This window comes from Temnothorax americanus, unplaced genomic scaffold (genome assembly GCF_048541705.1).
Source record: "Temnothorax americanus isolate GAGA-0224 unplaced genomic scaffold, ASM4854170v1 Scaffold1, whole genome shotgun sequence".
NCBI classification, from domain to species: Eukaryota; Metazoa; Arthropoda; class Insecta; order Hymenoptera; family Formicidae; genus Temnothorax; species Temnothorax americanus.
Window position 1 is genome coordinate 8156297 of NW_027509230.1, and position 111220 is coordinate 8267516.

Here is a 111220-nt window from a genome sequence, read left to right on the forward strand (position 1 = left end):
TGCACACTGTATTTTTCTATATATGTAAAAAAACATGTGTGAAAATATGCAAGGAAAAAATTTCGAAAATTCTTTTTATATCGCAAAATTCTATACGCAAGCTTTAGACTTTTAATGAAAGAGTTCACAGATGATATTCTCTCTGCCTTAAATTTCTAATTTCTACATTTTTAATAGTTTAAATATAATATTTGCATATTAAAATTGCATTTATTCAGTTTGAATGGAATCCCATTTAATAATCATGCATTCTCTCAAATAACAAATTTTTCAAAAATACGCTTCATTCGCAAATTGCTTTCCCAATAGATTCTTTTAACTCACAATCTTCAGTCGTCTGATTTCGACGTGCGACGAAACTAAGCATTGGGCAAGGTCGAATTCGCTGTGTGCACCCTTGGTATTATAGGGAGGCGAGCTACCCCATTGGATTAGGAGACCCCATAGAGGGAAAAATGTAATATAAAAGGCTTACTGGCTAAGCTGTTAATATGTTGTACGAGGATGTGTCCGAGGAGGAACTATGTATATATTACCACGCTGTTCAAACATATGTCGTTCATGATCGTGTTGATGCAGAGGATGGTTTGTGGACAAGTCAGATCTTATTTGATTTAAAATGTTCCGGTGCCCTTCGACTTCCCATTAATAGAAACAGCTTAGTGTTGTGGCAATAGATCTTGTCCTTTCATTTCCTGAGGATAAACGGTCAGTCGGTATACGATTACAAATTTCTCCGAATTGTAGAAAACATAATCAAAGGGTAAACGTCAGATAATTCAAAAGACGTGTCATTAAATAAGTTTATCAAAACTGCCTATAATATACGTGATATATATTTTTGATGATTTGTTAATATATCATAAATCGAAAAGAACAGATCAAAAAAATTAAGAAAATTATTTCTCATTATTCTGTTGCGCGTATGGAAAAAAGCGGGCAGATATACTTACATTAATTTACCGCGTTTATGTTTTTTCATTAGATTGCATTTTGCTGATTAATATTCCGTAAATGCATTAATATAAAAGAATAAAATATAAAAAATCTGATCAAAAGTGGTGAGATGAATATAAAGCGCTATAATAGTATTAGAATCATTTCTTCGTCTTCAACATAAAAAGGAAATATCAGTTTCAGATAAATAATCACGGTAGAATCTAATATGACTTCTTATAAGAGATACGCGGCACCGATACAAATAAAATGAACGAGGCTCATTAGATTACAGTGTCGTTGCGCAGACCACAATAAATCCAGGGGAATTAGATCGATAGATCTTGTTCTTTCATTTCCTGAGAATAAACGGTCAGTCGGTAAACGCTATTAGAACTTATACAATTTTAACTGCGTGTATAAAACTTTCGCAGGAATAAAATTACTGCAACCGTTTCGCTCACGTTGTAAAATTATAATCGTTTATTTTAACAGTTAATTTTATCAACCAATCAATTATCTTAGCGATTAAATTATATTTCTAATTCTACAAAAAAAAAGACATTAATCAATGAGAGCACACTTGATAGATTGATATTGGTGCAGTCATTCATAACGAGTAGTTCACGTGTTTAATATACAATAGGCAAAATAAACACTGTACTTGTTGCACGGTTTCTAATTTCTTTGCGCATTCATGTTTCCGCAATTGAGCTACTCATTGAATACTAATTCAATTGTCTCATTAATCAAACCAGCATCATTTATACCGATTCTATTCCAGATTATCACGGGGACTGCAACTGACCGAGCACGATGACTGAATATAAGGAACATAATGAATTTATCCGCGGGTATCGACGATATCGTGCTCATCCTGTCCGTTACGATCTCATCGACAGGTTTATGATCATACGAAAGATGCATTATCGCCCGTCCAAATAAACAAGCATTGCAAATGAAGTCGTGGCGCGTACAACACTTAATATACTTGCGCTTATATTACGCCCCTGTCTACGGGACGCGGCTGCAGGCCAAGCGAGAGAATGAAGAAGAAAGAGGACGAGCAGCGGGACCGACGCTGGCCACGTGGCGACACGTGCCCCAAGAATTAATTGAGACATGAAATTTATTTGGCGCTCACACAGGTCGGAACTGATCAGCGTCTTCGAGTCGGTAAATAAAAGTTTCGCGCGAATGTCGTTCCTGAAACGAGTATCATCGCATTCAAAACGATTTTATTTTATTCTATAATTATAGGTAATATCATCTTAATAACGCATATTTCTTTCCTGTATGTATAATATATAATATTTCTATTCTCTCTACTCCATCACCGAACATTGTAACTTTATTTTTTAAAAAGTAATAGATTTTGATAAAGTTATTCGTTGAGAGCATAGAAATAAGCTTTATAGAGAATCGGGTATTTTTGGTAAGCTTGATTAGTAAAATGAGTAGGATCAATTGCAGCATAATGACGTTCGGATATATTTACCGATAATAGAATAATTAACAGCCTTTATTTTCTGATGATCACTAAGAAATTAGATGTTAAAGATAATTAAACTGATATGATTTGGATAGCACGTGCATATTTCTGTATGCAATTGGACAAACTTGTTTTTGATTTTACAATAACTATTTACGGTCGTTGTAAAATCGTACTTTAATTTCAAATATATCGGGACGTCGCGCATTTATCTTATTTTCAAATATATTGTGACATCGCAATTGGCTAAATTTAATTCTTTATAGAGTTTACAACAAAATAAATAATAAATAAATAACACACTTACACTCTTTTCTAAGAAAGAAGAGAATTATGCTTGATTGATGAAAATTTACACAGAGCTCTCTATCAATCTAATTATATATGAAACACTCTTCAGATGCAACTGCGAGATCAATAAGCGCAATAGCTGATGAGACAGCTAAACAGAAAAATGTAAAGGTGTTTCCGTCTCTTTCCTCAAAATTTTCTCTAGAATGGAGCATTGGTTCGAAATCGCACGGCGGACTCATCGCGCAGAGGCACACGATAGCGGCATTTCGGCGCACGTGGGATTAATCGTTCCCCGATGCACTGTCACTTCGATTTCGATCTCAACGCGCGCGACCGACGAGGCGTTATACGAGGCCGCTCGATATAGGTAGCAATCCGGCAGTCTGCAGTTAATTTAGAGGCCATTTCCTCTGTAAATAGCCAATAAAAGCACGGCGTGTGCGCGCTCGCGCGCACACGCAACATTCGAGAGAAGGATGGGTCGAGGAGAGGCTACCAGAGCGTGGGCGGCCGTAGCGGGAAGAATGGACGAAGAGGGAACGAAACGAAAGAGATGTCGAGGAGGGACGGGATGCGAGAGACGGGACGCAATATTATAAAATTTAATGTCTTGGTTTACGGGCCGCGGAGCCGGCTATAACCTCGCCCCGATATTTACTGGGCAATCGCGGGGCTATATTGCACCCCTCCTGATTCCCCCCGAGCAGCCCTTTCCACGGTGCATGTTGGCGTCATCCTCCTGGCTCCTTCTCTCGGCGTTCTGAGTTCGGGCTTCTTGATCGCTTCCCGATTGGAGCCCACGGACTCGGGCATCAAAAGACGATACGCGCGGGATCCCACATTTGAAGCCTATTTGAACTCGTGATTATGTTACGAGCGACGATGCGATTGAACGTAAAATTTTTGAATTTTACATAGAAAGAAATATGTAAAAATTGTGCAGATTTAGAGCACGTTTATCTTTAACGCTCTAAAACGCGTAAAAACTACCTTAACCAATTGCACGGAAAAGTTAATTCGATAATGGACATTGTACATAGGTAACGATGCCACAGGATTAGAAGTAACTGATTCGGTTACGTAAAGAATTCATTGAACCTTGTATATAGCTGGTTCATTTATAGCCAAATCAATTACCTGGTGTCAACGTGACAAGTTTGATTCGCATTCTTAGCTATTAGTTAAGTCCATAAAATATTGACGCCGCGCGGTTGTATATAAGGCAGGCCGCGGTACAGAGATATAATCCCACGAATTGATCATAAAAATATCTACTTCTTTCCATATTAAAATTTATAACTCACCGCGGCAATTCATCTTTTCTATTTACATGTTTTTCCAACGACGGCCCATGTTATTTGTTTCCCAGGGTCGATGCCCAAAAGGACCGCGGCGGCACCGTCACCGCTCTGGTATTGCACATCGCGCTTTAAATATATATTAATCGTTCCCAATCGTTTTATTTATAACGATGAAAAGCGGCGTCGCATTTTACGTATCTCTCGCAGGACCTCCGATGACGACTGAATTCTCGCGGGTCAACGAACCCGCGCGCGAATCGACGTAAAATGGTATCTTCGCGAAAGTAAAAAAATCTCCGAGTGACGTGGTTTTCGCGGCGATGTAATGAAACGCAATCGATTTCAAGCGGTTTCAATGTTTTATGCACTCGCCGCGCTGCAGCGAGTTTTTTTTTTATTTACTAGCCCGGTGAATAAGTGAAGGGCCATGACTTCGCTCTCTGCTGCCGGCGAGGACCTACCGAGATTTTTTTTTTTTTATAGGACGGGAGATATAAATCCGTCGACTAGCAGCATTGAGGTATCTCGCGAGAAAGAATGAGGCAAATGACGATCGCAACATATAATTAAGTCTTTCGACAGCTTTCGCAATAAGAGTCAACAAAAATAAAATTTGACGTATGCCAGTTTGCGTCGCGTGACTGTGTTTGATGAAACGACTAAAATAAATATCGAGTTTTTGCCTCCGTATCGAGAACCAGCGCGATAAAATAGTTAGGTATTGCCATGTAAAATTAGACTCCCGTATAAACTTGCCTTTTGTTTCTCAAAACGAGCGAAATTGCGCGTGTGTCATTATTATGTCCAATAATGCACTCTACATTAGGCAAGTCGAAGCTTGTTTTATCGTAATTCCCATACTTTGATATTTTCATCATATTGTATAGTAATACCGACCGCGAGATAGTTCGATAAAATATGCATATGTCCGTACCGTTCAGCGCGCATAGTTCCCGTACATATTCCTGTATAACAAAGTCCATTGACAGTTGTAAAATAAAACTGACCAACAACTCATTCTAAGATTCTTGTCATCGGGTGATGAATAAACTCTAACGCATTATGCCGATTTATTTAATTTACTTCACCGTTTGGTCACTTGACGAATTTACGAACTCATTGTCAGAAACGGCCAATAGTAAAAACGTCAGAACAGAAAAAAATCAAGCACGGTCGAATATCCGCATTTCTTTTGCACAAAACAATTTGCACAAAATAAAATTTCAATTTTGGTTACTGCAGGTTATTGGCAGCATTCGCCAACTGCTTTTTAATAATTTAATATGCAAAGTGTAATATCATTTATTTATTCAAAGATAAAAATTATGATCCGTGTAGACATCCTACGTGAATCTACACGGTAATTCGACGGCTGTATCCCGAGATCAATGCATCTCGACGAAAGGGAGGGTCACACGCCGCGTATAAATCGGCGTAGACGTCGACGTTGTCGTACATCGGCTACGATTTAAAAACAGGAAGCCCGTACGTAACCGCGAGAGACAAACAAGCGAGCTTCGCAGCACCGCGTCCGCCCTCTCCGGCCGCGACGTTAGGAAAACGAACGACGGTGGCGGACAAGAGATAGGGGCTCGTAGGTAGAGAAGTACGTACCTATACCACCCTTCGCTGTTTCTCGAGACGCGCGAGACGGTCCGAGGATGGGTTATCCCTTTCCCGGCTTCGTAAAGCAGGAATTTTTACGCGTGATATAATGGCCCGGCTGCTGGCTGCAGGTCTCCTCTTCTGCCGGTGGCCGACGTCGCCGACGAAGATACTAGCCGGGGACAATAAAAACTGCACACTCGTGAGATATCGGCTGTGTCTCGGCGGCGTTAAAATAGCCGCTTGTTCTCTACGAGCAAGTATGAGTCTGATTTCGGGATTTCTCGATCGCAGCCCCCGTAGACTTGGACGTTAAAAATCGCGCGAAACGACCCATGATCGCGTTATGAGCGATGCGATCGGATAAAAAATAATATGTATTTTAGATTTGATATAAAAAATGTTAAAATTGTTTAATAAGATAATCGAAGAACAAATAGAAGTGAAATGAGATGATTCAACTGTTTGATTCGAGATTAAAGATTACAAAGTTAGATTTCGTTAGATTTGATTTTGATAAAATTGCTTTCATATAGCAGTAAATTAAACCATTAGTCAAATTGCATCGACTAGACCAAAATCACTGCGTGAATGGAATTGTCAGAAAACAATATTCTATATACGTTTCGATTAGAAACTCTCAGGACCCAGCGAAGAAATAATGTTGAGTGTTTGATATTAACGCAAGATTGAATTTTTTGCGTTTCCTCCAATATCGGTCTAATCTCGCTTGAATCCTAAGCTCGCGACAACTCGCATATACGTGGTGCTACTTAATTTTTTTATTATTCCAGCGATGACCGGGAAGAAGAGAATGTTTGACGTGACATAATACCTGTCCTTTTCCATGAGGCTGACCGTCGGTGAACGGTCACGTCGCGTCGGGGCCGAAGACAAGAGAAGGAGAAATATCATCCCACGCGATATGTTCGTACCGTGGACGGTATATAGGGTAGCGCGCGCGGAAGGATCTATCTCTCCCAGATAGTCTGGGTGGGTGCTCTTTCCCTGTAGTACGAGGGGTGGGTGGCCTTCGCTGAAATGGTAAAACACAAGATACGGAGGTGCGGGAGCGGGGGAAGGTAGGGTTGGAGGCCGCCAAAGGTGGAGGAGAGAGAAGGAGGTGGAGGAGGAGGTGGTGGTGGGTAGCGACGGGGTGGAAGGGGGCGGACGGGAGGAAGAGGGCTGGCGAGGTAGCGACGTCACCACGGAAATCAAGAGTAATGCCAACACGAAACTGCACTACCCCTCGCGCACCCTTACCGACCCCTCCTCGCTCCCGTCTTGCTCTCATACTCTCTGGCACACCACCCCGACCGTTTCTCCCGGTTCTTTCACCGTCCCTCCGTTTCTCTCAACTCCCCCCTCTTCCCTCTCTCTCCCCTCGCCCCATGAGATCCCACCGACCGACCCACGAGTCTGGTGCGCCTTCTCTCCCGCCTCCGCTCGAGTCACCTCACCGATCTCATCCACCTCCAGGGAATAACCCCCTCGACGGCGGATCTCGCGGTGAGCGCCGCGCCGCCGGCGAACCTCGGTGAGACGGAAGCGATAGCGGCTCCCACGAGCACTCGCTGCGACTAAGGGCGCACTGCCGGATTCTGAGAATTCTCTCTCTCTCGCCCTCTGCCGTTCTTCCTTGGCTCCCGAGCCCCTATCTTCTTGCTCTATATCGGACCGTTGTCTTCGCGAGCATCAGAGAGGAAGTGTAGTTCTACTTAAGAAAGCGCGCTTGGTATGATTGGTTGATTAAAATACTGACTTTTTTTTAGATGAAATTAACAAAGACACGATCTGTGTATAAGATGCTATCATCATCGCTTTGCGCTATGTCGATCAGTTCAATCTTGAAACATACGTGAATTATTCTATATAAATTTCTATATAAATTGTTTTAAAATCTTATTAAGTATAAAGGATCTTATTAAGTACAAAATTAAGTTATAAATTAGGAAATTTTTCTGTTAATATTTTAATTAACATTTGTTGCATAGATTTAAGAAATAATTAAGGTGAATATACTGCATAAAAAAACAAAGAACGAGATAAGGAAAAAAAACTTTATATCTTTTTGGTTAAAAAATTCTTATGTATATATTAATAGAAATTAATGTAAAACAAATTTATATAGATTAGATTTACCTCGCGTTAATAAAGTACTATTAGATTTAAAAATTTCATAATAATTTTTTAGCAACCATGTTTATTATAATTTACAGAAAAAAATTTCTCTGCATAAACGTAGGCATCCGGACAATAAAGAGGTGCCTGTGTATAACAAAATGACCATCGAGTAATTAATTTAATTTTTATAAAATTTGAGAGAAAAATAAGAGTGAGTTTGATCATGTTAATCAACGGGAATTACAGCACGTTAAACACGCTGCGATTCCGCGAGTACGAAAAACAAAAATGTATTTTCTGGGTTTTTTTTTCTTCAAATCCCACTCTCGCGAAAATGTGGCCATTCGTATGATCGGCTACATCCGTATAGCTTCCCAGCAGCGCCGCAAAACGTCTTTTAATATACACTATATCTTCGGGGGACTGTGTGTTTATCCTCATGGCCTTCCGCTATACGAAGAAACCGATTTGTGCCTTGATACGAGCTCGTTCCCTCGAATCTGTCATGAAACTCACCCTATACACATTATCATGCAGTATGAACGCGCGTTTGCTTGATTTTATTACTCTGAAATTGTGTTAAAACTGGTAAGTTATTAAATTTAATAAAAGCTTACGAGAGAAAGAAAGAAAGTGAACGAGAGACAGAGAGAGAATGTTAAACAGTTTTTAAGAAAAGATAGTTAAAAGTTATGTTCTAAATTTATTGCTTACACTTAACATCTGACACTTAACATTTAACACCCACTTTAAACATTGAAGAAAAAGAAGAATATTCCCATAAATCTCTTTTAAAATTATCGTTACACTTGTTATTACTTTTCTTGCGTATCTAGTTTACTTGTTAGCTTGATTCATTAAAGTTGATAGGTACTTCTAAGGGATATACGCATCATACATAACGCGCTTACACAGCACAAGTTGCGGGCTATTAGTATTCTAATTAACTAAACAAACGGCAAGATATTATTCAAGCTATGAGACCGTCGGGATTAGAGAATGCAGGTGTTCGAAAGGTTTCTTACATATACCCAAAACAAATAAAAGCCAAGAAAAGTGCTAAAGCAAGCAAACCGCAAAACAGATCTTGTCTTATATTGCAACAGATTAAATGAATTCTGGCAAATTAATTAGTAGTTAAGATGTTTAGCGTTAAGTGAAGGTCTATTCTCTCTCTGTTCTACTTTTACCGTCTAATATTACTCGCACTATTCTTGCGTTCACCTTCGCACAATCATTTCCTCTCATTTCCCTTTCCCATCCCTTAATTTACTACCCCTTCATTACATTTTTTTTTAAATATAAAATTAAATTCTGAAATTATCAAATTATGTGCTATCAGAAGGGAATCGAGAAACAAGAATAATAATTAGTCTAGAGAAAAATATTTCTTAAACTATTATTACTATAATTATTTTCAATTGAAGTTATTAAGTGACTTGATATTTCTTAAAAAGGTAACACCGAGTTCTTTTTTGTAACATTTTCATAATAAATCAAGTGTAATTTATATAAAGATAAATTAACTTTTTATTTTGCATATTCCGCTAATTTCAATTATAATAAATAATAAAGTTGTAATGATAAAAAATTTTTATTTATAAACAAACATATGTATAAACGTTATCTAAAGTTTTAAGTACAATATTGTATCAAATTAATTAAATATTTAGATAATCTACGTAGTCTTTCTAAATAATAAAAATAAAACAATGGTTTCTAATTAAACAATTACATTTACTTAATAATATAAATTAACACGTTTGTCAAAGAAGATAAAATTTAATGTAAAATAAAAGATGTTAAAAAATAAAAAAGATGTCATTAAATAATTATAGTTTCGTTTTTCTACAAAAATTTAAATAGAAAGATAAAAATATAATCTACCGTGAATGTGGCGATGCAATATATGCCTGAGATTTAAATGGATTTAATGTATTAATTTAATTTAATTTTTTATAATATGCTTAATAATATGCGCATTTGTCAAGATTTTATGAGATTAATCGAGCTACTGTTATCCCACGCTGAAACTAAATGTGTTGTTATAAACAACATGTAAGAAATACCATATATTTTTTGTGCGAAAGCTTGTATAATAAAATAATAAATTTTTTAAATATATATATATATATATATATATATATATATATTAATTGTTAATATTAAATAAATAAAAACTTAATGCGCAAAGTAGCTGTTTTAGTTATGCAATGTCCTCTGTTAACGAAACTCGATACTACGTTCTAAAAACGACGAAGATGTATAAAATTCATCTCGATCTAACATAACTTGCCCAATTCTATCGATGTTTGATACATTTCTTTTTACCGTTTAACATTCAACAATTTACTTATATAATTGATAATATCTTTCCAGTCCTATCACTCTATTTTATTACCAACTGATGCTCGTTAACTTCAATATCAACCGTGTAGTCATGTACAAATATATTATTTGTTGATAATATATTATATACAAAATATATTATCACGTGTCAATATTTTCAATGTAATTTTCGGCTAACTCCGCCTGGATTAATTGCGCCAATCGCTCTAGTGCCTGAAATATAAGTATAAACATAAATATTCGAGAGTCAATTCGTTTAGCAGCAATGATGATAGCATGTGTGTTTCGACGAAACGTTATTCACCGTCGATAGATTAGATGCTGTACGTCGATAAGATGAAATAAATCGATATGAGAAAAAGATTAACAAAACAATAATTTAAATCGCCTAAATTTGATACGCTCAAACATTTGACTTTAATATGTTTACTTTAAATTTTATTATTTGTTATAATTAATTTACAATAACTTTGATGATTAATTAATAATCAATAGTTCAAATTTATGATTAAAGTATTTTGTGGGAAAAATAAACAAGTGAAAATTAATATATATATATATATAATAATAAATACAATATATGTATATAAAAATTATAGAGTTTGAATTTACCAGATCCATTTCCTGATAGGAAGCCTTAGCGAAACTTGCCCTGATGGCGTTACAGGATTTAGAGTCTCTCATGAATGCGCCTCCTGGCGCCATAATAACTCCTTCCGTTACACCCCGCTGCATTATCATCTTCCATGTATTCTCGATTCCTCGCACTTTAATCCATAAGAAGAATCCACCCCTTGGTACGCTAAAGTCCGCCAAACCTATAAAACACAAATCGTCATTTTTTTATCTTTTAATTGCGGTGACTTGCCAACTATCTAATTTTCTTATATACGTAAATATAATATACAAAGATCACATGTATTCTAAGAAATTATCTATTAATTATAAGAAGTTATTATAAAGTTAAGTATAAATTATCAAGTGTATATCAAGAGCATTATTAATATTTATTATTAATTACTAATATTATTAATTATTACTCACCATTTAAATGCTTGCGTGCCAACGCCGAGATAACATCCCTTCTTTGCTTGTAGAAGCACCTTATTCTTGTATAATGTTGCATCAGGCCTTCGTAACCCCAGATCTTCAACAACTTGTACATTATTACCTAAAAAATCCAATCAGTTATTTCTTTACCATTTCTTATTTATGAGATAAAACGGTCAATGTTTACAATTTCGATAAGACCCGACACGCGCCACTGTCGGTTTGATTTATGGATGATGATTAAGCGAAGGCGTGCGTCCACATTTCACGACGTTTCATCATTCCAGATAATATAATATTTACGGTCATCGCTCGTTTTTCTCATGTGTATAAAAAGTACAATAAATTCATTCTTTCACTTTGCATTCAACTACAAACATTCAAATCGCGTTATCCAACGTATTCTACTCATGTGTGTATTAAAATTAATATAATATGTTATTAATAAAAAAGGATTATAATTAATTTTTAACACCGATAAGTTAAAATAAAATTTGAGAATATAAACTTCTGATGTTAATTAGAATTTTATACATTCTTAAAATTTTGCACGATTTTCACGCGTTACCAACGACACGGAGAAGTAAGGGTAACGAAAGGTCACGAAGGGTTTTGCGAAGGGTAAAAGATATCTCTACCAACCTGCGATAAGGTAGGAGCATGAAGGTGGCTGCTCTGCAAATGGAGTTCTACGCAGGCTATCAGCGGAGCCGCGGCGGTCATAAAGCCTAATCTGATACCACTGCTGATCACTTTCGAGAATGAATCCAACCTAATTACTCGACCTTCCGTATCAAGCGATAAAAAAGACTTAGGATCCTCCTGAGAAAGAATACATTTTATTTTAAAAGTTATCGTATTTTTTTATTCTTACGGTGAAGGCAGTCTCTTTACTAGTATTTATTTTATATATATATATAATTTCATATAAATATTATATACATAATATTTATAATCTTATAAATATATATAATTTTGCATAATATATCAGTTATATTGAAAATTCAAATATCGATTGCGTTCCATCTCAAAAATGTCGATAAAGATTGTGAAACATAAAAGATATTTATGATATGCGAGTTTGTTGATATCACTATAAATTTTTAATAACATATTTAATACAGTGCTTAATGTATATTGTAATTAACAGATATATCTCATCCATTTCGAGTGTATTGCTACTACATTTTATCATATTTTCAACAGCTTTAAAAGATATAAAAATTAATGCTATCACGTAGGTCATTCAAAATTTAATTTACGTTTATGCAAAATTATGACGATATTACGTCAAAGATACATCATATAGTAAACTCATCTAATTTGCACTGTAATCTGCGGGTCCGTTTACAAAATACTATTGCATTTTGCAGTTCCATTTTTTCAATAATTTTCGGTATAATTATTTGCATAATAAATATTAACGCATGTATATATATTTATACGTCTATTAATACCTCTATTAACGTTCATATTTATGTGGCCGGCTTAATTTCTTTATATGCCATCCACGTCAAAATAACACATTCGTTTGTCGCATATGAAACCTCACGACTCACCTTGTCGAAATGCATGAAATGATAAGGATCGTCGTCGAGAAGCAAAAAATTGTACTCGCAGGCTATCCTATAGATCTCCTTTCGTCTTTCCAGAGGTATAATGATGCCGGTAGGGTTCGTGCCCGTAGCGTTTATATACATTATTTTCGGCATTTTTGCGCCGAAAAGCTCCCGGTTTCTCAGAGTCTCCCGGAGTATTTCCGGAATAGGACCGTCGTCGTCTTGCGGGATCATTATAAGCTCCGCTTTGTGAGGTGCTATCTATGATCGAAATCAACACCCGTATTATTTGTAGTAACAAAATTTTGAAATGACAAATAAATGCCGAGCATCTCAATATAATTAAAAAAAAAAAAAAAGAAAACTTTTATTTATTTACTTTTTTTTAAGTAAAAATATTTAAAGTAAATTAGATTAAATCGAACTCAGATTTTACATAGAAATATAGTGTTATTATATTACACCCATTCTTAATATAAAAAAAAAATATATAAGAGAAATATTAAATATATTAAATATAAAAGATATTTTCTTTATTTCTTGCGGATTCTCTACGTTCAATATCAAAAATGAATAAAATCATATATTACAAAGTTTTTAAAAAGTCTTTTTTATCGCTATTGTACAAATTATTATTTATCGTATACTTCGTAGTTTAAAAGGATTAAAACGACGCGACGCGACGCGACGCGCGTACACGTATACGGGATATACTTCTCGAATTTCTTTCTCTAATGAAAGCATATCTATATTCACTAACCACAACTTCGACGCCAGGATAGAAAGGGTCGGGGACCAAAATCGGATCACCAGTGCCGATTATAGCCTCCAGAGCCTTGCTAAGCCCGTCCTGAGACCCCGAAACGACGACTATGTCGCGACTCTCCCATAAGGGTGGCGCGTGTGCCCTTCTCTGGAATTCCCTCAGGGCCTGAAACCAATTTGATGTCCGACGTTGTTAGACACATTGTCAGCCGATTCCCTTATCTCGGGAACGAAAGAATCCGGGTGTAACGACACGGTCGATTACATGAGGCGCGCAAACAATGTGTACGTGTGACATAATCAGAACGTCATTTAATGGCTTATTCTCAAAATGGCTTTTGACTTTCGTCTTTTCTTATCTTTATCTTCGTTATGTTTTATCACGTTTATGTTTCTCTTATTTCCCTTCTAATCGACAAGTTAGATATGAGCGTATAAAAACGGAGCACTATGCTATCTCTAACATTTGTTATACACACGGAATATTTTTGGAAAAAATTCTGCTGGAGGATCTTTTCTATATACCTGCACAAGAGGAGGATAACCTTGCGTGGGTATGTACTGAAGAGCGGCACCTAACTCGCCATCGTCCAGAGTAAAGGACGAACCATCGTAGAGTTTAACTGAAATTTCCGTGAACGGGAACGTCTCTTCGTTGGGCATTCCTTCTGCTAAGGAAATGATACTTTTCGGCGCGGAGTACGCTATTTTAGCTGGAACAGTTAAAAGATCCTCCGTTGTCGATTAAAATCCTTAAATTTATCGAGACAATTAATATTAAGACGTTAATATTCTGACACTAGTATTTTTGCAATTAATTATGCGACCATCATAAAATTAACTTATCAATTTAGTGCGTAAATTTTTTATCTTGGTGATCTTATTAATCTATCATAAAAAAGTTTGCAATTGATAATTAGATATAAATCGAATCGTTCGCTGGTTTACTTTCTGTTCGTTACTGATTATTGCGTTACGTTCAAGCTGCGCGAGAATAAAGAGAAGAGCTTGCTGCTTACTTAGCTCCCGCGTCGTGGCAGGCCGCCTGCGTTTGGCGACGTCCGTCATGAAGTAAGAATAATCCATTTCTCTGTTCTACGGTGCACTCGTTCGTAAATCTCTTATTAATCTACAACCTCCGAATTGATTAGGCGTGTTTATTAGTAGAATTGATTGATTATTGATCGCGCCTGAGTTCAAGTATACTACTTTTCGATACACAATCACAGTTGACACAGTGTTAATTGTATTGTTAAATGAATCGATTGTTCTTGATTGCCACAGTGGTATTAACCACAATTTGGAAGGTCTAAACGAGCACTCTGTGTGCACGTCTGTGCTCTCTTCTTCCCTCTGTATTAATATTGTTTTCCGAGAGGTAAGAAGCAGATAAACTCGTCAAGAACACATCCTTCTAGAGTGAACGCTTCTGTTACCCTCGTCAACACTGACAACGCGCTCGGCTATGCCTCCTTTTATATTTAGCGATAACACGTTGCGTCAGAAAATCGTTTCGTATACAAAAAGAAATATACATATTCACATATACTAGAATGTAAATAGAATTCCCCTGACTAAATAGTTCCCCTGATGATATTTACCAATCCGATACCGCGACTTACCGCGGCTATTCTGCCGTTGATTGAAAATATGGACTAAGTAGATTTGAACGGGACGTAATATTTGGAGTTCGAACATATCTAATCGTTATGACAAATTATAAGTATAAATATTGTACGTAATATATAAGATTAAAAGAGAGTTCAGATATCCAAATCCGGAATACAAACAAATTCAGGAAATGAAGATTATCACAACTTCCCTTTATGATAAGTAAAGAAAGTAGCGAGATAAAAAAATTCATTAGCAATATATATTTATGAATTTTACAAAACATTCTTGAGCGTTAATGTGTCAAAAACCAAAATAATTTTACTTTTTCTTATTTGCATCACGCAATATGTATGTATGAATTCCAGAAATGGATAGTCATATTTTGCAAAAAATTCGGTTGTTCTTTTTTATGAATTTTTCATAACATTTTATAAATAATTTATTAAATATTTAAAATATATTAAAATGTTTTTTACCTTGATTATTCCCCACTTATCGTAATTTATATCAGCGTTTCACAATAATTCTTCCGTCCTTTCATAACTTCTCGAACAAGCACATTATCGCGCTATCCATATCATTGACACATAAAAAAAAAGAACAATAAGAATAATATTCAAATATTGCACATTTTTCTCCAAATTTTCTCGTCGCTCACTTTTCCATCCCAATTCACTCTGTTTTCGTGACTTCCCTGAGGTCTTTCACCCGCGCGCGACTAAAAACGATAATCTTCTTCAAAAACACAGATACCGCAGAATTATTAAACATAAACACACCTATCAATATAACATCGACGTACATGTGTCTTTTCCTGCGACAACTGCCTCAATGGTTGCTCGCATCTAATCAGCGTGCGTGCCGATATCGATACCCTCATACATCTATCCCTCTTCATCTGTCCCAATTCTTATTTCGGTCGGTTAAAAATAATAAAATGACAAACATTTTTAAAAAAGATTATTCAACAGAGTCTCTTAAAACCATTGTAACGTATTTTCAGATAAAGCTGCATTTCAAAATTTCTTGAAAATAAATATTTAAAAGTTTCTAAGCATTATCATTCTAAAAAGCGTTTTATACAAATTTATGCTCTTGAGATAGTAGACAAAAGGTGCAGGTGAACAACGAAATAGTAATCTGTATTATATGGATTAGAAGTTATCACAGAAGTTAGTGCACGATAGTTTTCTTCACGACATACACTCGCGTATCCTTTTCCAAAGGTACGCTTGTGCCAATTATGATGTAACCGAGCGAATAATTACGTGAATAAATGATGAAATATATCGCGCATTGACAATCTCGCGCGTGTCACTCGTTAGACACTATTGAGGGGAATCGCTCAATGTACCCTCGTATCGCGTACACGTGATTACAAGAATTATTTACTAATAGTGACACATTCTTGCAAAGTTAATGTTTTATTGTCGTCTCCAATAATCTTTATATTGATGCGATAGCGAAACTCCGTCTCTCTATTGGCGAAATTCGCGAATCAACGCGTGCCGCGAATGGGAATCTATATATATATAAAGCATTGATATCTTATATATAAAGTATAAAGTAATAAAAAGTAATATAATATAATATAATAATAAAATAAAAATATAGTACCTTGCTAAATATATCACACCGAAAAAATTTAAGCATAATTTTTCAAACATAAAAAAGGTGTAAATTCCGGTAAGTAAGAAAATTTTAACGACATCGGTAATCATTTTATGATGTGTGTAGAAAAATCAAACGTGATGGTCAATTGCACTTTCGACAATTTCTCAGACGTTAATGCAAAATTTTACTATTTTATTATTTAATTTTTACTGCGTCGCCGGCTGAGCTTTATCTCTAAAAAAAAAAAATCATCGTTCTCACCATATCGCTTTCCTTGTTTTCATCTCATGCTGACTTCAAATTTCGTCAGTTCTATTCTGATGCAACGGTCGCCTAGGATTTACTTCGCTACTTTCACTCCGACGCGTAACGACGAGGAAAAAAGGATGATGAAAACGAAATGTTTTTATAGTAATAATGCTTGTGCAGTACATTCTATTCTGATGATATTAAACTTTTTTCAAATAAGTAAATTTCCACGTTTTCGATACGTCAGAAGATCGTATGACGCATCAACAGATAACATAATTAATTACGTACATAAATATTTTATTACATATCTATCGCGTAATTTAAAACGCTACGTTAAATTAAATCTTTTTTTTTCTTTTTTTTTTCTTTTTTTTTCTTTTCGCACATTGTTTTAACGGTGTCGAACTTTGCAATTAGATAATGCAATATACATTGATTTAAAAGATAAGAATATTTCTATCAATTAAAACGATTTATTAAATATACAGTCGATGAAACAAGAATCAATTTCATACGATTTAGAATTATTGATATTGAAATTCGCGATTGTCTCCTCCCGCATGTTTATCATTCACGAGAGCGATATAACTTATCCAAATCACAGGCGCGCGCCACGCACGTATGTGAATATGTATTCGCACGCGCGATATGCGTATGTTTGCACGCGTAATCGGTCGTTAATAACTGACATCGGGTAATTGCAAAATCGTTGGAAAGTCCGATAACGGCAATACGTCAAACCAGCAGCATCCAGCCAGATGACGAAACGGCGTCGAATATTTGGATATGGGATTTAACGATAGAGCCGAACGCCGAAAATTCAAAAATTGAGCCCGCATTAATTTGTAAACATTCCGCCGATTGCAGATTATTAGAAATCTCGTCAGAAGAATAAGGAAACAGCTTTCATTTCCGTTATTCCAAAACGTGGTCGCTCTGTGTGTGTGTGTGTGTGTGTGTGTGGTGTGTGTGTGTGCAAAGATGTATCTAATAATTACACAAAAGGGGATTTTTTGTTAATCAATTTTATCCGATCTTAATAAAATATTGTTATTCAATTTATCATCTTGTATAGATTCGCCTTGAACTAGCCATGTATATAGGATAAGATATATGAATTCTGACAAACATTACTGCTTGCCATTTGTGTGAAAATGTTTTACAAAATAAGCTAAATTTTAAGTCTCTTATAATTTTTATATATATACTTTCTCTAAAAGAATATCGATAAATTGCTTGTGCAATCGTTTGCGTAATATCACTGTTTTTAGAGATGATTGCATTGTAAAAAACGTCTTAGATAAGCATTATTGTATTATTAATATGTGAATAAAACGTTGCCTTCACTCGTAGATAGCTCTTGACCTTAGTTTTGTTACATGCTTTAAAGTTTTCTTTCGCGTATCGCCTCGCGAGCATTAAAGCAGCAGAAATCGTGCAGTAGAAACAAAAAGCAGCGTAAATTCCTGATTCGCGTCAGTGCCGTCAGATCGTTTTAACTCGCGAGCACAATTCAAGTAGGTCGTCACTCCTCTCTTAAAACCGCTCGCACGTTACATCATTCGAACGGATCCGTTCTAATCATCAGACTTTCAGTGGCGTTTTCGTACGTTAACAAAATCGATATAATTTATATATATATATATATATATATATATATAGAGAGAGAGAGAGAGGTAAAAGCTATAGTGGTGTAAGTCAAATTTTTTAAAATATGCAATCTATATAATCTATACAATATATAAACTGCATCTATGTATATGCACACAAGTCAATATTTTAAAAAATTTGACTTACACCACTATGGCTTTTATACCCCTCCATATATATATATATATATATATATATATATATATATATATATATCAGAAATTTAATGAATAGAACAGAGAAGAAAATTTCTGAAAATGCATAATGCAAAATTTGAATTGCATTAATGGCAAAGCAATTATGCACAAAAATTTAACACACAAAAAATTTAACTTTTTGCTTCAGTGCCTTACGCCTCTTTTCCCGAACTTGCATATTATCATTGTAATAGCATACTAATTTGCAATTCAATACATGTCAATTCGTGTCGACATGGATGTCACAATGGCGACTTGTTAAATCGTAATTTTTTTGCGACGTGCGAAGAATTCGAATGCGATAAGCGCAGCTCGTTTACGAATCGGAATAATGTGATATTCCGCAAATAATGCGATAAACGCAATTTTTCTCGCGCCCCATCGAGATCTTCTTGCTTTCAATTGTGCTGCATTCAGCAGAGAAAGCTGTTTGCAACTGTTGTACAATTCGTGAATTTGATCGGTGTATATTTTTAACATCGGCCAAAATTGAAAGCATATCAGCACCAATCAGGTTTGCAACAACCGTTGCAAAAAGTTTTCTCTACTGAACGCGACCTTTGTTGAGCGGAACTTAACAAGACGTCAGCGCCGATAAATGCCGCAATAATAACTGTGACTTTTCTTCTCACGCAAAACTGCGAGAATAACAGCGTTGTGAATTTATTACGTTCCCCCACGCCCAACGATTGGCAACTTTGTCAGGTCTTGGGATAATAACGTTATTTATAAATAATTCGGAGTTATCGTCTGGATACCGACATAATATTGTCATACGGATTGTGTACATGCCACGCCTCTTTCGATACCGACAAAATGAATCGCGTGCGTACAGATAACGTTATCGGCTTTCTTTACGTATACGAAAAAACTGTTCCGCACATAAGCGAGACTTTAAATTACGTAAAACGAGATTTTGGCTCGTGTGCAAAAACGTTCGCCACGGGAAAATATCTTTTAATGAAAACCGACACGCACATACGACCGATTTAACAATAATATTGAAGAAAACTAAGAATAACTTGAAAGTGGTATGATATATGTTAATGAGAACTGATTTTTCTGCTATATGATTATGCGGAGATAATGCCTATGATTAAGACATATTTTATGGGATAAACATAGGAATCTGACCGCATCGAAATTACACCGCTTTTTTTATCTCTGCTTTTTCATCTCAGAAATATTTTATTTCCCGTAATCGCACCGGAAATCTTTCAGATCTGTCACCACTTAACGGATCTATATACGTATGTCGATAATCTCCGCGTTGGTGGATTATCTAAATGCCAAGATTTAAATTTTGTATTGCGCCATCGTGCATCGGTATAAATTGATCAACCGTCTGATTACGCGTGAAACAAATTTTCTGTTCTCATTATTATCCCATCTTGAGCACAATGTAACTACTTATCTCCATTTTCTAAGGACGGCTATGAACGATATAACAATTAAGAGAGTCAAGAAATAAAAAATTAACAAATAATAACACACGTCTCGAAGTTACGAGAGTACCTATTTAAAAATCAAAATTTCGACTCACTAAACTAAGTAAATCGGTTGTATCGACATCCATTTGTAGCACTGTTTAGTAATTAACTAAAACTTACTTTAACAATTGTTATACAAATTGTAATACTTTGTCTTTTCCACGTTACAATGTTTGTGTTCTTTTACAATAGCGAGCGTCTTCAATTCGAGAGGTAAAATTTTTTCATCACAAGTACATTCCTTCCGCGCAACCGAATAGATATCGACAGACGACCCTTCTTTCACTCCCTCTCTCTCTCTCTGTCTTCTATTTCGATTGCCAATGTCGGTTTCTCCGCTTCATTTAATCCAAACGATAAAGTCGATCTCCGCCTTTATTCGATCAAACTTTATTCAGGTAAAGCAAAGAGCACCTTGAAATTATTATATTAAAAATAAATTTTTTCAAATTAATTAATTCATCTGTAATTTTAATACTGAAAGTATACACAACAGTCGCTTCTAAATCCGTTTATAGATATTATCATTGCCGTTATTCATATTTTTTACAAGTATTTCGTTCGTACGTATATTAATGACATTTGTCGTTACAAAAAAAAGTAATATTCGAGAACAATTAAAATTATAATGCACAAAAGGTTATAATCGTTAATATACGGGTGCTCAAAGGTTATCCGAACTCATTTTGTATACGCGACAAGCTGGTATGCCTATAACAACAAGGTAATGACGTAGTCGTGACGTAGTTAATCGGTGCTTGTAGAATAATATTGTGGGGTGAAGTAATATTGAGACGCGCAGCGAAAATTCCTCAGATGCCTCAACGTAGTTGCTATTACGGAGAAATTACATTAAGAGTACATGGAATGCGTCATATAGGTCACGCAAACAATATCGTCATGTATTAGTCTTCTCCTCTATAAACGTTACTATTTTATATTATCGATACACAACACTGCAAAAAGAAACTTGAAATTATTTTTATAAAAATAATACTTATATATATATATTTTACTGTTTCTCTTCTTTCTTAAATATTATAAGTATCAACTATATATCGTAAAATAAAGAAACCAATGTGAAGAAAACGATTATGTAAACATAATTTATGTAACGAATATAGTTGAAAATATCTTATTTGCCACGTTTTTATGGTTTTTGGCAAAATAGTTACGTACGCTTATTACAATAGCAGAATATTTCATTTTTATTTAATTTGTTTATTTAGATTATATTTCTAAAAAAATGATATATCTTCATGCTAGCGACATTTTCATAATGATATAAAAAATTGAAAAAGTACGAAAAAGTTAACTTAGAGCTCTGGCTATGTAAGTTAAGCTCTTTTTGATTTTCGATTATCTAAAAATACACCATCGTCCTGTTATTGTTAGTTGTACAATACGATTACTAAGAAAAGCATTTAAAAATAATATAAATTAACAAAGTAATAGGATTAAATTACTAACAAAAATATTGAACATGTTATATTCTTCAGTTTTCACGTCTATTATTAAGTGTTTATTAATACAATATCCTCATTAAAGGCGACAACGACCACCGTACAAAGTTATATAAAAAATATGCGCAACAATCATGAAGTTTTATCTTCGCTGCGATTATTCCGCAAGTGCCGCGCGTGAACGACACGAAGGTATAAAGTTCCGGTACGGAAAAGACGGACGCAAACGATCGTAAGTGGAAAATCTCTCTCACCCTCTCTCTATATACCTACGACGAAGGTGCCGTTCGGCGGGCAGCAAGTCGGAGATGGAGAAACGTACTTAATGAACGGAGAAGTTCATTAAAAGCGAAACGACATTAGCCGACCTAAAATCACCCCTTCGTCACCTCTCGCTCTATACCTCCCCCCCTCTCTCTCCCGCCGCCCGCTGGTTCCGCTTGTCACCGTTAGACTTGTGAAATCCTCTCGGGCCTTACAGGTGAAACGGAGGAGAAGAACGACGAATTAACGGCCAGGATCGCGTCGTAGGTGAGTTAGTTTCTCGGTGCGAAAAAAGGAACGAGTTCGATAGGAAATAGATCATCGCGTTCTGTGGTGGAGCACAGGGACGAACGTCAACGACGGCGGCGGCGGCGATAGCGGCGAGAAAAAACGGCCCATCTCCTCACGGGAGATTGCCTTCCTACAATTTCTCTGGTGGTCTCTCTCTCGCGACGCCTTCGACCGCCTTCGACTGTCGTTACCGTTAATAGAAATCATTCAGCGACTATGAATTGCCTACCAGTTATCCTGAAATTTCATTATTTTCCCGCTGGCGTGGCCTTATGTCTTATACAGAGCGGGGAAATTTCCGGAGGATGAAATTATCGGCGAGAGAATACTCGCGGGCGAAAAGGTCGAGCAAAATTTATCTAACTATGGGATAATTATTATTTTAATAACCTTGGATTAGATTTTTTTTCTACTTAAACTTTTTTGTTAGGTGTGCCCCATTTTCACGGGATGTGTGATCTAGAAGCTTTTTGCCGTGTTTTGTCTCACTTCGGTGATCAAACTGCGACGCATTTGCGCAGACAGCCGCGATACCGCCATTATGTGAGAATCGTAAGACTCATCTTTCTCTTACCAAGTCCCTCTTCCTCGCCTTCCTGAAGGAACAAAAACCACGTTTCAAAAGGATACTAAGAAGAATCGCGAGTCTCCTTCGAGCTATACGTCCAAGCCAAACCGAGCGGAGATCGTATCCTCGCAACACGGGGCAACTCCGGGGCCCCCAAACTTCACAGCCATTGATCCCGCGAAACCACTTACAAGACAGTCTTGTATCTTTTCCGTGCTTCCAACCGCGCCGCTCGTTCACGCCCCAACGACACCTAATTGGGTGCGCCCCGTGGCCGGTCCATTATACGGGGTGTCAAAATACTTTTTCACCTCTCGTAATCCTCCCGGCACCTATACAGAGAATCTCCCTCCTTGCCCCCCCCTCTCTCTCCCTTCTCCCGCCGTCGCCACCTTTATCCCCACGCTGTGCCCCGGGACAAAGGGTATGCGTGCTTGTATCTCAAAGCGGCCGACCGAATGAAATGCACAATGGAATTGTCGCCACACGTCGTGTTTCGAGGAGTAAAAGACGTTTTCCGTGGCCTGGCGGTTCCGGCGCGCCATGTAGTAAGCCGTCTTAGAAAAAGACCCTACGCGAAAAAGAAGTGCCTCTCCCGACGTGCAACAACATTTGTACTCGCGTATAGGGTAAATTCTCATCTCCCTCTCCCCTATCTTGCCTGCCTTTTCCGTCCCAATCCACGACCGTGCGCTCCTGCCCTCACCCTCGTTTTCTCTTTATCTCTCCTCCGAAGTTGGCGTATAAGTGACAATTTTGCCGTAACACCGTTTGCCGCTCGTCGAATTCGAAGAAAGGGAAGGCAAAGGAGGGCAATTTTGTCACCAGCTCGGGAGACACGAGAGCGCGAGACGCCCCGTTCCGAGATTTCTTATTCGAGCGAATCATTGACGCGCCATTCGTAGTCTCTACCCCCGAGATCCTATCAATTTATACGATAGACATTGAAGCGTTTAAACATTAATCTTATATTTGAAATATTATGTGTTTCGCGTATCAGAAAAACTACTATTTTCTTTTATTCTATACTTATTATGTTAAACACATCCAATATTTTGTTGATGTATATATATCATAATTTTACTATCACATTACATCAATCGGCAATTTTACAATCGTAATCTTGACGATAAGATTTAACGCTATTACAAATTTCGAGAAGTTATATAATTGCGTTCGAAATGATTTCTGTCAGCAGTTCAACAATCTGATTTGACCTTTCGGGGGAATGCTTTTAGCGGCGCCTTTTCCAACTTCACAGTGTCGCTAACGGAATTACATTGAAGACTCGATAATTGCTGATAATTCGGATAAACTTCGTTAAGACGCTCATCTGGGTCGGGGCGAAATGCTTTCATTTGATTATTACTCGATTTCGATAACGCGATTATCACGTTCGTAGCGTAAATCGATTGCGTTTTCGTTTCCTCGGAATTACTAAATTACAACTTCAAATGATTGTAGCTCTCAAAGCATCATATAAAATATTGGTTTCGTTGCAACGTACCTGTAATCCAGATAAATCATATAGTAATCTTTTCTTAATAATTCTATTCTATAAAAACGTTATGTTCCAATAAGTCATGAAAAGCAATACTCGTAAGGTAAAAATTTCATTCTTCTTCTTTTTCTTCGTAGTAATCGTAGTGCAGGGCGAGATATTTTTTGTTCAACTTAGACTTGTTAATACTAGAAGCTTGATTTTATATATATATTTATTTCTAAATAGTAAATATATAAAGATCGTATCTTAAAAACGTGGACACATGATGAATTAAATCGTTATCGGAACATAAATAATTATACTCGCAATTTATTTTTAATTTTGCTTCATGTAATGATAATAATATTTTTCATAAATCGTATGAGAGACAGATTTGTAATCGCAACTGCGGGCGCTATGTAAATTTTCTCTCTTATATATTCAACATTTACGACCGCTAAAAGAATTTCAAGTAAATTCCGCGCATACATTTGAAAGTTCCCCGAGACTCTTACCCTTTTTTACGCAGCAAACGAATTCCTGCCGTTGCGACATGGCGAAAGGAGCCGATTCTCCCCTTGAAACATCTCCGATTGCATTCTTTATCCTAATTAGGTTTACGAGGATTTGGCACGACTAGAGCGACCAATTACTAGTAATTGCGTAAAGATGTCACTTTGTAAGCGGATTGCCGGCGGTTTTGCAGCATTGTGCTCCTCTAAGCCACACCACGAGACCAACAACGGCAAGGGGAAGGGGGCCGTTACTTCTCGCTTCCCCTGTACAGTAACAATGAAGCAACGCGCTCCCGGAACGTCCTGCTTACCCGTCTCCCGAACTCGATTTTCTCTCAGAAGAGAAGTATTTTTCTTTCATTGAGAGACACGACAGTCGATGAAGCCGGCTATTCACGAAAAGCTGCTGATACCTGTCTACTAATTTATCTGATAACGCTGTGATGTTTCTCGTTATCTCCCTGAGAACGTGCTTATCATGGCAAAATTCGTCAAGTATCAGCAAAAAAGTAAGTAAGTATCGAAACAAAAATAATTTGGAAAACAAGAAAAAGACTTTTTCGTTATAAAATAAATTGTGCGACGTGGTGCTTCTACAAGAAATTGAATTTGCGACAGAAATAATGATATATATATACACAATTACATTTTCAATCGTTATTCTTGCGCATGTAATTTTTCTTATCCGCGATGTTTTCATTATTTGGACGTTAACGCTTGGATGCGTTGAAGTAACAGCGTAATAGACGTAATAATCAGTCGGTAGCAATACCGCTTATTCCGCCCAAATAACATTGGTATATTATTTAAACTGCCAACCCGCCATTAAAATTAAATTCTCTCAGGTAGAAAATTTACGTAACCGCCCATCCGAGGAGGTTCACCGCAGCAATTAAGCCGATAAAAAAAGGGAAAAAAAAGCAGAAGAAGAGGAAAAACAATCGGCCATGCTGGCCCGGAGCAAACGTCGTGTATAATAACCGCCTCTTTACGGTGCGCAAGCCACAGCCAGAAATTAAATTAGCTTGCCGTGGCGAAATTGAAAAATCCCTTAAACCGAGGCAACGTGCGCGAAAGTGCCGACGGGAGGGTCGCACGCTGAGAAACGGGCACACGGGGAAGGGAGAGTCGGAGGGTTCGGGTCGGGTAAAAACTCAGCGCGCCGCGAAAACTCGTTTAAAGATGAAAGGCCGGCTAACGACTTATTTTCGATAAGGAAAAGTTAAGGCACTTGCCTCGCGCCACCATTATCCACCGAACCGGCCGCCCCCTCCGTAACGGGCCGGGAGAAGCCCGGGGTGAATACTCGAATACCATTCGCCCTCGCATACGCCGTTATTCGTCGTTCCCTGCCGAGGGTGCGGAAGGAAGGAAGGAAGGAAGGAAGGAAAGATGCGCGATGCTCAGACCTGTATAGCGAGGCTACGGAACCGTATAGTAAAGCTTTTTCTCGAATTTCGATGTCTGCTATTGTATGCTCATACACGATATTGTAACGAAAATTGCAATATAATGTAATAATTATCGTCAAACTTCACATTTTATAGTCCAACACATTCTCAAAACTTATATATAAAAGAATATACATATAAGAAATATCAATTGCATTATCTTAAGTGTATTCGGAAACTCTGGATAAATTATTAATACCTTAAATATATTTAGTAAAATAATAATATATATACTCTAAAATTTACTGTTTGCGTGATTTAGACCGGTCATTATTACAAATACTTTATCATGTTATTTTATCTAATTTGATATGCGATAAAGGGGAGAAAAAAAGAGAGACATATCCACGTATCCAATCATTATAGTTGCACTTTATTAAGGAATCAACATCGCGTCTACCGCTTCCTTTTCTTCTTCCACCCCGGCAACCCCGCCGTCCTCGGAGCCTCTTCTCCACACGGCCAAAAACACAACAGTTGCGCGAGACTCAATTCAATTGCCATGTCAAAACGATGTGAAATGGGATTGATGTAATTTAGTTAGGCGAACCCCGTGTTCTTCTCCTGCCTAAAGTCCGCCAGTTGTACAAGGTGTCCCGGAACTTCCAAATGACACTTCAAATACAATTTCTTTTCCACTGAGAATCGCAGGTAGATATTCGCTTAATTAAAATATCAAGTATCGAGATTCTTTAACTTGCGAGTAAGTCGCATAACTTATCACAAATTCTGATATCCGAGGAACAAAAGTCAACGATCTTTATGCTTCGCGTAATCTCGAGAGATCATTGTTTTAAATAGAATCTTTATGCGTTTACAAAAACAGCTACTATTGAAAATAGAAAAATGTAATCGACTTTGAATTGTCTCCCATCGGACCTTGATCCGTTTATCCGGGGCACCCTGTACGCATGTGTAACTTCCCGTGCGCGTACTGGGTGTTTTGCTGCAAACGACTCGTTTCGGGGCTGATTCTAATGACTTATGAAGTCAAGCCAAATGACCAAGCCGCGTCTCGCCCTCTTATATGGCGGCCCTCCGCTCGTCAACGCGCTGACGTATATACTACCGCGTATGTACATCTCGTGCTGCGCTGTCGCGGCAAATCGAATAATTTCACCCTGGGAGAGCTCGCAATCGCTCGCATTCGTTTAGTCTGCCTGTCGCATATCGCGCGCATTACGCTCGTCCTGTTGAGAACAAAGAGCAACGTGGGCATTGAAGGACGCGGAAAAATCAGGGATCCAACTCGAGATTACGAGAGTTTATCAAGTTCCAAGCGATCGAATTAATAGATATTTTCATCAATAGACGTAAAATACTTTTTCTTTCGTTTCTCCTCTCGTCGATTACCGTTCAGCTTGTTCAGCTTCAACTTTGTTGCAAATTTATATTTGCTATATGCTTCATTTACGTTTGCTCTGCCTCCTTGTATTTATTTACAGCTGTTACGGAGTATTACTTTTAATCTATATATAGCTCCTTCTCTTTCTTTTCTTTTTTTCAGAATTTTAAACTATTGTGTGTATGTATGTATATATATAACAATTCAAAAATAGTTTATAATTTTTATTTCGCAGAAATATAAATTTTAGAATAAAATAAAAAATTTTTGTATTAACTATTATTAGTTTAAGAGATACAATAGTTTATTATTAATTACTCTTAGTACAGTTTGTATGTCGCGCGTAATGCGACAGGAATGTAAGGTAACGCAATGTTCATGCAGCATGAGAGAAGATATATATATGTATATAAAGACGTAAAATTATGCAAAAAGGGGTAAGCAAAAATATAACGTTGGGGTGATAAAATTGCAAACGCAAATTTCGCGACGAGAAGCAAATGAAACCGCGACGACCGCTATTACCCGGAATCGTTATTACCCGCTCGCAAAATGCTACCTGGGAAGAATCGTTTCGAGAAAACACGAGCGTGATTTACGCGGAGACCCGCCAATCGTTTTACCGATTACGGAGATAAATGCGGTCGATTCGGCCGTCGTTGCACGTCACATCGGGTTTATGACATCGTGAAATGGGTGTGTTCCCATTTCGGGGGTATATTCGTGAAATCATCTCGTTGCCGCGGTAAACTTCATTAAACTTCTATTCCGGCTTGCCCCGCTCTTGCCTCAATGGCCGATAATGGGGTGCCCGATGGAAAAATGGCGATGGCTAATTAGAGCCCCGGGACGAGCGTGGAGGACAGAGAGGGATAGTGGCAGGCGTCACTTAAGCCCGAGTATCGCGAACAATCGCGTCCCATTAATTGCGCGACGAGATCTAATTAATTCCTACCCGAGCGGAGTGCGTGGTTAATTAAATTTTCTTATTGGAAACTGCTCGCGCTAAGTGCGAGCGGCGAAAATTAACAAGACACGTTGTTTAAGCTGCCGTGATTCAGATACTAAATTCCTTTCACGTTGACTGCACGTCTTGTCAAAATCGTGAGAGCATCAATTATACACTTCACGCGTGTTCGTGATTGTTAAATAACTTGTTCCACGCGCTTCTATTATAATTGGCATAATTGATACATTTATACCTATTAACTTTTTATATTTCTCTCGCGACCAGAACCAAAAAGAACCAATCAAAATCTTAAATATTTTTTTCGTATTTAAAGTACCAATATCGGATGGATTAACTGTATTGTGATTTAACGTTGATCGTGCGTGTTTAACGCGGAGCGGCGAATAGGAACCGCTAATGCATTATAACGCGCTTCAGAATTACATTTTGCGTTTTAACGCCACTAGAATTAGTCCCGATAACATAATCCATGTGCCGCGTTATCCCAATTCCGACGAGCAAAGTCGCCCGCCGTATAACAACATCCGCGCTCGCCTATAAGAGAAACGCCATGGCGACGACGCCGGCGCCACTTTGATCGGTAACCTCGTTTATGGTGACGCTGGACACAGAATGTAGGAAACATCGATAACACCGGTGACGGAAATATCGACTTTTGAGAGCTGCCACGAGCATCCCTCCCCCGTAAAGCGCGTCCTGCCCTCCGCGCGTATTCTGCCCTTCTCCCAGACCCGGTGCACCAGCCCCTGGCAAATCACCCATCATCCCCCTGGTTCTCGGTCGCGCAAAAGAGACGAAGAGGACGTGACAGGGAGGAACGAAGATGGAAGTGCTCGGGATCGGGAAAGAGAGAAGAAAAGAAGGAACGGGGACGAGAGGGAGAGAGAAAGCGAGGAAAGAGGGAAAAAGAGAGAGGATCGACGAGTCGCGGCGAGTATGGAAGAGCATGGATCGATGGAAGGGAGGGTTCGGGGGAGGGCCGACCGCTCTGGTGGCGGTTGAAAGAACCAATTTTGTCCTAATAGAAAAATCCCCAGCGCCGAACCCAATTTATAAACCCGCAAACATGGCTGGCGTAGGGCGCTCGCCCGCTCGTTCGTCTCGTCTCGCGCCTCGTCTCGCCTCGTCTTATCGCGCCTTCCGCGAATCCCGATACACAACTGCGCCGGGATTTGAGTCAGCCATGCACCACGTATCCTGGATAAAGGGGTTTTAAGGTGGAAGTCCTCGGCGACGACGGGGACCGAGGGAGAAAAAGGAAAAGCAGGAGAAAAAGCAACTACTAACCGCGGTGTGAAGTTTTCACACTTGCTTGAGAGGCAGAAGTCATTTTAAGAAGAAATGCCGGTCCTCGTTGGAGTCGCTAACTCAAAATTATTAATTAAATGTTGCACAATGTCCACGTGGTACAATATTCCATTAAAACAAAAAACTTTTATTGTTGTAAATTAATACTTGAATATAAATATAATAAAATATAGTAAAAACTATGTGCCATAATAATATTAAACATTCTAACATTTTATATTAAATTTTATTTTCCCTATAATAACGTGATATAGATACAATAGATTTTAATTCAGCGGTTGAAACTTTTAAATATTTAGTATTTTACTTATATGAATGTATTTTAATATACTTATATTTATAGATATTAAAAAATATTTTACTTACAAATTGTTCAGACGTTTGATAAAAAATCTTTTGATGTAATTTCGGAAGTAATTCACTCTTTTAAATCGTCATGGATTATATTAACTCACAAAAATTTGGCGATGATTGCAACCATTTCTTATTATCCGATACATTCTTAATATATTTGCGAGCGCAAATATTATCTATCTATAATGCAATTATTTCGCGAGCTGGCTATTAGTATGTTATTAGCAACGTCTGCGGCTAAAGAGAGAGCGAGAGGAAAGTTAGTAAACGGAACACATGGCTCGAAAGGGTACTCCCGTATCGGCTACAAAGGTATCCAACAGAGATAAATACGTCGCAACTTCCAACGCACGCCTCACCTAGTTCTGCCATGTATCCTGGGCATATGTACGCAGCAGGAAGCAAGGGTGGTCCATCTGCAGCGATCCGATTTAAAGATAAAGGCTTGTCGTAATCGATTTTAAATCTGATAACGTCTACACGCACGTAGATTTCTTTATATCCAACAGCTTTACTAGTCTTTACATTTCTTACCCCCCGTGCTTGTAACTGTACTTAAAAATATTATTTTGTTTCTCATATCTTTTCAGATCTGCCTCTCTCTTCTGATTGCTAAAATAACGCAGATCGTAATAAAAAACGTATTTAATTATATTTATGATTTCAACACAATCCTATCATTTAATGTGGCAAACTTGACTTATATACACAGTTTTTTCACAATTTTACACATTTAATTTCTCGAACAAATCATCGAGTTTCCCGGAAATCGGGCTTTCGTGAATTCTAAGTTTCAGAATTCGCGATCTTAGATAATAAAATAGTTTCTGTCGATTGCTCTCCCCCGATCGTCAAGCTTTCGACTCCGCCGTTCGCCCGGCATTACTTTCTCTTGACGGCTACGCTTTTAATCGCGCGTACGGCTGCCTGACCCCAGGTCCACGGTCCCCGTAGTTTATTTAACAGCGCCCTGGGCTTCGGTAAACACGGGTTAGCGAATTGGCCCCAGGGCGAGACCGAATGATAGTTAACGTACCGCTAAACGCCATTGGAGAGGAGAGACCTCACGTCCCCCCCATCCCCGGCCGGCGTATAACCAAGGCTCGTATATTGCGTACGCGAGGGGAGCGAAATTTAATTTTGTGCTTTTTGTACACGCCAAATCGTCCGCCCTCCCGTGCCCGCGCGCCACCATTGCGCGTCCTCCCTGTCTTCATCGCGACGAAACGACCGAGGGCAGGGAGAGGTGGGCGAGCGACGCCGGCGTCGAAGAGATTTCACCGCGCTTTTATGGAGCGAGCGTCAGAATGGCATAGCGCAGAAGCAACGTGGTAGCTTCCACGTCGTTTAACGCAAGTTTATTTTGCGTTGCTTCGCACCATTCAGCGCAGGGCACGCCGAAATAGCTGTCCATCGTACGCGTCACACGTCTCGCTCGTGACAGCGAGACCGTTTTCTCGCCCGGGCCTACGAAGTCACGACCTAAACTCGCGAATTTTTTGTTACTTTAAACTCGTTACACAGACCCATTAAAAAACCCATCCCGCAATCATCAAGAATCGTGCAATTAAGCATCATTTCTTAAAAAATAAATTCAATTTCGAATAATGTCCTTAAAATCACATATATTAACGTGACACTGTAATTAGCTCTCGTGCGTGTCGTATATACATTTTCGCAAAGAAAGTAGAGTGTTAAATGTTACAACGCGCGCGTTTAACGCTCCATTTTCTGCCCTTGGTCCATTAATTATGCTAATTTTCTTAATTATAAAAAATGTTTCCATGCTATTTGCTATTAACAAGAAACTTCGCGATAACGATAAATTTTTATCGGAAGAGATATAAGAAAATAATTTCACAGAGTTAATGTGACTGTTCTCGGACCGGTTATCCATGCACAAATTCGCCACTGTTTTGGGAATAACAAAGCTTTGATCTACATAAACGATTCTAATGAGAAATGTAGAGGCTTTATTCAATGAATTTCGCAATTCCAATTCACATCCCGCGCTCACTGAAAATTCAAGCACTCCGCTTCACTCATGAGCTCGGCTAATTCGGCGTACAAAAGATCGCCGCGTTGATCTAACCAATGAGAGAACCGTACATATCATTCGTACAAGAGCTAATAAAATTTCTAGACCGTTGCAGCACGTCCTTACGATTTATCCCATCGCTTCGTAGATATTAATTCACGTGCGAGCCGATAAAATGTACAATAATCGACGCTAAATTGCACATTGGATTATCTTGTTACGGTAACGATAATCTTCGTCACACACGGCCGCGTGAGGTACTCCTAAAATGAGAAGTTACTGCACGAATGAGAGAGGAGGAGAGGAGGAGAAATGAAGAGAGAAAGAGAGAATGGAACAGAGAAAGAGAGAGAGAAAGAGAAAGAGAAGAGAGAAGAGGAACAGAGAGAAAAGGAGCGAGCGAGATGGCACAGAGATGGTTGACTTGATGAAATCATGCCGCGAGAATTAAACGGAGGATACCCCCGGCGTGTGTCGGCGTTGCGGGCGTGTGGAGGCACGAGAGGACTGTGGCTCGAGCTCCAATTGGCGGGAGCAAGACAACGGTAGGAGTTGACTGCAGTGTATACACAGTTAATTAAGCTGGAGTACCACGGCGAAGCCGCCGGAGGAGGAGCGGGAGGGATCTAGCCAGAAAGAGAGAGAGAGAGAGAGAGAGAGAGAGAGAGAGAGAGAGAGACTGAGAGGAGGGAGGAATGAAGCAGGAGGAAGAGCTAGTCGGATGAAAAGCAGCGAGAGGAAAGCAGAGGCAAGCAAAGTTAGACAGAGACGAAGAAAAGAGGAGAGAGAGAGAGAAAGAGAAAGAGGAAAGCGGAGGTCGGACGAAGCAAATGCGCGCTGCAAGGAGAGAGGGACAGAGGGATGCGCCGTTCTGTCCTGTGGGCTGCAAACGTAATTTGCTCTCTGGATATGCAGTCCCAGCGGTTCTCACCGTGGCTGGTAATAACGCTGCCTGTCACACCGCAATATTTGATATTTTGCTTTTTGTGCGTGGAACGGGATTGTCCAAATTTTCCCCCTTTGTGTCGATAGAAATTCGGGGTAATTGAACGCGCGTACGTGGCTCGAGACACTTGGATTAATAGAGAGGAAAGAACGCCTCGGGCTAGCCAAACGTTACAATATTTTGCGTTCGACGTGCGTGCGTTAATTATCGCGTATTATTCGGTCTGCTGAGAAATCTTGCTCGAGACAACTCGCCTGGAAAGCATCTCTCGAAGGTGAGGCCGTGCACGAGCCAACGGACCTTCGCACAGCGTGCACCTCACTTGTGCGCCCGTTGTACACAACGGATTAGGCGGTAGTAATCCGCAAGATCCGACCTCAAAGAGCGCCACCCGCTGCGAGTTTTCCCAAAACCTGTCGTGAAATCCGTCTGACCGCTTTATAATGGAAGAAAACGGCTACTGTGGCCTACCAAACAAGCTCTCGTGTGTCGAATCGACAAGATCCCGTGAGTTTCGCGGTAGGGCTCGCTCCAGAAACGGGAACTGCATCCCGGAGTCTCGTCTTTTATTCCGCGCTCTGTCTCGATTCGCACCTCGAGAGGCGAATCTTTACGAGAGAAAAAAGTGGGAGGGGCGTGAGAGACGCGGAGAAGGCGAGGAGAATGGAAGATCTCTCGAGAGGGAAAATTGGAGCGGATTTTCGAGCTTGAGCCGCCGAAACACGAAATTAGACTTATCTCGATCATCGCGGATCCGTGCGGACAGCTGCGCTCGCGGTAGTTTCAAGAATGAACACGAAGAGCGGTCCTTCCTTTGTGGCTCGTCGCTCCGAGCACTCGCGTCAGATTTGCAAACAGTTGGAGAGAAGCGTGCATTCGAGGTCACGACGTTGCTCCTTTCGACGGCCGGACACGCGCCATTGTGAACAACCGATAGGAGCCGATGGCGGATCTAAGGACACGCCACAATGACATAGTCGAGGAATATCAAATGGGAAAATCTGGACACACAGAAGCCGAATTTACGGTAATTTCGGTACGATCCGCTTCCGATGGACCGAGGATGATAGGAGGAGAATAGCGAGTTTTTATACAATTTGAAACGTCGCTTTGACGTGGTGTCGAGTGTCCTTTATTCCGAAGAATGCAGCGTATTCATGCAGACGAGATTTCTTTCGACGGCATGAGAATATCAAGTAATCACTTGACTTAATTGCTCGATAATTGCCACGTAATTTATTTTAAAAAATTCGAATAACTTATGCAATTTTATAAAAAAAAATTAAGAAAGAGATTTATTAATTTTCTCAAATAAAATTATATTTAATTATAATTCATGAAAAACATTAATCTTACATACAAAAATTTTCCTTTATTTAGACGTATTTTAATGAAAAAGCATTTCTTTTTTCTTTTTTCTTAATATGTATTATTTTTATTTCAAATTATAATTTTTCACATTTTCCATTTTCTTAGATTATATCTCTGAGATATATATGTATGCTTGAAAAAAGTTATCGATATTCAGAGTATATATCGTAGTAAATTATGTGGATATGTTTCAAAATTTGAATATAATGTTAAAATACAAACTACACATCAATTTAAATTAATATTAATATATAATTAGATGTTATCAGTTTTCCTTGCATCCACTGTCAAAATATATTACGTCTTGCTTTCAGATCTCAATAATTGACAGTTTTTCGTACCTCTCTGTAACGTGAAATTATACGCACCGTAGCTCCCGTTTCTTCTTAAAAAAATCGTTAGTCAGCCGTCAGTCCTTCGGTTAAGTCGAAACATTTAACGGACGGGAGCAGCTACCTGGCTTTACCTTGGGATCTCTTAAGAGTTCACTGGGAGATCGCAGTCTTTTTCTTTGTCAGGAAAATTAGCTAAAACTAGAGCTAAGTGCACCGGGGAAGCGGAGCCGGGATAGAACGGCCACGGAATAAACGCGTCGATCTAACACGGACCGATCCCTCGCTCCTTCTGTCGAGATATTTATCGCGGTAAGTGGGATCCGGTTAAATGCAACTCGTGATCTGATTTCTGCGGGACCTAAAAGCTTCGCTCGGCCCCACGAGGGCCGCGAGCCAGATTCGTAACGGAGATTGAGCGCCGATGAAAATGGCATTGTTGAAATTGTTCGCGGGATATTCGCGCGCGTGTGCTAACACAATGCGCCGAGAAAGCACGTGGGAATATCGCCTTCGCGCAATCTTCCAAACGTGAGATGAATAGACGTGTTGCTATAATTAATGAAACTGATCTTGACTTGCTGATTCTCAATTTTCTCTTTCTTGTCTGTTGCTCGATTTTTGAAAAAAACTGTATTTAAAAAGCGTCATCAACTTTTTGTATCGACATTGATAAATTCAGTTCTAAATTTTTTCAAAGCGAGACTATGACTAGTAAGATATGACTAGAAAAGACGACAAAATTTCGATACGTTGATCACAGTTTGTAACGAATTTAGGAAGTTAGAAGAATAGGTATAGCTAATTTCGATCAATATTAATAATTGTGACTAGCATAACTTTTTACGAATTATAACGAATAGATTTTAATGTAAAGCTATACTAGCAAATAAATCTGTAAATTGTGTAATATATATATTTTTTTCTTTTAATTTAACTTATTACAAATTAGATAATTTAATATAATTGATCAAGTTTAAAACTATAATATAATTTTTATTTTCAAAAGTCACTTTATTATAAATTCCGAGATAAAAAAAAGTTACTTTTTTTCTTGCTATTTAATATAGATCTTGTTAAAGAGAGACACAGAGTCAGATACAAAAAGAAGAGAAAGCAGAAAAAAGTTTTTACCTTTACTTCCCAGATGATTAAAGTTTTTATATTTTTTTACTGCAGTAAGTTGTTATTTTGCAAGTTATTATTTTTTCTAAAGCCACACGTGATCGTAAACACGTGAACGACGAGTAAACGCAATATCGATACCGTCATCGTTATGATTCATCCTTGCACCGAGCGTGGTCCTTTTTCGCGAGGTGCAATGCATACATGCAGAATTCGATTACAGCGGTGGCGCATTTTCGGCGACGCAGCCAGGAGTCGCGCGCCAACGAGCACGCGGGGGTCTTTTCTATAACGGAAGAGAAAACGCGCGCGCGAGCAATTCTCGTCTCCGCAACGTATAATTTGCCTCGATTTAGTCGGATCGATTTTGAGTAGCTACTGTTTCGCTACAGGCGGATATCTTTTGTGGCGCGGTTTTGTGGGCGTACACTTCCCCCCGGGCTAAAACGCCAAATGGTAACGACGATACGCGGAATCGAACGTGCCATGGAATGGGAAACGGGGATTCGTTTTGTGCGCACGGTTTTCGGCCGGCCGCTCGAAAAAAGAAACAATTTTCAACCCGGATCCGCCATTCTGGTAACCGGAAAACGTCCACTTCTCGTCTCTTTGTCGCGAAGCTAATTTTGGGAGTTTGCGGAAGGAAATAACGGTAAAACAAAAAAAATCGCTTCAAAACGCTGTAAAACTGTTTTCGCCAAAATAAATTCTCGTCTTATCGTACGAGCGATTTTGCAACAATATTGAATATGACCGCGGATTGACTCAAACTTTAATAAGTAATTACACAAACAGCAATAACGTTAAATTGTAAAATTGATAAGAATACCATTGGCTCTGATAATAATCGCGAATCTACAAACACGATATTTGTTTTTAAACGAGAGAATTTATTTGAACTTGTGACATTTCTGCGAGTGGCGTAGGAATTGTATGCACATGTATAACGCTATAATATACATATACAATAATCATCAATATAAATGTATGATATTACATAAAATGTACTAACACTTTGACCACAGCCAATAGAATAAACGAGGCTTTATTTTATTGTATCGCACTAAATTTTAAATGATGTTCATGTTACGTAGAAATAATATTTTTGTATATTAATTTATTGCGATAAATAGTTGCGAAATAAATACCTTGCTCCGTCGGAAAAAACATTTCGAACGCGGTGAATCTCTCGGGTTTCTTTAAAACTCCCGAAAACTTCGGTAAAGTCTCAGGTTTCTAATGTCATAGATAAACATTGATTATATCATGTGCCAACATCGAAAGTTAAATTCATCAAATTTGCAATTTACATCAGTTTTAATCTGCGGACAGAAACGAATCACTTCGAGCCGAAGCGACCGTCTCGATGCAGGTAGGTGCATAGATGAATCGCAGACAAAAGCGGCGCGTAAGGTCCCGCGGATCCGCGGGGCATCCAGAAGCGTAGGAGGCTTGGCGTAAGCGGTAAGCTTTACCTCATTTCTGGCAATTACAGGGGATGCCAGAATCCGCCGCAAGAATCAACCCACTCCGGCCGCGTGTGTGTACCATCCACCTCTGTTTAGGTGAACCACCCCTTCGCGGTGCGCGTGTGCGCGCGGGACTCGTTCGTCCTGTGTTCGTCTCTTACACGTATACACGCTCGTACACACGCAGGAACAGGCGCGCACACAACAGCACCCTCGTGACGCTCACACGTACACCTTGGTGGGAACGAGACGCGCGTACGGCGTCATGGGAGCCCGTCCGCTCCCCTCAACCCCTGCGGCTACCCCGTCCAAGAGAGAGGGTTACCTCTGAAACCCAGTCGGTTGAGCACCACTGATCTCGCCATGTTCCTGGATCCCTGCCGCGATTGGTTGCGAGTCCGACGAACGGCAGTGCCGATTCGTCGGTCTAGGCCACGCCTCCGCGCGGCTCATGCCCGGACCACCTCTTTCACCGGCGAGTAGTCTTCGGGAGTAGTTGTGTACAGCTGCAACAAAGGCTACCCCGGTAGACGACGGCCGGCTAGTCCTCGTTGGCACGACGCACGCTCAAGAGCTTCGACCTTAACGGGAAAGGTTCCATCTAGCCATCTGGCGCCTGCGAAAGTGAATGAGCGAGGACGAAGTCGGACGTCTTGTCAAGAAATTGGAGGATACGCTTCCTTCCGCAATCGATTTAACTTTTACTGAGCTAAGTAGGTGATCGCGGTGGATGCGGATCATTCGACGAATCGTTGAAAGACTTTGGACAATAATCTGGTGTTAGTAAACAATATCGAAAGAGTATTACTCTTGAGTACTAACAGGTATGGGTGCGATGAACATTTGGAAACATTTCGATGAACAAACATTCGACGAACGAACTCTTATTGTTGTTTGAATGATTGTTAGAAAAGACAGATCAGTTCCGTGTCGATAGAAAATGTTGATAAAAGTGCCATGCTCTGTACCATGACTTGTGAAGAGGTGACATGTGACTACGAAAACTTATTACAAAATTTAACTTCGTATATTGAATGAGTTTCGTCCAGTTTTGACACGTCCAGATTAAGCGCTGGAGTGAATACATCTAGAATCAAATTTGATCCCGCGGTCATTCGAGCCGATGACATGATCTTATTAGTCGATTGACAGACAAACATTTCGGCAACTAAGAGAGATCTATATGGGAAACTGAAATCGGATGTCCGAAGATAAACGTACGTTGCTCTGGAACTGACATACTTCTCAAACAGTGCATGATGTTACCCGAAATACACTTCACGATGAAGGACACGTGTGCCAAAGAGTTTTGTCGTGCAATTTTAGAGCTTTAGTGTATCCGCATCTGCACTCGCGAGATTTTTAACCGGCGAGGGTGGTGATCCAACTCGAAACAGTCTTCGGGAAGAGTCCAGCGAACGAGTTTCCGACAATGGATTCTCAGCAACTCGTCGACACGGCCTCGCAGAATAGTCAGGACATCGTTTTACCGAAACCGGCCAGCAGTACGCCGCGACACAGCATCGACGCGATCCTCGGATTGGCTAGCCATAAAAGGACTCATCAGGAAATGGAGGACACCAACACGCAGGAAAATACTGGTACCAATTCGTTCCTCTTATAATCTCATTACACAATATTAGAGTAATATCCCCCAAAATTATTTTTACACTTCTCTAGAAATAATCCTTACAAGGGAAATACCTTTACAAAGGAATCGAAATTAAAAATCTGATTTAAATTTCTATTTTTTGCTTTGGAAATTTAAAAATAATAATAGCTTTTTCTTTTAGTATTCTAACGTTTAATATTTATAAAGTTCGCGAAAAATTGAACGTTGATTAAACTGAAACATTGACATATTGAAAACGTCCTTGTGATTTATCAAAATTCAAAACAAAACTATTATAGGGTAATGTTACATATATATTCGCGATTCGCTTAGCTCAGCTAATCTAATACAAATACAGCTTTTTTTTCTTAACAGTTTCTCTACCGAAATTCGCAAAAGATTTCGTCGCTTTCTCGGGCCGTCGGATTGATGCACGCAGAAGTTAGTTCTCATATTAGGTTTAGGAAACCCTTCTCCTCAAAAGGCATGCAAAGCATCTCGATTTCTAAATTATAAAACGCCTTACGCTTCTAAAATCCGTTACAAATGCTTTCGAAATCCATTAGCGATGCAGCTTCGGTTGTCCGTCCCATCCAATTACTTTCTTTCGCTACTATCCGTCTATATATGGTTTATTAATCGCTATCACATCATTAATCACCTATTCATTATCGTGTTCGGCTGTTAAAATTAAAAACTTGTTATATAGATCACGATCTGTTTATTAATTGTTAATTAAATCACTAGTTTTCAATTTCTCTTTTTACAATTAGATATCGAAAATCGCTCAATTTTAAGAATGAATGTTTCAAAGTAACGTTCAGTCGGATGTATTCAGATATCAACTTGTGGTATCACTGCCCCAAAACAAAAAATCAATAGCGCCCGTTAATAGCGTAATTGATAGAAAACCTAATTGAATTTCGGCTGACAGCCGCGTGTAGTTTTCCACGGGGTCCGATCATTTTTTCGCATTTACGGACTAATTCAATTAGCAGACTAAACTGTTCCGCTGTGCGTCTGTTGAATCTTGCATCCTGCCGGACAGACAGGATCAAGCGCCGCGAGTTCGCTTTGCTATCCTGTCTGGGCAGTTGCGTTACGGCCAGTAATGCAGTTTGATCGAGTTTCGATTAATTATCGCCGGGGTCACGTTTGACCGATGTACATGTCCTCTGTATTCCGAGGATAAAATTTAAGAAAAATAATGGAGAAGTGTACGTAACGGAATCAGGGAATGATTTGGACGCACAAATAAGTGGCGCAATGCAATAATTGTTCAATAATGAAATTAACAGCGATTATCAATATATCACAAAGCAATGAAAATTAAATCATTATTATTAGAATATTACTGTGAAATACCAGTTATTGACCTTAACATTGAAAAGTCATTGCGCTGCTTCATTCAACTAATTGTAAACGCATGTGCTATATTTCTTCTGATATATACAATATAAAAGTAGAAAAGTTTTGCATTGAAAAGTTTTGCAGTTTTTTCTTTGTGAGATTAAATTTATTTCCACTAACTGGTTTTCTAACAGGCGCAAGAGTAAAAGAAGATATTAATAATTACACGTTATTTTCTCGAATCAAAATAAAACAAAATTGTAATACGGCATTTACATATGTACATCTTACGATTGACGAAAGTTGTAACCTAATGAAATAACGAGTATAACAACATAGATAGATATATGTAGATCTAGATAATAATTATGTTCGTCGCGTGATTTTCCACCGTACTGATGTAATCAATTTACCGCACACTATTTCTTCACCTTCTCACGAGACATTTATGCGTCGCATTATTTAATTTGCGTATAGTATTTTCCGCGACTGGTAAAGATTTATTCTAACAATGCAGCCGCTACTTTATTTTAATTGCATTAAAATAATTCGTGTTTATACCACTTCATCATATGTTCATAAACCACATATCAATGATTAATGGACTACGCGTTTCCAAAGACACCTAATCGCGATGATATTAATCATCGCAATCAATGAATAATACGTTTAAATGCGATCCATAAATGTAATGAAGCTCTAAGTATTTCGTAATTATTATTCCATTTAGTGCTGAAATAATCATGTCTTATAAGAAGACAGAAAAGAGAGAGGGAATATATACAGATGCGTAACTTTTATAAAATAATTAAATTCAAAATAAAAATAATATGTTTGTCTTTCTAAATTATAACGAGATGATTATTTTTCGATAAAATCCTAGATTATAAACGACACGACACGATGCAGATAAAAATAAAGTTAAATTAAATTCATCAACGCGCAATTGCCTAACAACATTAAAATAGATAAATTATAATTATTTTTATTTTATTGAAACGTATAAAGTTTAGAAGACCACGAATAACGTATTGTCTAAAGTCCAATCACATTCTAAAGATATACACTTAGGTCTTGGCGTCAATTTCCTGCACGGAACCAATCGTACACCTGTCGTGTACGTGTGATTCCACGCCACACGCGCGGGAGCAGCGTTCGGCATGGGCGTCTCGTCGGTAGCGTTAGCGTATAATTGGAAAATCGTTAGTATCGCGACGCGGATCTCGTTCTCTAAACCAGGCGGACACGCTAATTCAGCGTCGAAACCGAATCGAGCGATCGAACCGACCCGGAGCGGTCGGTTATAGGGTAGGTAGAGCGTGTGCCTCCCCGCTCGGTGAAACGTATATCCGATAATTCCTGTTTCGAGACACTTTCGTCTCGACTCGCCTACGCTGCCCACGAACTGTCGTTCGTGTCATTCTGAAAGTGCGCGCACACACAACGGGGGCGAGAGCGCGAGTTATCGACGCAACACTTTCGGCGGAAGGGTCGGAATCGACAAAACAATTTTGTGCCGGCGCTACCATTATTGGTACGGTGCTCGGACGAAAAAAATAGGCAAACAGCTATCGGATATTATCGCCGTAAGTGATATAAATTAGCGTCATCGTCAGAGAGTCACATTCGTGACCAAGAGCACGCGGATCGATTGTTGCGATGCTTAATTTTCAACGAAACGTTATATTGTTTCTCACGATAACAATAGCCTTCCATTCTTACTAACAATGGCATAAATATCATAGGACGAACTATCGAAACGCTTATCGCGTATTAATCGATAGCAAATTGCTAGCTTATGAACTTATAATACTTTGAAAAATTTTAGGAAGTAAAAAAGAGACTGAAATATATTGACGTGGTGCTTATTCATTTTTTACATCAAGCCCTAAAATAATCAAGGGCAAAGCTGTCCTTTTAACATAACTCCAGTTTGTTTATGATTAATTAATAAAAGATTTTATGTGTAAAAGAACTCATATAGTCCGCGATATATTTTAATGTAACTGCATTAAAAATATATTTTGGTTAAAGTACTAATTGCGATTAATTGTACAAAATACAATGAAAATAGTTTAATAAATATCATATTGCAGCGTTGGTCAATAAAAAGTTTATTTTTGCGTTTTCTGGGGCACATATTTCTATTTAGAAAAGGATTTTTCATTAAATTTCATGAATCAAATAACTCATAATCTTATCGGAAGTTAAAACGTCGATAAAAGAAATTACATCGAGTTGGAGAATAAACACCATATAGAATAAAGTCATTCTTATCTGTTTCCAAACTATAACAAGCCTGAATAACCCTGTCAAGCTTAATATGTTCGACGTAGGATTAATTGTCGGCGTATATATATTCCCGAGGATTTACGTTAATCGTTTTCGAAGGAAATTATGAAGAGGCCAGGTGGACCAACCGCGAGAGAAATGTGCTGAGAAAAAGACGGAGGCTGCTTAGCCGAGAGCCGAGACCCAATCTTGTCCCGCTAATCGAATTATCATTAATTATGATACCGTACGCGCGGGAAGAAAGAAGAGGTAAAAGGCGAGGGCCAACTCGCCACTAATAAGTATGAAGGAGAGCAGAGGAAACGACGAGAAAGACAGAAAAAAGAGAGAAAAATAGGGGGAAGAGAAGAGATAGGTGGAAGCGGCTTTAAGTCGCTTCTTAAGAGGTGAATTGACGTGCCTACTAATGGATCGTGCCTGCCTCGTCTTCTTTCCTCCCCGCGCTTCTTCCACCTTCACCTCTTCTATCTTGTAGTTTTAACACGGGGACTAACAGGTCTGTTATCTTCAGCGGGAATCGGTCGTCTACCGTGCGGCCGCGATTGATCGAAATTAACTCGGTGGAATAACGAATGACCATTGTCGCGACGTGCGCGACGAACGCGATACGCGTTATTTGTACACGTGTCACCGTGCTACGTTGTGAATTTGGTATTTGTCAGTCTCCCGTTTTAGCTTCCGATCTCCCGAAATAAAGTCAAATCGCGTTAAGCATAAATTACCGCTGAAGTTAGACGGTGAAGCGATCGATTTATTGATGCAAGATGGTTGATGCATGCCATATTATCCTCGTATGCGCTGTACAAGGAGCTTTACAATTGCTCCCTTTTTGGTATCTAACTTATAAAGAAAATAGTTAATATGGCAATATATAAATAATATTTAGCAAATAATTGTCTTTTATAGAATCGACGACAAAGCTGAAAAAGTTTGGAACTGATGCTCCCATAAATATCTCACGACTTTCTCATAAAGTTAACTTGTATTTTCATTTATTTTAAATTTATTAAATTTTGCACATCTTTTTTATTTTCGATTAACGTATCACCGAGCGTATCACACTATTCCCACATGCAACTTATGTTTTAAAAATAAAGATTAATGTACAATAAAATATTTACACCGATACTGTTAATCAAATTTTACTGTTAATCAAATATCACGCGCGCAAGAGCGAGAAAGAGAGTTCTTTTCTTTTTATTTCAATCGGAGTGCTCACTGTTCGTAAATAATTCTCCGCTTTTACGTGTAATTCATCGTAATCATTAATATTGTCGTATTGGAAAGATATATTGCAACTTGCGCTTATTGCCCCGACCGATGAAAAGGATAGAAAGCGTAAGATGGATAATGGCGAGATAAGCCGATTAAACAACGTGTATTAGTCGAACAAATGTGAAATCGCTTTCAGTACGCGAGATCAATCCCGCGACATACGTGGACAGCGACGTTAACACATTTCGAATTAATTCTTCGTCGTGTTACGGAGTTCCCCAACATTCCTTTTAACGCCGTGCTAACGTCGTTAACTTTCCGCTTCATAATTTCATCATCTGCCTCGCAAGTTTCACAATTATTCCGTCTAATTCAATTCCCAATACCAAGTCATCTTTCCGAGAACGGAGCCATAATGAATCGTGCGCGCGACTGATAATATCCCATGCTAATTACGATAAACTACCGCGACATTATTATCCGCAACGATCTCGAACACACTATTTATTCGCGGTAAATAATTGATTTCATAAAATGATCTGCGCGACAAAACTGACTCGTCTAGAAAAACTTGATCAGCACATGACAAAAATAAAATAATTAATCATTTTAAATTAAAAAAAAAGTAAAGTACATATATGTAAAAAGATAAATCGCTTCTTTGCAAAGTGAAGAATTAATCATTTAACGATAAAATTATATAATTCCTCGACAAATACGCGAAGCTACTGTCACGTCAATCGTAAATATCAATTATATCGTATGGAGGAATAATAAACTCGAATGCGTATAACTGGGACACCTTGCCGAAACAATTATCTTGCGAATAAATAGATATTTTATTTTTCCGTTTGAAAAATTCATATTTTTCCTCGCTGGCATAAGTCGCGTTATCACGATTTCATTACTTATTGCGCGTGTGTGTACGTGCATCACCTCGCTTCATCTGATTCGAGTTTGTAGGAAATATTTACGACCCGGCTTTTACCGCTAAATTGACGCTAATCTGATCGCAGGCTCTGATATACGACCTACCCGCACTTATCAACGTACAACTGCAACTTAAAATCCAACATCTACATTTTGCGCGTCGGCAATACGAATCAATATGTATATTATACTCATTTGCTACGTTTACACGTTTATTCAAGTATCGTACGCTTGTTCTCTCTCTCTCTCTTTTTCTCCGGCTCTTGTATTTCAAAGTTCAAGCTTCGAGTCTTAAAAAGCAAATATTCTCAATTTTTCTCTATATTTTTTCTATTTTGCATTTTATTTTATATCTATATCTTTCCAAGTAAATGTGACACCTAAAGTTCCTAAGTGCCTTTGTGTACCAGTGGTAATGTCTATATTGCAAAAATTACTACAGTTCTACAGACGTAACGTAAGAGCGTCGCGTCGCGTCGGGCCGGAGCGCCGCACGTAAAAGCGCTTTGTTATAGAGGGAGCAATTTCGATCGCGTGACAACACACGGAAGTACGACCGTGAGTACGGGGGGCATCGGCGATTACGTCTCGTTGTTTTTTCGACAGCAAACTTTTCGCACTTACGGTCCGATCGCAAATTGGACGCAGCCGTGCAAGAAATAAACAAGTTGAACTCCAATCGTTGACCTCTACTACACGCTAAATTCGCCACAAAACTCGTCAGTACTATTTTCCCTTTTCGGAATATAACCGTGCATTATTAACTCTTGCTGCCCATCTGCTCTAGAATTTCATATAACTTATCTGGTCGTTTTTTTACCTTACTTTACTTATTTTATATTAAAAAAAAAAAAAAAAAAATTTTGATCTATAAATAAAAAATTTTTAATATATGAACATTTTTATTGAAATCAAAAGTAACAAAAAGTATAAATATTGTTATGAAAATAACTACTCGGAATCATTATTTTCGATAAAACAGAAAATATCGTCATTTTTCGTTCGTCAAAAAAACGACCTCAGGTTGCAAGGGTTAAAGATACTAAAGAGCAGCAGTGAAAAAATTTCCTTAAACGCACATAATTAATGGCGAAACAATACGGACATGCAAAATAAAAATAATGATTAGTCGTTGACGAAGACTTCTTTCCGATAATCGTTTTAAACTAATATTTCTTTTCACATCACGGAATATCGGAATATCTGGATAAATTCCTTACGGAATATATTATTTAATTCACACATTTCAAATGGTTTCGTTGTTTTTTTCCTCGTAAATGCATCAATTTCCGCAGTAACAACTGTCGCAAGACTAATTGATCGAGATTTCGACGACGATTAGATACGCAAAATTTTCCTCTGGGGCGGCACCGGCGCCATGCCGTTTCGCGGCAGTTTAACCGGATTACCGCTTGTGATTAAGGCTTGCGAGTGGTAATTGGCGCGCGTGTGTCACCGATCAATCGTACACCGGGCATCGCGGAATCTGTTTTACTGCGCTCGGATACCGAAATGCCTCGTGATCGATAGCTCGACTACGCCGAGACGGAAGTCTGCATACATCGGCATAAACGTGGAGGATACGCCGCGAGGATACGTCGGAAGACGGAGAGATCGAAAGCGAGAGAGGACGAGAGTAAACAGCGCGCGGAAGGGAGCGAGCGAGGGATCGGGTATACATATACTGGCAGACACGGCGGAAGTAGAGACGCTCGCGCAGCGCAGTATTGGCGTAATTTGTGCAGCGATTAGCAATTGGTACGTCATTACCACGATTAATATTGACGCCTGGATAATTCAGGCCGCGGGTGTATGTGTGTGTGTGTGTGTATGCGAGCCGTCAGTCAGTCACTCCGTCTGCCTGCTTTGCGTGCGTGCGTGCCTGCGTGTCCGCCGTGCGTGCGTGCCCGTGCGCGCACATCACACGCGTGCGGAGTTGCGGAGCCGCGTACGCGAGCCGCACACGCGGCCTTTCGGCTGGTAAAGCGGCACGCAGGCAGACACGCACGCCCACGGAATATACGTTCGCGCGCGCAACACGGCGCGCGATGTCGGCAGAGATATCCCAATAAAACCCGCACGCCACCGAACAATTAAATTATTAACTAGTAACGATAACGAGGGGCCACCCGCTCGCCCGCCCGTTGATTATACTATTATAACGAAGGCCCCGCGCCGTCACGAGCTATAAACTACACGAGAGGTAACGTAAACAAAATAAATCGTACCTCCCTCCCCCTCCCGTCTTCGTCCACCTTGACCTCTACGCACGTGCATCCGGAAACGACGCTCTCTCTCTCTCTCTCTCTCTCTCTCTCTCTCTCTCTCTCTCTCTCTCTCTCTCTCTCTCTCTCTCTCTCTCTCTCTCTCTCTCTCTCTCTCTCTCCCGCGAGTCTTGCGAGGTCGACCGCGCGAATTTTACGCGCGGTAACGTTAGAGGAAGATTGCGTGCTCCGCACACGCGGTAATATCGAAAAATCAGCGTCCATCATTAGGCGGACGGTCGCTCGATTCGACGAGACAAGATTGTTTAGCACTACATTATTAAAGATTAAAGAATGAAATTTAAACCAACGCCTTGAATTAAATAACATTTTATTATTTTTAACTACCATGTGTCGAAATTTATTATTTTAACACAAAACTGCAGTATTTTATTTTAACTTCATTAGTTTAGTTAAATCAACGATATATTAAGTAAAAGCAATGACGACTTAATAGGAATGGTTAAAAATAACGATAATTTGACATTACAAATTTAACGGTGTAAGAATTGATTGAGCATATATATGGCAGAAATGCAGTAAGGAACAAAAAAAGAAACGAGATTTATATTTTACACGAAAGAATTTTCATTTGAATCTCGAGGATAAAGTTAGTGTTACAAACGCCAGCGTGTTTTCATAATCCAGCTTGCAATTATTATCTACACAATTGCAATTATTGAGGAATATTTTTAGCGATATTCCAAAGAAAGTTAAATATGTTAATTACGTTGCATTATTTCTGAAGCTGACGGCATATTGTTTCGTAGGTGCGCTTCTCGCGATGTGCAGTTTAAGTACCGCTGCGCGTGCTGTCTTTTAGCATTTTCTATACTCGACGGACACGTTGACCCGCTTAGGTGGAAACTCTATCCTCGCGACAAGAACCCGATGACAGCTTAAGAATATTACCTCGAGCGTTGTTGTGCGATACACACATACGCGCGCGCTCGCCTGACGATTTAATAATTCGATAAGCGCGCGCGCGCGCGCCCTTGCCTGCCTTTTCGCCTCTTCGTAAACAACTGATGGTGTATATATGTGTATGTGTGTGTTACAGCGACGAGGGAAAAAAAGGCTGTCGCGATTACATGCGCCAACTTACGAAGTAATTTACTCACTGGCTGTTTTTTTGTTAACTCAGTTATCGATTAACGCGACCGTTACCTCCTGCATCGGCATCGGTCATCCAGAAATTTAATTTATCGCAAACCGGGAAGTACTAATGTAACCGGCCCGATCTCCCGTGCAGGAGAGATAACGCGTTTTACATTCGCTTATACGCCGACGAAGAAAAACCGGAGATATCGATCGGAAACCAGTTCGCTAATTTACCCGCTCTTTCCCTTTCTCGCTCGCTTTATTAATCCCCCGTCAATTAACTCGACTAACAGCTCCCGATGATCCGACTGCGAGTGCTTTAAATAAATTAAATTTGCTGGGTGGTATATTGGCCGGCATTAAGTACTACCGCGGGGTAATAAAAACACTCGCCTCTCGCTGTGTCTCGAGCGAGCGAAAGGGCATCGTCGCGCGGACGGAGACACTTCTCCCGAGGATCGATACGTGCGTCGGATTAAAGAGCGCGACAGGTGACAGTGGCTTTTACGAAGAAATTTCCGTCGAAACTTTGTGCCGCGCAAAGTGGCCATTGCGTTTCGTTCCGGAGATAAAAACTGAAAGAGTCGGGACGAGAGGACGAGAGGACGAGAAGAGGAGGAGGAGGAGAAAACCAAAAGAGAGGAAGACACAAGGCAGGAGGGAGAGGTAGGAACGACACCGGTGATGGTCCACGAGAAGACAAATTCTGTAATCCTCTTTGGTCGGCGAGCTAAGCCCTCTGTGTGACGGCATACCTTTCCTCTTTCTCTTATTTCTTCCCCCGTTCCGTCTCTCCTTGTCTCACCACCGTCTCCTCCCACGCCCGATCAAGGAAATTAGATTCCGAATCGACAGCCGTGCTTAAGTACAAACGACGGCACGGTGTATCCTGCATCGAATATCGAGCAGGATCCGCGAAGAAATCCCGTTTTTCACGGAGGAAATTTTTTACGTGTCGAAAAACGCTCGAGAAACGTTTATATAAATTGATTTGGCAATAAAAATACCATCTCAGCGAGACGTAAATGCACAATTGCGCACAATAGTGGTAATAGGGATGAATAAATAGCGATGAATAAATTATGCTGCATAAGAAATAAAAAATAACGGATCTATATAGCAAAGTAATATGCGGAATTTGTTTTGCATAATAGAACGCTGGACAGGTAGATTATCAACTATGTATATTAACTATGTGTAGTAATTATGTATATCAAATATCAACAGAGGAAAGGGGCAAAGAAAATTTTCAGTAATTAGAAATTTTATCTTTTATTACGTAAAAAAGGCTTAACGATCGAGATAAATAGCGCATCACATTTTAAATGAAGTATTACGTTCTAAAAATGTGATGTTTAAACTAAGTATTCGGTCATTAAAGGTATATTAGCGCTGGATTTAACGATTCTGATTATCAGCTTTTCTCAGACGAGTTAACTAAAATAGCACCGGAATATTAATCATTTCGGGCATCTAGTTTTTGATTATGGATACCGCGTTAGCCGTATCAATATTGGACAGGAAATTCAATTAAATACGCGGCACGAATTTAATGTACACATTCCGCGCGACATCACCGAGTTTACAAAATCATCGTGCATCCATCCTTCTTCATCTTTGATATCGCCGAATTTGCGCAATTTTTGCATCAGCTATTAATTTTTATATCAGCCACTCTACCTTTTATATATATATATAATCGTTCTCACGATTACAAATTAAGGATCTACGAGCCATAAGAACGACGGATACGAAAAGTATACCGCAATTTTCATCGGCGTAACAACATTGTGATAGAATTTTCAAGCTTCTACGAAATCGTTATCTCGGAATACCGAGCTGCCTGATCTAATAACCGCGCGAAAAAAATTGTCATTGCGAAATAATATTGGATTACGGATGTCTAAAAAAGCGCGAAAGTTCATCGGTTTCATGCAACCATCTTGACACTTTTGATTGGCGGTTGACCGGCTTCTCGTTTTATACGCCAAAGTATGACTTTCCTTTAACAAATGCCAACGGGACATTAATTAATTTGAGCGGCAGTTGGATATCATCGTCCACGACTGATTCGCGAAAGCTCATTTGAAATCAATTCGTTTACCTCTAATTCATCATTCGCGACATTTGCTGGTGGTAAATATATTAAATGCGCGCTTTGGGATATATGCGGTTTATATTAACAAACAGAGAAACGAACTGAACTACCCGAGCTAGTCGCTTTTAATAAGCGCCTATAACAATGCGTAACTTTGAACATATCTGATGATTTTTTTAAGACCCATTTCCCGCTCGACCGCGTCGCTAAATTTTACAGAGCGATAAATTTTTATTCCCATCACGGATACGCGGTCCGCTCGCTCGGATGTCGATTAAACTGCATATTGTTGATATTTACGAAAATGGTGTCTATCAAAGTTAGAACATATATTTGACGAAATACCATCACGATACACTAGCGGAATTTTTTTTATTGATCAATGATTTACTCTATTTCCACACAAAATGTAATCTCTGAGGAAGGTAGAGTGCATTACGATAATAAATACCAGTCATTTATTGGCATTGCCAAAGATTTACAAACGATATAAAAATATGATATATTATATATAATATAAATTAAAAATATACCGAAAACAATTTTTAACGTAACTGCTGCTCTAAATAATGTAAGCAAATGATAAAAACATCGGCCTGTGTGAAAACATCGTTCAGTCACTTGCGTAGCTTCGTCTCGTGCATTTTACATCGCACTTACAGACACGATTGCGTGTGCTATCGTTCTCCGGGGAGTGACGCGCGGCACATTAACTCCGCCGCTAACGCGCACCTCAATCGACGACTTAACTCGATTAAGCCGCCGAGAAGAATCAAAAGGCCCCCACGGCGTTTTGAAATTTATCAGCGATCAGTGTTGGCCCATTAGAGCCGGTGGCCGGTCCGGGGAGCGAAGCCACGAATCTCTCCTCTCTCCAACCGCTCCGTCCATTATACTATCTCGCCGTTTCAATCTTTTAAGTAGCTAGAGAACCGACTAGGACCGCTTTGCATCTGCGCGATACCATCTCCTCCGTCGCTCGTGAACGCGAAATACCGACGACTGTCTCGTTCATCCCTCTCCGAGATCGTGTCACAAAATTGCTCATCGGGACGCTCCTACTCGCGCCGATGAGAACGCAGAAAACGTAAAACGCTCTACTTGTTCCGCGGGTCCCGAAACACGCTAACAATAAGCAGAATAAGGACCCCGATAGAAAGCAACATGAAAACTGCATTAATTAATTCCTACGTTTTGCGACGTGACAGTTTCTGATAGATCTCTTTTATAACAGGACCTGATATGATTTAAAAATAAATATTTGTCTTAATTATATACATAAATATATTTTTTCGTGGATTAAACGTGGATTCACGTGATATACAATTTTTGTAATGTAACAAAATTCTAATATAAGAAAGCAGACACATTACAAAAACAATTATTCGCGTATCTGTGTCTTATTCCTTTTATAAGAGTTTATTTAATTTTGTTACAAATATTACAAAATGCATTGCAAAAATAGACTTGTCAATTTTTTTTTAGCTTAAATTCGTAACATTACAATACAAATTTCTCGTAAATCTTCGTAACGCGCGGAAAGTGGTCAACGCTCTTTGATTCTGAACCGCCTCCAGCCAATTCTGCTCTCGGCTCTCGGATAATGTCATAAACTTTCGCTTTCCGGGCATAGTGTCGCGTTTAATCCACGAAAATGCAGGTCGTTCTCGTTATATCGGGGATGTACTCCTCGATATAACAGGGCGGCAAGTAGTAAGAGCGACGGCGCTCCGCCACCCTGCAGCTGCCTCGTAGGATTTAATCACGATGGTTACTCTGTCCCGACCGAAACCAATTATTGCGCAGACGTATCCGCGCACATACACACGAGGCATCCAGTTATTCGAGTCAGACGTGTATACGTCCTCCCTCCCCCCGCATCACATCAGAAATCCGTTTCTGTTCTGTGAATATCCATACGGAGCAATCGTCGCGCGCAAACAACATATGTGAGCGTGGGATATTTCATACTTATTCCCCGCCCCCTTGTAATTTTTCGATATGGACGGATAAATAATTAAGATAAAATTGCTCGGGTGGCTACGTCTCGCGTAATGTGTCAGTCATTTATTTGCAGATATTAAAAAATTATGGAGGATCGATGGCATCTCTAATTCGCGCTATATGTATTTATATTACGGTGTACAGTACATGTATGCCCAAATCAATAGATGTGTAAAATGCAAATTTACTTCATGCAGTCTATTTCAATTTTTTCAGACGTGTTTTTATTTAAAACTAATGCCTAAGAGTGAGAATGACGACACGCAACTTCCAGGTGTAAATTTCCAACTTCCATCGGGTGGCGGTTAAACTTCACGGAGCATGATGCACGAATAAACTTTTAGCATGCACGCATGGCTGCACGTCTTTCGGAAAGCTGAATTAAATTAGTTAATAACCTTCAACCGCCACGAATCTGCAAACATTCGCAATTTCTGTCTCGCAATCTCACGATTGGATAATTAAAATTTACCGAGAAGTTTAAAGTAACGATAACATTGTTAAGTTTCTTACACATACCTATATATCAAGTTTCTGTGCGTTTTCTGATACGAAACAGTTTTAATTACATTAAATAACGTATCAATTCAGATTTAAGAAACTGCTTCCATTTCCATTTTCGTAAATACTGTAAGTGTATTTATTCATTCCATATATAAAAATATAGAATGCATTAATCATGTAAAAATATAAAAAATAGTAGGTGTTGTTTCTGAGTTTCTAAACAAAATTCCTTTAAAAAAACTGACAAATATTTCTACATAAAATTATCTCGCAGCCGTTTAATAGCTGATTTATAATTGATTAGTTCCATATAAACCTGTCCTTGAGGAAAGAAAGGAGATCAAACTAAAACAGAATAATCACCAAAGCGGATACATGTCGAAGGAGATAGCGTGGAAGGATGACGAAGGGGACGAAGGGGGAAAGAATTGGAAAGAGACCGATGCCGAAGAAGAGGCGGAAAATGCGATAAGGGGGCAGTGCGGCGGGACGGTAGCGTCGGCACTCTCGAGGGTGGGAGGGAGAGGACCATTATCGATTGTTGTTGATAATTAGCCGGTACAAGCGCGCGTCAATCGCCAGCCAAGGCGAGGTTATTAGGTTGTTGGTTAGTGCCGGGCGAGGCGAAGCTTCTCGCGAGGAAGCGGGGATCGGGGATGCGTAGGCGCCGCGCGCGCGTGTTGAATGCGTGCGCGTGATCGTAGGATGCGTGCCGTGCTAGGCAGCTGCGCACGCTCGCGCGAGTGCGCGCGGAACGCCGCGCCACCATCGAGCCACTCGATTACCCCCCCACAATTCGATCTAACGCGCTGCGCTGCGACGCGAGAGAAGGCTAATTATGCGGTTAATGAGAGAGTACCTGGATATATGTATATCCGCATATATATGTGTATATATATATATATATATATATATATATATATATATATATATATATAATATGTCGGGGGGGAGGGGTCTCTGGAGGGAGTGCTGCCCAAAAGAGAAACTTCCCTCGATCGCTACGTCTACAGGACGGATGGGGCTGAAGTTAGGATTTACGACGGGAGCGGACGCGAAGGGCGAAAGGAGGGGTTAGCGGAGGGAGGGGCGCACGGTGGAAAATACCTATTTGCTGCCGCGGTCCCGCAGGATCAATCTCTTCGTCGGTGGTGCCGTTCGGTTTCTTGGACGATATTACACTCGGGGACGGGAATAATGCGAGGTTTGATCGGGCGTTCGTCGACGAGTAACCGCAGCACCCGGGATGGATGTAATTTGCAGGGAAAATGATCGCGTAATAGTTCGCCAAGCGAGCGCAACGCGTTCCGCATTGTGTAATAGCGTGCAGTCGTATTAATCTTAGCAGAGCCAAGACAGGACTGTGAAACGACAGATTAAAATGTATTTTTATTTGTCATTTAATTACTCACTCAATTTTTATCCAAAACTATCATAAAATTTGTCGCAACCATTTGTTTAACTTACGTATTATGCAAATCCTTAATATACAGATAACATTCGGATCAATTTTGCAAAATTAAATTAATGTATTTTTAATGGCCAATTAAAAAATCTCTCGTATAATTAATATTTATTTAGCAACCTAATATAACAAGGAAATCGTGCATGGAGTAATTCCGCCTTTCGAACGATATTACCTCAAAAATGAAAATAATGTGAATTCTGATTGGTCGTTCAGACGCGAGCAATCATCAACCTCAACGAAAGGTGTAATTTGCAAGGAAAGAGATAGCGTAATAGCTCGGTGGAAGTGCCGCGTGTTGACGCGCCTTAAGTTCTCTCACAGCGACGCAAAGTGCTCGAAAATTACCCAGTGATTACTCACTTAATGATTTAATCCGCGAAATTGCACGGTCTGGAAATGCGACGATCGTGTAATTTACGAAGAAAATTGTAATTTATACGAAAGTAAAGTAAAAGTGTACGGTAAGACACAGTAGTAGGATTTTTATCCGAAGCAGCGGACTTTCCAAATCGTGTAATGTACGTGAGCAACATTTGTTTTCGAGAGAAAAATTTTTTTGAGATAAAATTGAAATGAAAATTAAATTAAAAACTGACAATGAATATCAAGTAATTGCTCGAAGAAATGACGCGAAATCAGATTTCTTGTTTAAAAGTGGTTATGGATTTTAGAGTTAATAATGTAAATCAAATGTCTCCGGTATAATACATTTTCACTAAGTAACTATAAATCACTAGATAAATATAAAATCCACTGACAAAATAATCACAATTTGTTTTTGAAGTTTTTTACGGTATTTTTTACGCTACAATTGTTTTAAATTAAATAGAGATATGCGATATATCATGTATCAAAGAAGCTTATACTTTCCAAGACTACGGGCAAACACGATGTCATCGCCAGCGCTGTCATCGCCAATGCAAATCTCATTATAATGCACCTGCGCTTTGACAGTGAAACAATTAAGCGCCCGGCACGGCATATCGTAGTCGGTCGGACAATTAATTCCGCGCTTAAATCGATTAGACCTCGACCGGAATACCGGGGCACGAATGCCGTGGCCATACGTTTCTAAATACACAAATACGATGGAATGCGTCGTCGTTATTTGCAATGAAAATGATCGCGTGATTGTTCAGCAGCGTAAATAAATCCCCGTCGCTTTCGCTTGATCCTTTCGTTAACGATGATAACGACGCGGCGATGTGGCCCGTCACCTTAATGAAGCGCCTGATAAGCGCCGACGAAACGATAGAGCCTAGTTACACAAATACAAAGTGTCACTGGGTATAAAAAGGGTGCGTGCGAACGCGCACTTACGGCGATGCTCGTGTTCTTCTCGTGAACGATTAGATTTCAGAACATCCTTCGAGCACCTTAGAAATGAGAACGTTTCCGACTTGAATTAAGTATACTCTACTCGTTTTATGCCTTAATCGTAAATACACAGACTTATCCTGACCTATTTCTATATCCCAGAAAAATATAAAGTTTTAACAAATCGTTTTAATAAATTATTTTATATCAGTCATGTTAAATATCGATATACTTTATACAAACATACATATTCATTATTTTTTCATATATTGCACATATATAATTTTTCTTATTAAATTTTTCTTATGAGAGAGACAAACTCATATTTTGTAACAAATCTGTTTTGAATTATTAATTTGTTAGAGAAAAATACATTTTGCCCGCGCTATTACTTCCGTTTATAAAACATTTTATTGTGTTTTATATATATTTTGCAAAATATAAATAATTTTCCAGCAGCTTTATTCTCAATAACCAATATCCAATCTTCCACTTTAATATCATAAAGAAAGAAGTATCTTTTATTTATTTCAAATTACTGACGAAAGAAAAAAATAGCAATTTAGTTCATTCGCTTCGTTATCCGGAGAAATCATATGGGAAGAACGTTTATTAACTTCCATAATGGTGTATCGTGCTGTTATAGCGCTGATTCACATTTTATTTTTGCAAGCTCACTGTCAGATTACATTGTATTCTCACATATAAAGGAAATATGACAACCGATACTGGTATATATGCTCTCGCCGAGAAAAGTAATCCACCCGTCGAACCATAACTGGCGTCCTTCCGTTTTCCTTAAGCATCCCATACATTAAACGTCAAATACTCTAATTAAAAAAAAAATCCTCGTTGTCTCTTTTACATTCAACAAAGCGTAACGCGTCGTATTTCGCGCTTGCTCGATCACGAAACGCAAGAAAAAAAAGAAAGAAAGGAAAGAAATCTAGGCGCGAACAGCGCTTTAAAGCGCGCGATCAAGTCCACCCATACATGCGTTTCTCATGCACGCACGCACGCACGCACGCACGCACGCACACGTGAGCACGCGATTCCGCGCGGCCACGCGTTGCAGCACTTCTAATAGCCTACTATTATGCGCGCATAATGGGGGTAATAGCTGCGACTCCGGATAAATCGATCACCATTACCGCTTCTATTACCCGTAACGACCGTTTCCGAGGAGACCTGACCACACTCTCTCTCTCTGTCGCGGCTTCCAGGTGAGAACAGCTGCAACTCCACCGGCGGCGGCAGCGACGAGGAGCTCGGCGCAGGCTGCGGGGAGGACATAAACGGCAACGGGGGCAAGAAGAAGCACCGTCGCAACCGGACAACCTTCACCACCTATCAGCTGCACGAGCTTGAGAGAGCGTTCGAGAAGTCCCACTACCCGGACGTCTACTCCAGGGAGGAGCTCGCCATGAAGGTCAACCTCCCGGAAGTTCGTGTTCAGGTGAGTCATTTGTCGAACGAATTCGCCGGATCGACGAGGGGGGAAGATAATACGTTTCCTTCGTATATACGACTTCTAGCGTTAGGTGCGTGTCCGAGAGTAAAGAAAGGGTTCTTTCGAAGTTTAAAATAATGACGCTCAATTGAAAAATATATTTCTTTTTACGAAGTAGAAAAAGAGACGTTGTGGGATCTTTTATATCCCCCTGAGAACATTAATATTATAGATTTATAAATTGTCTCTCTTGTCTCTACGTGCGCACAAACACAAACTCTTTTAAAGTTTTAATATTTAAAATAACTATATTTCCTATCGTCTCTCGCTCTCTCAGCTAAAATACCTTAATAATTCTTCAAAATGAAGGCGGATCTCACCGACTATCATAGCACAATAAGATGTAGCATGAAATATACACATTTTGATGTAAGGCAGGGGACTATCGAGATATCAGAAAATTTATTACAATTAGGTACGTAAATAATCTCGTGTAAAGTACGTTGCTACGAACATTTTTCTTGTACTTATATTGTTAGTTGCAAAGGCGGTTCATAATAAATTCACTGTGCGACCTGCAACACGATATAGCAGGATTTATTCTTCCTCAGCCGAAATTTGACGGATACGAATATCGTGTTCGGCGAACCGGCCGGGGTTAACGCTGGCGTTTCCGTGCAAACAATCGGAACGACAATCGCTGCCTGGCGCGCTGGGCCAACATATTAGACTAAATTAAATTAATTATGTGCGTGACAACGATAAAAGCACGCAGTCGCGTGCGACGACGCATCGATTAGGCTCCCGGGGGCACGCTTGCCGAGCGGCACGTATACCGGGGCCAGTGACGCAGCTACCGTGGTTCCCGGTGGTTCAACAGGACCATCGTCAAGATTTCGAAAGATGTAATTCTCAAGTTCTTTATTTATATGCTTATTCTTTTATTCTAATCTCACGCAAGAATTTAAATAGCCATTCTCAGCCATTAAGCCTGTAAAAACGAAGCTTGCAGGATTCGCGCGCGCACTCTGTAAAGTAAAAATAATTAAATAATATGAAAGGAGATTAATCAAGTATTTTTTCTGCAAAATAATTAATTTCCGGGCTAGTACATTTGCAAATTGTTATGGGAGAGTGATAACAACAACCTTTATAAATTTCTTACAAACTCCTTTTTTGTTCAAACTGCTCAAAGAGATGAAGGCTTAAAAGGGTCAGAAAAAGGGCCCGTAGGAGATCTCGGTACAGACCTCGTCAGCATCGCCACTTTGTTACGCTATTGGGCGGGGCTCTCTCGGCAACACGGGATAATAACCCGGCCGGCAGCCTTACGAGCACCTGCTTTTTCTTTCTACCTCCTCGAACGCGGAATTGATTTTTACCGAGCGCGCCCGCCTTAAGTTTCCATTGCCGCGCGAAGGGCTCTCGCCTGCCGGCGATGGTGAAGATTACGCGTCGATTGCAATTAGGGCTTTATCGAGGCGACCACGCTAATTCGTAGTGTCGCGGGCATTCGGCTCGTTAGAGTTACCATTAAACACGCAATGCGAGAAACGTAGGAATTATCTTCGTGCCTTAAGTGCCATGGATTATAAATGGGCATCAAGAAGGGTAAAACGGCGGCATGGAAGTAGGCGAGGTATGACCCGTCTGTCTCTTAGAAAGCTGGAGCCTTTATTGTCGCAATTAACAAGCAGTTTATATTGCGAGATAAGCACGTCGCCCCAGTAATAAAGTTGCCCTATAAATCATCTCTCTTGTACTTTCCTGCGTCGAATAGACGATAGATAGATAATTAGCAGTACAAGTTAAGTACACAGAAAAATTACCCTGTGACTAATTATAATGTGTAGGTTTATATAAGAATAAAATTATTTTGTAAATTATTTCGCGAATGCTAGTAATATAATATAGATAATAAGTATATAGTACTGTAATGTAAGACACTGAAGAAAAAAAGCTAGTGATGTGTCTTTACAAAAAATCATTCCAACTATACAATATATTTACACTCAAAAATAATCAAATATGTAAAAAAAATGCGTTATTAAGAAGCCAGAATAAATACAACGTATGCGTATTACTGCACTTGTAATCTTTTTATCTCGTCAGGGTAATGTAACAACAGGCTTCAATCCTCGATATAAAAATTGAATTATAATTATTGACACACACATAGATAATAATCGTGCCAAAATATATTTATACTGTTATTTATACGAGATTTGGAGATATTTTAAAATTTTTTATTTCTTGCGTCGCACAAGAGACTATACGTACGAGACTATATTCGTCCAGTCAGTGTCAAGGAAATTCGGGAAAAAAAGGAATGTTTAAGCAAACACGGATCTGCGCTCTGGAACAAAACGTCAGCGTGCCGCGTGAGGACGAGGGATGAGGCGTCGTACCTCGGGGTCGACGGACTCGCAATTAAAAATTTAAATTGCGTTTAAAACCCACCGTGAGCTGCCGACACGCTCTCGCCCCGTCTTCTCTCGCGCCGCGCCGTCCCGCGCGGTTCTTCCTTCCGCGCGGAGCGCTTTTTCCCCAGTTTTTTACGTATGTACACGGGTCCACACGGCGGGTCCGCGTGCGTCTTGTTCTCTCGTTTATTTTCACCACCCCCCGCGTCTCTCGCTAATCCGTGGCACCGCAACCGTCTTAGGCCGCCCCCAAGGTATACCTAATCGCTTAAGCTTATTACGCCAGAGCGGACAAGGCGGTTGTGGAATCAGCTTTGCTCGCGATGCAAGCGGGCCCTTGCTCTCTATCCGCTCGCCGGTCGCGGCGAGCCGCGCGCCGCGCCGCGCCGTTCGGTTTCATCATTTTTAATTGATAGCGCACGCCAATCTCGTCTGTCGGATTTATTAGGCCGTTCGACGAGATGGTTTCGGAAAGGACGGGGGATGAGCAGAGGTGGAAAACGGGGCTCGGGAGGGCGGAGGGGGTTTTTATTGGGCGTGGCGGAACGCGGACGGGATTCCGTCGGCGGTCGCTGCGGTCTGATTGTCATCGGAAAAGCGCCGCGCGATTTCCGAGCTTTTCTCGATCCGGTGCGCACACGTGTGCGCGAGCAGGTCACGCGTAAGTTAACGCCGCTCTCCACCGTGTCGTAATCATCATCATCGCTTTTGGGGGATACGCAAAATTACGTTACGCACGGCGTTGCGCACGACGTTACGAAAGTTGAATCGCGAACAACCCGAATTAATTAATCTTGAATCGGTGATTCGATATTTCCAAATTAATCGCACTGTCTGTAATAGAAAAGAAAATCTTACGTCACACACATGTACGCTTGTAGAATTGATTTTAAGTTGTTTACTGGTATACAATAAAACTTTAATAACAATTACTGTTACATGTTTGCCGCGCGACATTTTAGCCAACATTTTTGTAGAATTTGTATAATAGGATCTGTTTTTATTTCAATTTTGCCCGATGGAACGGGCACGGCGGATTTTAAAAGAATGTAACACACACGCACGGTTTTAAACACCTGCTGTGTTTGTTGTTCGTTAAAAGTACATTATTTTATACGCTCGCGACAAAAATATTTCGCCCCGGATCAATCAATGGGCAAATGGTTTAGCTTTAAATCGCGCGTAATGTTTGTTTGCGTACTAAATCGAAAAATAGATTGCAGAAAATGTAAAAGGGAATAAAAGCTCGGGAATTATACGGGAAGCCGCATCTTTTCAAAGAGATAAATGGAATTGGGTAATGCAACTTCACTCGGTTAGATTTACGAGCGCGGGCTCGCTCGTAAATTACTAACCGTTTTGTAGCTTCGATTCTTCGACTGCGCGCCGATGCCCCGACCTCGGCGAGGTCCCCCACATTTACGTATAGCTTCATGGGCCCTCTGCCTCCTTTCCACTTTTATCGCGACAATAAAAATTTCATTCCGGAATCCTGCACTTCCTTGCACGATCGTACATCACGATCGTCAAAGAGCATCTCTCTCGTGAGAGATCTGTTATGTAAATTTTACGAAACAAAATCCGGCCAACGTTATTCTCGATATTCTCGGCAATTGTTTCGCTTTGAGAGCAAATCAAAATAAAAAATGTCAAAAATCTGAAAAGGAACAGTTAAGGTGTGTGTAATAACAATATAGCTGACAGATTCGAGTAATTGACCTTTTGCCTTATTGATTGATCTAGACAAAATATCATTTTTTTGAAATTGTGTTATCACGTCGTGTTAAAATTAAAGGCATTCATATTCCCTTAGCCGTAATGTCTCCTCGTTCGATGATAATCTAATTTCAGCGTAGCACTATAAAAGTCATTTCCGTTTCGAGTCTCGCTTTTTATCGGTTTTCGTGTGCCAAAACGCCGGCGAAACTACACGGCGATCTATTATATTATTATGGACCCATTGTCGGGGCGAGCCCGCGCGCATTACTCGCCTGTCACGCGATCGCGAGAGAGCCACGTCGAAAAAATAAACGATAGCCGACTAATTCGGCGATTTGCCGGCCGACTTGCCCGAAATCGATACCGAGCCACCGGGCGTTTCGGTGGAAACACTTACCGGAATTAACCCCGGCAGAAAGCACACCTGCAGACCTTTTAAAAGTTTGTCACGTATAACGCGCAAAAGCGCAATGTCGAATGGAACAGCGACGGTTCCACCAATAATAAGCAGTACGAACGCGATCATCAAAACCTTAATTACAGAAAGACTTAGCAAAGTTTTCGAATTTATAATTATTTTTCGTCTGGTACGCATTAAATAAAGTAAAACTCAATTGTAAATAGAAAATAATATCTATCTGAGTAAGATTTTCTTTCATTTTACTCTTTACACAATAACATTTTATCTCAAAGATTCTGATAATATCAGAAAGAGAAAAAAAATTGAGCTCCTTAGGGGTACCGTGAAAACTCACTGTCCTATCCGTCTCGGCGTTTTCAATGAAAACAGATTTTCGTTCCCGTTGCATGGAGTCGATTGCACTTTGACGGCACCGGCTCTCACTGGGGAATTATTACCTCGCGTGCCGGTGTCGACTTTATTTCGGCGAGTAATTCGTGTTCCGCATGCGTTTTGATAAATGCGACATCTGCGCTTTATCGTCTTGCAGCCGCAACTTTAGTAGTTTAAAAGAGCAGTCCGGCGGCTTCGGTATAACAATTTTCTTCAACGTTATTTTTATCGTTCGACTATTCTGCTTATTTTTATATTTTCTCATATATTACGGGGAAGAAAGAGGAAAAGTATATTTGTAGCTTTGTAAATGAGTCGATACGATAACGGCGCTTTGAAAATTGAGAAGAATGATATTGACGGATGAGAATTTTAAATACCCATCATCTGATTTATTTTACATACATATATATTTATTTATATATTATATTTATTATATATATATAAATACAGCGACTCGCATGAAACTGATCAAATCCTACTATTTTTACGAGTTTATTTTTAAAATTTACGAATGAAGATGTCTGTATATTAAGAAAGACAGAAAGAGAAATCTATAAATATTTGTTTATAAGTTGCTATTAAAAAATCGTTTGCCTTCTTCGAATCAGTTAGTCGTAGATAATACACTTGATCAGCTTCGTGAGTCACTGTATATAAACAATACCATTCTAAAAATTTACGTGTAAAGCTTACGGAGCACTTTGTAGAAGTAAAACGCGACGATATGTCCGCGGTATGGATGAGAGAGGGAGGGGGTCGATGGTATCTGTAAATTTTTGCTTTGACCGCGGACAGTGGAATCGACGGTGGTGTTGTCGACGAATCTACCGGGCAGGCGGAAAAAAACGGAGAGATTGATTTTTCGCGGTAGGCCAACTAATTCGGTACTGAGCAAGGGGGTGGAGGAGCGTGGGATGGTCGTGGGTGGACGGAGAGGTCGCGGGGGGGGGTGAATAAAGCGAGCGAGAGAGGACGCGGTTGGATGCCCATCGTTCCATGTCCGGCCGCTCGACGATTGCCAATTGGAAAAATACTCCAATTCGATTACAATTTTTTTCGATGGCCCCACACAACGGCGCGGAAAAATTTAAAACGATTCGGCGGGACGGTGAAAACTATGGCAATCCCGGGCTCGAAGAGAGGTCGCGAGACTGATATCGGAGTTGCCGATGGCCTTCTAACAGCTTTCAAAAGGGCAATTAAAAAAACGATCTTCCATACCTTTCTGCATTATCCGGAAGGAAATTCGGGTCGTGTCGGTTGCGCGCTGTTCTTTTTTATCAATAAACGCGAGAATATTGCTAATGTTTCCCCTCGGTAAGGCCATTAAACGATTTAACATCGTTGGTAATTCTCACGTGACCTCGAAACAATTGTCTATATCCGATAATAAGACTTTGTCGGTCAGAAGTTCTAATTGAATCAGACGTGTGAAGTTTGAATTGTAGCTGTAATTGTAACTACTGTAATTTCGCTCAATTTATGGAAAGTAAACTAAACGCGAGACAAAAGCAAGAACGATACATTCTTTTCAGGGAAATTATATGACGCAACTTTTTTTCTGGATTAGACGAGCTATTCATTTGCGTTGTAGAATCTCGCACATTTTCTTTTTGCATCTTCCAGAGATGTTCTCTTTACGGCTTGAGGTCTGTATCATTTTCAGCATTCTTCATATCTCAAAGGCGGTGACCAGCTCCTCGCGCGAGTTACAATGCGCCAGGGTTTCCCGCGACAGAAAAATGATACCACGGCGAGGCAATGCCGATATAATAAAGGGGTGCAGATGGAATATACCCCTTCACACGGCGCTGTTTAACATTATTTACCGGCATGTCGGCATGGAAACCTCGCTCGAAGACGCATGCATTCGCACACATCCTGCGTTAAACGCTCGACAAATAAATTTAATGCTGCAATATTTAGTGGTATTTAACGCAAACACCTATTTCGAAACGTACATTTTCGCTATATACGCACAGCCAACAATATAATTACTATTTGTACAAAAATTTACTACTTGTTATCAAAAGTTACTTTTAGATTGTAGTACGTTATAATTTGCAACATTTATCTTCTCAAAATTAAATTGTAATCTAAATACTTCAGATATATATCACATTCATAGGAAGCATAATACTGCATTAATCGCTAATTAACTGATTAAAGCTGGAGCAGCATCTCAAATACATGCAATTGATGTAAAAATATTGAACACGCGAAGTACTGCTTTGTCTTTTGCACTTTGTATTTTAGGATCGCGATTCATTTCTACGATTTTTGTACATAATAGCTGCTAATTAATTGATGTCTGACCTGTAACAGTATTTAAAGGCTAACCGGCACAACACTGATTGTTCGCATGGCTACTAGGATCTTGCGGCGGATTCAGCGGCATCCTTTTCCGAACAGTCGATAGCGAAAGCGCTTATCGGAGCGTTTAATTCGGGATTATTAGGGGCCGAATCGTGATCGTTAGCGCTGACACGAGCCTGGCACGAATCGCAGGTGACTGTCTGGGGCGCACCTATATCTACGGGGTGTCAAATTAGTCACGCACGCCGCCTCCGCCCAACCCGTCGGCGGAACGGGCGTAACCATGGCTACTGCCGCGAATTTCTCTGCGCGACGCGACGCGGCGCGACGCAGCGAGAGCGCAATTGCGCATGCAACATGCCGCACGAACGAGGGAGTGGAGAAAGAATTAAAAAATTGACGAGCGGATCGCTTATTTATTTAGTTTTTTTTTCCACGTTTTAAATGTCACCTCATGAAAATTAAAACTTTTTGTCGCTCCGCGCTCGCAAAATCGAGTAATAATTTGCGTTTGCTCGCGCTCTTTCCGCATGGCGGAATTTATCGGCGCCGGTGACGTTAACAACGCACATACGCCGACGTGCTTGAATCGTGTCCGGCAAATCAAATTGCAGTGATCACCGACGTGCGCAACGATAACCGATAAATATTAAGAACAATGTTTCCTCTTATTTATCCGTCTGTTTTTTTTCCACTTGTGTTAGACGCAAAGGAAGATAGCAACGCATGTTTTACTATATTTTATTTTATTTCATTTCTTTGCTTTTATTACATGCTTTTTAACGCGTTAAATTTTGTAGCATTTCAATTAATTCGAATCGTGTTTATTTACTCAAATATTCGTCGCATTTCCTCCAAACGAATCGCCGCAATTTTCGCGAGGACCCCGTCAAGCGGATTAAGTAATCCCCCATGGTCCATGGTTTACATGGGGGGAGGGGCGCGATTCTCACGTACCCCTCGCACAGTCAACCAACCGAGACCAGTGAGCTTTCGCTGCGATATTAATACCTATACGCGAGCACACCATAAACCTGTTTACCACGCAATACGCGGTGAGAATTCTCGCACGAGGTCACGGTCGACTAATGGCACCTGAATCTGTTGCCAGCCGTAATACATAAATCAAACTAATGTTCGCGTAAACGTCGCGGTCAATAATCTCCAAACATATCGCACGAAGTAGACAAATATTGTTCTCTTTTCGATATAACACAAGTCGGTAACGCAAATGCGGACGAACCTGGAGATAGATATATCTGTACCTTAGAAATAAAGAATTGTATACCTCTATTATTATGAATTCAGAGAAAACAAGGTTTAAAGTTTCAAATAAGGAAATGGTGCATTTTTTTGAAGATTTAATAAAGTAACTTAACTGATATGTTTAATATTATAGTATACAACTGCCAATAACGCGCTGTACCTGACCAAAATTATGAAAATTTTCATTACGACTTTTTCTAAACATTACGTCTTAGGAACTAGTAATAATAGATATAAGACCTTTTACCATTATACAATTTAAGCTCGGTATATTGAAAAATGTACTAACTCCACACTTTGACAAAAACTGGAGATACGATATTCTTTACCTCCAATTGTAAGGTATATGCATAAAGTTACATCTTTCAATCGCGACTTTCTTAGCACCCGCAGCTGGCACTGAAAATTAATAGAAGCTTGATACATTGACAGTTAAAAAACATTTATTTCAAAAGATTGCAAAAAAATAGCAACTGCAATGTATATAGAAGTATCCTACAAGAAATTACCTCGGAAATTACAATATGACAGATGGTTCAATTATTTATTCAATTCTGATGCCGTTCAACAATAATTACAAAGAAGTAAAAGAATTGCCAAGAGAGAATGAAGTGGAAGTCGCAAAGCCTCGTTATGCTCATCGCTAATTACATCAACGAAAGTTAATATAAACAGCGCTTCCTGTTTTATCGCTCTCCTTTATCGCCGACGGAAGACTTGCTTCTTGCCGGATGGTAATGGCGCCAATAACGCGCTTTCTAATTCCGACACGGAAAATTCCGGAGGCGTCGGGTCAGGGAGATTCCCGCGTTAGCCAGGGATAAAACGCCCGGCTCGATATCAGAGAAGAAAGGCGTTCGCGGATACAAATGTTATTACGCGAAAGCACTTCCCCCGATCTCCCCCGGTCCGATGGCCGCCCCTTTCGTCCGCCCTGCGCCCCTCACGCCTCCTACTCGGGATCGTTTTTCTTGTGGGTGCGATGTTTCCAGGCGGAAAATAAGATAATGGTCCGGCGCTAGGCGCGAAAAGCCCCGCGAGCGGGGAAAAATGGCCCGGCGGGAAATAGCGGAGATCGTGGGAGCGACGACACCTGCCCCGCACGCGCGACGGAGGGCGCCCGCAGGAGAGAAAAAAAAATAAAGGGACGGGCGTCGTTCCTTCGGGCGGGACTCGAGGGAGGAAGGAGCGCGCACGGTGGAAATGTGTCGCGCGATCGCGTAATCGAGTCACCGTGATAAACGCGTGAGAATAAATCAGACGGCGGGACGCGATTGGCTTCCGAGGCGGACGGGACAAAAATTGCGTGGATTCAGAAATTTGCAGCGGAACCATTGCGCGAATTAATCGGCTCGATTACTCGTAGCGTTGCCACACGATCCGTCGCAATTGAAATTGGCTGAATCGGTTTCAGCCAACGAGTACCGTTTCCATAATACGCCTTTTTATCACGCGTGAAGATCACGCGAAATTAAAATTGTAAATTATTTCGCGTAAATTGAAAATTGTATTTATCTCTCACACATTGAAGTGCAATGTAACTCTTTTCATTTTTATCATTCAAAGAGGGGAGATAAGAAAATCGGGGCAAAAATATTCAGCGATAAAATACGTTTAATAAATATTAATAAATATTTCCGTTAAGCGTATCGCGCGGAAATCCTTCTGTCGTTAGAAATTAAGCGACAGTTGAGAATGAGTCAACGGCAATTGCCGGCACGACAATACTCGCGATGTAGTGGAAACACTGACTGTAATTAAATAGAAATTGTTAATGCAGCCGACAAAATATGGCGCGCGTTGTTTGTGACTTTCGTTATGCTCTCTCCCGTAGCAGACTGCCAGAAGCCTCAAAGCTCGGAGCCGAGGAGGAAACACGTCCTTCGATCCTCGCGCAGACCGCGGAGAGACGAACTCCGTCGCAGCGCCGTCTAACGAGTATTATAATTACTGTCGCGTAACTCAATATTGCACCCTCGATATGCTAAACTCCCGCGGAATATAGTGTTAATAGGCGTGGAATGGCGCGGGACAACACCCCGCTTCTATTAATTGCACTTCACCCTAAATGCAAATTGTTCGAAATTGAGCGAGGGCTCCCCGAATATTTGGAAACTCCATTACGGGGCAGTGTTCGTCCTTTCGTTCCTCGCGTACACACACGCACGCACGCAAACACACACACACACACACACACACACACACACACACACACACACACACACACACACACACACACACACACACACACACACACACACACACACACACACACACACACACACACACACACACACACACACACACACACGTGCGTACGCACACCACCTTGTTGCGGCCTGACGCGAAGGGCGGTTTCAATCGGGCAGGGTACACGCGATGAAAAATCTATCTGGGGACACAAACGAAATTAGATAGCGAATAATATGAAATCTGAGTCTGAAAGTCGCGAGTCTTCCTGTCGTAGCTCGTTACACGTGTATTCTCTCGAGAAACATTCATCAGCTTTCTATTACGTTGACTATCATTCGACAAATAACATTTGCACCTTTTATTGATAAAAAATGATGTAATAACCAAGACACATACAGGAGTTTAAGTTGAAATATAGAAGACAAAAGAAATAAAATATTAAGGAAAAAGTAACGCGCACAAAAAAATATTAAAATCGTATCATTTATTTTCTAGTACGGAGTTTAATTAATTTACGTGAAGAAATGTCGATTTGATCAGTGAGATTCAAAGCGAGTATTCGCGATGGTGGTAAAATCAAATAAAGTTTCGGTGTTTCGATTCTCGATCATTTGACAAAAAAATTTAAAACGTTCGAGGCAAATAAAGCCAAAGGTTAGTCGACGGCACGGAAGACGGAGTCCGCCGTTTCCCGTTGATATCTTCGGAAGATTAGCTGTCCAAGGTTCTGAGGTCTGTGGCTCAATTAAGCACTCCGTTTAGCGCTTGACTAAAAAGGGTTGGGAGACCCTCGCCCTGCCCCCTCGAGCATCAATCATGTCGGAGCAACCCTTTTCCCGAGGGCGGTTTTGCTCCTCTATTGAGACGAAGTGTTGTGCTCAAACACAAAAACACTTCATTTGGCAGATTAGCTGTTAAACACTAAGGGTGCACGCGCCGTAGCTATCGCCGATAAGCACGAAAAGTGTCTGGAGAGAAAAGCGTATTGGTCCCCCGTACCATTTGTTCGCGCAAATTACTAAAACGATTAGAACAAAGATCTAATCGAGAGTATTTGTCAAGGAGATGACGTATTATCTGTTCGTTGATTTGATCTTTCTTATAGGTACGACATCGTTTAGAGTAAGAAGAAGCTATATTTATGTCAGTTAAAGAAAAAATCGGATAAAAAATTTTCAAGACAGGAAGAGGTTTTTTGGTTTTTTGTCTTGAAAATTTTTAATCCAATTTTTTTCTTTAACTGACTCAAATAGCGCCTCTTTATCCTATATTGTATTGTAAATTGCTGCTTGACCCTATAAGTTTAACATGACTCAATCAAATCTTCTTATTCTTATTTTTAATTATCTTTATATAATTTACGTTAATATCGATTTAATATTTTCGATAAATGTGTACATGGTATCGTAAAGTTTGAGAAAATGTAAAATTTAACCGCTTTACAAATTACAAACGCGTAAAAAATTTACTTAAAAATGCATTTGCAGTATACAAACCCGGTGTATTGCTTCGACATCAATGAAGGAAGCTGGTATTCTTTTAAACATTCAATCTAGACAATTGTATCTGACAGGAAGAACAATTCATTCTTTAGATTTTACGGACGTAAAACCGCCGTGCCAGTAGCGGAAGACGTACCACGCTAATTGGGGATTAATAAGACGGGAAAATAGCAAAGGATTTCCCACGGAGGGGTCTCCCTTGACTACTCGCCGCTTCTTTCTGCGTCGCACGAGTGGGCGGAGGAGCTTCCATGATAGGACACACGGTACATTCGGTACGTGCCTGCTCGTTTTAATATCGCATATAACATTATGAAGCCGTTGTGTCGGCGTTCTGTCGGTCCTGAGGCCGGCAATTAACAATTAGCTGGCGGTCCTTGTAATCGAATTACGGCGGCCATTGTCGCGGGCCCAGGTACAAACGTATTCAATTCCATCGGGGGTACCTTCAGAGCACCGGCAGCACTCTCCCCTCCCCGCTCACCCCCGGCGGGATATCCACAGGGACCTTATTGGCTCGTCTCTCTTTTTTTCCACGGTGCTCTAAGATCGGATTTCTCGCCGCCGCGCTGCATGCGCATAGATGCAGACTGCAGCCGTGGTGGGATCCCTTACAAAGGCAGGCCGGGGCGAGCCTCTACACAGGCGGGGATGAATGTCACCCCGTGAAAATATATCCGTTTCAACAGTTTGAGATTTCGAGTCGTAGAGGATCGCGCAGGTATCCCTCCGTCCCGGGTATCACGCGTGCACGGCGTAGCAATATAGCGGCCGTAGGATTAGTAACGTTAAACTGCCGTGTTCGCGCGGAGATACTGCGATAAAGACGAGACGAATTGTCCGACGGATAAACATGTCCATCTTGGATCGTTTCCCAATATCGTTTATCGTTGCCGTGTCCAGCGTCGAAACAGGAACGATACCATACTTTTCCTACTAATTCGACACAGAAAATAAATGTAAAAAAAAAATGGAAATTTATAAACGCTGGAATTATCAAGATAAAATCGCCTAGAATATGATCAATTTAAAAGAATAACATAGAAAACGGATTCTTGAAAGATTTGTTTTAGTGATTTTGTTAAATGTCATTTAATCGATCCACACATTAACAAAAATATGATTAATATATAAATATATTAATAAAAATTTTCGTCCGCCACGTGAATGATCCATATTATATTCATCGGAAAACGGCCAAGTAAATTTGATACGAACTGTGCAATCATGCCACGATTCTTCGAAAGGTGCAAGGTTGTATCTCGGGGAATGCCTGGCCCCGGAGCGCTCGATCCCGTTAAAAGTTCTCTCTCAAACGACCCTGACGTAGAGAGATCGTGCCAATTATCAATTTCCAAATCCCGTTTGATTAAAGCTATTCGACTACGAAAGAGCCCCCGCTTTATCGAGGCATCTCGCGGCCCTTTAACGAGTAACCGATGTCAAACGCAGCCGGAGAAGAGACCGACAAACGCACACGTAAACACACACACACACACACACACACACACACATACACACACACACACACACACACACACACACATACACACACACACACACACACGTACAGGCAGAGCCCACGCGCGACATGTATTCACGTGCAGAGAGAAGGAAGGAAGGAAGGGAAGCTCGGGGTCACTCTCTCGCCGGGGAATACAACGAATTCGAGATATATCCAGGCAGAACCAACTATTAATTTGGTTCCCAGGCGTCGGGCAGAGGTAGGGGCAGAAGTACGAGCGAAGAGCCACGAAGGGCGGGCACGTGGAAGGTAGAAGGAAGGGCTATGGAGAGGATGAGAGAGAGAGAGAGGGGAGGCTTCAACCAGGACCAGAAAGCCTCCGGGGCAACAGATTACTGTCTACGGCCTACACCCTTCGCCTCCACCCCATCTCCCGTCCTTTTCCACCACTCCGGTCCTTTCCTCCTCTGCATACCCATCTCCCGGTCGACCGTGGCTGGCCCATGAAGTTAATAATCATCAAAAGTCACAGTGTTTGTCGAGGGCGGCCGCCCTTTGTGCGCCCACGCGTGCTTCTGACGCTAATACGACTCCACCCGGGCTTTATTACGAGTTATTAGAGTTATTACATCGGCGACGGATTTTCACGTGCAGCGCACTTACGATCGCGAGCGTGTTTCTTTTATATCTCGCTCGCATTTTTTTTCCACCGCCGAGACTTTTTCTTCCCCGTGTTTTTGCGAATTCTCTTTTCCCCCGTTGTTTTCCGTTGAAAGAAGCGGCGGTGAAAATTAGAATCGTTTGCCACAAATGTCTTAGAACGTAATGGTAGGTGCAAAATAGCATATGAGAAAGCGCTAAACGTTAAGAAAAAGTATATTGATTGTACTGGCAAGAAAAATTAACTTAAAAGAATTATAATATAATGTTAAAAGAGCGACAAAAGTAAATAGTGCAGTTAGGGTTGATCACTATGAAATGTTATTTATCTTTGCTGCTCTGTTAATTATATTTAAAGAACTGACGATAAGGAATCATAAACATTACATTTGTGATACCTATAATTAGCAGTGAGCACGCGATTTTATTCTATTTAGCTGTTTGCAATCCAATATATAAACGGTATTTTATGTTGATTTCATTTAACTGAAAGTAATCCACAGAAAGAGGGAAAGTGAGAGAAAGTGAGAGAACAAGAGGGGAGGAAGAGGGATTCACTGAAAGTGGCGCATTGGCCAGACTCTGATGAGTGTCTCTATAAACGAGCAGTCTTAATTGCGGTACAGTCACCGGGATTGTATGCGGCAGAACACAGCCGCGAAACGCGAAACGATGGCGTTGCTACTGTGAATGCATGACGCAGCGTAATTTCGAATGCACAGACGTGATTTAATAGCGTTAAATGCTCGCGCGCGCCGCGATCCAGTTCCCGGGGTCTAATTCTCTCTCGAGTCTAATTCCTTCGACTTCCCTGTTAACGCTAACCAAAGTTAACTAAATGTTTCTTTTCTTATTATCATTATATCTTACTATCGTTCTTAATGTTGTGATGTAATCCGCTGTAAATGTATATATGTATAACGCGAGGAAAGGAATGTAAAGCAAGTGGAGATTGTATTATATATAGTGACGGATTTGGCTTAGCGGAATTAAAAAGATGTTATTTGTGTACACATATCTGTGGTATTCCGAATACGAGGAAAAAAAGAGAATCCGGGAAAGTCATCATCGTTCCGATCGGCGACTTCACAGAGCTTTCCTCCGAACTGTGCACAAATGACAAAAGCTCGCGCACATACGCAGAGAGATCCGTTTGAAAGCCTCGTTTTGGGCGCAAACATATTGTCTGGTAAATAGCTTCCTGCACAAAAGATGCATTCACTCGGAGCCGATCTCGTCGCCGCGAGAGCGTGTATAGCGAGAAAATACAACGACCAGGCCAGACAATGTAGGTACGGTGTCAAAATACGCGGACCATACGGCTAATTTGTCGAATTTCTACGCGGTCTCTCATTCACGCCACCCTGCCGGTCCCCATCCCGCACGCGCTACTCGAAAGCGTTGTTCACGTATTGCACATTGTGACTAATTTTTTAAGAATTGCAGAATGCCGAAAAATTCGTTTATGTAATGATTTCATTTTGTTGTCTATTAAAATAAAATAAATTCCTGACTTTTTATTTGAAGAAATGTAATAGTATAGTTATAGAGATGAGAAAATGGAATATTACATCTGTGAGCAAAATATTATTATAAAATTGAAATTTTATCATAATATTTTTAATACCTGATATTAATAACTACGATGTATAACGTTTGCGTCTCAATTGTTATAAAATTGTTAAGCTGTTGTAATACTAAATGATTAGCTAAATATGTCTGATACTTTTTTCATAATTATTAATTAAATGATTATTTGACATTTACGTTTAAATTTTAAGCATGGAATAATTTGACATTATACTATTTCATACATTTTTAATGCGATTATTTGTCAAATATAGAATTATGTACGGGATAAGAAAATATTCGCATCTAATGCATTGAAATTTTTGTGACTTTGTGACAAAAGTTCTCGTAGTTCTTGTTATCTGAGGATCATCCAACGAAATCATTGTGCGATGCGAGGTACCATACTCGAGAACAACAAACGAACGATCCGTGGCGTATCCGTGAACGGCGAGCCGTTTAGTCGCATTGTAAAAGTGAAATCGCCTCGTGTTTGGGATGTTATTTGTAACACATTAGTATTGTATCGCAGTACGACGGGGTTAGGTCGGGGTGTTGGAGTGTTTAAGGGTGATTACACGCAACGACAGGGGTGGCTTTATTGGAGGACGCCGCCAGCGGTGCTCACTTATACCATACCAGAAGATCTCTAAGAATTGTAAGAATGGACATACACCTGGTGTTATGTAAAATCACAGCTAGTTCGCCTCAAAAAGAAAATACGATCTTTAAATTACCAAATACAAAAAAACATCAATTTGTTTAATTTTATAAATATGTATATATAATGCTATTATTAGACAATAAACAGAAAGAAACTCGTAAGAAATTTCCGCTAAAGTTACACTTATGATAATTTAATTTTTCAATTACAATTATTTCTTCGGCCACGTTGAATGTATTTTTGTTCTCTCGAACCTTAAATCATATTTATCATATTCTTCATTGCTCTCTTGCAATTACACTTGTTTTATTATAAATTAAATATTTATTAAATTTCTTTCTTTTTTTCATCTCAAGTTGATAGTTTGATTATAATAAAAGTATGAATTATAATAAAAAATCTTATGTTATAACACTCGTACACTTAAATATAATAAAGTAGCCTGCGTACAAAAAGAAGCATTAAAATAAAAAACTTGCAATTTATCTCACATATTTGTGTAAACCAACATAATTAATGAAGGACTATCAATTAACGACGATTCAACCGAAGCAGTTGAATCCGTGTATACAAACGGAGTTTATAATTAGAGAAGAGCAAAATGAGAACGACTGCATAGGATTGAATTTGGCCGACAGTTTGACAGGGCTGAAGCAGAGAAGGGGGAATAGCACGGGGAAAGAGAGAAAGAGAGAAAGAAAGAGAAGTAGAGAAGGAGATGGGGGGCATAAAAAGCGCGGTGAATAATAGACTCCAACCCTCTCCAAACATCTCCCTTCTCTATGCATACCGCGGTACCCTGGACCGGAATCTAAGGCTTATATTCGAAACGTGTCCCCTCTTCCGTCTTTCTCTCTCTCGCGCGCCCTTTTCACCCTCTGTTCCCCCTCTCTTACCTCTCTCCTCTCTTCTATCCGCGATTGTCGTAGTGTACCGACGATAGGGCTTTGATAGACTTGTAATACACCCGGAAGAAAAATAACCTCGTCTTTTTCCTTGTCCGCGGATTAGTGGTAGCGTTGTGTTGGCCTTTTTTAGCTAGGGCTATTAACATCGATGATTACGGTTGTTGAACGTACGTCTACGGTGCACGCGTAACAGTCGAACCATTATCAGCGTGTTGCTCTCAAGAACTAGGGGTAATCCTTTAAACGAGTAGAAGATAATCGAAATAATCAGAAATGATCGGCTACGAAACATCATCTAAACGTTAACTAACCGGGATTCAACGCTTTATTTCTTTCTAGCACTGCCACGAAAGAAAATGAAGAAATAATTTAATATCATTTTATTACATCTGTAATATCTATAAGAATAATTATATGTTACATCTATAATATCTAAAAGACTAATTATACATAGAACAGATATCTTAAATTCCGAATTAGAAGTCATAATTTTGCACCGCTTGATCTCTATAATAGTTTTTAATTAATATATAGTGCATGATAACAATGTTATTCACAAATATTTTCTGAAAAAGATATGTCAATATATGTTAAATTAAGACTAATTTCACACATTATCACATCAGATAACGAGATAACATCTCTTCATACATAAAAAGTCATTGCTGAATCGCAAGTAATTTTTATAAGAAATAATATTAAAAATGTCACTTTGTACAGCAAAGAATACTTACATCCGAATGTCGCATGCATCAACTGATTCTTAAAATTAGGTTGTTGAATCTACTTGATAACGAGCTACATGCAGGAAATATTAACGAGCTTTAAACAATTTTGCAAATTAAAAAACGATAAAAATTGTTCCGATAATTTTTCTTCAGTAGAGAAAACTTTCTGGATCTAACTCAATATTTAATATGAGATTGGAAAACTGAAAAGCGTATTATGTGACTTATTCAGTAAAAAAATTAGCAGCTGCTCCCTCATGCAAAAAAGGATTTTGCTGATACCACTGAAGTATTGTCAATTCAATTAAGTTTCTCGCGTGACGCACTACGGTGTAAGAAAATAAATAATTCATGCATGTTTGACCCCACACTGCGCTCGTAAAACGACCGTGAACTATCAGCGTCCTGTAGGAAAGACGTCGATATCAACGTCATCCCGATTTTGCGCAGAGCACTAATAGGAAGACACTTAATCTCTCCCATCGTAAAGGTTTTAATATCCATCTCGCACGACTTGGCCCACCTTCAACTTTCATCGAGCCGCGATCTCGTGCGAGTAGGCAGTGTGAAATACGAGAGTTTTTCTAAAAAAAGAAACAGTTCTTTTTCATGTTTCATGGATGTTAACATTATTGCGTCTATTGTGCTGTTGTATTGCTATCAATATCAATTATTCTAAATGTAATTTATTCTTTATCTCTTATCTAGTGAGCTTTGTTTCTCTTAAATTCCGCTCTCTCACACATCTAAATTTAATATAAATGTTTCGATAACAATTTCCTATTTCTTGGATGTGTTATTCTGTCATTACAGTGCGTCATTATTATTATACGCAGCAAAAATGGCATGGTTTAATTATAAGTAATAAATGGTTTATAAGTGATTTATATACCTCTCTTCTGAATTTATTAAAATATTAATTAGAGCATGAAAGTTTCTAAATAGTACGTTTTCGACACAAATCCCCATCGTGTCTCTGAAAATCGACGCCACCAGTACCGCGACGTCTTCGCGCGTATCCGCGCGACTCTGTCAGCGGCCTCACAAGCCGCCACCACCACCACCACGGGGGAACAATGCCCCGAAATCTGTTAATACTCCGAACGGCAACAATGAACTCGACGTGGCGTGAACACCTCGAATACCTTTTTGCTGGCGCTAATCCGAATTCGACGAGAGCCGCCGTCGAGTATAAAGCGACCATCGTCCCGGAACGATGCGTTTCATCGGAGAGACAGAGAGAGAGAGAGAGAGAGAGAGAGAGAGAGAGAGAGAGAGAGAGAGAGAGAGAGAGAGAGAGAGAGAGAGAGAGAGAGAGAGAGAGAGAGAGACAGCGAGGAAAGGAAAGGGAGAGAGAAATGAGAGGCAATCGTATACGTGCACGACGTGTGCAGGGTAAGAGAAAAAAAAGCTCGTGCGACAGATAGAGTTCGAGTGATTTTCGGCGCGATATGCTTCTTGCTCGTCGAGTGCTTGTCACCGTATGTTACCAAAGAGAACGAGAGTTATTCTTTATTCTTACGTCCAGTCACCAAAAACACATACATCTATACATTTATATTTTTCGCATGTTAGATAACAAATGTGCATCCAGGCAGGTCGACTGGTAGGGCGTACATGCGCCTACGCAAGAAATAGCAAATTGATTTATTAAATTGAAAACTGTCTTGGGATAAAATGTTTTGAGATCTAGCAAATGACCTGGTAAGATCTTTATTTTTCTCTTTTCATTTCGTGGAAAAGATTATACAGTATTATAACATTTACGCGACGTATCATTTATAATTTATTTTTTTTAATTGCGTGACAGCCACACTCTTCACGTCGGATTCAACGATTCTATGCGAAAGAGTCGGGACTGTTATTCCGTTATGTTATACTTGCGCATTAACGCGATAATGATAATTAGCCCTCTTATCCGCGCGTCAACCTTCCAGCGAAATCTTGCAAATTATGCAACTCCGACATCACGAAGTTTCTCGGGCGAGAGTGTGTGCCGCGTAAAATCCTCACAGAGACTAACACGCCAAGGAGGAAGCGGGGCACGGTGAGGGAGGGAAAAGGCACGAAAAAGTGTCGCCGCTTCTCAGCGACAACGGAACGACGTCCAATTTTAATCTCGGAATTACTTCCATTTTATTTCAATTTTCTTGCATTTAAACCGTCTAAGCGAGTTTACCTTCGCAATATCATTGCCGAGGATCGTCGCCGGCTGGTCGGGTTGGGTAGGAAGAGGACCGAGGAGGGAGAAAAGAGAGCGAGAAAGAGAGAGGGATAAGAAGAAGGACATCGGCGGAGACGGGCGGAAAAGGTGGAAGTACCTGCTCTAATAAATTTACGACCTAAAAAGATTAAGCTGCGTTAGCCCTGTTCTTTATATTTCCGTGAGAGGAGCGAGAACGAGAGAGCGCTCGCTCTCTCGCCGCTAAAGTCGGTCCTCGGCGAACAAGACGAAGAGACGAAACGTTACGGTGAGGCGCAGGATGCAAAGAGAGAAAGAAAGAAAGAAAGAGAGAGAAAGAAAGTGGGAAAAGACTGCGGAAGAGGAGGGGAAGAGAGGCAAGATGGTACGAGATGGAAAAGGATATATAAGAGATACGAAGGGAAATTCGCTTATTTTCCCATCATTTCGGCGTGGCATCTTGTCCGTAGCCTTTTCTCATCCGCGGAGCCAGGAAAGAAAATTGCTTCTCGTTCTCGAGAGCGGAATATCATCCTGATGAGCCCGGGAATGCTCCGATATCCACTCCCCCGCAACCCTCTTTCCTCCCCTTTCCCCTCTCCCTTCCTCCCCCCTTCCTCCTCTTGCATCGAGCTCCAAACCTCGGGTGATGCCTCCGACGTTTAACCCCGTCTTCGTTTCACTTCGTTTCCGCGTTTTTCTCTGTGTCTCTCGCTCTCTCTTTCTCTCTCTCCCTCCGCATACTCTTTCTCTTTTCCTGACGATTCACCGCCACTCATTCCCGACAGTAATATTCAATTTGCTATAGTCGTCTCGTTATTCGAACGCGACACCTCACCCTATCACCGATTTCGGAGGCGTCGAAGGAATTTTTACGTCGCCTATTAATAAACAAATTTGCCAAGAGCTAATTTCAAAAGCGTGCGCGACGATATGGGACATGACTTTGTTAGTTTCGTGTTGTTACTTATTACTTTTATCTTGGATAATATTCATTTCATTTCTCACGCGCGTTAAGATTGTAATCCTTATTGAAATATCTTAATTAAGACACCACTCAAGTTGCCTTTACATTTACATTGATTTCGTAACTTTTCACTCTAGGGGCCTATTGACGATCGCGTCAAAGTGTATACTATAGCAGAGAAACCGAGGTCAGGAGTAATTCGCGTATAAACAATTATCCTCCAACCGTTCGCTGTGAGCTACCGTGGAGAAGTTGGAATTGATTGCTCATCGTTATTTGTCCGATCTTAAGCATTAAGACTGCCGAAGCAAAAACCGAGATTCGATCGCCAATGGATCGCAGCCTGGATGGTTCACGCTTACCACGCCGCTGCGTGTGAATTCGTCACGGACGGGGCACCCGGTGGGCCTTATACCAAGGCACATCTCGGCCGAGACTGAATAATTCATAAGCCGAGACCCCGATAGCATCGGCTCTTAACGCAATAGACTTAAGCGAGCTGCCAACAGCAGCCATGTTACAATAAAGAAATCAACATGGCCGAGAGAGCCGTCACGGCGAGCCGGGGTACTCCCTCCGGCGTTTTCCTTCCCTCCTTGGGTCCACCTTGGAGGCGCACCGTGTCGCGTCACGTCGCGTCGCTCGCTCACTTTCGATTTCGCCCCACGGGCTCGTTACCCTCTTAATGCCGATGGAAAGGTGGACCCCCCTCTCACACCCTCCAATCTTTACGCCGACCGACCCTCTTCTTGGCCCCCCCTTTTCTTAGCCAACACCGTTTTCAGGGTTGGACTTAGAAGACCCGCCCAAAGAAAGACATTTCTGCAACCCTCCTTTTGGAGCAGAAGTCGAGAAATATACGGAAGAGAGAGAAAGTCAGAGAGAGAGAGAAAGAGAGAGAGAGAGAGAGAGAGAGAGAGAGAGAGAGAGAGAGAAAAAAAGAGAAGGTGCAGAAAAGAGAGAAAGTCTTGGCAGTCACTTTTCTCGCCCTCCGCATGATTACACCCCGCCAAAGGAACTCCATTTTCTATCGAATCCTCTGAATCTCTCTTCTCTCTTTCCTTATCGCTACTTTTTTTCACTTTGCTTTGACTTACTGTTACTATCTTGCTCATTTTCGCCTACTTTCTCGCGGCTAGATTTTTGCAAATGATCGATCTCTGTCGGAGCGAAGCAAATACGACCCTTCTTTAGTCGAAACTAGTTCAACCATAAGTGCTAATGTCAATATATCTCAGAAATGTAACGACGCGGATGTTTGTTCGGGGAACTCTATTAAACCAATTATGACCATGTTTTTGATATTAAAATTATTAGAGTTCTAACGACTATAAATGTGCATACTTAATCAGATTGGCAAAAAGTCCTTTGTTAATAAGGTTATTTAATGTGCGAATTTCTTCTTCTTCTTTATTAATATACGAATAAATGTAGAACAACCAATCTAACTAAAATTTTTCAAGGAATTATTTATACAAGTTTATATATTAAAAATTATGTTGCTTTAATAGACATTTAATTGTATTAGTATAATATTTGTGATACAAAATACTAACACACAGCGATACCTAATAATAAAAAGGTCGAAACTTTTTCTTTTTCCTCTAACAATGAGTATTTTCTCACTGAGTATTTTAAACAATTTCAATAAATTTTTTATTGTTCTATTCTTTAGGTTTTTTCTTGTTGTAAAGTAATTGAATAAATAAATAAATATTTAAAATATAATTGATAAATATATATATATATATATAATTAAAATATAAATTCTCCTAAAAAAAGAATATTGTTTTAGCTCTCTCTCCCTCTCTCTCTCTCTCTCTCTTTCTCTTATAAAAAAACTACGATCATAGCAGTAAGAAAATCGTAGTAGTAGTAGTAATAAAAGAAAATAGTAGTAGAGAGAAATCGAACATTCTGCAAAGTCAAAAGCGATACCTCGAGTCTGCTGTTGAGATCGGGGTGGGAAGAATGGGAAGAAAGGAGGGTGCCCTTTTCCTCAAGTATACGGTAGTGACACGTTACCATTATCGCGTCTCAGCAGCTAATGAGAGTTTGTGCCGCCATTGTTCCCGACTTACGTCGAGCCAAACGTTGTAGCGAGCTTAATGAATTTGTGAAATTAAGCTCACAAACAAAATATTAAATACGGCCAATATTGTCACTTATCGGTTGAAGGCGGGAAGAGCGATAAACTGTAATTTGCTCGCAAAGTATCCCATAAATTTCTATCGAAGCAAATGTACGTTTGTTTCGTCGTTTATATTTATATCCCCACGTTATTCCGATTGAATAAATGATAAATTGTCGTTACGCGTTATGTTCCAGGTCTGGTTTCAGAACAGGCGAGCCAAGTGGCGCAGGCAGGAGAAAATGGAGGCTGCGAGACTAGGCTTGAGCGAATACCATCACGCTGCTAATATGAGGTTCGTTCAAATCGTTAACAAAGCTAGTGTCACATAAAAAAACCCCTGTGACATATTGAATACGTAATAACTACAGCGCGGAGATATATCGTTTCAGGAACGTTGCCGGTCCAGCTCTCGGTCTGCCAGGGGATCCTTGGCTCGCGCCGCCAGGATTGCTCAGCGCGCTTCCCGGTTTCCTCGCTGCGCCTCACACGGGATATCCCAGTTACCTGACGTCTCCCAGGCGATTACCATCACCGCCAAATGTCGGCGCCGTGGCCAACTCCGTTCCAGGTAACAATTATTTCTAATCCACCTGTCACCTCTTGCCAAGCATAACGCAGTTAATTTATTATGTGTAATATATTTAAAACATACGTATGTACATCTGAGAATATAAAATTGAAAAACAAAGAAATAATATTTATTAAGAAAATTAAACTCTCTAATATCAAAGTGTATCTACACGACAATTTTTGCAATGTAAAGTATGCTTTAACCGCGATATGCAAAGTATGAGTTAGTCAGCATTTCTACGTTCATCGAGCATACCAACGAGAAGTAGAAATCGCATTGTTCGCAGGGTCGCTGGCCAGCAGTATGGCGAGCATAAGTGCCGGCGGCCACGTGCAACCACCGCCGCCAAGTCCGCCGGGACACGATCCTCGTACCTCGAGTATCCAGGCGCTCAGGATGCGGGCCAAGGAGCACGTCGAGAGCATCACCAAAGGCCTGCAGATGGTCTGAAGGTTAACTGAAGATACGCCAAGGGCGCGCACCGCTGCCAGCCTCACGCTCGTGACGGCGTGACGAGCGAGCGAGCAATCCTTCGCCCAAAGACACTCAAGATCGCGAGGAGTCGCCTGATGAGCAGCGCGAACGGTATATCGACCGATGAGGGCAAGAGAATTCGTTCCGTGACGGAAGAGGAAAATCACCGACGCGACGGTGCCGGACATGCCGAAAGTACAAGAAGCTAGGCAAGAAGAAAAAGCGATCGTCCGTTTGTGTGTGTTTGCGGGAGTGAACCTGATTGAAAAGGGATCTTGTTCTTGATACCAACAGTTACCAATGGACGATCTGATGTACATTGCTGACATATTAAATCAAAGAGATTAATATTACAACGGTCGACGATCGGTGGGTATTTTCGACGATTGTAGAGACTATCAATGTGATAATTGGCAGGTATCTATGATCAATGAGCATGTGTTCACGCGCGGTTGAAAATGGACTAATCACTGAGATCAGTCCTATGAAAACAATGTCAATGTGGACAGTTAAATTTTTATCTGAAACAGCACGAAAAGTATAAAATATGCCTAGGAAATATCTACAAGATTAAGTCTTTCAAGATTTCTTAGGGATTTGTGTTATTGTGATGCTTTGGTAACAACGGCAGCCGACCGATTATAACGAAAATACAGCGCGTGTTTTTAATCTGACGAAAGATTTTCGAACGGATTGTATTCGTGTGAAAAATTTACACGGGGCTCGCTCCAAATCGGCATTGTGCAATAGATAAAAGGAATTGTGTTGCGCAAACTTGTTGACTGAAGTGAGGACAAAGAAGATCAAAATTTTGATCAATTTGCCGTTATTATTCACGATACGTTTATTGCAAACTTGATGTGTGTCGAGTCTCACGCGAAATTATTTTTCAAACCGCGAATAGAAAAGTATGTAACGTGTATACATATTACCATAAAAAATACTCGAATAGTTTTAAAAGGAGGTAAATATTCGGCTCTTGATAATTATGTATACATATGACTTTGTTGTCAAAAAATCGAGATGCACATTGTTTAATTTTATAAAGCAATATAACGCAGGTGCAAATGTGCGGATATTAATTAATATCGTCATGAGAATAAATGTGTGACAAATTTTTTAAAATTTATTTCTAAATAGGTTATCAACTTTTCACACACACACACATTTCTTCACGAATATTAAATTTATAAAACTGCAAGGCGACGATTTCGAGACGCAGTATGAGGCGAGAAATATTCCATGACGCACAAATACATTCCGTATTAGTCGATACTACGCGAATAATTGAGATATGGGGAACTATAGCCAATGTGATAACTCACATAAAATAATTATATTATTTTACGGTCATCGAATATGTGAACAAACGTCAATGAGCTAGTATTGATTTATGTACGGGATATTTAAATTATCACTTAGTACGCGTAGGTCATTTAGAGAGATAATAAATAGCTGTCGCTTTTAATCAATTATCTACTTAGACCGTGTGTAAAGTGATAATTGAGATATTCTAAATACGCATATAAACGTTCAAATCCGCATTGAAAATATATAGAATTTCGATCGAGTCTCTATCTTTCTCGTTCAAACTTGCATTAACTATACGTCGCAATAAATGACGAAAAAAAATAGGAAAAAAAACAATTCGTTTTAGTTTTCAACAAGAAATTCGTTTACTCAACAAGAAATCGATTTACCCAACAGTTATGCCTATCATCGAATATCCTGATGCGTAACAGCAGCAGGTATATAGGATATTCGGTAGCAGGCAACATACGTGCGAAGCAACGAGCAAAAAAAGGACCTTGCTTGATATACGGATACTGTAAACGATCAATAAATCCGATCAAATCGAGTAACACCTCGCAAAATATGTCCGATTCGCGCTCGTCGGCCGAATATCTCCTAGCAACTCGAGGCAAGTTGCGCACAAACCTACATAATAGCAAAATACGCGCGCGACCGAAGCGTTCGGTTAAACCTAAATCGTTAAGCGTAAACCGGATGTCAGTCGGTCCCTTGGGAACCTCCTGAATCGGCAACGGCGCTCACGAACTCGACGACGGTCGTCAATCGCCGATCAGCGAAACTAGCGAAATATCTCTTGTAGAATATTAGGGTAAAGACTCACGGAGGCGAGAAAAGTGAATTTTGACATAAACAATATTCTGCAGTATTAATACGTTAAGGCAAAGAATTGTGCATATTATCTAGACGCCATTGTGGTATGTAAATTCCAGGAGAGAGCGGAGGAGGATTCGCCGCACGTCATGCATTTCCGGTCAACGTGTTGTATAATGATTGACGCGAAACTCGACTCGCGATGTGCAAAATCGTAAGGTGCAAGGTATTATTCTCTCAAATATGAAAATCTTAAGATCTTCATGAGTTCTTATGTTAACACTTTCGTTAATTCGTGGTAACTATAGTGAATTCCGCGTATTTTTTTATCTTGTGACACAGATTTTTAGCAAAATAATAAGTCTCTTCCCTATATAACTCAATATATTGATCTTGATGTATAGCTATACTGGACATTTTTAACATATACTCACGATTTTGCAGACCGTGTTTCACCGATACTCGGATCGTTTCGCGAGCGATGGCGGTCAGCCTCCGCGGTCCGTAAACGAGACACTCGTAGAGAACGAAGAAACGTAGTTAGTCACTTCCCGGACGTCTATTTGTATATATACCCGCTCGTGACAGAATAAAATTCGATGTACATATTTAATCGTACCATATCGTTTGAAGACAGGGCCTCCTTTATTGAAATAAAAATACAAACGATGATAATATATTAAAATGGAATGATAAATACTTTACAATCTTTTCTCACCGTCAATGTTTTCCTCTCCTTAAATCCAAGACCTTTCATATAAAAAAATAAATTTGTAGCCAGTATGTGAAAAAGATATTTGTACAACAATGCATAATCATTTTTTAAATACTTAAAAAGAGAAATAGGTACTTGTCAATTTTTTAAATTTATAAATTTCATAAATTTGTAAAAAAAACTTGTTCTTTTCAATATTTTAATTTGATAATATATTTTTTTGTTAGATTATTTTAAGTAATTATTAGCTTCAGATCTCGAAGAGTCACTCACTTATATTCATTACTTTCATTTATTTATTTACATCAATCAAGAAATTTACTGTAATTTATTATAGCACAGCTAATCCTTATTAGATTGCACCTTTCGTGCGCTAGTTGCAAATCGGTCTGAGATGTATACTGTGAAAATTTTAATTCCTACGGAGAAAGTAATACATATTTGCAAAGGAATTAACATATCAAAGAACGACTTTAATTAAGTCTTAATTCATTTCCGAGAAGAGAAAGAAGGAGGGAGAGAGTTGCAACCGGTAGAAAGGCAATCATTCGTCTTTCTTCGAGTTTAATTAAAACTGAAGATTTGTTAGAACACGAAGAATCCGTTAACGCTAAAACAGTCAAGAATTGGCGATTGTTTAGAAGAATAATTTTCCTTGTTATCTAAGATAAAACATAGATTAATTTTTACTTTTATATATGAAAAATAAACAGCCTTTTCCACACTTTTCTTAATTAATATTAATTAAAATTCATATTTAATCATACCATCAAAAAACTTTGTGATTAAGCAAAACGGAATTAATTTCCATTTTTTATATTTTTAATCTTGATAGGTCTTAAAATAATCGAAACGCAGAATTGACCATCCATATAAGTAATATAAGATATCTCAGTAAGACACTTAAATGTATTTAAAAATGTATTTAAAAAAAAATTGTTTCATAATACTTTGAGAAACGTTAAAGATTACACTCGATATCTTAAACGTTCATTTCATATTTTTCCATTCTCCCATCGATCAAGCCCATTGTACAAGTGCGACCAATCAGATGGGCCTTTTATTTTAGTCTGTTCATACATTCCCTGCTTGGGAATTTAACGTAGCGGCCGCTGCGATTTGATGCAAATGCCGTTTGCGCGGGCAAACGTGACAGCGAACGTGTGCAAGCCGATCATCTTTTTCGAGGGTGGCGAAAAAGCAGCGGCGGGGGCAGCGTCGGGGCGTGAAAGGATTCGGCGTTAACAGGCACCAACAACGGCAAGTCGATGGAACAATGGTGCTGAATGGTCCCCGGACGATTAGGTATTCCAATCGTTGCGTTAGGGGCTGCTGTGAAGTACGGCGGGGGTGAAGGAGAGAAAAGGCGGGTACGCCGGCAGCGGGGCTGGCGGAAGGGGACAGCCGAGGGGCCGGCGCGCGGTAAGGGGGCACCAGAACTCACCCAATAAAATGGTAATTTCTGTTTGCGGAAGTTAACCATGCGAGCGAGCCTGGAGATTCGAGTCCATGCGTACTCCCTAACTCCAAAGACTAATAATACTCGAGGCAGAACGCTACCGACAGTGATATAGTTGTACAGTTGGAAGAAGGCGCGGGGTAAAATCGCGCGAGACAGAGAGCGTACGGAGAAAGTTCTCTCATGTGAGCGAGGGAGTTTGTGGAGAGCGCGAGAGTTGCGGGACGTGAGTGGAAAAGTCGTAGAAACTCGGAAAATAGGGATACAGTTCGAGAATTTATCCCGTTAAATTAAAGAAGACGATAGGAATACGAGATTTCTTTATGAGCTCGGCAGGCTTCGAAATATTAATAACTCATACAAATGCAAAGACAAAGAATTTTCCATGCCTATTATTTATAAAATAATTATTTATAATCCAAAAAAAAGCTGAAATCTTTTAGATTCGAATATTATGTATCTTATATAGGTTTTAATTAAATCCGAAATTAAACTTCTGTTAAATAAAACACAATTATTTATATTTTTAATGTTCAAAAAAATTCTCTTCGCAAACTAATTCTACATTTGTCAAAATATATTTGTTTCTTTTACAATATTCTCGCGTAATATATTATATTTCTTAATTACCTCGCAAAATGCATATACAAATTAAAGTCGAAAGTCTACATATAAAATGTATACTTATTTTTTTAGCATCTCTTCGATCGTCCGGATTAATCAGCAATTAATTTATAAATATCAGCTCGCGTGGCACGTGATCTAGTTGGCCGATAGTTAGTCTCGTGTATATCAAATTAAAAGCTAAGGCGTACTTGGCTCGACTGGAAGACGGCAATCTCTCGCCGAGCTTGAAATTGGCACGGAAATCGTGGCTTTATTAAATTTGTTTAGGAACAAGTGGGGGATGGTGAACGGGTCTTGATTTCGGGCGAACCGTCGTCTATCTAATATCTCCCAATGCCCGCTCTGCCTAACCTTATTGCCCCGACAAAGTAAAGAACCAGCAAGGAGAACCGAATAAGACCAGTTTTCGGGTCGATGGAACGCAGATCAATGCTGGAGCGGCAAGCCGACCGGCTGCAATCTGCAAACAACGATAAGCTCGAGCGAAAAAAAATCATAAAAGTATAGAGAAATCGAGTTACGAAACTGATATAGTTCATATGCGGTGCACAAATTCTATTTATTATATATTTTATTAGGTATCACCTATAGAGAACGTTACGATCGTCATAAGAAATTTATAACAAGCGACAAGAAATTCTAAAATATCAAGACACTAATAGGCCAGTAATTAACGAACGAAAATACAATGAACATTTCACTAATTAAAACTCGAGAGAAACCAAAAATAAATAGATAACTGAACTATATATGCCGCAAGTGATTAATTGCAGGTCGACTTCAACAAAAGTTTCATTTGCAACTTGGTTGTGAAAATATTAAAAGCTAGATGGTTGCGCTGAAATTCGATCATCGTGGGAGTAAAATAGTTAAATTCGTGGAAAAGCTATCATTAAAGAGTAACACGGTAGAAGCATATAGAACATCTCGTGCATTAACAAAATTCTAAATGCTTATACACATACATAAATTTATATTCATATAGATAAATGTGTATTGATATATAAAGCTGTATATCTTCAAGACTTGACGAGCGATTAATAACATATATAAATCAATTAATAACATACATAATGTTTTTCTACAGACCGCCCTAGCTTTTCTGTATCACCTATTATCGAATAATGCCTTCGTTGATACACCCTTTGTCCGATCTAGCCCATCATTAACATATTACGTACGCGCTACTCCAAACGCGATTGCACGATACGCTTTATTAGCTGCACATTATAATTACGATAACAACCCGATATAGAACGCTTATTTGCCCAGAGTATCATAAGCGTACGCAGAACAAGGCAATAATTGTCGTGTAATTAACATATTATACGCATATCGCAACAGGGAGGGGGGGTATGACTTCATTTTGTAAACTTCATTCGTTCAATTAAAATTGATTAGATGTAAAAGCGTGATGCATTATCGCGGCAAGAACCGAAGAATCGTCAAACTGACGCAACAATGATTTTGCTCTATAATCGGTATTGTGAATTATAAGAGAAAAAATTGCTTTAGTCTCGTCGTAAATTGATTAAAATAAATTTGGATATTTAATACGTCTTTGCTAAAAATGTAAGCCGCTAAATAAATTTTTAAAAATATTAATACACACCTTTATAGCTAATATTTTAGACACGCTGGTATTCGATATCACTTTTTTAACCTTTAAATATCAATATCTACCTAATACCTACATCAATAATTATCCTCTTTTATATATGTATATAAATATGTATATAGAAGACAGTATAAAAATATAATTTACAGATTGTATAGAAATTAAAGACGAAATCACAACCGTGCCACTGCGAAGACATCTAGTAAGTATCTTCTCGACATTTTAATTTTCCTACAGTCAATTTTATAACTAACAACAGCCCGCAATACCTCATAATTTCTAAATCAAATAGCTAATCGGTATAAAAAAAATTAATATCTTTCAAACACACGATATTACTTCTAGTATTTAAAATTGTCGAAGTTCCGTTGCAACTTCTCTCGCGAAACCTTTATATAAAATAAATAAACAGTACGAACCAAGAGAAATATCGAGTCAACACACCAGTTAACGCGATAACATGCATCACTTAATCGTCGCGTTATCACAACGCATGTCCGAAACAAGATAAAAAATCTCGCAAATTGCACGCCGCAAGGAGCGTTTTGCTTCCTATAGAAACACGCGCACACAGAGAAATACACGCCTGTACGCAACGTGACTACCTACCTAATAGGTATACTCGCCGCATCTAGTCACGCTGGCAAAGAGCGACGCCAGCTCCCGGTCGCCCCGGCCGACCGTTTAGCATTATTAATTAGAACCAAAGTCGCACTAAGTTGGCGAGTACACAAACAGAAATAATATTTGCACAGAGCGTTCATTAGACGGGCGACGACCGTGGTGGCGCGACGGCGCGGCGACGAAGATACGAGATGGCGGCATAAACGAGCCGGATTCTCATTAAAATAGCCGTGCCAAGAGCCGTGCCTTTCCTTTTCGTTCCGCGGAGACACCGGGTAGAAAAAAGGAAGACGACGAAAAAGAAACGGCGGGCGGGGGCTCTTCGCCGCTGAAGGTTGGGGGAGAGGGGTCCAGAGATGAACAAAGAACAAAGTGACCGACGCAGAGGCCGCGAGGAAGGTTGACGCGACCCCCCCTACCCTTTCTCATCTCCCGCCTCTCCACCTCTCGCACTCATTTTACCCGTTAGCGGTGGATGGTGCAGGGACTTGACTTGTGTGCCTGCAAGCCCGGGGAGGCTGGTGTTGAACCGACGGGGACGGGACGGGGGGAGGCGAGGGGGAATAGAGGGGCGGAAGGCGAAAGGGCAGGTGGAGGAGTCGCGGGGACCGAGTTACCGAGTAGTTTAGCTACCACTAGGTAACTTAAATGAAAGTCGCGGTTATACCCCTTAACGCGAAAATACGTTGAGGGAAAATTTCGTTTTTTCACCCTGATTAATGTAATACCCGACGTCGCGCTCCCGGGCACGCTAATTGGTCATTCTCGGGCGCCGTCGCCGCCGCCGGCCGCCGGCTTTGAGAGAGTCGTGGGCGCGACGCGTGCGAAGCGAACGATGCTTTCTATTCCCTAGCTCCCAACGTAATCTTCTCTCGTAGTCTCGTATGTCTCTCTTGTACCGCGCCGGATGAGCGGAATCGAATTATCTCGGGAGCGGAGAGGAGAGGAGAGTATAATTTAGGCTGCCGAGACGTTCGACGGCGTCAGTATATTTAGCGAAATTTTATCGAGCTCACGGTTCAGCGATATTTAAATCCTCCGGTGCGACCGATGTTTCCTAGTAGATTTGTACGAATAAATTTATATCAGAGATAAAACACAAAAGAGAGAGAAAGAGAGAGAGTATCCCTTTCCGAGCCTATCCATTTCAAGGCAATAGATTATCCATTGCCTCGAAATAAAAACAGTGAAACCAAAAAATCACTCACCGGCCGATGCGCAGCAGCGGAGTTGTAACGTTGCGTCGTGTGATCTGAAACATAAATATTCTTACATCAAAGCAGTGTCCCAAGTGTCCAAGATAATCAATACATGAAGCAAGTAATTATATCGCGCCCGTCAAATGTTTAAAACGTCATTTTAACATATCAGAAATCTGATTTTAAAACGCCAATGCAAGAAACATTCGCAACCGCGCCGGCGCCGGCGCCGTAATAAGCGGCCGCATATTTCTCGCATAATTAATCCGCGAAAAATCGCGCGATATTGCGACCGTGCGAATAAATCTCTCGTCGCATATATGCCGAAGTCGAACTCCGAAATTGCGAAATTACCGCGGAGTTGAAATAGAGCTCGAACGAGTAATGGAGTATCACGTAATTAAGTGGCGCTTAAGAAAATAACGGAATCCGCCGCACATGCGGCAGCAAAATAATGAACGTGTAACGATTAACTCACCTCCCGGTTGCTCCGCCGTTGCCCGATGCCTCCCAGGCCTCCTCCTCTCCTCGGTCCTCCTTCGTTCGACTCGCATCTCCGTCGGCGCACACACTCGCGACGTTCACGAAAATCGACGATATCGTCGCTCGTGATCGCGCGATACACTTTGCACGGCACTCCCGGTATTAATCTCGCGACGCGTACTTCGCTACACGGCGACGAAAGAATTACGGTCGGAGAAGCGCTGCGAACGAAACTGCGTACGATCCGATCGACACTCGTAACGTTCCGGCAGGCAGACGCTAAGATGGCGGAGAGAAATTCGTAAATCGCACGGCCAACGGCCAACTTCACTGCTTCACTCGCCCAGGAGCAACCGTCACGAGGACGCCTACGCTTGCTGCTTCGAGGCGATTTTGGTTAACTCCAATCCAATTACGCTATACGTCTATCACCCACAATCGCCGGATATCGGGACACGATCAAATACGAAGTTAAACGTATACGACGTTAATAGAGACTGCAGTTGCTAATTAAACACATCGCGGCGTCAATCGATTCAGGGTCCGCTCGTATATGTATTCTTTTTATCCATGTTGTCGAAAACTTCATTCCGAAGCCGCGCGACACGACGCGAGACGCGAGTCAAGATGACGGTTATGAGAAAAGCGAGACCGAAAGAACGTAATCGAAAGTTAGTATTGTCAAATGCGATGTTACCTCGGTACCCGTACAAATTCCGAACATTCGATATCATCACAGTTTTCCGTAATCCGATTCGCCGGACGCCGGAACCGGCGATACTCGTTTCTTGTATCTCGTAAGTATTACTCCGCGATGTGCGATGTGCGATGTGCTCCGAGCTCCGAGAGCAACGTACGACGTCAGAGGGGGAGAGGGGCGCGAGTCGCGAGCGCCGCGGTATGCGGTATGCGGTATGCGTAGCGGGGATAGAGCAAGGACAAGGTGACTAGGCACGCCGCGCGCTCGGTCTGTTCCGTGTGCTTACGTCGGCCTATCCCCACTCCACCCCCGCTACTGTTATTACCGCAGCGCCCGCGACGGCCGCGACTCGCTGAACTCGCTCTTTGACGGCTCGACGCTCGTTGCTCTCGGATCGCGTCGCGGAATAAAGTAAGGCTGATATTTCGTGCGTTGTACGACAAATTTTTTAAGCATATGTTGATTGACTGCAGGGGATAGATAAGTTCTCCGAGTTTCTAGAAATCCTCTATCTTATACAGCCAATCGCTACGCCTGACAGAGCTCGTCGACAAATGAAATGTCGGCTTATACACGAATCGCCGGGTCCGACTATCTTTATTGCGAAAAACTGTGAATATGTGTGGTTCGCGGAATTTACACGGCTACCGAGATATATCGCATTCGATAATACTGACTTTCGATTATATTCTTTCGGCCAATCGATCTCGCTTTTCTCAACCGTCATCGGCGTCATCTTGACTCGCGTCTCGCGCGACTTCGGAATAGTTTTCGGAACACGGATAAAGAATACATACGAGCCGAGCAACGTGTTTAATTAACGATCGCATTGCACATTGCAGTCTCTCTATTAACGTCGTGCGTTTAACTTTGTATTTGATCGCGTCTCGATATCTGACGATCGTGAATGATAGATACAGTGTTCATAAATCGATTTAATTGGATTGGAGCTAACCAAAATCGCCTCAGAGCGGCAAGTGCGTAGCGTCCTCGCGACGGTTGCTCCTGGCGAGAGTGGCGAGTGAAGTTGGCCGTGCGATTTACGAAATTCGCTCTCCGCCATGTTGGCGGCTACCGGCTACCTGCGGGACGTTACGGGTGTCGATCGGATCGTACGCAGTTGCGTTCGCAGTTTCTCCGCCGTAATTCTTTCGCCGCCGTGTAACAATGTACACGCCGCGTCGCGAGATTAATACCGGGAGTGACGATATTTTCGCTCGGGAACGTCGTGGGTGCGAGTGCTCCGACGGAGATGCGATATACGACGATTAATGGAGGAGGACCGAGGAGAGGAGGAGGAGGCCAGGGGAGGCATCGGGCGACGGCGGAGCAACCGTGGGGTAAGTAATTATCGTAATTATTATTCGTTTATTATTTTGCCGTCCTGTGGCGGATTCCGTATTCCGTCACTTTCTCAAGCGCGACTTGATGGTTTACACCGTGCGTTTAGGCCGCGACCTATACCTTATATTCAACCTAAACACGATAGGTCGCGACGATGTAAACGGTTGCGACCTCGCTTGGGTCAGGTCTCTTTTTCGCGTGCCCTGACCTAAATTAAGCCACGCGACGTAACGCGTGTAAACGCAGGTGACCTAAAGACCGGCTAAAGTGCGGAGAGTGTACCAATAGATATATACTGGATACTGGATACTGGATTTTTATCTATATATTCGACCAAAAGTATCATAGGTCTACATGGTGTAAACGTTTTGTTTAGCAGCCTATTTTAGGTCAAGGCAGGTCAGGTCGCGATCAGGTCGCACGGTGTAAACTAGGCCTATAATTCAGGACTCGTTCGAGGTTTAAGCGGGGAATGCACACTTCTGCGCAACGCATAACGCGTAAGCATAAGAAAACCGATTGGTCTGTTTCTTTATGCACATGTGTATATGGACCACGCAATTTTCTTATGCTTGCGTTGCGCATATCAGAAGTGTGTGCTCCCCGCTTTAACTTCGGCGTAATTTCGGAGTTCGATCTCCGATGCGACAAGAGATTTTACGTCGCGAACGTTGTCTCTCTCTCTTAATCGTAATATTGCGACCGTGCACGATTTTTCGCGGATTAATTATGCGAACGAGTTAAATGCGGAAATATATGCAGCCACTTGCGGCGCCGGCGGCCGCGATTGTTTTTCGCATATTAGCATTTTAAAATCAGAGATATTTGTTGAAATAACGTTTTCAAAATTTAACGGACGCGCGATATAATTATTTATTTCAAGTATCGATTATCTTGGGCACCGTTTTAATGTAAAAATATTTCTATGTTACAGATCAACGCAGGGTTACGACTTACAACTCCGCTGTTGCGCATCGACCGGTGAGTTATTTTTTTATTCCAATGTCGAGGCAATAGATTTGTAAAATTTCAAACGTAAATAAAATGTATGTGAAATAAAATATTAAAAGAATCACGATTAATTTTTTTTTTTTAAACTAATTGTACAGACATTGTATCAAATTTTTTATTTAAAATTATAATTAATGTAGCGGTAAAGTGTTCTTACTTGATCTCTGAAATGGCTTAGTTTACGCTACAGTCACATACACCGTAAATTTTCCGTACTAACAGTGCATATTAGAATAACGCAGCTTATAAAATCACGGCTTGATGTGCTCAGAGTCAGCCCACTCTCTAATACTCCGTCCCTAGCATTATTCATGTTGCCGAGAAGCCGTAGCCCCGTCACTGATGGTCAGCATCCGTCCGGAGAGTCGTTAAACGCTGCATATAAAATCGATATTTTAACATAATTCGATATAATCTAACAGGTTTGGAGTTACAAAGATGCAGTTACTGCATTACGCACATAAATGTTTTACACGATTGTTGAATATATTTTGATGTGAGAAATCTAAATTACACTTTTCAACGGACGCGTGCAAATTATATGTATATAACAAGTTTCGTACCAAAATTTTGCGTTTTGTAAGCTTGAAAAACATTGAAATGTCGCGGAACAGTAGCGAAGTACGCGTACTACCTTGCGAATACTCCCCCCCCCCGTTAACGTTGAATATTAATTAAAGATTCTCGCGGCAGCGACCGTGTTTGCGATCGCGGAGAAAAAAATCGGCAATGAGAGGCCGTCGATATCGTAGAGCAACTTTCGATCTGGGTATCAAACGGACGGCGACCGATCGAGGATGGCGGGGCGGCAAAGGGGGTGGGCACGGGGGCGGAGGAGTTCCGAAATGAGTACCCGTGCAAATACGCCAGGATTGTTTCTGTCGCTAATTGCTCGGTTTTTTGCAGGGGCTCGGCCAACAATCGATTTGCATTTCAAAGGTAGTCCGGCATAAAAATAAAATGCGCCCCGTTAAAAGTTGACTGGCGGCGGCGCCTCTGTGTGCGTGGGCTGCGTATGTCGCGCATACGTGCCCATATCTATAATATACGCACGTTCATGCACACACGCGCGCGCGCGCGCGCACATGCACACGGGCTTACACACGCGTTCCGCCTCTCGCGCCTGTGAACGACAAATTGCATAAAACTCGTGCCGGATTAATGCCGTCGACGGGGTACAACGTCGATCGCGCTTTTTTCCGCCTGGCTATGCAGGAAACGCTGATTATTATTCGCGAATATAATGCTTTTATATTTCGCAGGATGCCGGAATTGCTCGCTCGTCCGCTCGTGTGCGCGCGCGCGCGCGCGCACACACCCCTCTCGATTATGGAACCGCGTCGAGCGTTATCGTCCGCGTCGAGCTTTGATAAACGGCGATGGACAGATCGATGATTTCCTGCGCGGCGCGCGACGCTCATTTTTATACTTGCGACTTTTATTTTCGAGTTTTGCAAGTTTTTAGCATATTTTCGTGACTCTCTCGGTTCTTCGCTTCCTCGCCGCTAATAAAATGAATAGCGAGTAAATTTTGTTATAAAATTACTATGACAGCTATTACTTTTTGATTATTATTTATTTTTATTATATCATTCTTTATTATTTATGTTCGTTGCTGGACAGCAATAAAAAGTTCGAAAAGTCACATATTTATAATTAAATGGCATAAATGATAGTGTAGATTAAAACGATCTCTTTTTTCGTATTTTTGTCGAGAATTACTCTTTTAAACACAATATCTCTAACAATAAGATTTTTTATTTTCGTAACTCATGATATTAGTTTTATTTACCATTGTTTGAGAATATCAGTTCGTCACGAAGATATATTTGTGTGATATTTTTACTACAAACGCAACGCCCACAGGCTGTAGCTCTTTGTAGAATCGCATAGTCTGAAATCGGGCTCGCCGCACGCCGAATATTTCGTTTCCTGGCAGGGTCGACAGTATTTGATTTTACGCAGTACGCATCGGGCGGTTTCCACCAACGTTAATTATCAGTGACCACCTACAGTCCCATTACATTCCAATCGACCCCTTAATCAATGCATGATTGGTGTACTAATTGATTGCTACTCCGTAATTATAACGGTGCACTGCCAGACGCCGCTCTATGGTGGCTACGAAGTATCAGGGCACGCTCGTCGCGTTTGTCTGCATTAGCGTGTATACGTAATAAATAATGATCCGTGTTAAAGATACATTTTGCGAATATTCTTTGACATTTTCTTTTCTCTTTTGAAATTTTATCGGTATTCTTCTCTTGTTATCGTATTATACAAAAAATATAAAATAATAATTTAACCCTTAAATGCCACACCTCTCAAGAATCTTGTAAATGACATGAGGGGTCTAAAAGACCCCAGCATGAAAAATGTCTCCTTATACTCATTGATTTTTTGATATTTAGTTGTGAAAATTATTTTCAATGTTGTTCAAGGCTTAGAAAAGAGAATAAAATGCTTATATTGTTAAAATTTCAATTTCAACATAGTATAAAAAATTAAGTAAACTGAGTACTGTGCTAAGTGTACAAACGGGTAGGTCACGCACTCAACCATCATCGATGGGAGCATGAGCTCCATTTTTGGCAAGAACATTTGAAAACATTTCATTCTAAAGGGTCTGGGGTCCGCTGGACCCCACGGGGCATTTAAGGGTTAATTCGTTTTTCAAACTTAAGTACTGGAAAGACAAAATTTTATACGTGGTCTATATATTACATCACACATCTGAAATTTTGAATTTAAAAAGCAAAAAATTTTTATCTAGATTAAGAGAGAAGAAAAAATTTTCGGATTTTATATAATAAACCCAATGAGTGATTCTGGTTCAAAGTTTCATTTTCTCACAGCCGCAATGTTTCGTCGGTGAATCCAAATTTCCCAGTGGTGTCGCCTGGCATACAAACGTTATATCACTCGACACAGTTTATCGGTGGAGTCATAAAAAATCGATGAAAATGTTACCACCAACGGTAACGAATGACTGGAGGTCGGCAAACAATCTTCTTCCTTTATCATCAAGATATTTTCCATCGATAAAACAGTCGTCGATAAAGCAACATAATATTATGTTAAATTATTGTAATTATTATAATTACGTCGCACAAATTTGCGCAGTCTATTTAAAAAAAATTATATATTGTGCATACGATCGCAGGTGCGATTACACGTATTCATATTGCATTGCAATTTAATAATGCCGCGCACGATGGCGACAACCCTTTCGATTTTTCACGACTTTGGGGATCGACGCGAAAGTGCGTCGCGTCGCGCGAGTCGCGCGCTGTGGCGGAAAATAATGCTCGATCAAACTCAATATCGGGCTGCGGCCGCTGATCCCGCGCCAGACTAGCTCATTGTACCTCCAATTATTGCGAATAATCCGCATAGAAATTAATCTTATTGACACGCGGTAGAGCTGTGATCCCACTGTATGTGCACTGCCAGCGATCGTGAAATCGGCCGTTCCATTACGCAACCGTAAATCCCGTATTTACAATTAGTAACATATTAATGCGGCATGATGCGAAATCCTCGTACGTGAGAAAGGCCGGCGTGCCTGTATGGAATTTCATTAAGCCGACGGTTAGCCGCTCGTCGACCCATAGAACGTAATCGGTGGTCGGATTTGTATCAATTATTAGAAAATATATATACAAGCGCGCGCGCGCGCGCGCGCAGGGGCGGAGGGAATAGCGTTGTGCGTGATACCGCCTGTCCGGTTTGGCAAATATTTGATCGCTCTCCATTGGACACCTCCAGCAGTCGGAACATCCCGCGGATACTTCCACGCGCCGAGTTCTCTAATGCAATGTCACGTTTTGTTACTAAAACGTTTTCCGTTCATGCAGTATTAAATCAGGGATTTTTTTTGCTGCCCGGTAATGAAGTATCGATAAAAATCCGCATCAGTCTGAAATAATTTGAAAAAGCGTAAAAAATATTTTTGTTACGTACTTTTTTTTATAACTCCGAGCATTTCAAAGGAGGAATCAGAGAGGGAGGTTTTTAACAGTAATTTATTATAAATACGCGATTGTTTAAAGAATTAAATAGTTAACGTTTCGTTCTTTTTTTTTTTTTTAATACAATGTTATGAACGATTGGTCAATTTTTTAGTTACATGTCGATCGATTATTAACTGCAAATCTTAGTGAGAAAGGAGTTCTCAATTTTGATCTTTTAAAAATGCAAATTTGTTCTAGGAAGAAAACATTTTCCCCTGTATCGCTATCTCTGATGATGAAGTTTTAATGAACCGGTACGCATTTAATCCCTCGACTATCAGTGCTTTTACAATAGGCAACGTTATCAATATTCACCGCTAAAATCTCATAACTATCCCATAACTAATATAACTTGGACACACGGATTTTCATGAACGTGTGCGATACGTATTTTTTTTAATTTACAGCGTTTCAAAGGGAAATCAGAGGAAGAGAAGATTTCCAATAGAGATGATAACGCAAAAAAGGAAAGGAAATAATGGTCTTCTCTGATTTTACCGTCCCCGAGACAATTCGCTTGAGCCAAAACGAATTGCGTTATTGAAACTTTTCGTACAACTCTCTCATAAAACGTAAAACCACAGTTAGATTTGTTTAACGCGTTAAACTCAGACGGTCTAAATCGCTGAACGCCGAGCACCATTGGCACCCTAATGACCGAAGGCATCCGATAATCCTCGGCGCGTCGGCCGGGCGTCGCGAGACGGCTGGCGTTCATCCTGGGTTCCATGGGTTTTCCACGGGGCACAGACGTGCGCGCGCACCGGAACCGGGCCTGCAATTTGAAGTTTTTAATAGAGATTCGCACTGGGCGACTCGACCCGGGCCAAAGAGGTCGGTATAATCCAATAGGGCCTCATTGTCCCGTCCATTCTCCGGACATAACCGGGCACCTACCCCCGCAGCCCCCGCCCCCTCTTATCCGCACCGGCCCCTAACTGTTCGCCGAATCACCTTCCCCGGCGTCAACCCCGGTACGTAATACACGCGTGCCGACACAAAGACGCGGACCACATGTATATGGATGCGACACTGCACCGGGAAGCAATGCATATTCAAAATTCAGCCGCGGGCGGCGTGCCAGGCCAACGGAGTCTCTTGTTTTGCGCCCGGACTATATGCACGGAGCGTGGAGCACGAGTCCGCAAATTCGGTTACTTCATTTCGAGAGCCCTGACCGTTCCTCCCCCGCCCGTCCCCCTCTTCCCCTCCCCCCCCCCCCCCCCGAAACGGTCGATCCCATCTCTCTCTTTTCGCTCATCTCCTCCGCCGTGTTCCGCCGCGTCCGTGTCTCCTCTCGGTCTCCATCGTCCGCCCCGCTGCCGTCCCCGCATCACCTGTGTTCTCTGCCTCTTCGACGTGGCGCGCTACGCGTTTTAACCCCTCGGCGTATGTCCGGGGTTATGAATTTTAATAGCTTTACGCCGCGCCACACGTGGGGGTGGAAGGAAGGGCCGGGGCCGGCCGGGGAATACGGGGACAGGCAAAAATGGCGACGAGTTTTTCGCCCGTCAAATTGTCGATAGATTAGATTAAAGAAAAAAATGCGTGCAGGCGGGCGAGAGAGGGAGAGAAAGGGAGATAGAGAGAATGCGGAGAGGGAGAGAAAGGGAAATGGAACGCGCGGATGGACCAGAGAGGAGGTGAAAGAGACACAGGGCGAAACGAGTGACCACGTCGCGTTGCATAGGCAGCTTGTGCTCGACACATTTTCGTGAACACAGTTTCGCGGCACTTTTTTTTTGTTTTGGCCAGCTTTTTGTTTCATATACGCGACCTCTCGATGGAAGCCTGGAAACAGTTTTGTTCCCGGGTAATGTTCCTTCATTTCTCGCTACCGAAGCTCGTGACGCGTCCCCTCCGTGAGATTTCTCACCACGAGACGGTCTCATCCGTGGACATTTCGCCGATTAAAAGCGAAATAGCAGATCTTCCAAACGCACACATATGCGCCATTTCAAAAATAACGTTTAGAACGTATTTACGATATTTGGTTTCGTTAAAAGTATTTTCACGAAATTCCATGTCGTTTGTCCAAATTTGATTGTAATTATAACAGTGTAACGTAATACTCACAAACATAAATATACTTGCAAATATATCTTCTTGTAATCTTTAGAAAATCAATCTTCAGTCTCTTACAATTAATATCACGATAAAGCATCTTTGTAGAGTTAATATAGAATTTTGGACAATGAGCAAAATTTACTAGATTAGTCGGTTAAAGAAAGAAATTGAATAAAAAAATTTCAAGACAAAAAGCCCAAAAAATCAAAAAGTTTCTCTTTGTCCTGAAAATTGAAAAGCTCTTTTTTCTGTCTTGAAATTTGTTACCCGATTTTTCCTTTAATTGACTAAAATAGCCCCTCTTTATCCTATAATACATGTGTAATAATGGATGGATCAACTTGAATGTAAAATATTGATGTATTTGTTATAAAAAAAATATAGAATAAAACATCAAATTTTAATTAAAAATTTATATATTTTGTATATCTACAATAATTACGAGATAATTGATCCTATCAAGATGAAAATTATCACTCTCGACAGTGCGCTTTCCTCAAGATGAGTTCTCATTCGTCAAATATATAATCCATTGCGCTCGTTACGAAAACGACGGTCGGCGAGCGGACGGTTTAAATCGTCACCACGCGCTACAAAATTGCGCGGCCCGCTCTGGGGAACGTTTTCACAATAGTACCAACGGCCTCATCAAGTGAAATCATCGTCACCAAAACTCGCAGATGGCCCGAGAGCGTTGCGCGTGCACCCCGTTCCTCCGCCGCGCCTCCCTCGGTTCACCATCGCCCTATACCCTATCCCAATTCACCCGCGTAATCTACTTTTCGTTTTGACCGTGAATGTCGTTAGCGCGTTATGAAACTCATTAATCTCGCAAATACTGCCCAACAATTTCCGCGTGACGCGCCATTGAATTGCTTTCCCTCGGCCAGTGATTACGAAAATTCCCGACGCCTCTGTTTCTTCATTCCTGGCCCCGACGGTTGCGGCGGTTACGGCATTTCCGATGCGGCTGGAAAAACTTTCCGCAAGTCGCGCATATGGGAAAAACGACGCTGTCTAACATCTCCGTTGTCTTTTAATTAATTTATTGGAATAATAAACTAAAGTCAGGCTCGTGTTTGCGAAGCTATCTAGAAAGGACGTGGGACAATAAACGAGCAGAACAAGTAATTAGAAATTAAATAATTTGCGATTTATCATTGTTTAGCTGTCGGAACGTTTCGACTACGCGCAGTCTTTATATCAGCTGATAACAAATTAAATAAATATAAATATATATATTTATTTATAAAAATAAATAATTTATTGGATATATATGAAAAATCTCAAATATATCAGATAAGATTACAATATAAAAAGTCACGTTATTACGTTGTGATCGAAAGTAATTAAATTTTATCTGTTAACTTATATCTCTTAAAACCGTCTATTTTTTTTATCCGTCTCTGTTGGAAATTTTACAATTCCGCAACTTGTGAAAGGTATAAGAAAATGAAACATATTTAGTCTCGCTTCATTTAACAAAAGAATTGTATTTATACAGCATCAAAAATTAATTTTAGGCGTGTAAAATTGATTCCCGAATCCCTGTGGATTCGGTAAAAGAAGACGTCGCAGAAGCGTCTGTTAATGTTTCGATTAACCCTCTTTAGGAGAAGAGTACGATCCCAAAACGAGAAACAGCCGTCTATTCAGGTACCGGTAATGAACTCCTTAGGATCCTCGGCGGAGGATTTTTCCGTGAGTACCTGCGAAGGGCCGTGAGTGGGTCGCCAACCTCTTTCTGCTTGACACCTTGAATGGTGTTAGTTCTAACGCCTGTGGATGATCCGCGCGCCGCGCGCCGCGCCGGGGCCACTAAGACCTCTGTGGAAAGCCCACCGATGCTCCACGGATCACCGGGTTTCGCAAATTCGGTTCATTTGCCGCATTGTGCGCAGGCTTAAGTGAGACATGAGATCCACTCGACGAGGGAGGAGGGATAGTCTGAATGGACGAATGGTGAGACAGAATCGAAGAATCTCGGTAAAGAACGTTGAAGTTTACCGACGAGTACCTATAGTGAGTCTTGAACGCAAGAGCGAACAAGATGTACTCGATAGGATAATATATGCATTTGATAATAGGTAAAGATAAACAAGAGTATTCTCACGGATAGATTTCTGAAAAAATACAATGTAATTTGACAGAAATTGTTTACGAACATGATTTAATTTTTGGTCACAGATTTTCGATGAACTTGAAAAAAAGAATGACTGCCTTGGAAAAAAGACTGCTTGATATCTCAATACATTATTGGACATCATGAATTTTTCCAGGAAACTTCATCGATGAACAGTCAACGAAGCATCGCGAAATGTAATAGAATTAAAAGCGTCGACCGATGGGTGTGACGTGTTGTTTATGACGATCAAGAAATCGATAGCAGCATTCCGGGATATGTGTGTGTTTGCTCTTTTTTTTTCTTCCAGATCGGCTATCGCGCAGGTACAATTACGATCGCTATCGTACGCGCGGCCGGACGATGAGCAGGGCGAGAAATATCGCGTGTGATTTGTAATGCGGTCGTTCGAAGGGGGAGGAAGGGGACTCCATCGCTTACCGAAGGAAGGATACACGCGTTTGCCGCGATTCGATTCATTAATCATCCACGCGCGTTTTAGCGAGTCACTTACGCGATCTACGCCGGCACTACGCGAAACGGTAAACACTGTATAAATTAAATGACACGTCGCGATCAGAAAATATATACGACGCCGACGGTTGCGCGCTGTTGATGAGCGCGGAGATCACTTTCGGGCACTTTCGGCGATTTCAGCGTGCAGCTGTGATTTATGAAAGACTAGAGGAAACTCGACGAACCCATCGCAATGCTTGTTTGCAAAAATATCCCCGGACATGTACGGATTACATTTGTTTCTACTGCAGGGCTCAAAAAATCGCATATGCAGGTACCGATCTGCTTGAGATTTGTCATATTCTCAGCTTTTCATCTATTTTCCGAAGAGGATAGCATATATAATAATTCGATTTATATAAATACATTGATAAAATCTCAATTTGATTTCAATATTACAATGCGAATCAATTTTGATTACATTAAAATGTATCAAAATGATTGAACTGCCGCCGGTGAAGAATTTGTTTCGCAATCCAAAAACAGACAATTAATTTTATATCGTTCGAGTCTCCTTCAAAATACGCGCGGATGAAAAATTTTTATTCCAAGTTAAGCCGATATGCCCACAACCCGTAATCAATAAACATATATACATGCTGTTTTCATAAAAGGCAATATTAAACGTTACCCGTAAAGTGGCCGGCAATATATTGAAAGTGTCAAAACTTGATGCGGCCCTCAAATTAAGAATTAATTTCTAAAAAAATCCTCTAACGCTGAAAAATTCTAGGGACAGGGGATAAAAGGGGGAAAGGGTACAGGGTGCCTTGCCGAGCAGTTATTAGTTTTGCCAGTCGGAAGGCTTAAGTTTTAAGCCGGAAATCAATGCACCCGGCCGGACGGATTTGTAAGCTTTCTCCTATGACGATTTTAACGAGTGCGAGTCATGTAAAAGTGATGCCGTCCACCGTATTTCTAAAAAAATCTTTGGACGCATCCGCCGGATCGCATCATGCGTATCATGCGCATCGCTCTTCAATTAAGTTCAATTAGACGATCCAGCTTGTATTCATATTCGAAACGATTTTAATAGATTTTAGGACGCAAAGCGTCTACCTGCGTCGCTACCTGCTGATCTTCGCTTTGGCGAACGCGTAACAGTTCTTTATAATCATGTCAAATCATTTGCGAGACGGCCAGCTTTTTATAGCGAATTAATACACTCGCTCTCGCATCGCGGGACTCGGATTTTTAGGTGACGCGGCGCTATTATTTCAAAAGATAACTTTGTTTTTTAACCCTCAGTCATTTACGATAAACGATAAAAGCGTGGAAAATTGCAAATTACGTCGACACCCGCTTTGACGTTAATTGCATGGCAGAAAAACTATGTCCGCTGCTATATTTTCATTAAATGGCGTTCGCACGTTGTTAATATGATGGTTATGGTTTCATTTCTCGGATGAGATTTGCCACGTATTTAAAATTATATTTTTAAAAGCTTGTATCTATGAAAAAACGATCAATGAGCGCGTATGGCAAAATGTGTAGCTAATAAATTCAAAAACATAATGAAGTATTTAATCCAACTTAACACAGATATACTTAATAAGGCGTTTTTATCTAATTTCAATTTTTCAATTATTTTTGCCTTTTATCTGCGATTATTTTATTTCATCGATCTATTAGATAGATTTACATCACGTAACAATTGCAAATTATAAAATAACACATTATTAAAATTAAAATTTTAAATTTTCACGCAATTTCTAAAAAATAAATTAAAATCTTAAATTTTCACGTAATCTCTATTGGATTACTTTAAAATCGTAAAACGGATGCTCGTATATTGAAAGTGTCTTATATCTTATGCAGTTTAGACTAGCCGCTGACCCTTGCGCTGACCAGCTTAAGGTCTCGCTTTTCAATTAACGCGGACAAAATCTCCAAACTATCGATTAGACCGTATACAAAGCCGCAGCTCCTCTTTTCCTCGCACAGCTCCTAGACGAATAACCCGTAACTTTGTAATTTAATCAAGACGACGAGTCCGTCAAGGTTTGATCAAACAGAGAGCGACAAAGCCGTGCCATCGGTGACAGATATATTAGATGCGATTCAATAGAGACGTCTGCATTACATTATTCGGCGGGTAGATCTCTACGGCAAACACAACATCAACTTTTCCCATGCCGTCCGCGACAGGGGTTCTCAACGAGACGGACCCAGGAGCAGCGAGGGGTGGCAAACGGCATCGTGTTTGTCTCGCAACCCCGCGCGGTCTCGTTCCCTTTAAATAAACCAACCGCGTCGTAAGAGAAATCATTGACTCCCGCGCGCCCGAGTCTCGCGAGGCATCCGGGCTTCTGATAAGCTCCCGTTATTGAATTTCGCCTATTGAGTTTGCGAGCGATCCCGCGGAAGCGTCTTTGCCGGCAGGCGCCGTTATGAGAAGGAATAGAAATTCACAAGAGTTTTACCCGGTCCCGTTATACCGCGATCGCCACGATCACTATATACAAATCCTGAAAATGTTCTCACGACTCTCTGAGATCTCGGTAATAATTGCACGCGGTGATATAAAGATACAAAATAAAACGAAATTTTATTTATTTCGATTTACATCTGCACGTGGGTACATAACGTTTTTCTTTAAAAAGTACAATTCTTGGCGATATAATCCTTGCGTAATTTGCATGGGAAAACACGAGACGGCGCATATGCATATCCCTATCGCAAATTGTACGTATATGTAGTGTACCCGGCGTATAAGTGAAAACACGACGAAAATGGGAAGCGCTGAACTGGTATAAACAAGGGTCGCATGCAATATTAGGGGCATTAAGTCGCCATAAAGAGCGCATTAGGGGCGCGCCCCGTGCCCTCGAGGGGTAGTTTAGCGTTTAATTGTCCCACCCCGTGTATCAAAGGTTTCGATTTCTGCTCGACTACGCGCGTTATAAATCCACGTACGCTCATACGTTTCGCACGTTTATACGCATCTCGCCGTTATTGCACAGGCGGGTACTTACGTTCGAGCGGCCGTTAATATACCCATCGTTAATGAGATGAGATCGTTAAATGGTTAATTCATTTTATATACGAGGCTCGAATTGCGCGTGGGTTTTGTAATGTGTTTCAAACGGCCGAGTAATACGCTAAATTATATCCTTCAATGTTATCTACACAAATTGCTCCCTTAAACAATCACTAATGTTGGACGATACATTGCTGAGACATGTTGGTATTTAGCGTTGAGAATTACCGCTTATTCGATAATTTATTTATACTCTCCAGTCTCTTTTTTTTTTTTTTAATAGTTTGTAAATTTTTGCTTATAAGATAAATATAAAATTACAGAATAATATCGATGTAACAGAATCAAGTTACATCGTTATTTTACCGTGAACTCTTTTATGCGTTCCGCAACATCCTATCTTTCACGTTTGCCGCAGAAAAAGAGGAGAGCGGTAAAAGAAGGAGTTAGGAGGACTTAAACATTAACATATTTAGAGCTTAAACTCGCCGGGCAATTTCTAATTACACGAAAGCGATTTCGATTTCCGTGAACTTTTTGCGGCGAAGAATATTCAGTGACTTTCCACAGGCCCTCGGCGAGATACACGGCTCAAGATTCGCGCGGTTTGCGGTGATGACGAAGCGTGCACACATACACACGCACACATATATATACACACACACACACACACACACACAAACGTCATACGTACGTACTACCATACAGATAAAACCATCTACAACTACATACTCGCATGTATACATTATACGACGGGGGTAGCCCGAAACGTATAAGAGGAACAGGCGAATACCCAAGTTGCTATTGAACCGATTTTGAGCAAATATCACTCGGGGAGATTCGCGATGCCGGGTGGTGATGGTGCAAGTGGAGGACGAAGAGGGACCCAGGACGAAGAGGTAAAGGAGCAACCGTGGGGTTTGAGCGGGCGCGGAAGGAGCGGAATGGGGGGGGGGAGAAGAGGACAGGGGGCAGAGGGGGAAAGGAGGAGAGATCAGGGGCAGAGAGAGAGAGGCGGAGACAGGAGAGCCGAGAGCTCGCAAGCCCTTCGGCAAATTTCATAACCGAACTTGTCGTATTTGCCCAGATTATTTCAATATATTCGACTCAAGCCGGGAATCTGTTTGCGAGCGAGTGTATGCGTGAATGGAACTTGCCGCCGCGGTCGCAGCTCGCCCGCCCGCGCGCGCGCCCATGTGTGCCCGTGCTGTCGGCGGCTGCATGGACGGATGGATGATGGAAATGGGCGCGAGGATGCACATACTTACACACGGTCGTGTAAACGAGCGACTCGTCGGCGCTCACTTTTTCCGCGGGTAAGCGCAAAGTGACGCGAGGACGCGTAAAGAGAGCGCGTATACTCGCGCCGGCCGCCGCGGCTCGCTTTCGTTCGGGAAGTCGGGATGAAAAATCTCGCGGCGATGCTCTCTGGACGGACCGCAGATTCCATACGTTCTCTCCCCATCCCCCCTTTCCCCCGTCCTAGACTGCACGATAAGCGGCACGGCGTGCCCGGCGGTGGGTTATTATCGCGATTGCAAACATCGCGGTGCTCTTTGATTGCTAAAATGGCCAGGATGATACTTACAATCGCGCAATGATAAATCAAGAAAGCCACGTCAGAAATATGAGAAATATCGAAGCATAATCGCAATACATTAAAAATTGGGAGATAACAATAATATCTTTTTATAACATTGATATTTTACACAAAGATGCGTAAAATCATATATAGAAGATTGTACATTTTCTTTGGCTATAAATATAATTGCTGTTTGTTTTTTTTTCTTTAGTTAACGCGCGACGGGGAATCGCGTTTCGCGGATCAAAGAAGAATATTTCTCGTAACGATGCGTGCGAATAAATCGATTTCTCTAATGAACCGTCTCCATACGGGGACGGACCCGCTCCCGTGCTCGTGATTCAGGGCGATAGATTTCACTCGTCCGTCAAATTGGCAGGAAACGGAGCGTCGACTAATACGCGGGGCGCCTCATAAAGTCACGCTAATTAAATAAAAGGACGAGGCCGATGGTGGACGAGAAGCGGCGGCGGTCCGCAGAGTCACGTGCCGCCACGTGCGCTCGTCTTCCGCCGGTTCGGCCCGTCCCGACGCGACGACGGTTTATCATAATGTATTATTAGTTCGCGGAGAGCGCCATATTAGTCCGATGCCGTGAACAGATTCGAGAATCAATTAAATAACAATACCAGCTCGTTAATCCATCCGCGAGACCGCAGGCTGCGGCTCGGAGCGATCCGACTAATTCTCGCATCAGAGTGTTTTCCGACGGGTGTTGCACGATATGACTATATACTTCGGAGACCTAACTGCAGAAATCACTTATTGTTAGATCGAAGACATTTTAGATCGATAAAATTCACAAGATTGGAAATAGCTAATAATTAATTTAAGTGTTAATTATCTTTCTCTCTTTCTCTACTACTACTACTACTACTATATATATATATATATATATATATATGTATATATATATATATTGTATATATATACATATGTATATTGTATATTTTAAATATTTATTTGTTTAACATATAAAATATGAAAGTAAATAATATAGTCAGCTGAAAGACAGTTACATATGTATAGATAAATAGATGGCAAAAGATAAATAATACGAATGGATTATTTTTATGTAATATGATTATCTCTGTATATATATATATCTCTTTTTTCTATATTTCCTTCAATTTAGCTCTGTAAAAATTTCCATCGAGATTGGATAACATATATGAGAACCGATCGCTGTTCCGGAGCCAGTTCTGACAGATGTAGAAAAACGTAGGAGAGATAATAGTTGCTGACAGATCGGCGCGATCCGAGTTAAAATTAAATTCTCTCTCTCGACGACAGGCGGATAAGCAGGATTCGAGGATCGTAGTAGACGGAAGCCCCCATTGTTTCATTCGATTTACACCCGTGCTCTGTACCCGTAATACAGAACCTGCAATTTACAGGAGAATGAAAAGTTAAGCCTGTGCAGGAAGCTCAGGGGTGGCGTGCAGACAATAGGCCCTGGCTTTAAAATCTCTACGGCAAACAAATGGGAAAGCCCGGCTCAAAACGTAATTGAGATATTGAGATCTGATTAAGATGAAATCAATAACACGTCCTGATGCCCGTCATGCATATATCTTGCTTCGTCCTACATTCGGCACAAAAGAAGTTCGCGTTAAAAATTGTCGCAGTTGAATTTTTTAAGTAGAATTTTAAGAAATGTCACGAAAAAGTGGAAATAAACAACAAATAAAAAAATTACAAGAATTTTCTATTGAAAACTACATTTATTGCAGACATAATATGATAGTTTATATGTACATTACGATGGTATAATAAGAATATAGTTATAAAAAACGTTATTATTTTTATATAAACTCTGACATAACAAAGATAGCAATTCCAATCAATTTGTTATTTGTGATGAAATAAATTTCTATCTGTTATTTAGTTAATAATTAACATTTATTATACTTTATTGCTAAAATCGCAATAGTTGATTAAATGCTTATTCTTTTAGTAAAAATAAAGATAGTTATATTATTATATACTCTGATGATTAAGAATAAAAAGCATTAATTTAAATTAAACTTTCTCTTTTTTTACGCTGTAAAAACTTCACTGTAATATATCCAAGCTAATTTCCATTTTCACACTTCGGGTCTGATCAAATACGTCGGGTGTCCACAAGGACCGTGTCGGAGATAGACCGGTAGCGTGTGCTCGCGAACTAGAAGCAGCCTCGTAAACTTGTAAGCTTACACCTCTCTCGTGGGATACCCGCCCTCCTTGGAATCTGAAGGGGGAAAAAAATCACAATAAAAGATACTTCTGTGGCCAAACATGGCCACAGAGATTATTATTCGGCGCGGTTCTATACATGGTGTAACGTGTCCGCATCTGCCTGCGCTCGCCGCGGGAGGTCGACGGGGACCATTCGATAGAAAGGCTCTCGAGAGAATCTCCTTCGGGGTCCTGCCGCTTCCGTGCGGCCAGTCTCGTATCCGGGACACGGTCTCGCATCAGGTCCCGGTCCCGAAGCCAATGGACTAGTCGGGATCGCTCGTAGACGACCAATCGACGGTCAGATTGTCGGTGTACCGCGCATATCCCACCGTGTAATCGTGTAACCGACCCTTTTTGTCGCGGCTTTTCGCACCGAGAGAGGCGCATACACGTCGTCACAACGCTGCGCCAATGGTGGCGGCGGCGATGATGACGACGACGGCGACGCTTCTCCTTTTTTTCCCGGTACCGCCGCTAATTATCCACCGAAATCCCCTTAAACGGCCATTAAATCCAACCCTCGAACGCCGACCGTGAAAGCACTTTAGGGCTAAACGGATACGGCGGCTGGCACCAACGCCTTGCCTTCTTTCGGATTGCGAGAACGGTTTCAATAATAACCGGGCCTCTCTCGGCGAGAAGCTCCTTTGTGCGCCATCGTGACGGTTTTCGGCCGTCAGAATCAATGACCGGATAACTTGTTACGCGGACGCAAATGCGGCAATCTTGAACCCCAAATTTGGGGTTTTGTCACCCTCGTTAATTCTCCAGATCGAAAAAATATATTATAGAAAAATACACAATTTTTAAACATTATAAAATTATTATAATATTTATTAATTACTCTCTCTTAAATATTTCAATTAAGTCCAGAAATTTTTTTATATTCTAAATGTAAATCACAGTTAATCACCAGAAAATTATTTTTTTGTCTATACCATCTACAATTGGCATTGTTCAGTCAAATAAAATATACTTTTTAAATAACTCTTTCTATTTCTCTTTTTTCTGACCTTTTTCTAAATTAATATATAGATATACACAGATGTCTAGTTTCCAGAACTGATGCCCCCCTGAATGAAGAAAGGACATAACGCGCGAGATAGATAATCAGCTTAATGTAATGTAATATTAGCGGCACGGCAAAGGATGGAAATGGGCCAACTGGCCGTTTTATCAAAGAGCAGTCACAGCCTTTCGTGTCTCACGCTTTATTAGATTGTACATTGACAGGACGGAATTAACTATACGATTAATTTACGATCGGTACGTTCAGATAAAGCTAATCGTGACCGGAACGATCAATTTTTACTCAAACAGAGAAAAGCGAAGTGTCTGCCGACGACATTCAGGATAATTTTTCTTGTTTCTGATATGTTTACTTGTCATTTAGAATATTCAATATACACATATATTAATATATCAATTAAAAAATGTATCCCTACATTATAAGTCTTCTATTTTTATTTTATATAATTTATATTATATAATTTAAATGTGTATTTTTAGGCCTTACATAAATTCTGATGTCATTATCAAATGCAATTAAAATTGAACATACAATTGAAATTTATAGATGAAATTATTTTATAAATATAATTTTTGTGAAATGTGTGGGAAAATGTATGACAGTGAAACCGACGCTTAATATCCAATGTTCGAATGTGAATGCAAATATCTACCAAAAGACAAAAAGATTCAATATACCAGTTAAACAATGACGTTAGTATAATACGTATAGCAATTTTCTCTCGTTAATTGTTAATAAAATTATCAATGTAATATTTTTAAACCATTTTTTATTTTAACAAAAGGGCTATAGCACACACTAATTGCAGAAATAAAAAAGAAAGATACTTCTAAAATGCAAAAAGTGACGGGACAACATATAATCTACTTTTAATATATGTTCAATATTTTCAAAGTAATGCATGATATAATAATTATCTCATGTAACCATAGGAGAAGTTACCTTTTCCTTTATCGGTAGAAAATTTACCTCAGAAAGAGTTGAAGGATATCAGACTTTATTCTGCGTTTACCGAATTTTCTCCTGTCGGGGGGGTACTCTTGACCCCGCGCAAGA

At 40.4% G+C, this 111220-nt stretch overlaps 2 protein-coding genes across 3 annotated transcripts; one reads left to right on the forward strand and one right to left on the reverse strand.

The window, feature by feature from the left end:
• Positions 1-9875: 9875 nt before the first annotated feature.
• LOC143893585 (kynurenine/alpha-aminoadipate aminotransferase, mitochondrial) lies at positions 9876-14932 on the reverse strand. Its single transcript, XM_077399121.1, has 8 exons — positions 14495-14932; positions 14001-14188; positions 13471-13641; positions 12711-12971; positions 11794-11973; positions 11146-11272; positions 10714-10919; positions 9876-10314 (listed from the first exon to the last, which is right to left on the reverse strand). Exons 1-8 carry the CDS (start codon positions 14559-14561, stop codon positions 10243-10245), a joined length of 1272 nt encoding a protein of 423 aa, XP_077255247.1. The 5' UTR covers positions 14562-14932; the 3' UTR covers positions 9876-10242.
• Positions 14933-38014: 23082 nt separating this feature from the next.
• LOC143893599 (retinal homeobox protein Rx1) lies at positions 38015-82729 on the forward strand. 2 transcript variants are annotated; one of them, XM_077399135.1, is made up of 5 exons: positions 38015-39186; positions 56964-57196; positions 80877-80974; positions 81072-81250; positions 81522-82729. In XM_077399135.1, exons 1-5 carry the CDS (start codon positions 39018-39020, stop codon positions 81701-81703), a joined length of 861 nt encoding a protein of 286 aa, XP_077255261.1. In that variant the 5' UTR covers positions 38015-39017; the 3' UTR covers positions 81704-82729. The 2 variants fall into 2 exon arrangements, with proteins under 2 accessions (XP_077255261.1, XP_077255268.1); XM_077399142.1 differs by having other exon boundaries at positions 38031-39186; positions 81540-82729.
• The last annotated feature ends 28491 nt before the right edge of the window (positions 82730-111220 follow it).

Coding starts and splice junctions, on each gene's coding strand:
- LOC143893585 (XM_077399121.1), bottom strand. CDS start 14,561: ATGGATTATTCTTACTTCATGACGGACGTCGCCAAACGCAGGCGGCCT. Junction 11,974..12,710: donor ATTTCATGCATTTCGACAAG/GTGAGTCGTGAG, acceptor ATTCTTTCTCAG/GAGGATCCTAAGTCTTTTTT. Junction 11,273..11,793: donor ATGCTCCTACCTTATCGCAG/GTTGGTAGAGAT, acceptor TGGATTTTTTAG/GTAATAATGTACAAGTTGTT.
- LOC143893599 (XM_077399135.1), top strand. CDS start 39,018: ATGGATTCTCAGCAACTCGTCGACACGGCCTCGCAGAATAGTCAGGAC. Junction 39,187..56,963: donor CAACACGCAGGAAAATACTG/GTACCAATTCGT, acceptor CGCGGCTTCCAG/GTGAGAACAGCTGCAACTCC. Junction 57,197..80,876: donor TCCCGGAAGTTCGTGTTCAG/GTGAGTCATTTG, acceptor GTTATGTTCCAG/GTCTGGTTTCAGAACAGGCG.